Source organism: Eleutherodactylus coqui, chromosome 7, assembly GCF_035609145.1.
Source record: "Eleutherodactylus coqui strain aEleCoq1 chromosome 7, aEleCoq1.hap1, whole genome shotgun sequence".
Lineage (NCBI taxonomy): Eukaryota > Metazoa > Chordata > Amphibia > Anura > Eleutherodactylidae > Eleutherodactylus > Eleutherodactylus coqui.
The window spans coordinates 173,168,121-173,312,299 of NC_089843.1; the positions used below are offsets into that span (position 1 = coordinate 173,168,121).

General features: G+C 40.5%; 1 protein-coding gene across 1 annotated transcript; it reads right to left on the reverse strand.

Annotated features, from left to right (window-relative positions):
* Nucleotides 1-4,229: 4,229 nt before the first annotated feature.
* On the reverse strand, nucleotides 4,230-115,543 carry BMPR1B (bone morphogenetic protein receptor type 1B). The gene is made up of 11 exons (XM_066574024.1): nucleotides 115,412-115,543; nucleotides 58,050-58,209; nucleotides 50,905-51,007; nucleotides 48,682-48,784; nucleotides 37,818-37,914; nucleotides 35,869-36,007; nucleotides 33,452-33,644; nucleotides 16,255-16,552; nucleotides 5,923-6,098; nucleotides 5,493-5,623; nucleotides 4,230-4,679 (listed from the first exon to the last, which is right to left on the reverse strand). The coding sequence occupies exons 1-11, from the start codon at nucleotides 115,482-115,484 to the stop codon at nucleotides 4,554-4,556; spliced, it is 1,599 nt and encodes a 532-aa protein (XP_066430121.1). The 5' UTR covers nucleotides 115,485-115,543; the 3' UTR covers nucleotides 4,230-4,553.
* Between the last annotated feature and the right edge of the window lie 28,636 nt (nucleotides 115,544-144,179).

Below are 144,179 nucleotides of genomic sequence, written 5' to 3' on the forward strand. Positions count from 1 at the left end.
TATACGATAAAATAATATGAAAAGATGGTAGATGGAGTATGTTTCATAGTTCGGTTATAGTATGGTTATAGTATGGACATGTGACCGTATACTTTCTGGAAATCAGAATTTTACATCTTTTCTGCCCCAGTCTTGTCTCTACATTTTGCCACTGTGCAGCTGATCATTTATTATTAGGCTCCGTTCCTATCTTGCTACATTTCTAGCTACAGTACTGACCAAATTATTAGCATAAGAGTATTTTTTAAGTAAGTAAAATTTAGTCAGAAGTGTATTATAAAAAAACAAAACAGTTTAATTCTGAATACAAGCAACATAAAACAACATATATTAATACTTTGGGTTCCCCCCCCCCCCCCCACCTTCTTCCTTTGGATATTAACAGCACTTTTACCCCCAGCATTCCTTGAATGGATTGTAGGTATTTCAGGATTGTGGAACCAGACTTCAATAGTTTCTCAAATAGTTTAACTTTATTAGCAAAAGGTCCTTCGGTATTAATTCTGTTTTTAAAACTGTAGCAAATGTTCTCTGTTGGGTCCATGTTTGGGTTATTAATGGTCATGTGGGCACTTCCGAAACTGGATTCATTAAACACATGTATCACACTTTTTGCATCGTGGCAAAGAGCCACAATTCATTCAGGTGATTCGCAATCACATTCCAACAGGGAATGGTTTCATTATTCCTTTTACTATGTACCAATGAGCTGGACCCTTTACCGAGATGACACCCCAGACCAACAGTTTGTCGGGATGTTTAACCTTTTGGACAATACAGTCCTCTAGGAATTCTTCTCCTTAAGTAGAACAACAAACCTCCATTTTAATAGGTGACTCATCACTCTTTCCCAATTTTTGGATCCCCAATTCTTAACTTACTTGGCCGAAGAATGGCCTTTAGCCCTCATTTGTGGAGTCAAACACTGCTTCTTCCTGAGTCAATAAGCTTGGTAAGCTGAATCACACAACCCCCACCTCACCATCCTACAGGTTAACTTGACACCATTTTGTTCTATTTGCCGCTTCAAAGATTTGGAGCATGCCTTTCAATTTTTCCGGCATAGTTTTTAAAGTAATGTCATCCCTAAGGCTGGTGATTCATTTCCTTCCACAGTTCCCTTTTCTGTTACCAGTCAACTCCTGACCCAAATCCAGTTGTTTTTTTTAACTGCCAATTGATTTACAAAAAATTTCCTACTTGGATTATCAAAGTTTTTTTAACCAATACTTAAATTCTACCCTATTTCAGAGGTGAAGTATCACACTGTCTAACCATTTTTGCAAAAGCTTCAACAACTTACCAGCAATGTTGTTCAGTAGATTACCAGACAAGCCATAAAGAGGAGAAATCCTGTGCATGTGCAGTAACATTACACTGCCAAGATTTCATGGCCAGGCTAAACAGTAAGCAACAGTGCTGCCAGAGCACCCATAAAACTCCAACAATAACACAATTTGTCAACAAACATACAACTTAACGCCCATTTAGACGGGATGAGTGACGGGGAAACGATGCCCGACACTCGTCCCTACACATACTAGCTCCCATGCTGCTGCACAGGAGGTAACATCTCTGGCTCACAGTGGGGCAGCTGGAGATTTCTCCCCTCTCGCTCCCCCCACCCCTCCCATTGACATAACATAGCAGCCGTTCAGTACCGAAGGCAGCGATCTGCTCATCGTTTATGCAGCATAAACGATGGACGATGAGCTGATTGTTCAGTGCAAATAGCAGCCATTCAGAACTGAACGGCCATTATGTTATGTCAATGGAGAAGGGTGGGGTAGAGCGACACGAGAAATCTCCTCCAGCCTCCCCACTGTGAGCCAGCAATACTAGCTCTCGTGCAGGTGCACGGGAGCTAGTATGTGCGGGGACGAGTGTTTGCCCAACACTCGTCGTATCTAAATGAGCCTTTAAACATACTGGGCCTCATTTATCAAAACTGTCTAATAGAAAAACAAACTGTATCTCTTGCCCATTTCAACCAATCAGAGATCAGTTTTTATTACTGAAACTGCCATTGTAAAATTAAAGCTGTGCTGTGATTGGTTGCTATGGGAAACAAAAACAGTTTCTCTTTTAGACAGTTTTTAAAATTGAGGTCCACTGTATATTAATACGAAATTTAAAATTATGCTATTACTTTGGCCAGTACTGTATACAGTGCCCACACAGTAGCATACATAACAGCGTTCCAATAGAGGTCTGAGTGAGAAACTTACCACCAATGTACAGTGTACTGACAACTGAAGGAAAAGATGAGATTTGTACAGTCTTACAGTTGTAGCAAAGTTTTTGTGACTGTCATAACTTTCAGCAACAAATTATCTTAATCCATTGAAAAGTTCTTATCTTAACACAACAAAAACTGTTGAAAAAAGTATTAAAATGGCAAATAAATGATGCCACAGTAAGTTATCTTAACACATAGAAGTCAAGTTAAGCTTTGCCACATCTGTTCGTGTAAAAGTTTTGGAAAAAAGACCTGCAGTTTTTGATGCATGTTTTTGGTCCAAAGCCAGGCGTGGATAAAGCATGAAGGGGAGGTATACGTCCTTCCTTTGTATTTCCCGTTGTTCTTTTATGCCACTTATGACTTTGGCTTCAAAACTACTCGGAAAAAGTGCCACAAAACTGTTCTTCTTTTACTTTTGAACCTTTGTGTGAAACTTCTTAATACATTTTACCAATAGCCACGTGTGATATGAATAGCTGACATCCTTACTCCTGTTGGATTGAGCTAATGGCTGAAAGCTGCTATCGCGGTGCTGCTCTTAAGGCCCTTCTGCATGGAACTATTATTTTTCGAAAAATCGTTCAAACGAGCGAAAATGACTGATAATCGTTCAGTGTAAACGCAGCAGAGAATCAAACAATGGACGATAAATCTTTCACTTCTCATTTATCGTTCATTTTACGCAGGCGTAAAAATCATCGTTGCCTTGTTCACTAATCATTAGGTCTAAATACCGATCGTTCAGTCGTTCTCACTTACTTGTGCAGTCAATGTGAATGACTGAACGGTTTCTCGTTTGAACGAACCAATGATGTATCTGCCTGTATAAACAGGCTACACAAGCAAACTCTGACATTGTTTGCTCGTTCAAATGAGATATCGTTTGGTGTAAACGGACCCTTAAGATGGGACGATGGTCATCTAAATGACTGCACAAGTGCTGACATCACGGCTAAGGTCATTAGCGCTCGTGAAGAGTGTTTCCACAGGTAGAGTTAACCGCTGGATCACGGGCCTCTCGCTCAGCGCTTCACATTTTATATGAAGCACTGAGCAGCGAGCGTTTACACTCGGTCAGAATTCCACGATCCAGCGATGTTTTAATGCTGACCGAAAGTCAGTGATGATGAAAAGTGAACGAATAATTAACAATATTTTTGCATTTAAACGGGAACATTATTCCTGAATATTGTTCGTTTTAACGAATTTTGAGCGATAATCGTCCCATCTAAATGGCCCTTCAGTCATGACAACAGAGAAGAAACAGGTATTTTACAGGTCCTACAAGTAAAACAACAACCCGCTAGACAGGAAGGGTGGATTTGCTGTGGACTGTGGACTTCCCGCTGAAATTCCATGGCAATGTATAGTACAATATAAGAGAATGGGGTCTTAACCTCATTCAACTGCAAAAAATCTGCAGCAAAAGAGAGGAATGCTGCAGATTTTCAAATCCACAGCATGCTTTACTTGTCATGGAACTGGCATGGATATTCACTGCAGAATCCATTCCATGCAATACATTGAATGAGTCAATGAGTCAATTCCGCAGTGAAACCCGCAATAATATCTGCATGCGGATTTTGGAGCACATTTTTTTCTGTGTGAACACACCCCAAGGCTGTATACATACATTGTATTTCACTCCATGACGTGTGGACACAGCCTAAAATCTAGGCACCAAGTAGTATGATGTCAGATGAATATCATTCGATGCACCTCTACATCGGCCTCATGCATCCAATGTGCCAACAAATGAAAAACAGGAAGGGAATGACAATTCAGCAATGATGTGTCTTCAACTCTGAAATGTTGGGCCGAGATATTGGATTAATCTTGGACCGAGATGTTGAAATTAATGTTGGACCGAGATATTGGATTAATGTTGGACCGAGATGTTGGAATTAATGTTAGACGGAGATGTTGGAATTAAAGTGCTGACATTCTGTGCCATTGCATCGCGACATTAGACATACGTATATCAGACTTAGTTTACATCAGTTTTATTATCAGAAGATTAAAGAAATCTGTCTTTTGTTTCAAACATTAAAAACGTATTTGCTTTCACGGAAAGCAACATGCTAATTCTTTCATCTAGTCATTGAAGCCATGTTTCCTGTGTACACCATCCTGAGTCATGGAGGTCTGCAAATTGTCCAGTCACTGGCAAGTCCCTACCAGTCTTGACATTTGTGGTGCTCGTGGTAAACACGGACATTCAATGTGTACAAATGCATTTTCTCTTAAGGGTTTTCAGTCACAGAAAATATGTCCGCTTTCTTGGGTATTCTCTAAAGAAATCACATATCAATCAAAGCTTGATGTCTTGAGATTCTGACATTTTGGCTAGTGTTTTCTTCACCCGTAGAGCTGTGAGGCGGGAAGCTGGGTTGTGAGCCCAACACTCTGTCATCAGTTTTCCCATCTGTCTCAGACACTGCGGACAGAAAACAGGGGTCAGTATGGTAAAATAATCAAGATTAGGTTCTTCTGATAGCGCAGACATTAGAATCAATCTAGTGTTACTCAATTGCTTCACAACTAAATAGATATTGTTGCTATTCTTAGTCAAAAAGTTTCCTAGAATTCTATATGCCAATGCCCCTACCAAGTACTAATAATAAAACTGATGACTTCTGATGTTTCAGAGGGGCTTTTGGACCTCCTCAGGCACCAGTACCCCCTTTTAAGCTAAGCCCCTATTTGATTTCTTCATTTTAACAGAGGATTTAGCCAACTAATGTGATTGGACACAGTATACAGATGGGGCTATGGGTAGTAATGCAGAATACTAATCCAAAGATGTGTCCAGCAGCCAGTAGGGATCAGGTAGGCATTTTTTCACTCAACAGAAAAGTAGGTCTATGCCATTCAATGGGGGGTTTTCGCCTTCTTCTGGATCAACTTGGGTTTGTAAGCATAAAAGGATTGGTGAAGTTTTTGGTTTATAAGATAGGTTGGACAACCAAGAGTTGGGGAGAGGATATAGGAAGAAAACCCACTGTCATCTATTTTTCTTATTAGACATCTACAGAAGCTTGATGTCATGCCTTGATAAACACCTTATAAGACTAGTCAGTCTTAATTTTCGAGTTGCCCAAACATACAGTGTATAAAAAGTAATGGAATATTCCTTGTTGATTGGAGAGAAAATATTAAATACATTGTATCAGAAAATGTACCATAGATTGTATAATACAACTAAACAAATCATGTCAAATCGAAAAGCTTTCATATCCCCCTCCCATACCTCATCACTGCTCCATCTGTTCGGAAATGAGGGTCGCAACCTCCGGATACACACAATTTCCCTCATGTCTTCATAAGACGGGTCGGTTGGTACAACATCATGATAGGGCAGCTGGTATTCTTCTAATATACCTGAAAAAAAGACATTATGAAATTGTATTTTGTTTTCATTTTCTCTTGTCTTATTTCTAAAAGGAGTCAAGCTGAGGTAAGAACTCCTATTCTGCCATAAGGAATATACAGTGTGCATTTGTTCTTGCCAAGTGCTCATTAAGGAGGTTTCTTCCTACAGACACAAATCATTGGTTATAGATGTGCACACTCAGAGTTATCAGAAATGGAGCATCTAAGGGAGTTCAGTAAAACTACATTATTTACTGCAATCGTATGTATAAAAGATTAGGGTGAGATAATGGTATTGATCGGGTTACCTCCAGATATGCATCTTCTTGCGACTTCCCAAAGAATCAGTCCAAAGCTGTACATGTCGGCCATTATATATGACTGAAAGTGATTCCTGTTTAAGCTTTCATCGAGAACCTCAGGAGGCATGTAGCGTTTGGTGCCGACTCTAGTATTTGGGGGGATGTCCACTTCATTGGTATCACTGGATTGCAAAAAATAAAGAGAATGTACTATAAACAATGCAAAGAAAGTCACACTACATTGGCATCTAGCTGTATGTTCACTCGCTAAAGTCCATGAATAAATATACAGTAATGATTTTGGTGACTAATTGCTACGCTAGTTTTGTCCATAACCATAGCAAACACATAACAGTAACGATGTAACACTGGACTACAAAATACCTCGTTTTTATCAAATACATTTCAGGATGCAAAGAAAAAATCAAATTTTACAGCTGATTGCACGATTATAATATTTACAAGTTCCTATGCTGTTCAACACTCATTGTCAAAAAAATTCCCTCCCTAGAAGAAGTTGTCGTAATGGAATGAAACTTTCTCTGTGTGATTGTAATGTTGATATAAGTAAGTGATTACAATATCAGAGCAAAAGGATAATTTATTGCGGAAAACTGAACACTTGTAGGGAGGCTCTATTACCCTGTTGTACCGCCTCTAGATTGGATATAAGATGTGATACGGGTGGACATGGAGGCTCTAGTACCCTGTTGTACCACCTCTAGCTTGGATACAAGATGTGATACAGGCGAGCATGGAGGCTCTAGTACCCTGTTGTCCCACCTCTAGCTTGGATACAAGATGTGATACAGGCGAGTATGGAGGCTCTAGTACCCTGTTGTACCGCCTCTAGCTTGGATACAAGATGTGATACAGGCGAGCATGGAGGCTCTAGTACCCTGTTGTACCACCTCTAGCTTGGATACAAGATGTGATATGGGCGGGTATGAAGGCCCTAGTACCCTGTTGTACCACCTCTAGCTTGGATACAACATGTGATACAGGCGGGCATGGAGACTCTAGTACCGTGTTGGGCCTCCTCTAGCTTGGATTCAAGATGTGATACAGTTGGGCATGGAGGCATACAGGTTCTGGATGATATCCTGCGGCATATTGCTCCACGTTTGCTGTAACTGAGCCTGTAGATCATGCAAACATGTAGGCTATCAAAGTTGGCGTCCCAGATTGTCCCATACATGTTCTATTGGTGATAAATCTGGCAACCAAGCAGCCACAGAAGTGTGGCAATGACATGGAGGGATTCCTGTTATACTTTTGATGTGAGCAGTCAAGCATTATCCTGCTGAAAACTGCCTTTGGAAATTCTGCCATGAGAGGAACACATGTGGCTGCAGGATGTCCTGAACATATCGCTAAGCTGTCATTTTACCTCGTACCATTACTAGGGGTGACTGAATGTCAAATGTAATGGTCCCCCAGAGTATCACACCAGCAGTAGGGGCAATGTGCAACTCCACAGCAAAGGCAGCATTGAGGTGCTCACCACCAGGTCTCCAGATATGAACATGGTGGTCGTCGGTACTCAAACTGAACCTGGATTTATAATGGAATGCAAATTGGTCCCATTCTGTTGCAATCCAGTTTGATTGTTCACAACACCCACTGCAAACAGAGGCAATGGTGGGTGTCAAAGATAGTACACATAATGGGTGCTATGAGACCAAATGTCCTTCAGCCAAGTGCCTGAAAATGGTTCTGACAGACAAAGGGGCCTGTAATGATGGTGCCACCTGTCTCTGGATGGTGGACAATAAAACAGTTGGAGCTGCTCGTGTTTGTCGACAATCAGGTAATCCTCTCTACTAGTGGTCTGTTGAAGGCATCCTGAACCTGCTTGCCTTGTGTGCCCTCACGCAACCACTGGTCCCAACAACTCCTAACAGTTTGGGCAGAATGGCATTGGTGGCGGGCAATTTGTCAAAAGACCATCCAGCTTCTCACATCCCAATAATGCACATCTCTCAGACTCCAGTAACTGGGCAAAATCTCTTCTCTGCATCGTAAAGGCTTCTAGTGGTCAACAAGCTCTACACAAGCAGAAGAGGTCACACAAGGAGCCTCCGAGAGCCTTTTTATAGGCCAAGGGTGGAGCTATTCTTAGGGCCTTAGGTGACAAGACCGTTCAGCTAATCAAACCACAACTCTTATCATTTGCATATCTGCCTGAGATGTAACTGCATGCAGCGTTTTGCAGCAAAATGGCAATTCCTTCTAGGTGCTTGACAAAGAGTGTGTGTTGCTAATACAGTCAGGCACTGTTTCTCAACGCCAGTCCTTAATTCGCTCCAACAGATCTGGCATGCAGGATTTCCTTAGTATTGCGTAGATGCCTCAGAAACTGCCACAAGTGTTCTCTTCATAGGATATCCTCAAATCATGATCTTTTGAGGTATACTTGAAAACTGGTGTTGAGAAATATTGCTGTAAATTAGCTGTGATAGAAATGTCGAATTATAAGTAAAATCATAGAATGGTAGAGTTCGAAGTGACCTCCAGGGTCATCGGGTCCAACCCCCTGCTCAATACAGGATTCACTATATCATCCCAGGCAGATGTCTGTCCAGCCGCTGATTAAAGACTTCCATTGAAGGAGAACACAATATACAGCTGCAATATAATTATAAATAATGGGAAATAATTCCTGCTCACATACATACTGTATGGCCAAACGAACATAGGCAACATTTCTAATCGGTGCATTCAGGCATTTCTGCCACAGCCTGAGCTAATGGGTGCATAAAAAAAGTCTACAGCCTTGAAAACATAAAAGGGGTTTTCAATGGGAGCCGTGCCTGCAGTTACAAGAGCCGGCCACTACACTGGGCCTGGAGCAGAGACTTCCGCTGCTTCCACTCTGACCCCTGCGTAATTGTGGCACTGTCAACAGGCGCACAATCAGCTGATTGGTGAGGGTCCCAAGTGATGAACCCCAGCTGATCAACTATTAATAACCTATCCTGCAGATAGGTCATCAATACTGTTTTCCCTGGAAAACCTCTTTTAGGGTATGTCCACACAAAACATTACTAAGGATGAAAGCCGTGGTGAAAATGAGATTTAGTAAAATATCCTCTATACTGTTACTGCAAACTCTACAGTGGAAAATCTGCAGCATTTATGCTCTTTGGGCACACCCTAATAGTAGAACGGCACCGTGACATTCAATATGTACATTATAGCATGCCCTTGTGCCATCCAGATAAGCCTGATATGTTCCTATTTGTAACCGCGTCGTTATTCTGCTTTTGTTCAAAAGGTGGAAACGTTTAATAGCAACAACGGACAAGCTGCGAGGTAGTAGGACACCGAAGCCCAAAGAATGGGGCTGATGAATGCTGAAGAGTATAGCACGTAAAAAATGGCCATGGTTGATTGCTGGCCTGACTGCTGGGTTCCAAGCCATCTCTGCAAGCAATGTCAGCATGAGAACCGTTCATCAGGAGCTTCATGGTTGGGGCTTCCATGGCTGAGCAATCATACACTAGCCAGGGATAACAAAGGCAAGCGTCACCTGGAGTGATGGAGCACACCACTGTACGGAGCGGCCAAGGCACATTATATGAAGTGATGGATTATGTTTTACAATTCTGCAGTCCAAGGACAGAATATATCAGGGGGTTAAACAGAGAAAATCCTTGATAGAATGCTTTTATTTAGACCGCTCTCTTCAGCAGCTCCTTGGGGTCATATCTCGGGATTGGAAGTGAATGGAGGATTAACGTTGCTTCAGTTCATTCACTTATTCTTTAGTAATATAGTATATACTACACAGACTCTACCGATGATACTGGGCATAGAGGAGTGTGCAGATGCAGTATTAGACTGCCGACCAGTTGGGTCAAGGCTCCAACACAATAGGAGGACCCTACTACAAAAGGGACAAAAAAATAAAAAAAAACAGAAACCCACATTTGAAGACATTAGCAACTAGGGTCTATTTCTTATGGGTTGATTTATAACTAAACTATTAGTCCTCACTGATGATATGCAATTACAGCAAAGATGGCAGTGTGGTTATAAGTGGACATGTTCTTGCAGGAGGGTGCTCAGAAGCATGGCCGGAACTATCAGGGGAACAGCTGTATGGCTCCCAACAAGTAGTGGGGCCCCTCAAACATAAGATGCTATTAGTGATGACTATTAGCTATGGACGGGAGAGGGGGGGGTAATGGGTTCTACATTAAAAGTATACAGCTCCATGTTTACCCCTGCTGTGCGCATTATTATGTCTCTGTGGCATTATTTGTTGCATTATTTCTGTAATGGGGCATCATTATAAATTTTGCTTCTATGCTGTCATTTCACAATATACTAAGCGCCTTTTTGTGCATTCTTCCTGTGTTATCATATCACAGTATACTCTTGTAGTGTGACATCACTGTTTATATTATTCCTGTGTTGTAATGTCAATGGTGTACATTATCCCTGGACTGTGACATCACTCTATACACTATCTCTATACAGTGACATCATTGTGTGCATTATCCCTGTACTTTGACATCACTATGTACACTATGTCTATACAGTGACATCACTGTATGCATTATCTTTGTACTGTGTTATCATTGTGTGTATTATCCTTGTATAGTGACATCACTGTATGCACTATCCCCTATCTGTTACATAACTGTGTGCATTATCTTTGTACTATGACAATACTGTGTGCACTATCCCTGTTCAGTGACATCACTGTGTGCATTATCCTTGTACAATGACATCATTGTGTGCATTATCCCTATACTGTGACATAACTGCGTGCACTATCCCCCATCTGTGACATCACTGCATGCATTATCCTTGTACTATGACATCACTGTGTGCATTATTCCTGTATTGTGACATAACTGTGTGCATTATCTTTGTACTATGACAAAGCTGTGTGCACTATCCCTGTTCTGTGACATCACTATGTACACTATGTGTGACATCACTGTATGCATTATCCTTGTACTGTGATATCATTGTGTGCATTATCCCTGTACTGTGACAAAACTATGTGCATTATCCCTGTACTGTCACATCACTATGTACACTATCTCTATACAGTGACATTACTGTGTGCATTATTCTTATGCTGTAACTTCACTGTACCATATCACACTATTGTGACATCACTATGTCCATTATCTTTGTACACTGATATTACTGTGTGCATTATGAAGTCCAAAATAATCATCAACTTTTTCCACACTGAGGGCTCAGTCGATGCGCCCGTGTTACTGCAGGTAGCAGACGGACGTCTCTCTGCAGCGCCAGGAGGATGAACATGTGACCGACTTCATTGCCGGTCATGTGTTCTTTCATCAGCGCTGCAGAGACACGTCCGTCTTCAGGTACGGCCGTCTTCTGTCAGTCACACGGGCGCATCGGCGCCGGTGTACGGGTGCCGATGCACCCGTGTGACTGAGCCCTTATTGTTGAATCTGGTGCTGGTGGAGTGGGGCACTATAGGAAGGATTCCTATAGTGTCTCATGGTTACTTGTTATGCCCCTGTTCAGAATTATTTAACTTGGTGAACCCAAGAAACCTTGGTCCTATACCGTGCTGACATCCTCCAGGTGCCTTTTTTCAGCTACGTAGACAATATCTTCTTTGTAAAGTCCATTAAAAGGCTTCTTTACTTTTGTCAATTCTTTTTCCTTTGAAGAGTCTTGTGATGATAATCTGTTCATAGAGCGTCCCCCTGCTGCAACACCAACAAACATCTATAATCTACAGAAGATCCCAACAGTGTTCGATTTTCCTACAGTGCCACCACAGGGTAAAATGAAGCATTACACTGTTCTAATTGAAATCAATGAGCTCGCCATATAATGCATGGACATACTGGGTCCTCCAGAGTAAAAGATACTCTTTGCAGTTGCTTTCAAGCTCTGACTAATATCTTAAGGTTTTGAACTAAAAACCCCTTCTTTCAAACCAGAATTCTGAATTGCGATGATTAATGGTGGAATTACAATATTTAATGATGGATATTGTAACCCATACAACTGATGTCAGGGCAAACTTTTCGAAACTATTCATACTCACTTTTAGCTTTTTGTCAGAAGTGAATTTCTAAACATTATAGAGTGCCTTAGAATCGCATGACTGAAGCCATATTATGCCGTGGTTATTATATTCATACCGGACGTTTAAGCTGAAGTGTGGGTGTAGGCAGTTGGTCTAAGGAGTCAATCACTGTCAGAAACTATTGTTATTTTTAACGTTATTGCGCTACCAGGACAATGTAGCTATGATTCTCTCTTTTCTCCAGTGTGAACCAGGAGCACAGTGGAGAGACTTCCCTTCCCCAGGCTAGATTTAAGTATTCAAATGCACAGCCACAATTAGACATAGAACTCAGTAGGTATCAGCTTCATTTCTGACATTTCATTAGCATTTGACTAAACCCCAACGACAGCTACAACAATGAAATCTTTGCGGAACACAAGAACAGATTTCTTCTCCTGAACGTTAAACTATACTTTGATGTTAAAGAAAGAACGACTTCCAACCCTGCCGCCATACCGCGGTATTATCCTCTAATAGGAGCTCTTGTCTACGTTGCTTAGTAGGAATTGTGTTTTGATGCACAACTGGCCTGTGTAAATAAAACACAATTCATTTACCTCTATTGTCTTTTTATGCCAGTCTTTTTCTTAATGTCAGAGCTGTTTAAAGTGCAAGAATGTCTCCTAATACCTTTTTCATTAAATTAGATTTTAATGGGATGGAATGACTCGAGGAAAGGAAAAAAAAAAACATATTAGTGTTTGTGTTCCTAAATGAAAAGGTATGTATTTTATGGGCAAGTTTTGAAGAGAGTATCAATTAAAGTGAATGCGGAATAATAAAATGAAACTTTAATGAAAGAATTGTATCTAAAATTAGGTCACATTTCTAGAGCTGTAAAATAATTGCAGAATTACCCTTCAGTATTTTCTGTGTAGCGAAAAGTCTGCAAATTACTGACAATTTATATGAGGTGTACGGGGACTGACCTAGTTGTATGCAGCTTTAGTGATGGGTAATTGCAGGTGAGAAGAGTTTGGGGGACCCATGCTCTGTATGACCCTACCGGTAGTTATGTATGGCACCGGCTACTTTACCATTCTTTTGATGAGGGGTTGTACAGTAGTCCAGTGCAGATTCCTTGTAAGCATAATATTTCTCATTATTATATAGCAGCCGGATATTCTGTACCGAGATGGTTTCTTATTTATGCATACAAACTCTGAATTGTAAAGTCCTTCAGAATATGCTGGCACTTTATAAACAAACAGTATGTATTATAGGTTCATTATTAGTAGGTTGCTTTCACATCTGCAGCGGGGATTACGTTTTCCTGCTCTGTTCGGGGAGCAGGAAAGGGGAACTCCCTGGTTGAATGGGTTCATCTTATGACGGAACCGAACACTGACAAATGGACCCCATTGGCTATAATGAGGTCCATCTGGTTATTTTTCAGCTGCCCAGCAATTTAACGGAAGAAAAAATGGTATTCATCACTTTTTCTTCCAGTATTTTCTGCCAGATCTGTGATGGACCTCTGAACGGGATGCACTTAGGGTACGTGGAATGTCCTCTCCGATGCATTCAAGAGAAAACATCAAGTTCATTTATGAAATTCTGTCTGTGCCCATCAGTGTTTTCTAACTAAGTGGCACCCATTCCAGCTCACAGAGGAACGTCCCCAAGCAGGTTACCCCCTGCCTCACTGATGTCTCATATAGTGCAGAGTGTTAAGGCAGCAGAAATGCAGTCCTAAGCTCTTGCTCACAACCTGAAGGTTGCGGGTTCAATCCCTGCAGGTAGCCGGCTTAGCTTCCATAATTCCAAGGTCGGTAAAATGAGTACCCAGCTTGCTGGGGGGTAAAAAGATGACTGGGGAAGACAATGGCAAAACACCCCACAAAAACAGTCTGCCAAGAAAATGTCACGATGTGACGTCACCCTACCCTTTACCTTACCCCTGATGTCTATGAGACATAATAAGGCATACAAGCAGGGGTTGTCATCAGAAAACAACTTCTATAAAAAAACAAATCTAGGCACATTTTCCTACAGTAGACCAACACTAGTGACCCCTTAACATCCTAACTGATATAAATAAAGTTTCACCATATAATATTACGTGTTAACCACTGCAACCACACAAAAGTTCCGGGAATATTAGATATTAACTCCTAACCACCCTTCATTAGTGTGGATAATAGACGTGTATATTAAGCTGTTTATCATGTAAGCCTCCTTTTAAACGGCACAATTATCGTTTGCACAAGCAAACAACCAGGTGATGACATCACCAGCTCATCCGCGCTCGTGCAGCATGTTTAGGCAGGCAGATTCATTGTCGACCGGTTCTTCGCTAAGTGAAACATTGAACAAGAAGTGTTTTCTCATTAATAAAGATGAGCGAACGTACTCGGTAAGGCCGATTTCGCAATCGAGCACCGCGATTTTCGAGTACTTCACTACTCGGGTGAAAAGATTCGGGGGTCGCCGGGGGGCGGGGCGTTGCGTGGTGGAGCGGGGGGTAGCAGCGCAGAACAGGGGGGAGCTCTCTCTCTCTCCCTCTCCCCCCACTCCCCTCTGCAACCCCCCACTCACCCACGGCGCCCGAATCTTTTCACCCGAGTAGTGAAGTACTCGAAAATCGCGGTGCTCGATTGCGAAATCGGCCTTACCGAGTACGTTCGCTCATCTCTACTCATTAACTTGTCATTCTGTTCAAACAATGAATTTTAGTCCTGCAGAACCCGAACAACGAGTGAGAAGTGAACAATTTTCGTTCATCATTCAGTTGTTGGCTCACGTCTGGAACGAACGATTGTCGCTCACTTTCGTTCATTAAAAAGATTTTTTTGAAGGATAATTGTTCTGTCTAAAAGCACCTTTAGACTATTAATGATACTGGTAATTAACTGTTAAACCACTCAAGACCACCAAGCATACTACTATCACTAACCCTTAACCCTTTCCAATCCACTGTCTGACGTCATTCTGAAGACATTGTGATTAAAGGCTGTACAGCTCCGATTTGGGAAGACGTCCGGCAGGGTATTCTCTCTGTAGATTATTGGCCGCTCTGTTGTCAGGGGCCACTCCAGCATGTCCCATACCGCAGTACTGGCTCTAGCCAGCAGATAGCACCATTGTATAATGGCAGAAAGAGAAAGCCCCCTAGGAAACCCTGAATCCAAAATTGGATTGCAAAGGGTTAAAGGGAACCTATCATCAATTATAGACTAAGTTATGGTGCCTATAGTTTATAGGTGAGGTGGAGTCTGGGAAGCCTGTTTTCATAGTCACCCGATCCTCCGTTTCTGCAATGTTTCCTAGCAAAGTCAGCGCATGTACAGCAAGTTTGACTCTATTCAGAAGGCTGTGTGCATGCGCTTCCATAGAGATGACTGGGAGGTGCTTGCCCATAGCCTTCTGAAAAGAGCCAAGCTTGCTGTTCATGTACGCTGACTCTGCTGGGGAACACCACAGGAATGGGGGACCGAGTGAGTATGAAAAGAGGCTTCCCAGACTCCACATCACCTAAACTATAAGCACCCCAGTTTATTTTAGACTGCCTAGAATTGATTACAGGTTCCCTTTAGGCCACTCAATCTACAAAAATGTGAGTAATGCATATAGAAAGTTTATAGCGCAAAGTGAGTATAATCAGCAACAGTGTTACCATCTTGCTTTGGATAGCAAAATACTTCAAAACCTCCATTTAAAAACCCAGTGTTTGCTCCTAACTAATTTCCTTGGCTGTCACCTGCATAGACACTAAGGCCAATTTCATAGGAAGTCAATTAACCCATCAGTATGTTGCATTATGGAGCTTAAGCTGTCATACAGAAAGGTTATTACTAACGTCATAGTTCAACTCTCAGTAGGGCCTGATTTATAGCCATCTCTGACCCGCTATCGATCAGTCAATGTAAACAATATGGCTGGGCCCTTTCTGTATAGATTATTTAAGCAGTTGGTCATGAATAAATAATTAGACATATGTTGCGTAGCTGCTGCTGATGTCCAACTAGAATTTCGTTCCCTGGGCACGCTTAGATTGTAAAGTCTTCTATTGAGCCAATTAACTTTTTAGTTATCTGCGTACAAGTTTTCGAAATGGTTTACTTTCTACTGTATGCAGTTCTTTCCAGTATAAGACGGACAAATCAAGGAAGAGAACTCATTTCATGGACTCAGAGAGAGAGAGATGAAGGAGGGGGAGTATGAGAGAACAGAACAAGAGGGAGTTCAAAGACATTGGCTATGCTTCAGTGAACTGGCAAATAACATATTATGTACTAACCTAATTATCTTATATTACTAACCTAATGAATTTTACTGCCAATCCCAGATCTGCTATACAGCACGTTCCATTTTTCTTCACCAATATGTTCTTGCTTTTAAGGTCCCGGTGGGCTATTGCTGGCTTCCCCTTTGTCCCAAATATTTCAGTATGTAAATGGCAGAGCCCGCTGACTGATGAGTAAGCTAGTTTCAGCATGGCTTTTGTATCGAGTGTCGTTGATTTCAGGTAATCGTAGAGAGAGCCATTTTCATGGTAATCTGTAATCAGGTAGAGTTGTGTCCAGGATCCTGTCCCTTTAATATCCGCAGCAATGAATCCTAAAAGGAGAATGTAGTATAGCAATAAGGTCACAATGGAACGTAGGAATCTTTGGTCCTAAATAATTCATTCATTGCCTGCAGACAAACATTGACCAATAATTTTGTTTTTTCATATCTGGTCTGTATGTAATAAACTTCAACTTTACAATGGACTTAGTGTTGCATCCTACATTGTCAGTAACCTAAACAGTGGTTTACTGTATAAGCTAAATATGACAGCTTTAAAATACAGAATCCAATAATACAGTCGAAAAGCATAATCCATTTTTATTGTGTTGTTAGCTTCATCTAACGCCGCTAAATACCCAGGACCTGAGCCGTAGAAGTGCGGATTATATGAAGGAGGATGCTGCCATCTCCTGGAAACATTGGATTACAACACTTTATAGGCCAAGGTACTAATTGCATAAGCAGGACTTCTTAAAATGAACAAGTAAGTGTAAGAATTATCATAGTGACCCATTATCTGACTAGCTTAGACTTACATATGCCACTTTAGGGGCAAGGTTTCCTATACAGCATCCAAATGGATTAGACTTTAACTATTCTGACCTTATGGTTGCTGCTGTGCTCTTTTCATCTACGTCACGCAATACGTATCAAGTGAATTGATACACATGCCCTTTAATGAATCATTCATGTGAAATTCATAATTAAGTCCACATCAGGTTATTGCCCCCTGCCCTGTATTGACCTTTTCCAGAAGGCATCTCTACCCAAGGGAAAATTGACTTTTTTCCCAAATCTCTATGTATTAACAGCAAAGAAAAATATTCACATTGTACACTAAAGTGATGAAGGATAGCCAACGCACATGAAGGCCAACACACAGGTAAAGTATACAAAGGTATCTTTACGCTACTGGTTGACTGGGCAAAGTAGTACAATACAAATGAGAAAACTTTGGTAAATACAGAAAGAACATAAGGAACTACACAGTTCTTCTAGGTGCAAGCAAAACAAGTAAGGAGGTGTCATCAGTTTGTATGAAGTTAGATATAAACTAACCTCCTATTATAGTCACATCAAGCTGAAAATTCAGAAATGGTACAATACAAGAACCATAAACCTTTTCCGAGTCGCAAAGGGGGTAGTTCCGCCTTCGCACGTCAATTAGATTTCCTACATTGGTGGAAGGACAGCCAGGATACCCAAACTAGCATAGACTGAGAATGTTGCCTGTTTTCCCTGTTTGCTAATTCTTCCATCTGACTATGGAGTCTAGCTTATTAATCCAAAATTGTATTGGAGGAGGCTTGTGGATTCTGCAGCATGACGGTATCAACAACTTTGCTGCGGTTAGCTTTGGGTAGATAGGTCATCACATTTGGACGAAAAGAACTTGAGAGGACCCAAAGTAATATCAATAGAGCTGCGAGAGGTATTTTTTTTTTACCAGTGACTGTTTCAATTATGTCCAAAACCTCTTTCTAGAAGCTTCGAATCTTTCGGAGTCTACCCAAATATGGGAGCGTGTTTCAGGGTAAGAAGCGCAACACCAGCATATTTTGGAGCTAGTAAGATTATGTGATGCCATCTGCTGAGGGTTTTGAAGGGGTTTTCTTGAATCCTGATACATCTGGAGAAACCATGGGATCGGTTGAGGATAAAGAAGGTAGCCTCTCGTGTAAAAAAAATATTTAGATTTTTTTAGTTTTGGTGTAGAAGGCCATCACAGAGTTTAGAGATTATGCCTGATGGCATGGAAGGTAGCACAGTATATGTTTCCATCCATGAGGGTTCAATAATGCTGCCAAATTTGGCTAGGAATAGTTTTCTCAATTCTATAAGTGAGTGCAGGAAGTTGGCATGGTTGTGTCTGAGTCTAAAAGAAGGCAAATTAGCTTTCAGAGCGTCAAATCACTTCTGAATGCCTTGGTAATAGAAGCTTTAGCCAGACTTTTCAGTTATCTGAAAGGGCTGGAGTTTTATGGAGAAAATGGGCTTTGAGAGACTTCTTCAATCCCTCCATGTGCTGAACCCAGCTTGGCCAGTCCTGGAAGTCAATGTGGTCTGATCTGTCCAGCATGTTTTAATTCTCCCCTAAATAATATTGGATTTATCCTGGAATTTACATTTACAGCCTCTGATGTACAATTATTCATTATACTGTATATCTAAATAGATCCAAGACTTTCATCTGCAGCGTCTATATCATTACTTTGCAACCTCCACTATTTGTGCAGTAGCAATAATTGTTCAAGTGTTTCCATAACTATTCAATGTTTCTGTTTATTTTCTTGAAGTCAATGTCTTTCACTATAAAAGAGAAGGACCCAAGTCTCTTCGTTGTATTGAATTAGGGAAGCAAACAGATACAGATACATCACACTTATTATAGATTTAAAAGGGATAAATCACTTTGACAACCTTTATTTGTTTCAATTTATACATAGAAATGTACCATACATACAATAGATCCTACTAATGGTATTTACAGGAGAGAAGTAGAGAATGGCACTGGATATAAGCGCACTTCTCCATTCTACATACTTTGAAGTGAACACTTGCAATCTTGGTCATTATGGAGGTCACCATCTACTATTAAATGGTCACTAACGTGTCAAACAACTTGTACTTATATAATAGTCAGTGTGATAATTAGGGGTCTCCCTTCTACCTAGTTTGCTGTCTACTACCCACTGTCAAGTCTGTGACTGAAAACAGGACATGGAGGAGGAGGATGACTCATTGTGCTCACTAAAGTCTAGGAAAGCAGAGAGTAGAGGAGAATGAAGAGGGAGAAACAATCCTACACAGACTTGGCTACTGGAGCTAATGGTGAGTTATCTGCTGCTATTTATTCACATCTTTAGTGCTCAGTCCTGCTGTACACTGTCCTACCTGATGATGTTATGTTATGTTATGTTAGAGAGCAGGTCTGCAGTTCATAGAATCAAAAAAATTTAGAATTTAAAGACACCTCCTTGGTCATCGGGTTCAACCCCCTGCTCAATGCAAGATTCACTAAATCATCCCAGACAGATATTTGTCCAGCCTTTGTTTGAACACTTCCATTGAAGGAGAACTCATCACCTCCCGTGGCAACCTGTTCCACTCATTGATCACCTTCACTATCTAATATCTAATCTGTGTCTCCTCCCTTTCAGGTTTATCCCATTGCTTCTAGTCTTTCCTTGTACAAATGCCCTTGAAATATTTGTAGACAGCTATTAAAGGGGTTGTCTCGCGAAAGCAAGTGGGGTTAAGCACTTCTGTATGGCCATATTAATGCACTTTGTAATATACATCGTGCATTAAATATGAGCCATACAGAAGTTATTCACTTACCTTCCCTGCGCTGGCGTCCCCGTCTCCATGGCTCCGTCTAACTTCAGCGTCTAATCGCCTGATTAGACGCGCTTGCGCAGAAGGGTCTTCTGCCTTCGGGTCTGTCCGGCAGCAGCGGTGTTTTGGCTCCGCCCCTTCTACGCGTCATCGCGTAGCTCCCGCCCCATCATGTGTGCCGATTCCAGCCTCCTGATTGGCTGGAATCAGCACACGTGACAGGGCGGAGCTACGCGATGACGCGTACAAGGACAACCCCTTTAAGTCTCCTCTCAGCCTTCTTTTTTTCCTAGCTAAAAAGAGACATTCCTCCAATTGAACATGCAGCCATTTATGACCACTCTTTGAGTATGATCACTCAGCCAGTTCTCTATGTACAGTTTATAGAACACAGCACAGCACTCCACCAGTTCTGGGAAATTTGAGAATCAGACATAAACCCTGCAAAAGGGGAAAATGGAGAAGATCCAGGTTACAAGTCATATAGTAGCAGAAATAATGCTATGCCTCATGTACACATATTCTGAAACGTCCTTTGAAAAGGTAGCTATGTTTTAGGCCAGTCTTGTCACATTCATTATATAGTGAGAAGTGACTTGTGTCCATGTGACAGGCAGATGGATGTAGATCTACCTTGTAACATACTAGTTTGACTTTGGGCTATTTGTGGAAGTAGCACCTGGGCTACCCTGGCCTTCACCCTTGACCACTCTAAGTAACAAGCATAGATAGTCCAGGTAATGTGGCTGTTGATGTTGTAGTAGGCCGAGGCACAGCAGTATCTGAAGGTCTGCACAGGAACATAGTAAAGAAACAGGCTGAAATCAGAGCTGGAGTCAGAGGATGCAATAAAGAGGTCCAAGCTGAAGATTAGTGCAGGCAGCGGGCAAAACAAAGTTCAGAGTACAGAGCTGAGGTCGGGGGAACACAGAAGTCAGAATAGTCAAAGTCAGGCAAGGATCAGAATAAGGACAAACACAACCAAGGGCTTCATCACAAATGGCATTGGAAGACCAAATTGCTTAGGCATCTACCCTAGGGTGTGGATGCCTAATATAGCAGATGCTGTGACACGACAGCAGGGGGATAGGTTTAGGGAGCACTGGCCCTTCAAGAAATTAAACAGAAGTCCATGTGGACCCTATGGGCAGAGGTCAGGGAGCAATTAGAGGAGAAGGAAGGAGCTGGAGGCAGGACACGGCGTACCACAGAGTGAATGTTGCCGCGACTGCCCACAGCTGCAGGAGCAGGTGAACAGCGGCAAAAGCACAGTGACACCATGCACAAAGCAAGGTTCATGATTTGGTGAGCTTGGTGAGGCATTCGAGTGGCCTGACCCCAGCCTCGTAGAACACCTTTGGGATGAACTGGAACAATGGCTGACCTTCTCTGCCAACATCAGTACCTCATTTCTCAAAAGTTCTTTTTGCTAAATGAGCAGAAATTTCCATAGACACCGATTCCAAAACCAGGTTGAAAGCCTTCCCAGAAGAGTGGAGGCTGCTACAGCCACAAAGGAGGCCTAACTCTTTATTACCGCTCATGGTTTTGGAATGGGCTGCCCAACAAGCTCAGTACTGCAGGTGTAATGGTTAGGTACCCACATATTGTACCATGTTCACCTGCACAATCAGCTTACAAGCACAAGCAGTGACCAGCTAAATTAGCCATCTCTCCTACTAACCTATTCTTTTACTTCTGTTAACCCCTTTCAGAGAAAGCTAATTTTGGACTAAAAGAGAATGTATTACGTATCATTTTTTGGTACTAATTAAAACCAGTTAGTGAAACATATGTTTTACTTTTTTCTAATGACTATGGGGGCAGGTAACAGCATTTAGAGATGCTTTTTGCAGAACTCTTGGTCATATATATATATATATATATATATTTTTTTTTTTTTTTTAACTGATGTAGATTGCTCAAATAACACATGTAGTTGGGGTGACTCTTCCTCAATATACGGTAGGTGTTTCAGAATCTTTTTCTTCCTTGCTGGTGAACAATGGATTCCAAGGGTGAAAGTCTGCTCTGATCTGCTTGAAGTGTTCGGGGAAAAAAACATATCTTCATTGGCTTCGATCTGGTCATAGAGGATGAAACATAGGTGTATGATCTGGAAATAAAGAATCAGTGCATGCAATGGTGGCACACCTCTTCTCCAAGGCCTAAGTTCAAGAGCCAGCGATCAGCACAGAAAGTCATGGCGACTGTTTTTTCGGGCGGCAAGGGTGTCATTCTCCTGGATTTCCTGGAACAAAGCCGTACCATCAACAGCGAGCGGTACATGGAGACTATATTGAGTAGCACATGTGTATAGAGGAAGAGTCACTCCAACTACATGTGCAATTTGAATGATCTGCATCAGTTAATAAAGAACTTATGATCACTTTTGATATATATATGTACACTCGTGTGTGTGTGTATCTATATATGATAGTTAGACGTGTATATATATATATATATATATATATAGATAGATATATTATCGACCACTTCTGTTCAAGCAGGAATAAACCTTCACATCATACAACACTTATAGATGATAGACCTAGTTTACATTAGTTTATGTTAGGCTACATTATCCATGCATTTTATAATGGATGCATCCTAAAAATTGGAAGGTTATGAAGCAAATACTTAAACCTTCCTTACTTAATGTATCCAGTCCTGTTTTTAGCTACAACATGTATCATGAAGTGCAGTGTATGAAGCAGGCCTGATATTGAGCTGTGAGATCCGTTCTGCAAGAACATTTCCTGCTGCGTCTATTGTGCTGACACATTGACAGCTCTCAATAATCAGCTGAGGGCTATTTCAGCTCCTTGTTGTCAGCTCAATGTCCCATGCTAAGCCGATCATCACTGACTCACCACTAAAAACATGTCTTTGTATCTCTTATTTCTTCATACATTTTCTGACTATTTGAAGTCTGTTATTTGTATCTGTTCTAGTTTACGGTTACATCTTTAGTTCGCACGGACCGATGTGCCGGCCAGCAGTATAATCCCTTCTATACAAAAAGAATAAAACTATTTCCGTTTTTTTGCTCGGTTTTGTTGTGGTCAAATATCACATTACTCTGGCTGACATTTCTGAGTGTGTGAAACATAAGCTTGTCAAGATGAGCGATTAGCCTGGAAAGCCGGAAGAATAATCCCCACTTTGCCCATATGTCATAGTGTGCTCCACATATGGTTGTGGTCTGTATTAGACTGCCAGCCTGTCCAAACGGCTCTGTGATTGTAGCAGGCCTGTGCTAGCCGCAGCGTATGAATGGCAGGGAAGACGTGTATTATGTTGAATCACTAGTTAGTCATTAGTGGATTGTCATCTCTGCTCACCCTCCTTAGGGTACATGCACACAGACTGGATTTCTGTCCAGAGAATCAGACAGAAATAACACCTATTCATCTGACTGGCTGTATGCACACAGGATTCTGTTACGAGTCATAAAGAATAGCAGCAGGTCCTGTTCTTATCCGATTTTCAGATGTACATCAAAAATAGTTGATATACAGATATATAGAGATAGATAGTTAATGCTAGTAGGAAGAATCTGTGTGATTCTCCGACAGTGCAGGTTGGTTAAGGAAGGGTGAGAAAAAAAAAATATTTCACAGGCTTTCTATTTATTTTATAGTATTTTTATTTGTCTTTATTTTTTATGTGTTGGAAACTGGAATAACATGATATGAGATAGATAAATGGATAGATAGATATAAGATAGATAGATGGGAGATAGATAGATAGATAGATAGATAGATAGATAGATATAAGATAGATAGATGAGAGATAGATAGATAGATAGATAGATAGATAGATAGATAGATAGATAGATATAAGATAGATAGATATAAGATAGATAGATAGATAGATATGAGATAGATAAATGGATAGATATATATATATAAGATAGATAGATATAAGATAGATAGATGGGAGATAGATAGATAGATATAAGATAGATAGATATAAGATAGATAGATAGATAGATAGATAGATAGATAGATAGATATGAGATAGATAGATAGATAGATAGATAGGAGATAGATATATAGATATAAGATAGATAGATATACAGTATAGATATGAGATAGATAGGGAGATAGATAGATAGATAGATAGGAGATAGATAGATAGATAGATAGATAGATAGATAGATAGATAGATAGATAGATAGGAGATAGATAGATAGATAGATAGATAGATAGATAGATAGATATGAGATAGATAGGGAGATAGATATAAGATAGATAGATAGATAGATAGGAGATAGATAGATAGATAGATAGATATAAGATAGATAGGAGATAGATAGACAGATAGATAGGTAGATAGATAGATACAGATAGATAGATAGATAGATAGATAGATAGATAGATAGGAGATAGATAGATATAAGATAGATAGATATGAGATAGATAGATAGATAGATAGATAGATAGAAGATAGATAGATATAAGATAGATATATAGATAGATAGATCGATAGATAGATCGATGTAAGATAGATAGATAATAGATATGGGATAGATAGATAGATAGATAGATAGATAGCTAGATAGATAGATAGATAGATAGATAGATATGAGATAGATAGATAGATAGATAATAGATATGAGAGAGATAGACAGATAAATAGATACCGTAGATATAAGATAGATAGATAGATAGATAGAAAGATAGATATGACACAGCTAGATAGATATAAGATAGATAAATAGATAATATATATGGAATAGATAGATGGATAGACAGATAGATAATAGATATGAGAGAGATAGACAGATAAATAGATACCGTAGATATAAGATAGATAGAAAGATAGATATGACACAGCTAGATAGATATAAGATAGATATGAGATAGATAGATAGATAGATAGATAGAAGATAGATAGATAGATATGAGATAGATAGATAATAGATATGAGATAGATAGATAGGTAGATATGAGATAGATAGATATGAGATAGATAGATAGATATGAGATAGATAGATAGATAGATAGATAATGAGATAGATAGATAGATATAACAGAGATAGACAGATAAATACAACCGTAGATATAAGATAGATAGAAAGATAGATATGACACAGCTAGATAGATATAAGATAGATAGATAGATAGATAGATAGATAGATAGATAGATAGATATGAGAGATAGATTGATAGATATGATATTAGATATAAAAGTATATAGGAAATGTAGGACTAAGGATATTATTATATAGTATATTAATATGAAATTGTAACTGCATTGATATATTTGAAGTGTGACATGATCCAGGACTGGGAAAATCTCTGATATGTATAATATCCCTAAATCCGATTTCTATGTGAATCTTTCATATAATCTGCCACCAGGAGGAGACCTTGCTGATCGTGACCGTCCTGTATATTCCCTAGACAGTACTCTGAGCGGTGTTTGGATACGTCAGACCCCACTAAAATATCAATTCAACTATATTAGTAAGATTTCTGTCTTAGACGCATATTAAAGAGCTACAAGCCATTATTTCATTCTGGACTTTGTATTTTAAACTGTGACTAAATGTGAATAATATTTTCCTAAAAAGATTTGCTTTAAGCAAATATTACAATTTTTCAAAACAAAAATGAAAACAATTTGTTAATCTCTACTTGGGACTGAAGACAGCAAATTAATATGAGCCACGTTGTCAGACTGTGTGCCATGAGGCAAAAGATTAATTTTCATTTTCCATCTGTCTTTTTTCATGAACTTTCAGGAGGCCGACAGTAAATTAATCATCGGACCTGTCAGCTATACGTGAGATTCTGTCAGTCTGGCAGATCTCAATTCAATCTGTCTTGATTCTGAATGAATCTATTAAAATGCCATTACTCGCACAACAAACTTGAAAATCAAAGCCATTTCAGGCTGGTACTTTCAAGACTCCAGCAAGGAAGATTATGTTTTCTTTCATCATTAAGATTACTGATTGTCTGTAATCGGCTGAAATAGGACAATAATAACAGTGAGAAAAATGTTAGATTCTGCTATTTGTAATTATAATACAGCAGTGTAGCTAGGAGTCAAATAGGCATAAAAAGTGGGGATTATGCAAGCAACTACATTTCGGCTTTGTTTTTTCTACAAAACTGTAATATACAGGGGGTGGACAAAAATATGGAAACATCACACGAAATGCATGCCTTAAGTTAAATGGGACTATAAATCATATTTCAATAAGACAGAGACCAATTTTAAGTGGAGGTAATGTGACACAGAGCCCGAGCAACAAGGTTCCAATGGTCAGGGGTTTAAGCCACTCAGCTACTGTTACCAGCTGACTCCCCAAACCACCCAGAGCAGGGTAAGAGGTGAAGTAAATACAAATCTGGCAGGAAAGCTCTCAGCCAAGTAGGGGTCAAAAGGGCAGCTCAGTGTTAATGATTAATATCACATGCATTTCGTACGGTGTTTCCATATTTTTGTCCAACCCTTGTACTACTCATAGTATTCTACGGGATGCTCCGTATGTACGTTATATGTCAGTATGGCCATTTTTTTGTCAAGTACCATATCACTCGTACTTTGAATGACAGGCCTATACCCTCCAAGATGCATTACTTCTACGAAAGCATATCTCCATAATATGGTGTCATAGAGAAGCAACACATTGCTGCGGAAACTGTCGATGTGAGGTCTAGCACTGCAAAGATAAAACTCATTAAATGTTATTTAATAAGCGTTTTTCTAGCGTGAGTTTTGTGCATTGCAAGACGCACAAAACTTGCATGAAAATGGAAACCAGTATTTTTCAATGGGTCGATTCCCATGTTTGATTTTTCTCTTAAGCGATGCTGTAAGAGAGAAAAATTGCTGCTTTTAGTGCAATTTTCTATATTTCCCATTGAAATAGCATGTGATTTTCACATGTTGGAAAAACCGTTTGTCAAAATCGCATTTACTCTAATGTGATGCATTTTTCTCGCAAAATGCATCATACTCACATTGTAAATCGCAGATATAGAAGCGTGATATCAGGCTGAGTTTCTCAGACCAATATCAGGCTCGCCCGTGTGAATCCAGGCTTAGAAGACTATGACTACGTGATGAAGATGGCTATACGCCAGAACACGGAGCTGCTGCCTTCATTGATGTTTTTGGCTGCATTTTTAATTATTGTTAAATAAACCAGAAGCTTTAATCCTTCTACCGCTGGATGCTGGATTGTTTTGTTACAAGACTATGCCAGGATCAGAAGAATGTGACATTCCCGAAATTGCTAAATTAATCAAATGCTGGGTGAATGATAAGAGTATTAGGAGTATAACAATACTAATAATCAATTGTATCACAAAAACGTATTGCATAGAAGAGAAGAAAATAGCTTCATTACTAAGAAGCCTCAAGGAACATAGTGGGGCTTCCAAATGTCACCATTTTCCAGAACTGCAGCTGTTCCCTATTGAAGTGTCAAGTGTTCAGGAAGACTGAGCCATGACCCTGCCACTTCAGAATCACACGCTGAGGTGTCCGTAATGGGGCAAGAAAACATTTTTTCCAGGGTCTAATGGACAGGAGCACAAAGAATTCAGAGAAGAGCAGAAAAAAGAGTAGAGTTTGAGCAACCTCCAGGAAGAGGCAACAGGTGAATCTGTTGGAGAAAAAAAGTATCTATGTACACGTAGATGCATGCACACGTGTATATATGTATACAAACATCTACATGCATGTGTCTTTTCTCTTCCCAAAGCGCTTCGAGGGCACCTCTTAACAGATGCAGCCAACGCAATGATCATCTCAGCCCAAAGGGGAGACGAGTGCGAGGTACATTTGGCAGTGGAAGAAAATGAGTGTAGGTGCAACCTTTTTGTGATAAAGAGGCACAAATAATCAAAATAGTAAGCTCAACGTCTTCATTTTATTAAACCAGCATGATTAGACGTGTTTCGGGGCTTTGCAGCCCCTTCCTCCATACTTGCTGGAAACACAATTTTCCAGCAGTTCATAATTATTCTCCCAAATTCTGTATTCAAATTTAAGGCCCATTTACACGTAACAATTATCGCTCAAAATTCGTTCAAACGACCGACTTTGAGCGATAATCGTTACTTCTAAACGTGGGCATTGGGCACTTTTTGTTTCAACGATGATGTTAAAGTGAACTTAAAATCTATTGTTCAGCTACTGGAGATAAAGCAAACCCATTTTTCTCTCAAGAGACATCAGGCTGTTATCTTCACGGGAATCTGGTAGATAACATTGCGACCTGCTGTCAGCAGTGACGAGAACAATGGAGCTGTGTGTACAGCTGGGTGTGTGAGTAATCACATGCTGGGCTCTGCAAATAGCTCCTGAAGGCCCTTTCACATGCAAATGAAGATGATAAAGTGTTAATGGCCATTAATGGACCTTTATGCAAAAATATTGCAAAATTTTTCAATCTTTCAGTCTTTTGAAAGATTATCTTTGCGTGTAAATGAGCTTTAAGGCATCTGTATGTAGATCTTGCAGTTAGTCGCACAACAGCAACCAATTCCTATATGTCCTCTTCTCTACATTAGGCTGCATTGTAAATAGACCCCTCCCATTCAAGAACAATCATATAATCTCCTTTAAGTCTAAATACACTAGCGTTCAGCAAACTTATACAGACTATTGATGTATGAAATTTGAGAGAATAATTACTAACTACTGGAAAAGTGTGTTCTCAGCAAATACTGAGGAAGGGGCCCTGAAACGTGTCTATTCATATTCTGGTTTAATTAAATGGAGAAGTTGGGCTTACTATCTTGATGCTCTGTGCCTCTTTATCACAAAAAGGCCACACCTACACCCATTTTTTTCCATAACCAAACAGGAGAGCGAAGTATGACTCTTAATGGCCTAGATGAATGGAACTATGGTTGAATTACTGATATAAAGTAGAGACACCAGAGAGGTAGGAAAAGCTTTCAGATGGGTCAAAAAATCAACTCTGAGAACTACCGTTCCGTCATCCCCTCACCGTCTGCGTCTTACTTCCTAACTTTTTTTTTCAACAATGGTATAATTGAAAGTTATCAGAACTCAAGTAGACAATGATAGTCAGGTGGGCATTTCCCAACACATGGGTCCAAGTACTCTGTTTAACTAGCCAGAAAAGATTTCCAATCAGTGATAACCAATTAGTGATCTGACTTATTTCTCTGATTCTGGAGGTTATCGGAATTCGAGACGTATGATGTGATATAAAGTAACTGTAAACGCCAGCTCTCCACATGGATACACGGACAGGTGCACGTACACCGTGAACAGCAATAGAAACAAATCTCTGGCACTTCCGTGGATTCTAGCATAAAAACAGCAAGTCATTTAATTTTTATAGATAAAAAGAATTTTTGGAAGATGTTTTTATCCATGAAATTTAAATAAAATGCTGTTTTTATGTTGGAATCCACGGAAGTGCCAGAGTTTTGTTTCTAATGATATAAAGTAACGATTAGTTAATGGGACACTTTTTTGGACTTCGGACCAGTAACGGCATGGAAGAACGTGCCTGAAATAGCTGATAGCAAAGAACAATAGGTTGGAAACTACAGTATAGCAAGTCCTTGGGTAGAGCTCCTTTAAGTTCATGCTCAACTTAATGCTGGTAATAACTATGACATTTACCTGGACTTCAAGCCCCTCGCTGCCACTCTCATTATAATAGCATATTTGTAAAATGTTCCCAGCTATAAAACTCACAAACATTTAATGGTGCCAGATGTAGAATTATGTCAGGGAGCGTGTATATCCTTTATGCCACAGCTCACGTTAACGGCGCTGGCCGTAAAATATCTGTCATCTTGCCCATAACTTCCACAAAATAAATTAAATCAAGAAACTATCTTAAATGGAGATAAAAGACTGTGCGGAAGGCTAATATGGCTGGGAGCCTTGGCGCCACGCTAAAGTGCCTGACAGAAAGGCACAGGTTGAGAGCCACTAGTGTGCTAAAACTATTAAAAGGGGCTATTAACGTCCTTAAATTGAGGATTAATTCATGATTTACAGCCCATCGTCAGTGCTAAATAGCAGCTTTACTTAAAGTAATTAAAACATTTACTTTGACGAGTACATTGTGTGAAATTATAGGGTGAGAAGGAGAGGAAAACCTCACTAATTCCTAACTGGTAATACAGTAAACTAGTGTTCTGTGGAGAATTAAAGTGACTGCATAAAGTCCATTATCTGCGCTGAGTAGAGGATATGGTAAATTTACTGTTACCAGTTTACTGCTACCGTGTTTTCTCTGGAAATAAGACCCTGCCTTATATTAATTTTTGCTCCAAAAGAGGCACAGGGTCTTATCTTCGGGGAAGGTCTTATTATACTTACCTAGCAGGCTTGGTTCAGGTCTCTCCCACTGCTCTCCAGAGCTCCGATGTGATTCCCGCAGTCCTTGGCCACTCATACATTCCTTCCTGGCTATGGGATTTATAAATCCCGCTTCCAGGAAGTGATCGCTGTGACTAAATCTTCGACTGCTGCTCAGCCGATCAATGCAGCGCTGGATGAACCGAATTGATGGCTATGAATGGTTTATCCATCGCTGCATTGATTGGCTGAGCAGCGATGGTAGAACCAATCAACAGCCATCGCACTGTACAGGCAGGATTTATGAATTGGCTACGATGTGGGCAATCGAAGCCATTGCATTGGTTTATAAAGCACTGCATTGATTGGCTGAGCAGCGGTTTAAGAACCAATCACAGCCATCACTTCCTGGAGGTGTAAATCCCGTAACCAGGAAGTGATGTTGTACGAGCAGCTGAGAACTGTGGGAACCATGTCAAACCTCTAGGGAGCAGTGGGAGGGACCTGGATGAGCCTGAGCCTTTCAGGGTAGGGCTTATATTTCAAGCTTCCCTGAAAATTAGGCTAGAGCTTATTTTCAGGGTAGGTTTTATTTTCGGGGAAACAGGGTAGAAATGTAAAAGGATTCACAAAAATACTTTTTGGAATTCTAACTGGTGCCCATCTTCAAGGTGGAACAGTGATCCAGCAAATATCGGACAGATGCTGAAACAGCAATTCCATAATATAATATATTGTCAGAATAAAGGCTCATTGACAGCTCCATACCAGCTCTGAGATGTATGGAGCTATAATCTAAAGTCTATAGACTTCTATGAGACCCTACCTCCGTATGCTTCCAATTTCATATGCAGAAATGCATAGGCTTTCTGTTTTGATTTTCAGATGAAAATGGAATTCAGTTAGCAGCAGGAGTCAGGGGCGGGCAACGGCTGGAGTCAGTGGTGCAAGCAATAGGCTTAGGGAAATGGTAGGAATCTGGTGGGGAGTGGTGCAGGCAATTGGTTGTGATATCCAGCCAATTGGCTTGTTCTTTCCTTGGAGACCTGATTAGCTGCTGAAAGTTCACTGTACCAATGATGAATACTATTGTAGTAAGTGCAAAAGGGTGAAGATCCCCATGGTAAATGGTAAATAATATACTGTAAACTATTAGAGCAAATATCTTGTATAGGATCAGCAGTACCCAAACATATTTCCAATGAACTTATGCCAACCCATACCCCAAAACCTTTAGTTTATACAGTGCCAAAGTTAATGTACTGTACACTCATAAGCAGCCCCAGAGAGAAGTAAGTCGTAAAGCGGTATCCCTGTCTCGTAAACTGATGACATATCTCTATGATGCTATTACTTTATGATGGAGTTCTGACCCCTGAAACCACCACTAATCTTGAGAGTCCTATTTTTCCCTGTACAGCCATATTCCAGGCCACTGGGCTGTACAAGAAGGTGCAGCTAGTCCCATTCACATTGCTGTGCAGGGAAAGACTGTTGGGATCAGTGGGGTTCCCAGAGGTTCCTAAAGATGCCCCTATGCTTATATAAAGTGATTGACAACTTTTTAATTGCCCCCCCTGACTGTGAATTTGGGTTGACATTTTGGAGGCTTCTGAACCAGTTAGCAGTTTTCCATAGAGGTATGGTTTCAAAATACAATGGTCGTCCTATAACCAATTAATATTGTATGTTGAGGGATCACTGTATATGATGAAATAGCTATGGGGCAGTCTACTTGATCTAATAATATGAGTGAAACCAATAGGCTGTAAGCCTGTATGATGCACTAACATAAGCATCTGCTAGCACTCTATAAAAGCCTTATCTATGTACTAACCCCCACTTCCCCCACCCAATGCATGGCAGGCGTGATAGTGATTGTTCATCAGTATTTTGTACCTATCCTATCTCTTGCATATAGAATTTTGCCTTTTCTTCACCATATTGGGAACTGGTGTTTGTGCCTGCCGCTGCACATCTGTATCAGTAATGGTGACTCTACAGGGAATAACTATCATCTAAATTGTGGCTCCATAGAAGGAAGGTAATTAACTGTTGTTCCATGCAAACACAACCGCAGCAAGCAGGTGATGAGTGAGATTTCGTTCACTAATCTCTTTATTCCAGTTCACCTAAAAATAGTTGCTGCATTATCAGTTATTGTTTGGTGTAAACAGATAATCGTCTTCCAATGAGTAACCAAGTTGTTCTGCGTGCACCTCCCAATGAACACTGATTGACTCCCACCTTTTTTGAATATTTTATCTTCCCACTTAACGCTTTACTGGTTCCCAAAAACATGTAAATATATGAGAGTGATCGCCGACTGAGCAGTTCATGGCGGTCTTCGAAAGAATACTCACTGCAACAGTCTTTGGCTGGTCTTGATCCAGTAAGAAACTGCAGCAGCGAGTGTTCACTCAAAGACCGCTTGTGCCAATCTAATTGCGTAGCATCTGCTGAGCTGTCCGGAAATACTCTATTTTACTGGCGAAGCAACAGAGACTGTGCCATTAGGAGTTGCGTTCAGGGGTTAAGTGATGTGCCGGTGGCCGGGATAAGAGTGCTTTTGCCCTCAAAAAAGTGCGAGGTAAGCTTCCCATGCTACTGGTACTTTAATGAGGGATACAATCCAATTCCCTCCCTGCCCTCCAAGAAAAAAGGTAAAAAAAAAGTTTTTTTTTTTTTTTTTTAAATTGTTGTCATGCAGATAGATGTGCTGCTAAGAAAGATTACCTTTTAATTGCATAATGAGTGTTTGTGCATTTATCAGCTTATCCTATAAAGGTCCACACCCAATTGTTGACCTGTGTAAAAGGACCTTCACTCCATTAGTGCTCAGTCACAAGGGCGCCGATCCACCCATGTTTCAGGACGGGAAGACGGCAGTGCGCACAAATTTCCTCACCTGCCGGAAAAAGAACACATGGCTGGCAATATAGCCGATCATGCGGAGATTCGTCCGACACGCGGTGTGGCCGTCATCCCGCCCTGAAACACGGGCGGATCGGCGCCCGTGTAACTGAGCCCTTAGGGCGCTTTCACATGATACTTTTTATGTTCAGTTTTTTGTGACCCAAACCCAGGAGTGGAGAGAAAGTATAATTGAAATATTTGCAGTTCTTTCGTATTTTGGACCAACTCCTGGTTTTGGCTCACCAAAAATTGAACATAAAAACTGGTGTGAAGGCGCCCTTAGTATTTGTTACATGGAGCTCACTTTCAAACAAACCACTGAGAGCTGTCATTGCCATTCCTGTTGTAGAAAAGTCCTTTAACACTACTAGAACTTACCTAGTATATTCTCGTGCCTCATGAGCACAGTCTGATAGATCTCAGTCTCCCTAAACCAGCTGGCCTCTTCAGTGGTAAAGAACACTTTGACTGCCACTTTCTCTCCGCGCCATTTGCCCATCCACACTTCTCCATATCTTCCTTTGCCAATCTGTTTCACCATTTGGATCTGCTTCGCTATTGTCCTTTGTACCTATGAACAAGACCAAAACCAATAACATATTACTTCCCAAAGTAAATGACCACCCGGCACTAGCATGACTAATCCAGAGCAAACAGAGGGGAACATGAAATATCACTGGAGATTCTTTTTACTGCATGCAACATTTCTCCTTCCTCCCGAGAGGACCTCAAAATATTACCGTGGCCCTGTGCAGCTCCAAACCGTAAAACTAAATATGCTGTAATTTGAGGCAATATTGACAAAGGTTACTTTACTGAAGGGCTCTTGCTTCATTAGCTGCCACCCACATCTACGGCTGACTTTATCAGAAATTTAAATGTGCAAAATGATTTAATAACGCACTAAAAGTGACACTGAGCGGGTCGCTGTTTTCATCTGCTTTGAGTTAAGTAAAAAACGATTATTTTACATGGAAACATATAACAATTCTTCTATTAATATGTATGCTGCCTTTAAAGCATAATATAGTCCACGGGACTGATCAGAGAAAATTAAAGTGAACAGCTGTATAACTCATGCCAAAGTTTAGTGAACAAAACACTCCAGATAATCCAACACCAATATTGTCGAAGGGGTTTACTTGATAATGGACCCAATGGTATAGGTAAAGGTCATAGTCACACCTGAGACTCTATGCTTCGGCACTCATCCCACAGTCCCACCATCTATAAGCACGGTTTGCCACACTTGGGTGCTAAAATTTTGCCGCCTACAGCCCTGTTGTAGGAGGGCTAAGAGGTCATTACAGGACAGGGAATAAGTGTCTGATTGGTTAAGATCTGACGGCTTGGACTACTACTGGTCAAGAGAATGGTAGTCCCCAAATCCCTTGTGTGACTGGAGCAATCGTATATAGACATTACAACCACTTCATTCAGAGTCTAGGGGACTGATAGAAACAGACTACCCGCTGTTCTCTGAATATAGCTCATGGCGGCTCACACGCATTAATAAGCTACTAATTGGCATTAGTACCAATTAGTAGTTTATGCAAGATGATCACTCAAAAGCCATCTTTTGGGTGATCATCTTTGTGTGCAAAAGGGACTTTAGACTAAACTGGTGGATCAGTTAGATCGTTTAACCCCATGGCTTTATTCAATGTACATGTATGTCATATAAGTGTGGGATTTGCATGGAGTGGGCTCAGACCTGTGGCAGGGCTTAAAGGAGTGCCTGTGAAAATACAATACACTGCAATACTGAAGTATTGCAGAATATTGTATAAGCAATCAATTTTTTTATTATTACAAAAAATAAAAAAATGTTAAAAGTTTTTTTAAAAAACCTTTTCCCATTTTTAACATTCAAAATCAGAACAATGAAAAAATACATATGTGGTATCACTCTGTCATAAGAAGTCTGATCTATTAAAATAATGCATTATCTATTCCACCAAGTGTGAGAAAAGAATGCACAATGTCAGAAATGCGATATTTGGTCACCCCATTTCCAAGATTTTTTTTTTTTTTTTTTAAGCGATCCAGAAGACTACCAATAGAAATTACAGGTTATCCTGCAAAAAATAAGTCTTCACTAAACCCTTATGAATAGAAAAATAAAACAGTTGTAACTTATTGAATGTGGGAAGAAGAAGGCAAAAATGAAAAAATGGCCATGTCTTCAAGGGGTTAAAAAAGGAAACCAACAAACTAGGCCTGCGTGAAGTGACAAATGATTGTCCGTACTTGGCTGATCATGCCATATGTGAGTAGTGTCAGTCGGCAACGACCACAAAATTATACAAGCTGAGATAACATTTTTGGAAGGCTGTAGTCTGCCATCAACTCTTGAAAGTGATGGTTGGCCAAATCAGTCATTTTGGCCTTTTTGTCTGGTGTGGGCTGTGTTGATGCTTTTTAAGTAAGGAATCGGTTCTCTTTAGCCTATTCAAATGGGAATGGCAGAGCCAGATCATTCTCTGTCACCATTCTATTAAATAGCGCCACAGAAAAATGTTGCAAGCTACGGTAGGTTTCCTTGTCAAGCTGAAAGAGACCTCAGTCTTAAAAAATGACATATTTGCTCTTCTTGGTTTAAAATGGTTGTTAATAAAAACAATAGGATCCATTAGCATAAACAGGTTCACAACAAGTTACTTTGTAGCACTGGAAAGATTACAAACTTGTAATGTACACCACACGTCAGTAGATTTTACTGTCATTTCATATGGAGTTAATATTTTCTATTTATTCTGAGAAATTTCCAAATAAGTCCTTGCTGCCTTTCTTACCAGCAGAGGGAGCCCTGATCCACTTCCAGAGCTCTGAGACTGTTCAATGAGATCTTTGAGTGATTCTCCAGGAGGGATATAAGTCTCGTCTTGCTCCAAGCCGATGCTGTACCGAGGTCTGGCCTCTTGTCTTTTGTACCTATGTATAAGACAATGCAGTAAACTGAATACATCCCATTACAGAATGATACATATAATTAGTATTACTTGCATAAGGAGTTAAAAATGCACTTAAAGCAACTTTATTACACCGCTAAGTTCCTTCCAATGTAAATAAAGCTGAATGATGACCTGTATATACCAGCTTCTGCCTGACGCAGCGTGTTACTAACACTACTATATCGCATTTAAGTTACAACTTTGAATGCTTCATTTTTCACTTTTTGGATTCGTTCACATCTGCACTATGGATTACGATTTAAGGCATGTTTACACATTGCAGTAATCCTGCGGATTCTCTGCAGCGGAAAGTTCTGTAGCAAATTTCGCAGCATTTCCGAATCTAAAGCAAAGCCAAATTCAGTTGTGCATCAGCGGCTGATTTCAGGAGATCCCGCACTACCTCTCACCGCTAAAGTCTTTGCACTGTTGCTGCTTCTTTCACTTGGCACCCGGCGGTCTTTAATGAGTGCAGTGCTGCTGATCCCTTCCGCATCGTCTGACCAGCGGCGCTGCACTCACTAGCAGCTGCTGGGTGCCCGGTGAAGGGAGCCCTGAAAGCACTGAGACTCTGGCGATGAGAGGGAGCGAGGTATCTTCTAAAATAAAAAAAAGTTTTGAATATATAAAGGTTGCAGAATTTTCCACTGCATGAAATCCGCAGCATTTCCACTACGTGTAGACATACCCTTAGGCTGGGTTCACACAGGGCGGATTTGCCTCGGTTTTGCCGCGGCAAATCCACCCGCGGCCGCTAATCTCGGGATTAGTCAGCCAGGTGGACGAGATTTCTCAGAAATCTCGTCCACACGGGACTGCCAATCCGCTGCGGTAAGCCCGTCTGGAACCGCGGCTGCGGCCGCTGCAGCCGCGGTTTCAGAATATGCAGCATGTCCATTCTTTTTGGCATTCCGCTGCGGCCGCGCTCTCCTCTATGGGAGCGCCGGCCGCAGCGGAAGAGCGAGCGGCTGGGCCGCTTCAAAGCCGCCGCGGCTTTTTCCGCGGCAGTTCTCCCGGCGGAAATCTCGCGGTTTTTGCTGCGGCCAAACCGCGAGATTTCCCGCGGAATTCCGTCCCGTGTGAACCCAAGCTTAATGTTCCCTCATACGAACAGGAAACAGAATCCCTGGCCAAAACTGATCTGTCGATGAAAACGAACAGCGCCAAAGGGACCACACTACCATAAATGGGATCTATTCAGCTATTCAGCTTCCGCTATGCCCTCCAGCATTTTACAAGACGACATAGCGCTCCCGCCGTGGTATTTTATTCTGTACTTTAACAGAAATCGGCAGAACCTCCGACGCAGATATAAGCAAAGTCTTATCTTGTTGAGACACTCTGAATCTTCTCACCTTGCAACACTCAAATCATTGGTCTAATTGCCAACAGGGTACCATATAAATTTGCATCAACTGTCTATGATCTCCTTCCACATAATATAACAGTAAGTCAATTGATTTAAAGGAGGTGTCTAAAAAGTAACAGCTTCCTTCCTGTAGAGCGTCTCTCCGTTCTGCTTAGGTCATAGAGGGGGATCTCTATACCCCTACAGTGTCCATATGCTATCAGTAAAGAGCTACTGTAGACTTTATACTCTTCTCCGCAAGTCCTTCCGTTCTCAGCAGCAGCTGCCTACTATCTTCTCCCTGTAGGTGGCAGTCACACTCTCTTCGCCATTCATTCTTACGAAGAAAAAGAGACTTGACTAGGTTGAAATTCTCCTAACAAGTCTTATTTCTTTCTTCTAAGTGATTAACTGAAGCTAGGCACAAATGTTTTGTTCTTACCTGAAGTAACAGAATATTAGAATCACTGCCAGAATGATGCTGCAAACAGTCACTGAGATCAGAAGGGCCATATAATGGATACTGCCATCAACAAAGTCTATGAGAGAAGAAAAACAGAAAAAAAAATAGAAATTGTAACTTCTTTGGTCAAGACGTGTGATTTAGAATTGTAGCAATAGTTCACCAACTTCTTGCCAACTATAACAGAAAGAGCCGCCGGCAGCAGACAAGTGAGAGAGGTTTTTCCATGGACATAATGAAGCAGAAGGTGTTTGCTGCTAATTCACTGGAACTCCCATGATGCCTGGAAAGTCATCACCAGTCATGTAATGGAAGCTGGGGAGCAGGAGACAACCTTTCCCAAGATGTTGGCATGTTAGGAATGCAAACACTAAACTGCAGAGAGATCCCAGAACACCCAAAAAGGATGATATAAGTGGCTTTAGAAAGAAAACCAACTCTTCATGCGCCTTACATAACGACAGCTAATTAGCTTCCGTTTTTTTTTACATCTACATTGAGTCTGCTCTTTCGAAGTGGCACATCCTACCCAATTTCTCTAGTACTCAGACCGCACGGGCAAGAGCAGAACAAAACCTTCTATTACATCCCTCCGATGCAAATGAATCATACTGACCAAATTCATAACTCTCTTATGCCTTAAGTAGCCAAAGTCATATATACTGTGTGTTTGGGAGTCCTGTATACGCAGGTCATAGCAAAAGTCATTGTTTGCAAAACCTCGGTAAAGATCTGGTTGGTGAATGCTGCAATGTAACCCTTCCATGACCAAGGGTCATTGATTCACCCGCGTCCAGATCACATTCTGCAACTCTGGTGTTCAAAAAATTATAATATAACTTGTATTTGTAGGCAACATATCAACACAAGGGCTTGTTTTTATGATAAGTTGTATCTTTCAATGGTTAACTTTTAATGTTCCATACAATATATTAGAAGACTTTGAAAAAAGTAGGAAAAAAACACAATTGCACCACTTTTTTGGGGGGAGGGGGATTTTGACGCCATTCATGGTATGGTAAAAATGACATGACAGCTGCATTTAAATGGTTAACAGCTGCAATCTTACTGATCGCAGCTATTGCTGTGTCGTCTGTCAAAGCGGGAGATCAGCTCCCGAGCCCGCTGCATACACCGCATAGGCTGTGGCGGACTATATACGTGCTATCTGTACGGGGTAAGTATATAGTCATATATGTGTTGCGAGGGGGTTAAACATAGAACCCATTGAACTTTGTTGTCACAATGTCAGGAGTTGAGTATGAAGTACAGTACAGAATCTGGCAGTCCTAATCATAAACTCAAATAACCTGCACCAGGGTAATAAGATTATGAGCTCATTAAGATGGATAATTATATCTGCAAGATATTCCCAGGACTGAAATTTACATGCTCAGTTTATAAAGCAGCGTTCTCCTTTTGGCAGCCGTTTCACTACATGAATTCCCACTGGAAGAACTACATCCACATGCCTAATCCTTTACCCATATCTGCAGAAAAATAACCTTTCCGTGCCTAGACCCTACACAGACTGCCGCATGGTCCTTGTCTTGGAAGGAGATTAGCAGATCAACAATTTCTTTCAAAAGACAGTCGGCATTCATGCCATAGCTGAAGACGGAAAAACAAGAACTTCAGCTTTATCGACTCATCCTGCCATGGTGCTATTAAGTTACAGCTTTACGAAAGTAATGAGACAAGAGTCTCCTTGGGGACCTCTTAGTTTACGCTTTTTAAAGACTTGCTTTCGTGTTGCATTTTTTTCTCTTTTTTCGTCTTTAACTCTTTAGCTGGTAGGCTAACATGCGATTCAATGGCTGGCCCCATTTCCATTGCTTTAGGCTTTTAATTTCCAGCGTGTAGGCATGTGAAGCATATCTGAGGACCTTTGAAAAGAGACACCGACAAGATGCCTATCAGGACAACACAGGGTCTCATCAGTCATTTCTCGCTTCAGCTGCAGCTCTCTACCTGTGCCGTGGCTCTAAGAGTGCGAGAGATGAAACGGAGAAGCCACTGGGGAGTCCGCCTTTCTTTTTTTCCCGAAAAGGAGTGAAACAGAGGACTGAAAGCTTCATTTCATGGTTTATTAACAGTTTAGCCTCTTTTAATGGCAGCCACTTCTCTGTGAAATGTGTGGTTTGTAACAGTTTAGGATGTCAGTTTGAATCAGGTTGATAGAGATTGCAGACAACCTAAACAAAATAGCTTCTGCATGAGACAAGGGCAATTTACAGTTTTACTAATTAATTATGTATACGCCTCGCCATTACTAGTTAAATCGCTGTCAATGTTTACCTAATTAACTAAAAAATATCATTAATGTGTGTAATTACACAAAAAATGCGAACATCTGTCCATATATATAGGCAAGCCATCTTTTGACTCCTCGCACACAAATTACTTGAAGGAGAAGATATTTTTTGTTGCAATTAAAAAAAAGCGATATATGTAGATAATTAAAAATAATATATATATAAATGATATCAGGTTTTTTTTTTTATTACAACCAAAAATTTCTTCTCCTTCAAATAGTTGGGGTATTCAGCACAACCTAAAGAAAAGTTTACCACTTAATGTGAAATACTATGTAAGAGATCATTCAAAAACCTCTCAGTGCGGACAGCATGGAGTTCTGCTTTAGAGACATCTTATCTATTGTATTAGGGAATTGCTTGTATTTATAGAGCATTGAGGTGTAGAATCCGATTTGGCAATTATATTATAATTGTTGGTAATGTTGGTAAAGTTTCCTAATATAAGAGATTTACGTGGCTCCAGTAGTGTTCAGTAGTGCTGGATGATTAAAAGAACCATATCTAATTCAGAAATCTTGAAAACAGATCATAGAATCTATAGAAGGATAAGAATTTGATACGAGGACCTTGAGGCCTCATGTCCATGGGCAGATTGGATTCCGCATGCAGGAGCCCACAGCGGAATCTGACCCTGCTCGCGGCCGAGGCCACTGCGGGTCTTTTACTTACCCATCCGGGTCTTCATTTTCTGCACTGCGCATGTGTGTGGAAACGCCAGCTGGTGCGCCGACGCACATGAGCAGTGGAGTTTTTAATTTTTTTATAACACTCCTGCTTTCCCATGGAATCTGCGGCATGTCTGCAATTACATTTCGGACGGGCCGCAGATCAGACGGCCTTTATTGACTTCAATGGAAGCCATCTATGTGGGATTTGCACTGAAATGGAGCATGCTGGGTTTTTTTCCGGGCCAAAAGGTCCTCAAATCAAATCTGCATGCTTTATTTCATTTGCGGACGCCCATGTTTCTCTATGGGCAGCTTGATTTGCGGATCTTCCACAAATCAAACCTGCCCGTGGACATTGGGCCTGACTTATGTAATAGATGTCCTTAAACCTAAAGGTCCTTTTACACGGAATGATTATTCAAAAGAATTGTTCAGACGAGTGAAAATGAACAATAATCGTTCAGTGTAAATGCAGCCGATGATCAAACGATAATTCATTCACTTTGTGTTCATAGTTCATGTTATGCAGCATAAAAATCATTGTTCAGTAATCGTTTGGTTTAGATACCAATCGTTCTCAGTCATTTATACAGTGAACCATTGCTTGTTTGAACGAACCAATGATGTATCTGCTGTATAAACAGGCTGCATGGGCGAAGGAGAAATCTCACCGCTCATCAATCTCAAGAACGGGGGTCCTGTGTCCCCCTCTCCTCCTCACTGCGGACTTACTGTACCCCCACAGTTAGGGGAAGACTGAATAGAATGCTGGTTGTGTCTCCCTCTGCCTCTCACTGCCGGCATGCTTTACCCCCCACAGTGACATCAGAATGAATAGAGCGCTAGCTAAGCATGCATATGAATTTTAAATGGGAATACCCGAGATAGCAGAGTTAGAACCACTTTGGCATTTCATTGAAATGAATGAAGTTGTGGCTGCGTATGCTCGGCCAGCACTCCATTCATTGTGATGTCACTGTTGGGGATGGTGCGATCCCAGATTAAGAGGCAGAGGGAGACTTGGGACCCCCATTCTCGGTATCAGTGGGAGTCTCAACAATGAGACCCCCACCAATCAGCAAAGGTATCCCAAATGCTGTGGATGGGGGATACCATGTGATTCTGGTAAAACCCATTAAAGATCTACATTTTAAAAGTAGACAGTAATATCACTTGAAGATGAACACTGCCGGACAAAGTATAAACTTTGAAGCAGTTGGAAATGGTTCTAATCCGTCAGATAGTCTATAATTATCTATCATTAGTGCAAGTTTTACATTAAGCTCACTACATAGTATAGAGTATATGCAGTATAATATGTCTGGTTCAATCTGAAATTGAAAGTTGGATTCCTGTTGCAGATTGGCCAGCAGATCCACATGGGATACCTCTATTGTAATTCATTGCAGCTATCATGGGCCTTCTCCATATGTTTTCCATGTTGGCGTATAAAATACATCAGATTCTGTCAGGGTTTAGATCCTGGAAGCTGTGCCTAAATCCTGACAGAGCTCTCAATGTGTGAACATGGCCAACCATTGTCTAAGATGTCTTGGGTTTCGAGCCTCTAAACATTATACAGTAGGGAAACTTGGAGACTTGCTTTCTTTCCAATGGGATGGTGTAGTTACACATTTACTCCTATTATTCATTGACATGTGCTTTAATTACTCCTTTTTCTCTCTGCGTACAGAGAACAATATACATAATTAAACATAATATTTTCCTGTTATATGAAGCACTGAACTAGCACAATGGAAGCTTTCGGAAGACATATAATAAATGGCACAATCCAATATTTAGACCAATATGCCAATATGTGTACAATATATCTGCTTGACAGTAATTCCTCAGACTATTTTGGTGCCCATTTAGCATCTAGTCAACCTAAGAGCTAGACATCATGGCACCACTGCTGCCAGTTAGGAGGGACTCCTATCATTGTTTATCTCCCAGCCCCTCCCATATATATTACAAGAATTAATTTTTGTAAAGATTTCCAGTAATGTTTGGTATGGCAATTATATATTATAGAGCCTCAGTGTAAGAATTGAATTTATTTCAAAGCACTTTAGTATTGCTAAATGGATATCAGATACATCTATACTTTGAACAAAAGTATCTAGTGCCTTTAAAACATTATCATTATCAATACTGCATTATAGTTTATAGCATTGCTGAGCAGTGGCTACAGCTTATCAGATAACAGTCTATATACAGCAATGATGTACTTCATCTATTACCCTTGTCAATAGACGGCTCGTTTCATAGTAGTTTCTTTCTTTTTTTAAATCAGATCATTTCATTAAAGTTATATTTTCACTACAATTACTCCTTAATTTCTATACATTCATACATGCATGAGCAGGATTTCCACAGAACATAATATTACCCCATCCAGACACTACAAATAATCATAACTATATATAAGTAAATCAAAATCTCCTCCATCCCTTCCCCCAAAAATATTTAGACGCATACAAAAAGGAAAGAAGAAAAAAAAACTAACCCTTCTCCACCTTCTCACCTCTCTCCTTAATCCGTTCCAAATCCCTCAACTTTTCTACAATACCTCAATGCAAGAGCACTCAATATTAAATATCAATTATATATTTATATCAAACTATCCTCCCCAAATTTCCTCAAATTTAGTCAAACAGACTCTTTTTTTATATCCCCTTTCTTCCTGAATTCCCAAAAGAGTATGCTGTTCATCACATCAACAACACCCAATATATGAGGTCTGAGATTAAGACGAATATTAACAACATACACTTTTTAATTATCTCTAGTTTCCCCGTTCCAAAATTCCCACAAATTCACACAATTCCAGACCATATGCATTAAATCTGTACTATCCATGTAACATTTTGGGCAGTCTGAGTTTAAACTAATACCCTTGTTAAACAACTTTTATGGAGTACGATAAACTCTATGCACTAAATACAATTGCGATCCTTGTTGACTTTCAGATAGATATAACTTCATAGTAACATAGCTCGTAAGGCTGAATAAAGACAATGTCCATCTAGTCCAGCCTGTCTAGCCTCCTGTTTTGTTGATCCAGAGGAAGGCAAAAAACCCCAAGAGCAGAAGCCAATTAGCCCTATGGGAAAAAATTACTTCCCGACTCCCTAATGGCAGTCAGACTGTTCCCTGGATCAACCCCTAATAGTTCCTACCTGCCTGTATACCCGGATAAACAAATAACCTTAGATTTATAGCCTTCGGGATCATACACAACACTGCAGTCCATTTATCTTCACTAATATGGCCTAAAACCTTTTTCTATTTTTCTTGTACCTATCTTGGGAATTGCTGTAAGAAAGCATTAGTCTATATAAATAAGATATTACACCCTTGTAGCCCCAGAATACACAAGAAAATTCATCAAAGATTTTCAACTATAAACACAGATACTAGCCAGGCTTGAGCAGGAAACGCATATTGTAGCTGAAGAAACTGGGAAAAATAACTATGGGGAACATCATAAAGCTCTCTAAATTGTCAAAACTATGAAAAAGACTCCCCAGAACCTGTTCCAAAAAGATTATCTCTCTCTTCTACCATCGTGAAAAAGCCTACAGCTTAAAAAAATCCATCAGTTTTGGATTTGTCCAGAGGGGGTTTATACAGTAAATGCATCTAGCTGCAAAATCTGCTTAAACTTATTTCATGATTTCATCATTAAAAGAATAGTCGGATACAATCTCTCTTTTCCTCCTTTCCTCACATATTGTTATTGAGAGGCTACAACTTGCCATTTTAGAAACTAACCTACCATTCAACCCAACACTATTCCTTTCTCCCCACTTCTACAACTGTTGAGACACTAAACAATATATCCAAACATTTGGATTTGCCAATCCTCCAAACCTTGTCATTTGTTTCTCAATTTCTCCATACTGCAATCCAACTATATCAGGTGATTGCCTTATCAAACCAACAAAGGGCTCAAATGCCTAGGAAAAATGAACAGAGGGCAGGGGACAGTCTAACCTTGTTCCCCTCTCCAACACCATCTGTCCCAAAATATGACCATTTATCCTCACTCTTGCCCCTGGCATTGCATAGAGCAGTTTAACCCATGCCACAAATTTCTCACCAAAACCAAAACCATCATATGAAAAACAGACCACAAATAATTCCACTCGACATTGTCAAAAGCTGTAAAAAACAGCCCTGCTCCCACAAATCTTATGATCCGGCTGAAGATTCAGGTATAGCAGCCTTAAATTAATAGCAGTCAAATGTTTGGCATGAAGCTGGACTGATCCTCATGTATTAAATGAATCCTTACTAAAGTACCATTGCCAAGATTTTAACATCCGTGATCAACAGAGATATCGGATGATGGGAATCAGGAAGAGATAAATGCTCTCCGGTTTAGAAATTAAGACAATCATAGCATCTTTCATCGATGGTGGATGTATGCCTTCATACAATGATTTATTAAGCACCATCAATAAATGTCCTGGTGATGCTTGAAAAATTGAGTTGGAAGACCATCCATCTCTTGTGACTTTTCATTAGGAAGTGTTGCTACTGCATCCCTTACTCCTTTACTGTCAAAGGAGCCTCTAATATCATTCTCTGATCATCAGACAAAGTTAAAAAATTGCCCCCAAACCAAATATTCCTAAAGATTTTCACAATCCATACTTAACGTAGTAGCATATATGTCTTTAACCCTTTCCAATCCAATTTGTATCCTGGTTTTCCTAGGGGGCTTACTCTTTTTCTGCTGTTATACAACGGCGCTATATGCTGGCTAAAGCCAGTACTGCATGAGGTGACACATTGGATAGGCTCCAACAGCAGAAAGGCTGGCAATATACAGTAAGAGAACCCCGACGGGCATCTTCCAACATCAGAGCTGTACAGCCTTAAATCATAATGTCTTTAGACGTCAGACAGTGGATTGGAAAGGGTTAAAATAGAGAAAAAATGTCTTCAAAATTTCATCCTCCTTTATAACCAGAGAATTTTCAGGCCTTCCCAATGCTACAACATAGGATGATGATTCCTTTGCCTTCATTATAGAAACAAAGAAACAACCCCCTGCTTGCCCAAAGATCCGCTGCTTCATAAAAAGATGCTCATTTTTTGCAACACCTGTCATGATGATGCTCTGCATCTAAAGCTGGTCGCTGAAGGGTCCTATTGACTTCTCGAGATTTAGACTTATGTAAGGTAATCTCCTGTATATAATAACTCCATATAAATGTCCTCATGGCATCTCGCCTACCCACACTGAGGAAGAGTCAATAATACTTTGAAAAATTCCAATAAATACTCCTCTGTTTTAGGATTACCATCAAGCAGGTTCAACCAAAAGAGATCTAATCTTCAAACTCTATCCTTACCGAATTCCCCGCCATTCATAATCAACGACAAATAGAGTAATTTCACATCTCCATTGCACTTTAGAACTAACTACACAGTGAGACATTTCTGCCACTTCGATTGCAACCCTTAACTTTAACATAACCTTGCAGCAAAGGTTAATTATATCTGACCTGCAAACAAGTCATGAATCTAACCCCAGCTTCCTCAGTACTTTGCCCTTAGTCAGAGGCTCCTGACCAGGGAAAACCTTCTCAGATGTTCAAAAAGTCCCACACTGTGGGAAAAGCCTCACTTCAATGCTATTTTCTGTCATGTGTACCATATTAATGCTCACGTATGTTGTTTTTGTAGAAGTTGAGAGCCATAAGGTTTGGAATATTTACTTCTGAAGTATTTGCCTATGCTACATTCTCCCATTAATTAGATTGATTAAAGTGATGTCATTGGAATTTTTATACACGGGTTTCACATATCATTTATTCCATTTATCTTTTTCCTGGCAAAAGAGTTGATTCTACCAGGGAAAGTTTATGTCAGCCATGTAATACATGGACAGATTGAGTCTGCCAGAGAGAGAGCCACTTACCTTCTATATACACACAACTGGTACTAATTTACTGTACACATTTTTTTACCCTTCAATAGACATAAAGGTGCATTTATTATGTAATTTTGGGTTTTTCTAGTATTGTCAATTTGAAGTTGTGCAAACACTTCTTCCGCCAGAGAAAGGTAACATATCATAATTTTTTGTTCACATCAGTCTTTATTACTATATTATTACTCTTTTATTGTACTGTAGCTTAATGATTGTTCATACTTCCTATGGGAAAGTTTTCTTGTAGGAACTATGTGGGGACTAGTCACTCTCATAGTAAGGTTCAGTATATAGTGAGTTTACATTCAATATGGCTGACTGCTATCGCAGGCAGTGAAATGATGCCCATTTGTGCAGACAGATGAGGATTAAGTAGTTTTTACTATTTCACAATGATCTGGCAAAAATGTTCCTAAGGAAGTTTGTTTGCCTGATTATCAGGCCATGAGAAGGTACCGCCAGTCACTCTAAAGTTCATTCGTTAGGTGATCACATCTCTAATGCGGCACAAAAAAATCATTGTTGGCATCACGTCTCCCCTTGTAAATGATGGTGAAACTCAATGTAGGGCAAACAATCCTATCAACAAGCTTTCATTCACTAATAGAGTCTGAATTTGCCTGTTTAAAGGCCGGACAAACAAGTGCCGATCTTGTTGATTGGTGCTCACCATCACTGTGAAATCTACATATGTACTTGTTTCAATATGAAATAAAAGCAACAATTGCCACTAAGGGATGGGCTCCTAAGTTTACAATTGATTGTCAAGACATAGAAGTTGTAGACGAGATCTAGAAGACTGGAATACAATTGCATGAAACATGGTAAAGCATGAATGAGAGATCTTGGAAAGTTCTTCAAGTGTAATGAGATATCCATATAAACAAAGAATTGTCAGGCTACTAAAGTTTGTGTGACTCTGGGTGAGAAATCTGAACAATAAGGGAAGGAGAGAGGAAACATATTGATGGCTTTGAATTCAGATATCGATGAAGGATATTGAGTCCTAAGAAAAATAAAACGAAAAAGGGGACCTAGACCACATCTGGCTTTTCACTTGATACACAACTGATCGGGTTGAAACTTCAAGAGGTTGTTTGAGGTTTTTTTTCTTAATTTCTAACTCACCATACCTAAAAATAATTACAGAACCTATACTCATCTTTTCTGGTTCACCACATGTCCAGTGGTCCATTCTGACCGCCACTATTGTGTTTACAGGCTGCAATCAGCCTGTATATGGGACAACTGTAGTTAATCATAATCCTCAACGTTCAAGTGATGAGCTCTGTGAATGGCTGCAGAAACCGGTGCTGTCCTGTATACAGTCTGACTGCAAGCTGCAAACATAGAGCCAGCGGACAGAACAGATTTGGGGAGCTGGATATGTGTGGAGTCAGGGGAGGTGAGTATAGCGTCTTGTATTATTTTGGGTCATAGGGAATAGGAAATAAAAAAAGAAGAAAATGACTTAGACGACCTCTTTAAACAACCACGGAAATAATGATCAAGTCTGAAGACCCTAACGTAAGACAGGACATTGAATGACCTGGAAAGCTGATTATATCGTCTGTAAAAGGAACCTGTCACATCCCCAGAGCACCATAAACTGAGTTAGGGTGCTGTTAGAGGAGGTGACAGGGAGCCGGGGGATGTATTTCTTACACTCACCCACTCCTGGAATCTGCGATGTTCCCCTTTGAAATCGACATGTGGAAAAGAGTTAAAGTTCCGTGTCACGGACAAACTTCAGAAGAGGGCACTGTTGGATCCTGGGAGCTGATGAGTATAAAAAATACATCACCGGCCTCCTTGTCATGCCCCGTAACAGTACCATACCTTAGTTTATGGTGCTGTGGGGACGTGACAGGTTCCTTTAAGCTATGTGCTAAAATGTCCCTTTGTCTTACCTTTATTTTTAATTGGAGGCAAAGTGGGATGAAGATCTCTGTTACAAAAATCTTCATCTGTGCAGCATTCAATGGACCTCCTTTGATGGGGAATAGGTGTATCCTAAAATAAAACCAAAACTAGATTAATGCAATTGAGAAGATACAGACAATTTGCAAGTAATGTTTAGCATATATTATATATACATATAAGCTAATAACCCTCCAGGTTTCCTAACGGACCACATACTGAATGTGTTTTCATTTATTCTGCTATCAGGCCCTGATAGCTACAATCCTAATGAGATAAAGGAATAAAAACTAGAGTCATCTGGCAGATATCAAGAAACATTATGCCAGAAGTATGGGATAATCTCACCCTAAAGCAGATACCTCCATTCACTGAATAGTTCTGTAGCAATCATTATCTTCAACAGACAAATAATTATGATAAAATGTAAAATAGTTAAATACTGTATAATATGCACTTACTGAAAAAGATAACAAAGCCATTGAATGTCTTAAAAACACAAGACCCAGGCTCCAAAAGTGACTACTCTAGAAAAAAAACACATTTTTCCATCCCTGCACCCCTCACCTGATTGCCTATCAGACTCTGGACTTTTCATATGTACATTGCAGTCACTTTTATGCAATGCAGCCTCCTATGTGATACTTATTAGGCACCATTTTGATGCTGAGATTTCTCCCTGCTTTCTCTTTCACTATTCTGTGCTTTCAATCCTGTGATGCATCAGTACAACATCACACTAACAGCTAGAGGCTGCACTATCTCTGCCTGCAAGGAGGACACTGTGATTATCGCTACTCTGTCTATTCACCTAAATAAGCTACAGGCCTATAAATAAAGGCAGAGCTACAATTTTCTTCATTATAACTATGTGACGGGAGCCTTTAATCATCAGCAGTAACTGTGATAGGAGTTTTTGTATCGCCCTCTAAAGAGCTTGTGTGGTAGGGTCCATCACACAGGAATTATGCTGACTGAAAAACAGACTAATTTGAGAGCATGTAAACCCAAGTAAATCTGAGCTGGTCAGAATGGGAGCCATCTGAAGAGAAGGACTACAGGAACTTTCAGAGAAAAAGGAATAAGTAAACAAGTTAATACTAACCGAATTATATATACTGGGGAACTAGTTACATAATGAATAAAAAAAAAATAATTGAAGTGATTTTAAAGTCATAAAGTAGCACCATCAATTTATTTAATCTCCATTATAATGATAATGGTAGGGATAAATATTTACGCCAGAAGCACATACAGTGGAACCTCTCCTAAAGACCATCTTTCAGAAGACCTCACTTAGACCACTCTAAAGGACCATTTTTCAAAACAATTTTTGGCGTTGGTCTCAAACAGATTTCACTATATATTAATAAAGAGTCATACAATCTCTAGAAAGATACATAAATATATTGTTACTGTTATACAAGAGGACTATAAGAAAGGACAGCCATTTTTTTGTAATTCATGGAGAAAATTCCTTATGAATACTTACCTCCAGATATTACCTAATTAGTTATAATTTTAGTACATTAAAATACCAATGAGGTTCAAAAACCCACTTTATGAGTTTTTACAAGCTACGGTATGTGCATTCCTCTCAAGACCACACATAGATAATTATGCTCTAATATAAGCCATCTGGGAAATAAAACAATGATACAACCGAGGGTGTGGGAAACAACACCAAAAGTACATTTTTAGAATAGTCTATCACCCATTACAATACAATTAGGTCAAAAGTGCATAGGATTCCTATTATCACTTATGAATTGGATGCCTTATTTGAACACATTCCAAAGGATGCCAAGAACACAGATGTCCTTATTATGTCCTGTTATGATTAACCTCTTTTATACTAATGGCCACAAACTTGTTGCTAGTCCCATTACAAGCAGAGTTTTAATCAAAGCTCCAAAATCTCCTCATTGTGTAAAAACCTTCCCATCACCAATGTGCAGCCGTGCAAAAGAACATCTCTTTGTCATCTGATCACATATGCTACAGAGATCATATGGAAATCAGCCTTTAATTTAAGAACCAAAAGAAACAATATCTACTCAAAGATAATTAAATACTGTAGGCTGTCAATTTAGTTGCAAGGTATCTGTTTACTTAAGTATTACAGGTGGCAAGACAAAGCCTTAAAGAAGACGTCTTAGAAGGAACCTTCTCAATAGAACAGTGGTGGCCATTGTGCACAACCATCAACTTACTCTGCATTGAAAGTCTGAACCTTCTAATCCTAAGCAGCCAGAGGTGATCACAGGAAGTCCAGATTCATCCTCTTCTATAATGGTGAAACAGTAACCATCCGTCCTGTAAAAAAAGCCAATAGTAGTTACTAAGTTTACAATAAACCAATGGTGACACATGCAGTTAATTTTTTAACATTAAAGCAAATCCAGATACATAAAACAGGAACATAATTCATATTCCTACTACTATAATGATTTACTGTTCTCCAAGTCATATTGGCTTGACTTTTCCCTTTCTTCGCGTAGTACCTGCAGGGGTTGTATAATGTGTGTATTGTATGCTTGGCTTCTTTGTCCTTCTTGCTGTTGGTGGTCACAGCCCAGCAGTTCTGCTTTTTTTTCTGAAATCCTGTAGGCCCCTTTTTGTTTCAGTTGGCCATGCTTTGTATGAAGGAGCCACAGGCATCGCTACAATACAGAGGCTAAATTGCAGCTGTGACTTCTTCTATCTCTATAGATACACCATTGGACCTTCTATGTATTGGCTTTTGATGCAAATTGATGCACTAACAAAACACAGCTGAATTAGGAGCAAACAAGTCAGCAAACCATAGCACTGTATTATATAAGATGCAATGCATATTTTATAGTACTAGACTATGAGCATTTATGGAAAATTTGGATTGATGGTCCCCACCTACAACAGCTACACCAGTTTAACTTGGCCGGATTGTCATAAATCCCTAATGTAAATGATCAGTAGAAAAATAATGTGTATATTCCGCATATATACACAACCCTCTTTGGTGGTCTTCATCCATTTCTCATTGAGCTCAACTGTTTGCTCTCGCACCTGCTAGCAAACAACAAACAGATGGACACTGCCAGGGTTCTATAAGTAAATGTGCCCAATAGGGTTCCAATGAATTTCAGCTGTCAAGACAGAATGAGTAGTTGCCTCTTATGGCAGGGACACGGAATTGGAACAGATCTGAGTTTCCATATGTGACTTCTCTGATTTGCTGGCAATGCCTCTTGGAAAACAAAGGTCGTAAAATCAGTCATTTTACAGGTCATTACAGGAGCTTACGGCTTTAAAGCATGCTTAGCATGTGCTTAAGTAGAGTGAAAGCAGGTTGTGCTATCACACTTCATAGTCTGCATGGCTGAAGTATGACAACATCCGGCTGCTGAGAGCATATTCCATGAAGTTAATTATGGTAATATCGAAAGGGTGATACTGTGAGATGCAATGATGTGCTCACTTGTGTCATTTGCCAAGGAAATAGATATCATAGTCTGAGCAGGGGAAGCCCTAGTCCACCTGTCCACAGCTGAATGACATATCTACATGAAGTGTCACTTCCCACAGTCTGACAAAACTCTTCATGTAACGGTGCCGCACACCCACACAATTTCCGTGTTGCGCTATGGCTTGTCTAGTCTTCTACTAAGTATGAGCTCTAAATAACGGTGGCAGGCAATCTCAATATCATTTGGCGCTATGAGAGTTATTCTGCCATTGCAACATATAGTTATCTACCAGTGTAAAAAGTTTTTTTTTTCCGGCTTCTCAGAATGTTTTTCCCCAGCAGTCATCCAAACACTGTCTGAATTACATCACAGGCAAATTAATTTGGCAACGTATGCGTTTCCCATTGAGGTGGCAGAGACAGATTACACTTGTGGTGTAGAAAAGTCTATGAAACAGACTCGTAAAACATTTGAAGCCTAAAATTAAGTCTTTCTTCACCTTGAAATTACGAAGGTTACAAGAGATGTTACAGTATTTGCTACACTGAAATACGGTTAGATAAGAAAGCCTAGAACGTTCATTGCTACATTTAGTATATATACAAGAGTTGTCCGCTTTATAGGGTCTACCACCTGAGTTGTATAAACAGATCCCATTGCCAGAAAATGAGTCACATGAATGGCCCATTGTATTATGTAACAAATGGGCGAGTAACTAAACCAATTAGAGGAAGTGTCCAGGATCAGACCCCATTCTAATTTTATACTATACATGAAATAGGAGATTTAATAATGTGCCACAACTTAGTAATATACACATCTTAAAAATCATACCTCTACTCTATCACTGTGCCACTCTTGGCCCACCGAGGCAATGGATGACATGATGCTATAACATGTGACTATACAAAGTGATATCTCTAGTACTGTATGTGTACAACTCAAGTGCCATTAGATGATGCCTATGACAATGATGCTTATGACTGCAAATAACAATGATTGAAATGAATAGCCACGATCCATGAACCAAGATAACAATGTCATGGGCCATTTGGGTCTTTCGGATTGCTTTAAAATAAAGTTTCCTATGAGTAGGTGATATGGAGTCCTATCCTTACGGAGGCTTTACACTAGACATCTGTTGTCTGAAGAATCACTCAATTGAGCAAATATAAGCCACAGTTGTTCTGTGTAAACACGGTCACCAACAGCGTGACGCGCGATAGCTCCTTCACTAGTTAATAGTCGTGTCATTTCAGCTTACCTAAAAATAGTTACTGGTTGATTAATTATCGTCTGGTGTAAGCAGGCAATCGTTAGTCTTTTAACAACTAGCCAATAAACTTTGAAGGGAGGTGTGTGCTTCAGTGACCGTGAACATGAACAACAACCGCTCTGTGCAGAAGCACATGAACAGCAGTTGATCACACACTAATGTTAATCTGCACCAGTTAGGTCACATCTACCCTGTATGTGTGTTGTATTTATTACTGTTGTGGGGCCATATACCTCTGGAATCTATATATAGTGTTTCAGTTCTTAAGGCCCATTTACACATAACGACGATTGTTCTAAAAAATTGTTCAAACGACCGAAAGTGAACGACAATCGTTCAGTCTTTATACATCCAACGACCGAACACCGAACTATAAATCGTTGACTCTTCATTCGTAGTTCATTTCATGCAGGCATAAAAAGCATCGATGGCTCGTTCCCTTATCATTCAATATAATTAGCAAACATTCAGATGTTCTCAATCACTTACACAGTGAATGTGGCCGACTGAACTATTTCTCGTTAGAACGAGCCAACGATGTATCTGCATATATAGACAGGCCGCATAACCGAGTGAGTGAACCCTTATTTAAATGATATATTGGACATATCGTTTGGCTTAAACGGAGCCTTAATAGGAACTGTATACAAGCAGAAGGCTAATGAATTCTTCTAACGAGGATTAACCAAGTGTAGAGCTGACTTTGCAGCACATAGCTCTCTGGCTATGATAGTACTTGCTTCTCTTCAGCTTGGCATGCCAAAGTTTAGATGAGTTCACAATTCCAGCAATGTGCCACCGCTGCATCCAAATGAATGCTGTGAGATATCAGGTCTGAATTGTAATGTACTGGGCCATGGAAGCAATAAACATGACACCACAATGGGTCCATGTGTGTGCCTACTGAAACAGCTATCTTACAGTTTTCAAGTTAACCCCTTCTTTTCAATTTCTGGTTCTCTATTGGAACCAGATATTTGCCAGTTCATTTGGGATCTTTTGGATGTATCTGTGAACTGCTATACATCCACTCTTTGATCTCATTAAAAAGAAGGGGGGACACTGATCATGGAATTATAGAGGCTGGCTCTTTTATCAGTGTGCCGCGTTCTATTATGCCTTGATACAGGGGGAAAATTAACCTCTTTACGTGCCAGACACTATAAGCAATAATTACTAGATGTATGGCACTTACAATTGGGGGTATAAGAACTTCAATGCCGGCCCAGGGCTGGGTCTGCACCCATTTTAGCGGTCCTACCTACAAATTTAACCCCTTCCTTGCCAATTAATTGGAGGTCCCCTTTTGATGCGTGATATTAATGAGGGGTGCCTCTGGTTACATCTAACACACCATTGGCCTCATGACACACACGAATTTGAAGGGCTAACACCTTGCACCTGTTTCCCCATTTGTTATTCGAAATAGGGGTTGATAATTACAATAAAAGGGCGCAGACTTGCATATACAGCACACTATCTTGACTTTCTGAGTAAAAAATTTTTATCCATCTCAGAGTCCTCAAATAAGGGGGACCCTTAGAGAAGTAGAAATAAGGTTCAGTCTTCCCGTTCTGAGGACCGTGCTTATTTAACGGCGAGAAATTATCATTCCACGTATGGAATAAATAAGTGTTAAGTGGATTTATGTATAATGCGCGCTGGGCCACTGAATTAATGGGTTGTCTCTTTTTGGAGATAAAGGGTTACTTGACCTTCATCATAAATTAAATCCCCTAGTCTCTGTTTAATATATGTTTTGGTCTGTCCATGTGATAGTTTTTAATAAATTCTTTAATAAAGTTAGTTAATTTTAGAAAATTCTTCCTCAGTGATTAATGTTTCAGATATAGCTTATGTGAAATAATATTTCCTCACAGGACCATATGTCACGCAGGGTTTTACAGCTATGGAGCCAGTCTATCGCCGCGCATGGCAGCGATATTGTACTGCACATGACAGCATATCTCACGCACGCTGTCATGTACAGTCTTCCTGTTTTTTTCTTTTATTTAAATTGCCTGTGCCATTGCTTGGCAATGGTGTGTATATGCGCCATCCATACGCAATGTAATTGCGAATGGTTGGCGTTGATTATGCGCCTATAGAGAACAATGGTCTCTCTTGCGTGTAATATGCGGCAAATCGAACATGCTCCGTTCTTTTTTGTGCGCATACGCGTAAATGTGAGCACAACAGTGTAAGGCAGTGTATTTGATTGCTTGTGAATTAACGCGAATCACATGCACGTACTTCGAGCGCTTAATATGCGGTAAACTTACGATCATGTCAGCCAGTCCTAATTGAATGCTAAGTGAGCAATCACAGCTCAGGTGTAGGGAAAGCCGCATGCCACTGAGTGGGCAGAGAAGGGCACACTCTACTTACTGGCACAGATGTATGGCTTCCAAACTCACTTTGCTGTTTCTAAAAGATACATCACTTTTCCTTTCTGCCTACATTTTAATATCCAACAATAATCCTATTCGAAACAATCTTTCAAGTTTTCTCCATTAATAATGATGTTAACACCCTGTAAAATACTGTGAGAACTTTCTATTTGGTATTAGGGTAGGTTTCCACATGGCACAGATCACTAGAGACAGACTAAAGCCAGACTTGGCTGATATCCCAGAGTATTGAAAATGCAAAACTCTGCTTTTCTAAGGCAACTGAAACTACAACACCAACACAGCCCTGCCCGTTCCATAATGAGTACGAGCGTTGGCTGTGTTCACCATGATTTACAACTCTAGTAAAATATGATTGATAATAATTGGTCTGTTTATTAAATGATGAAGGCACGGCTAATATGCAGTAGCAAGAACGGATCATCACCTCCAGCCAAAGACATTACAATAATAGATTGTGCTGCTTCAAAGAATATTACGCTTTGTAAGAAATGCACAATGAGCCTGGATTAAATAAGGGGCACAGATTACAGCATTAAACCCATTTGTATTGTTGAGCAAACTGACACAGTAGAACTGTTTCAGGTTGAACTTTGCTAAAAGTTTGATTGGGTGCAAACCTAAACGTTGGGAAGTTCGTCTCGGAAGAACCCACAAGAAGAAGAAGAGGAAGAAAAATAATGTTCTTGATCGTTCTCTTCCTCCATCTTCATATTTCTCTTCCTTTTCCTATTCTTTTTCTTGATTTTCTCCTTTTTCTTCCTATTTATTTTGCCTCTTCCTATCCCTCTTTCTTTTTTCTTCTTTTTCTATTTCCTCTTCTTTCTCCCTCTTCTTCCTCTTACTATTTCTTTTCTTTCTTCCTCTTTCTGTTCTACTTCCTCTTCCTTCTTTTTTCTTCTTTTATACAGGGCTTTTTATGGCACTTAGTGTTATACACCTGTTTTAGGAGCATTGATGAAGTTTCAGCTCGGTTCAAACTAATTTGGACCGAACTGAGCTTTTTGCCCAGATACGGCAAACCCGCCAAACCAAACTTTTGTAACATTCATTCAATACTACCCATTTGATTTCCAACTGCCATTGGTTAGTTATCATAGTTTCTCCCGTTAAATGAATTGGAATATGTTACATCACCACGATCCCAGTCAACAATGCTCCCCATGGTAATTCATATACTCTATAGAGAGGGCCACAGGACTATATATTTTATTAATCTAGTAATTTAGGAATAGCTGACAACATGAAATCCTTTTGCAAGTAGATACTTTAGCTATAGGTATGCTAGCAATTCTACTCATAACCAATAGTTCCATCCGTCACTAAACAGATTAAAGAAGTTCCTACACTTAATATTGTCGTGTTTTCTAATCCTATAATTGAAGGATATTCTAAATACAAATAACCAGAAATACTAACGGTCAGAACCGTCTCAGGAGAGCAAACAAGGATGCTTCAAATTCAAATACTTCTTCCACTCTTTTTTGTTTGCGTTCACAGATGAAGATAATAACTTAATATGTGCTAAACGGACTTTCTGTCCAAAAACATAGGAACCAATAGCGACAATGACATAAAGAACAATTTTTTAGGTCGTCAGATATTTAAATCTGCCATGTAATTTTTAACAATATCCATATAAAGAGCGTACAGTCAGCATATCTTATAGAACTGCTGCCACAGTTCCCACATTCAACCATTCTTTTCTAAAACTCATTATTTGAAATGCCCACCACAGACTTATTTACCCCCCATTCTCCCCAAGCAGACCACTATTCATGTGCCAATGAACAAATATATATTAGTCCCCTAGATATGGATTTAATTTATATGCATATTGCTTATTAAGTTACATCTTATAAAACTTTGGTTAATTTATCGGAATCTTAGCAGCTGTGTCTCTTGTTGGTCTAATGTGGAAAATAATGCATGTTACATTTAATATTCTGCAGACATACTATTAGATGATATTTCAAGAGTGTTTATTTCTTTTCTTGACTTTCTAAAACTCAATGAATATAATTTAATTTATGGCTATTCCACGAAGAAACTCCATTCAACTTGAAAAATATAGATTCCGAGTGTCTTCAGATTTGGGTAAGCGTAGACAAACTCCTGCTGTTTTATGGAAAAGACACTAAAGACGAGGCCTGCTTTATATAATGAACACATGCAAATAGAAAAATAATGGCTGAGTTCCATGCGGTGTCATATATACCAACCAGCATGTATTGTTGAATGAGTCCTCTGGGCAATGTTGATGACAGTAACATGACAGCATCTTCTGTGGTGGGGCAGGTGCTGTGCTCTCCGTGTCCTCCTTCCTGCTGTCCACATTGAGCTTTGCCGAGCTCCTCAGAAGCATATTATCAAGAAGATTTGCTGAAAGGGAAATGGATAAATTACATGATCTGGGCACAACGCCAGTCTCTGGACACATTTAAATATCCCAAAAAGAAAGCAAATAATTTCACAGTAGGTTAAACTTTGGATTTCCATAAAGAAAGCAGCAAGCTTCTAAAGATTACCAGATGAACTTCCAACACTATAAATCTTCAGATACATGCAACAACACTTTGACTGGTTCAACATTAGCAGTGGTTGAAGAAACGCTACTAAAGGATCACCCACAACCAAATGAAAATGATGCGTAAATAAGAGGGCAGCAGTGAATATCTGATAGCAACAGTGGGTTGGTGTCAAAATCTAATACTTAAACTTGCTGAAGCTCCAAGAAGTCAGTAATGAGCTTATTAATGGATAGCTGAGAGGACACCGCTTTCAATTACAAAACATTGTTGACAGTTGTAGAATTTCAGCACAACTGGTGTGACTTCCACCTGCTGTAGCAAAGTCCCATCGATGAATATAAAAGACTAACATTTGTCTCCTTATTAAAGGAACACTTTAGAACAAAGCTAATACACTGTGTTATATCTACGGCAGGGCTGACAGGGTAAGACAAGACATCTGTTTGATGATCCAAGACCACGTTCTGCAGAATATGTTGGCACTGTATTAATAAAGATTATTATTAGTATTAAAATAATGTTCCTTTAATTGTACCGTATGCAGTCCTAGTATTGTTACTATATTGGTGGGGAACCTAGGAAAAATGTTGTGAAAAAAGTGGCAAACAGTATCACGTTTAAATGAGGTTCTTTAAGGCTGTGAACTAATATGTAGGGTGTCTTAATAGTGTGGAAACACCCATATAGAATGAAAACAGTTTGTGGATGGTGAACCAAGTCTGCATAAAAACTACAGGGGAAGCAGGAAACCTTTTAGACCAGGGGTCCCCAACTCCAGTCCTCAGGGACCACCAACAGGTCATGTTTTCAGGATATCCCATTGTAAGAACACCTGTGGCAATGTCTGAGGCACCAACAATAATTACATCACCTGTGCAATACTGAGGAAACCCTGAAAACATGACTGGTTGCCGGTCCCTGAGGACTGGAGTTGGGGAACACTGTTTTAGACCATGTCACCAAAATGACGGCCATTTTGAATGCCACCAACTTGGATTCAACTCCAATGGGAAGGTAGATGTATTGAGATTATCCTTATGCCAGGTGAACAAAGCATGTATCATGGCAGTAGATTTCAATCAACATCACCCAACCAGATCTCCAATTACCAACAGTGCAGTTGTCAAATTCTGAGAAAGAGGTCGCTGATTAACTAAAATCCAGATGACCAAAAACAGTTAATAATAAGGCATCAGCAACTGCTGTTTTGGTCAAATTCAGCAAGAGCCTATGACATAGCATCCATCGTCTGTCCCAAGAACATGGGATTAGCCGTGCCTCCATACAACAAATTCTGTCTATGCATAAATGGAATCCTTACAAATTGCAGATGATGCAACATCTGACAAAAGGATGGTTTCAACACGTTCTGTTTGAGATAACGCCATCATTCACATGGGCTGTAATGCAGAAAAATCACTGTGGTAACATGAGAACTAATAAAAGTTATATTAAAATGAATCCTACTATTGTTGTTCTGGTGAATTTCCCATTGGAAAAAATAGAGTTGAATTCAAGATGGCGGCATTCAAAATGGTTGTTATTTTTCGGTGACTTGGCCTAGCAGGTTTGTCCCTTCCCCACAGCTTATATGCAAATGGATGGATCACCATCTGCCAAACCATTTTTATTCTATGGTATATTGGTGTTTTCACACTTTTGAGACACCCTGTATTCAACTATTTGCATAACACAAAGTGTAGAATAAAAACAATGTAGTCCTAATATAAGTTACTGCCCTGAAGTCATCTGATTTCATAGACAGCTTCACCAATGGTGTATAGAGCCTCTAACTCTAATTGACTGGTCAATAACAGTGCGACTAAGAAATATTAGTGGGGTATTAAAAAATTGGGGTGCATCAGGGGGAAGCATGAAATAAAGAGGAAAACCATGGGGAAAAGAACACATCGGGACTTCATTAGGATAAATAGCCTTTAAAACCAGGAATGGGTGCCCTGCTTGTGCAAAAAGCACATTAAATGTGCCGATATGTGCGAAAATCATAGCGCAAATAACGGAGCACGGAAGCATGCGCATTTGCACATATGCTCATATGAAGGAGCCCTAAGGCAGAAAAGATCATTTGATATGCAGGTCACAGAACACATGGGGATCATAAGTGTAAAAATGAAGCCATAAAGCAATCAAATTGGTAATTTAGAACGAGCGCACAAGTGAATGATGTCAGCGCTCGCTCGAATACCCTGTTTATACAGGCAGATACATCATTAGCTCATTCAAACAAGAAGTCGTTCAGTTGTTCACATCTACTGTATAGGTGATTGAGAACGACTGAACGATCAGTATTTAAAGGGGTTGTCCCGCGCCGAAACGGGTTTTTTTTTTTTTCAACCCCCCCCCCCCCCGTTCGGCGCGAGACAACCCCGATGCAGGGACTTAAAAAAAAAACAGCACAGCGCTTACCTGAATCCCCGCGCTCCGGTGACTTCTATACTTACCGGTTGAAGATGGCCGCCGGGATCCTCTCCCTCCGTGGACCGCAGGGCTTCTGTGCGGTCCATTGCCGATTCCAGCCTCCTGATTGGCTGGAATCGGCACGTGACGGGGCGGAGCTACACGGAGCTACACGGAGCCCCATTGAGAAGATAAGAAGACCCGGACTGCGCAAGCGCGTCTAATTTGGCCATTAGGGCGAAAATTAGACGGCAACCATGGAGACGAGGACGCCAGCAACGGAGCAGGTAAGCGAAAAACTTTTTATAACTTCTGTATGGCTCATAATTAATGCACAATGTACATTACAAAGTACATTATTATGGCCATACAGAAGTGTATAGACCCACTTGCTGCCGCGGGACAACCCCTTTAAGCCGGATGACCAGTGAACGAGCCAACGATGATACTTATGCCTGCATAAAATGGACGATAAACAATCATCATTCGTCTTTCGCCTGCGTTTACACTGAAGGACGTTTCCTTTCGGTCATATGAACGATTTTTTTGAATCATCGTTCTATCTAAAAGGACCTTTAGACTTAACTAGATGTACATAAGGGTCTACTGGGGTATACTCTCCACCCACCGTCCACTGGATTGCATGACGCATTCGACACCCAACATGATTGTGTGTTGCCTCCCATACTCATTGACTATTCGTCATTTTAACATGGCCATTATTACATCCTTATATTATCACCTAACCAGTAGCTTCAGTAAAAACACGAGCTATAAACCATGAAAAACCCCTTTTTAAACTGAAGGGTGTTCATGTCTGTCTTTGCATAAAAAGAATTAACACTGATTTGTGATACTCTTGAAATGTGGCCTGTATAAATGAGCAGGAACAGATGTTGTGTTTCTGGGTCAGTGGAACATACCCTTTTAGAATAAGTTCTCTTTCAGCAAGCAGTCACAAAGCTGGTTTTGTGACTATACAACATTGTTATTCATGGATAGGGAATGAACTTTTTAAATAAGTTCCAGCCAGAGATTTTCAGACATCTGGCTCATAGGGTGGCACGGTTAAATAACAACATTAATAGTAAAATGGACCGAAAACCATAGGTCTGTGTTTTCTTATGACATTATGGGCTTTGGATGTAATTTTATGTTATCCACTCTCTCAGCCAGCTTTTAGGAAGAGAAGTGATAGATCACAGTCTCCTGTCTAACAGAAATTTCGGAAATGAGACAATTGGAAAAAAATAGCGAATGCAATAAAAAGACATCTATCTGAAAGTACACTGGGTATCATTCAGAACATTTGTTTCTTATTAAATCTGTGGGAAGTCACATGTGCAAAGTGTCTAGGGCAGCCTAGAGCATCAGAAAGCATCAGACGTGGGAAAATTAGGAGAAAGTCTCTGTCTGATGCCAGTCACAAGGGTGCTTTGTACATTTCTTACATGATTAGGTCCAAAATAGAAACAAATATAGAAAAACAAATATGCCATGCAGGGTGGTTTCACATCTGCGTTGAAACCTCCGTCACAGATGTGACCAAAAATACTGAAAGAAAAAGCGCTACATGTGGGGCTTTTTCTTCCTTCCAAAAACTGGCCAGCGGGGTGAAAATCGAGCATACATATTATAGTCAACATGGTCCACCCAATGATGTTCGTCCGGAGACGGAACCGTTTGACCATGGGGATTCCCCTTTCCTGCTCCCCAAATGGGACAGGAAAGGGGAATCCCCAGTGCAATTGGGAAAGCACCCTAACAATTGTTAGTGAACAGAAGAAAACCATTTTAAAGGGTACGTTCACATGAAGCGGAAATGCTGTGGATTTTCTGCAGTTGAAAATCTGCACTAAAATCCATGTTAAACTCCACTGGTGTAGATTTTCATATAAATATCCGCATCGTTCCTGCTATGTATGAAATACCCTAAGGCCTTAGTCAGACGGGCGTTTTTTCGCGCGATTTGCGGATCACATGACAGATGCGCATCCGCAAATCGCGTGACCGGGGCCCGAAAATCGCCCGAAAATCTGCTCCTAGCCGCGTTTCATTAGAAACGGGCCGGAGCTGTCCAGCGCATTGCATTCAATGAAGCCGGCAATACAGCCTGCTCCATTGAAAGCAATGCGCTGCGGGCGAGTGTGGGATGAATTGTCGGGAAGGGCTTAAAGGGTTTGTCTCGCGCCGAAACGGGTTTTTTTTTTTCAATAGGCCCCCTGTTCGGCGCGAGACAAACCCAAAGGATGGGTTAAAAAAAATATATATATATTACTTACCCGAATCCCCGCTCTGCGACGTCTTCTTTCTTTCTTCTCCAAGATGGCCGCCGGGATCTTCACCCACGATGCACCGCGGGTCTTCTCCCATGGTGCACCGTGGGCTCTGTGCGGTCCATTGCCGATTCCAGCCTCCTGATTGGCTGGAATCGGCACACGTGACGGGGCGGAGCTACGATGACGACGCAGGACCAGCTCTCCGGCACGAGCGGCCCCATACACAAGGCAGAAGACCGGACTGCGCAAGCGCGTCTAAAAACGCCAGAAGATAGCGAATTTAGACGGATCCATGGCGACGGGGACGCCAGCAACGGAGCAGGTAAGTGAATAACTTCTGTATGGCTCATAATTAATGCACAATGTACATTACAAAGTGCATTAATATGGCCATACAGAAGTGTATGACCCCACTTGCTGCCGCGAGACAACCCCTTTATATATTTAACCCCTTCCCGACAATTCATCCCGGGATCGCCGGCAGCCCATTGCTTTCAATGGAGCCGGCTGTATTGCCGGCTCCATTGAATTCAATGGGCAAACATCGTTCTTCTCTGCCACAGCTGTGGCAGAGAAGAATGATTTGTCTTCTATATGTTCTCAATGGAGTCGGCGCTGCTGCCGCCGGCCCCATTGAGCGCATATAGAGAAGAGAACAGGAATCGCAGATCGCAGATCTGCGATTTCTGTTCTATAATTTATCGGACGAGCGCATAAAAAGCGCTCATGTGTCCGATACCATTGCAAAGCAATGGTTTTAAAAAATCGCCGGACGCATGCGCAAATCGGGCGAAAAAACGCCCGTCTGACTGAGGCCTCATAGTGCATTTTATAAGAGTACTATTACTAATGAGGAGTCTAGGCACCATACTTCTTTCTATTGAGCAACAAACTACTGGTTAGGTGATTTAAAAGTAGCATCACCTGACCAGTGGTTCAACACTCACTAGAGGCCATCACCCCAGGAGCACACTTACAGTACAAGAATTTTGAGGTAAGGAGAGTGCTGTATCTGCTTTAGGGCAAAAACACATGGGCTTGTGGTAATATGCTTGCTGCTATGTAGTGTACTACCACATGAACCAGGTTTTTTTTTGGACTATTCAGACTCCATGCCAGTGTGCCAAAGTTTGGGAAAAAAAGGTGGGCAGAAAGGTCCTGCCCTATCTTTCTCGTGTATAGTATTAACTACGTGTGAGAAAGTTAGAGCACGTAATATTTTTTCTTGTGCGTAGTAATAACGTGCCAGAATCCTGATAGTGGAAACAAAAGCATTGAAACCAATGGTTTTGTCCCGTTATATGGCCATGATTTTCATGGTCGCATGATGGGACTGAAGCACACCCACATGTTTAAGCCCTAAATCAGCTATAGATACGCAGTTGATCATGAGTCAAAATTTGCACCAGTAGTGCTGACATTGACTCATGACATTTTGGATGCAGAAATTGCCTCTGGACTTTCCACTGCGGAAATACCAAAGCATTTTCACAACGTGCGCACATACTGTTATAGTACTCCTCTCTCAAAGAGCGACCCTTCTAGTGCTTTAGTGACAGTAGTATCAGTCGTCTCTGGATGCTAATCTTACGGGATACGTGCCAATCCCTACAGGTGGCATCTCATGGCTCCTATTACAACTCCAATTGACTTCACTTCCTACAAGAGTGAATTAGTAAGTAATAAGTCCTAGTCAAGCATGGATTTCTTAAGTGAAGCGGTTAAAGAGACTCTGTCACCTTAGACCACACACATAAACTACTGTGTGGATGTTGTAAAGGGCTCTGAGGTCCAATATGTACAGTTTATCTTTATATTCACCCCCAATTCTCATGCTGTGAGCCCACAAAGTGGCTGTTGGCTGCACAATGATGCATAAGAGGAGGGTTCATTATGTGCCTGCCCTCGGTAGTCCTCTCTAGGCAGTGAGTGGTTGGCTTGCGGGTGCACACCGGGGGAATGGGTATGAGTAAAGGTTAAAAGTTTACTTTTGAAATCAGGACCTTTATAGTATTCCCTTATTACTTTAGTTCATGTGGATGGTCTGAGGTGACATATTCCCTTTAAGGGCATGTTTTATTGTTTGATATCTCTCTCTATGGGTATGCCAGATAATACAGAACATAGCAGATATATATATAACATGTAATGACCTCTTTCTTCTGACCGCACATCCTGGCAGTTTCGAGACCTCTTTCTAGAAAGTAATGTTTCTTAGTTATTTTTTCCCTTCAAAACTGTTGGATCTTTGTATGTGTTCAGCAGATTGACATCACGGCAGTCTGTACCGCAGCGCACTACAGTGAATCACCGAGGTACTGGCTTTTATCATATATTTGGGTGAAGATGTGATTCGACTTCTCTCAGTTCCGCCAGTCTGCAGATTTCATTTTATACACAACACTTCTAATTTCATACTATAGAGAACACATTTCTTCCTGCTTGCATGTATTTGTGGATATACTGGTATATAAAGACCCACACAGATACAGTAATAAAGGCCCTTTTACACGGAACGATTATCGTTAAAAAAAATAAAATAAGACGAGCGAAAATGAACGATATCGTTCAGTGTAAACGCACCCAACGATCAAATGTCAAACGATAAATTGTTCGTTTTTCGTTCGTCGTTCATTTTATGTAGGCATAAAAATCATCGTTGGCTCGTTCACTTATCGTTCGGTTTAAATAGCGCCCATTTAGTCGTTCTCAGTCATTTATACAGCGAATGTGAACGGCTAAATGATTTCTCGTTGGAAGGGGCAAGCGTTGTATTTGCTGTATAAACAGGCTGCACGAGTGAACTCTGACATTATTCGCTTGTTGAAACAAGAAATTGGCTCTTCTACATGGACCCTTAAGGCTCTTTTACACACAATGATTATTGCTCAAAATTAGCTCAAAAGCCATCTTTTGAGTGATAATCATTGTGTATAAATGTGCCCATCTTTTACTTTTCTGCCGAACAATGATTTTTAGTTCAGCATGAAATCCATCATTCGGCAGAACAGCTGATAAAAAGGACTGCACACTGTGTTCTGCCTGTGGAGAACTTATAACATTGTCTCAGCTGTCAGCCCCGTGGCAGAAAAAAGGGAATATATCCAGAGAACAGCGGGTGGTCTGTTCCCTAAATACAGCTCCCGGCGGCTCACACGCTACTAACTGGTACTAATAGGCATTATTACCAAGTAGTAGTTTATGCAAAATGATCGCTCAAAAGCCATCTTTTGAGTGATCATCTTTGTGTGTAAAAGGGCCTTTAGTTAGATCTGAAAAATCTTTGTTATGAATAAAAGGCATTACCATAGAATAACCTTGTGCTGCTTGTAGGCTCCTACATATATGCGCTCCAAAGGGCAGCTTCACATGTTTGCACGCGCTTTTGCAATACACAGACAATGGATTCCATTGATTTCAATGGGTTCCTTAACCTTTTCCCTTTTTTGTGAGCGCATTTCTAGTGTGTGCAAAAAAAAATAGAATATGCTTTGCTTCAATTGTGCCCATAGAAGTCTACTATGAGGGAGTTTAAATGTGCGCACAATATGCAACGAGATACGCGAAATACAGCACAAAACCAAGGGTAAAAGAACACATCTGGACCTCGTTAGGCTTTTAGAAGGGGGGGGGGGTGTATTTCGCACCCATGGGAGCATGCTCCATGTGCACAAAAAAGTACAGTTATATGTGATGACAAGCATGCAAATGTGTTCCGCTGAGGTGCATGCAATAATGGATTCGCCCAACTGGCAAATCAGTAATTTACAAAAAGGAATGCTGAAAATGTTTGACACATGAAAACTGGCCTGTGTTATCTATGGTTAATTTAGTGTTCTTCTATGTAAATAATTTATTTTTCATTTTTGCTCTTCGCGCATACCATTTTTTCTCAAATTCTCTATGATCCCAACAGAAAAAAAAATAATTAGCGCATGACCCATTGGACACTTTATGTACCTAGATATTGTCTTCTAGAGTAGCCTACCTCCGTACTCATGGAACCTGGTGATGAAGTAATATCATAGAGGTTCCATGCCAGAACCCATGAGGGATGATATAGCAGGCTCGGCTCCTGTCTTATGCTTACAACCTTGAATGTGACAAGAATAATGTTACCGACTTCATAAAATAACAGATATAGCAACATTGTGAAGTCGGGAGAATAATTACGGCTCATCATCGGTTGAGGCGTTGATTTCTTTATACCCTATTGAAGATGTTTACTAAACGCCTCCCGCATAGAATTACATCAGATGTATTTATGGTATTGTGTTTCCCTTAAATAAACTTGGTTCTCGTTTTTCTCGTGACTGCTTTGCGCCCAATAGAAATAAATAAAACATGGTTATAGAAAAAGGATCTGACTGGTAAACAGTAATAATCACAAATCAAACACCAGATGCCTCGCCCAAACACTTCATACAATTTATTCCGTGCGGCGAAAGGTGATAAGGCAAAACCTCACCTACAACGTAAACACAAAGGAAATGAAGCGACAGTCAACTGGAACGATGCTCCAAATATGCGGTGCAGATCCAGACAAGCGAGCAACAGTCTGACTGGATGGAACAAGCAGCTCTGTAATCTGAAGCTCTTCATGGCTTCACTTTGATATCTGACCTTTACAGACACATCGGAGCTTTGAAACAAGTGTGTGTGAAAACATTTTAGTGATAATCATCCCAGTGTGTGAGGTGAGAAGGCCGGTGTGGCTAAATATAGGCCAATTATGCCTCGAATTAGCTCCCGAATTCTGACTAAATCCAGGTACATTACGGAGGCAATAGACCTGGGAGAGAATGAAGTCCGGCTCATCCATCTCTCCATCCACTATCTGAAATCATAAGGGGGGATAATTAAGCCAACAGCACTATTAGAAATGTTGCCCATGTTTGTGCAAAAAGGAGTGAAGATGATGTCGGTAGAGTATTGCAACTTCCTTTAGGTCCCTATGATATTAGCAACAGTTGAGAGGCTTTAATTACTTTTTTGAGCCATTAAATTAAAGCTCAACACAAGCAAAGTTACTATGTGTAGTCAGATGCTTCACGCTAAGGCTAATTTTACACGGGTGATTTAAAAGTTCCATACAAGATTCTTGGGCACAACTTGCATTGAAAAACACTTGGACATCCTGTCTGTGTGCTGTCCGATGTGCTGAACATCTCATATTGACATGTGCTATTTGTTACGGCATACTACCCTTGATACGCCAATCCGGGGCCCCTAGATCTCACCCACAACCCCTGTCCCTGCCTGCTTGCCTCCACTCCTGGCTAACCCCAGGCGGGCAACTGGGCGGCGGTCCCTACTCTGACTAGGGACTGGAAAAGGGACGCTGGCGTACCTAGATGGAAAGGGTAGAATACTGACAGGAAAGGCAGATGGAATAACCAACACGAACAATGCTAAGCAGAGCAGAGGCATATGCAAAAACCTGTCGGATAACAGCAGAGAATAGCAGACAAGCTGACAGAGGCAGGAGACCAACAGAGGCAGACTAGCTAGCAGTGATTGCAAGTCTCTGCCTGACCTTTAAACAAAAGCCTCCACCCGGAGGCGGAGAGAGGGACACAGCCAGCTCCCAACAGAGCACAATAAAAAAGGAGCTCATGCATGGCAGCTGCACTCACAGGTGCGCATGCACCACGCCGGCCAAGCACCCGCATTCCTGGCAGCTGGACAGCAAGCCGGAGGGACGTGACCCGACCGCAGGACCCCACACACCGCTGCCCCGGGAGGACCAGCAACCGCCGCATGGTAACACTATTGTCCGAAAATCAGACAATGGTAGAACATGCTGCTACTTTTTTATTCCTACTATCAGTCCAAATGAAAAAAATCCCATGTACTCACAGCCATTCAAATGAATAGGCGTTATTTTCATCAATTTTTCAGAGTGATTTTTCAGTCCAAAAATCTGACGGAAAAAAAGCCCATGTGCAAGCAGGCTAAAACGGTCTTCCTTACATAACTTTAAATCAGGTTGAATGCTTCTACCACCTAATTGTCCTTCTAAGGCTAGTTTCACATGGGAGATCGCGATTTTGCCGAAAGAAAAGGGCGTCAAAATCTCATCTTTGTTTCTGCGATTTCTGAGAGACTGTAATGCTTTTTCTGGAGAATAATCTCGCACTGCATCACTACCACACGCGATTTTTATCGCAAAAGTCAATAGGACCTTCTAGTGTTAAAATCGCATTACATCGCAACACACGTTTGTTGCGTTGCGATAAAAAAAAAGCCTCATAGGGAAACATGGGAGATTTAAAAAAAAAAACCGCACATTGCAGAAAGATAGAACATGCCACGATTTTTTGTTCTCTCAACATCGCATCAGTGAAAACATCGGTAATGGGAAGGAAACCATTGAAAATCATTGGTTTTTCTAATCTGCTTTTTTACGGCGAAAGTCTCGTAGTTTTCTCGCCCGTGTGAAACCACCCTAATTTCACGCGTGTAGAAGTATTCCACAAGGATGTTGCAGAATTTGCTGTCAATTAATTCAGCATTAAAGTCTGCATGAATGCAAATTCTGATGTGGAAATTTTAGCAGAATTTTGCCATTTTCAATTCTGCATCAGAATCCACATGTTGCAGTTTGGATTTTGGGGCTGAACATTCCACAAGTCTGCAAATTCTGCAGCTTTCTAGCGGAATAATTCCACCTGTGCGAAAGCACCCTTAGGCTAAACAAAGATGCTAACACCTGTAAAGGCTTACACACAACCAAGACACACGTCTAAATCACTCGGGATCTTCATAGATTAAGGTTCAATAGGAGAAGTATGCCATATAAGTGTCAATAGAATATTGCTAAGTTCATACCAAGTTTGACAATACAGTTGATAGCATACAGTGATGCCATGAGGCAAGTGCATACCTATAGCATTGACTTCCATTATAAATAAAAGTAAGGCAACTTATGCTTTTCAGAATGCTAAAAAGGACACTGTTTTGGCATACGGTTGTTCCATACAAGCCTATGGAAAATGTACAGTATTCTGTCTACTATGTAGGGCCAAATGTGGTGTGAACCTAGTCTAATTGTACCAAGAACAAAATGTATCCCATCTTTAAGCAGCAACCCATTGGAGACATGGTGACATAGTATTTTAGGCCGAAAAAAGACTTATGACGATCCAGTTCAACCTATTACCCTGCCCCCCACCCATGTTAATCCACAGGAAGGCAAAAACCCCAATGAGGTAGAAGCCAATTTTCCTCATTCTAGGGCAGAAAATTGGCATCCTGTCTCCAAGTCTGGCAATCGGAATAATCCTCAGGTCAACAACATTCCTGAAGTAATCAGTGACAATATCATGTAATATTGTTATGCTCAAGAAAGGCGACCATGCCCCTCTTCTACTCTATTAGTGAGCTTGCCATCAGCACGTCCTTTATGCAGCATAAAAGATCAGTGATGAAGCTCATCGCTCATCGTGCAGTTTAAACAGCGGCTGTTCCACTGCAAACGTCCGCTGAGGGGCGGGGGAGCGAGAGGAGAGAAATCTCCTGCACTGCCCCGCCCCCTGCTGGCCCCGCCATGTGCGAGCCAGCTCTGCTAGTTCCTGTGCAGGAGCACGGGAGCGAGGAGAGACACAGGGACGAGTGTTGGGCATCGTTTGCTCCCACTCCCCATTCCCATGATCTTAGTCCCAGATCTCTGTCTACACTATATTCCCCTCTATCCCTCTTGTTGCCCTTCTCCCAGTCCCTAATTTAAACACTCCTCCAACATTCTAGTCATCTTTTCCCACAGCACAGCTGTACCTTTCTCATCTGTATGGTAGAACCTTTAGCCAGTTCTCCAGAAACTTAAATCCCTCCTTCCTACACCAACTCTTCAGCCACTTGTTACCTCCCTCATCGTCTGCTGCCTTTCTGATGTATCAAGTGGTACAGGTAGTATTTCAGAAAACACTACTTTGGAGGTCCTTATCCTAAGCTTATGGCCTAGTTCCCTGAAATCATTTCTATGGACCTTTCATCTGCCTCTAACTTTCTGATTAGCGTCAATGTGCACCATGACTGCTGGGTCCTCACCAGTCCCTCCCAGTAATCTGTCAACCCAATTTGCAATGTGTTGAACTTGAGCGCCAGAGAGAAAATGCACCATTCGATGATCCCATTCTTTGTGACAGATTGCCCTGGCCCCCTGATATTTGAGTTCCCTACGACCAGGACCTGTCTTGATTGCCCCTTCTTACTGGAACAGACATCCCTGTAATGGCATTCCCCCATCTGCCAACTTTGCAAACTTGTTAGAGAGTGCCAGTTCAGGAGTAGCCTAAATACTGATTTACGGATACCTCTGAAGTTTAAGTACACTTTAAGAACAATGAAGGAAAGCACGACCTAAAAGCATTTCTAACAAAACAAAGAATTATAAAGGGACCTGTAAAATGGAGTAAATGTTTTATGTCCTGTAGGGCAAATATTTTCACAGTGCTAGGGCTCCATAGAAGCTGTAGTACATAGAGAAAATGGTTCATGGGTTACTGTGGTCCTGCACCTGTGTGTAGCCACAAATAACAATTTACAGCCTTTGGCGCACCTATCAGCGGGGCTCCTGACATACAACACACATTTACTTTACTGTCCTATTTTAGAATGTAGATACTTTACATTCCCATTCTTCCTGATAAGAGCATTACCGAAGAGAGCAGGACAGTAATAAAATATAAACTACGCTTTTATTACAATTTCTACAGTCTTGGAAACATGTTAGCTGTTGCAGAGCATATGTTAATAACGCTTTGCTGTGTTTTGATTTGTTGCAGTACTCAAGAAATATGTGATAAATCCTCTTTATGTTTCTCCTGTAGTCAAGGCTTCTCCACTTCACTCTGCAATTAATTGCACTTGTGGGACAACAGCAATCAATTCTGACCACAAAAAGGATTGGCACGATTCATAGTAAATGCTCTCCTAAACTAAAAGCCTTTCTGTGTTTGAAAACCTTGCTGGATTTGTTCAGTCCAGATGAGTATATTAACTCTGCTTCCATGGAAAACAGTGTTAACCATTGTAGTGCCATCACTCTCTGTAGTCGAATATATATATAAATATATATATATATATATATATATATGTGTATGTGTGCGTGTATATATATATATATATATATATATATATATATATATATATAGTATATTTCAGACTAAAGTGTGTATATATATATATATATATATATATATATTTATATATATATAGATTAATAATATGTAACAAGAAAGTGTAATATACAATAATTAGAAGGGGAGAAAACACAGTGGACGTACAGATTCCTCTTGTGTTTCTGCCTTGTGCCAAGTACATACTGTACCCTTTGATGAGTTTTAGACAATTTCTCCAGGTCTTCTAGTGTGCTAGCCATTGTTTCCAGCGGCTTTCCATTGTAGCTCCAAGGGGCTCCAAGCAGGTCACCCTCAATGACATTCAAATCCCTAAACAGCACATATGGAAAGGGGTTGTCCATAAAGAAAAGCACTTTTAAGAGTAACAGTAGTTTAGTATTCTTTTCATAACTGAACGGTAAAAGGAAAGCTAAGAAATTTATGAAATATTATTTTATACATATTTTTCCACTTGTCGGACTCCTCCTTCTCCCTGCCGCCTCCAATGCTCACTCACTGTAAATTCACCAGTAAAATGTATCGTCAGAGAGGCAAACTGAGCCAGATTATATCAGCTCACTAACAGAGTAGGTTACAGCAGCTTCCCTTCTAGTGTTTTACTACCTTACCAGTGCTGCATCTATACTGCTCAGTACTGCTGTATAACATCCTTCATGCTACTATTACTGTTTCTATATATGGGAGAGGTAGATATAGGTGAGCAGAATCTCCTTTTCGTGCTCTTTATGGGAAACATCATAGTAGCTAGTTTACACCCACCTTATGCTTGGTTTCAGCAAAAACTCACATTTAGAAATAGAGCCTAAAGAAGGAGAAAATACTGAAAACGTGGGATAAAAATGATGTAATGGTCATAAATATTTTTATTGCTCATGCAAATATACATTTATTCTGAAAATGTACCCAGAATGATAGGTACACTTTAAGGGATTGCTACAGATTGTGCACAATAAGTTTAAGACAAATGCAAATAGGCCTCCTATTAGAATTAGTTCCACTCTGCCCCATTAAGATTCATCAGACAGTTCAATAAAGACTTTTTCGTCTACATTCTCTTGCAGTATTTTTCTTAACTGAGGTTGTTTCTCAATGCTTAAAGCTTACCTGAACTGTAAAATGACCTTTCAGAACATGTCATACGAGTATGGCCGCCTGCAGACGAGCGGGTCGGATCCGGCAGCGAGAAATCTCGCCGCGCGATCCGACCCCAGAGCCTGCAGGGACGACCGCGTACTCACCCGCGCCTGGCGGCCCCGGCTCTTTGATGTGCCGGCTGCCGCGCAGCCGGCGCATGCGCAGACCGGAGCCGGCGGCCAGGTGAGTGCGTGCCCCGCAGGAAATTAGAACATGCCGCGGTTTGTTTGCCGCGCGAGATTTCGCGCGGCCAAACCGCGGCCGTCTGCATAGGAGTGCGTATTGTAATGCACTCCTATGCAGACTTTCAGCGGCGGAAATCCCGCGGGAAATCCCGCGGCGGGATTTCCGCTCGTCTGCAGGCAGCCTATATAAGGAATAACACTATTTCTGGCCATTATATAATGTGTATGCTACATTTGTTACTATTTTCTCCTCTGCAGACTGCATCTTTGTCAGTTTTTCATAAGCTGGCGGATGAAGACAAGCTCTTGTGATGTCTCCCATACAATGTTTTTAATCAAGAGGGGTGTCTTCTCTGCATTTGTATATTATATATGTACCCCATCCAAACCAGTTCTATTCCATCCTGACGAAGAATCGATAGAAGACATGAAAGCTTGCTGTAACATCATGCATATCTGTTAGCCATTAAAAGGTATCATATCTACAAGATTACTTGGTTTCTCTCACTGAGAACAATCACACTTCCCATACACTGCACACACAGACAAGAGGAAATCCTACTATCTTATCACTATTTTTCATATACAAAGAAGCAGTGGCATTGGAAACATTATAGAGATGTACTGAGCAGTGTAGATGTGAATTCAGCAGCTGTGAGAGAGTAAATCAGTTACTATTAGCTGCAGCAGCATGCTGTGTGTGTCTTTCTGCCTTTTTTCATGCTACTCCTTCTCCAATTTCCCTCTGCACAGATTTTTGTGGACAGCATGTAATCTGATCTGTCAGTGAGCTGTTAGACCTTTTTATCTAACAAGGCAGATTTGAGCAGTTTCTCAGAGTGAGTGAACAGTTTAGGAGAGAGAGGTGTGAAGGCTGAGAAGTAGAGAAAGAAGCACTTTTCTCTGATAAGATATAGTACAAAGTTTGTTATATTCGCCTGTACTATTGATTTATTCAAAGCTTGTTAAGAGCTCAGTGACCAATTAATACTACAGCTTGAATCATGTATTATGCCTTCAAACCTGACCAAGTTTACATCATACATATTTCTTCTCTTGAACTTCAATCAAACTTACCACATTACATCTGACAGTAGGCAGCGCCACTTTATTTGATGCTGGGCAACTTCACTTATAGTCAAGACATCAAATTATAGTTTCAACTAAGGATTTAGAGCTGAGAGCATTGGAAAAAAATGAATATCCTACCACTCTGGTCTTTCATACATGGTATTACCTATATCTATTCTGCTTGTATATTTGTAATAATGGGTAGTATGCATTAATAAGGATGTCTAGCATCACTTGAACTTTAAAAAGTTTTCAGAACACCGCTATTGGAATTCAGGCATCTAACCTTATATAAGGCCTCATGCACACGGGCGGATTTGCATTGTACGAACGGTCATCCGCTTTCGGATTCCGCAGCATATACCGCCCATAGCATGCTATAGAAAAGTGATTCTTCCTGCACACGAGCGGAAACCAACTGCGGTTTCGGCTCGCGGAGGAAAAATTGCAGCATGCTCCATTTTTGCGTGGAAGTCAATGGAAGCCATCCAATCTGCAGCCCTTACATAATTGACATTCTGGAAAGATGGCAGATCCCGCATCATCGCTAGGCGAGCCGTGTGGACCATCCGCAGTACAGAGAAGAGAAAAAGAAAGAAGGTACGTGCGGATGCTGCTGCTGCCAAGAACGGATTCCGTTGCGGAATTCCGTATGTGGAATCCGACCGGCCCCTTTTGCAGGCAATTAGTAGCATAATTGAACAGTAATTGATAAAAAAAGTGATGATTCAACTTTATTGACTCAATCATTCTGTGAATCTATAAATTAGATGTCGACCAAGGGAAGGTTTGAGAGTTGAGGAGTATTTTTATCAGTAGACTGTTCACTCTAACATTGCCAGTTTCCATATATATTTAGTGATCTGGTTTCAATGAATATCTCAAACATCTTTCCACGTGAAACCCACTGCCGGACACAGTGCAATCAATAGTCTTTGCAGACCTCTAATCTGTATAAGAGTGTTATAATAAGAGTCATGTGAGGAAGAACAGGAGTACAAGGACAAACCACACTCTACGCTGGGCTAATCCTTCACCTCTGATGTGTTATATAGCAGCTAAGAAGTGAGCTCCTGGCTATACCAGCATAATACACTTCAGCTGCTTTTCTCAGTACTCCCTTTGATTGGGAACTGACAACCCTTTCTATTTAAAGACACATATGTGACTGTTCACAATGCATGACATTTATCAACAGCACTGCACATAAAGTCAAGCATTATAGCCATAAGGAAGGCGGTGAACCTCTGTAGGGTCCTTCATGAAAACTTTCCATTTAAAATATTTGACATGGCATGAACAATAATGGCTAAGCCAATGAGTGGGCAGGAAATGCAGCTGTGCATATCGTAAAGCTCGAGCTGCGGCACGGAGAAAGTAACGAGATTTGAAGAGTTAAATGGCTTTCAAAGACTGCAGCCTCATTTAGCAGCAGAAGGGGATCTTCAGTAGCTGGCTACAATACAGCCAAGTATCTGCTGCGTTAACAATAGGGTCAAGAAGAGGCACTGGAATGAATGGCCGTGTCTGGTCTGGAGTTGGCAGAGGTGCGTGGAACAGGTAGAATTTAAGAGGTCTAGACAAGTGGGAGCCAGGACTTGTTTTTTTCCATGCATAACTTATTGGGAATTAAGTGGGCTTTAGGGCTCACGGAAGTTGAATATGTACATTCGCTCTGCTATATCTATACATTTATGGTGCATTTTGACATCAGTTCCATTAGAACCAAAAATAGAAGACAAGTAAAAAAAAATAAATGTCAGAGGACAGATAGATCTTTAAAGTGTAACTGTACTAAAAAACAAACATCGAAATGTCAAAAGTTTTGATTGGGTCTGTGGCTCTGGGTGCTGTGAGAGCCCCACTGATCGCTGGAACAAAGCCGCAGAAGCACTAATCTAAATGCAGTGACTAACGGAAGATCCCCGACGCACGGAACTACAGACGCACCTTAAAAACGTACCTCTTCAAAGAAGCATACCAAACCTCCTGATCTAGTCGCCACCCCCATAATATGCCCCCTGCCCCTCCCTATGGCTTTCCACTTTTGCCTATAATGTACATTTCCTACCCCATACCTCCTGTACTACTCCCACCCCATTTGTATCCTGTAGATCACATGTTATTGTCGGACTGCTGTCCCCCCCCCCCTTGCTGCCCCTGTACCTTCTGTCATCACCACACCCCTTTGTTTCTAAATAATTGAATACTGCATGTAAGTCTTGTCATTTCTGTGATTGTCGTATTGCCTGTGTTCCCCATGTGCCTTGAAAGCGCTGCGGAATAAGTTGGCGCTATACAAAGTCTATGAGCCCATCTTCGGCTAGTGTGCAGAGAGCACCTCTGATGCTTTATTCCAGCAATCAGTGGGATCTCGGCACCTGGACTTCCACTGATCATAACTTTTGACATGTTTTTGGAAGTACAGCTACGAGTTGGAGTATCAGCCGAATGATAATTTAACAGATTGAATAAACCAGCGTTGAAGGATGAAAGTATATAAAGAACCAATACATCTAGTCTTTGAAAAGGGTCAAGCCCTGATGTGTTACTAGATGGTACCGCATCTCTGGATTTCCTCAACCAGGATTTACGTTAAAACAAAACTATGCAATGAGAAAGCTTTTGCAAGCCTTTATTCTACACTCTGCCCTTTTACCACCTAAAATACATCAAGTGTCTTGACTAATGGACTTCTTACTACTATCTAAACAAACTCGGATTTCATACAGGATAAAAAACCCATACACAATTACATCGCTGTGGGCGTCATTATTGACTCTTCAATACTTTTTACTCTCTGTTATTAGAGAATTCGACTCTGATAATCCTTAAAGGGAACCTGTCATGTCCTTAAACCTCATAGAAGGCAGCTGATTTCAGCAGTCTGTCACTTACATGGGTTTTTTAAAGGGAACCTTTCAGCAGATTTTAGTAATGCAAGCCAAGGGCAGAGCTGCACTACTGAGTCTTCTGTTTTCTAAAGTCCTTTTGGTTGGTCTGATAATAAAAGCATACCTCAGTAACTGGAGCTCAAAGTTTTCCTGTGCCATATGAAAATGAAGCCGAGCGGTTCCGTTGGGCATGTCGGACTGTCTCTACAAGCAGTCGGTTCTTCCCCAAAGTCCGCCCCTCTCGCCTCCTCAGACCCACATAGCACTACCGAGTATTGCATGAGTGCCACGTGGTCATCAGCTGGCGCATGCGCAGATGTACTGACCCTTTTGTGGGCAGATCTGAGTTGCGGAACAGGAGAAATCTGAGTTCTAATTACTGAGCTATGCTTTTATTATGAGACCAACCAAAAGGACTTTAGAAAACAAAGCACTGCCAGTATTATAGCGCTGCACTTAACTGACATTATCAAATCTGCGGACAAGTTCCTTTTAAGAACTTAAGAGTTTGTTCCTTCAGCTCCTGGCAAGAGATGAGTCACACTTAAAAACCACTGCACATTACCCCATAAGTGACAAACTACTGAAATCATCATGTCTGTCACTACTTTATGCTGCCCACAGTGAGGGTATCATAAAGTACATGGCAGGTTTCCTTTAATCTTTGGTATCAGAATCACGACTCTCATTGACCGGTTGCCAACTCATGACAAGTAAGCTCGTCACAAGCTCCAGGCACTTACCGAATTATAAAGAGCATAGCTACTATGCTAATTGCATGGACACTGTCATGGTGCCTGTGTAATCAGGAACAGGGAACCGGCTGATCTCCATGTTTAACCTTTGAAAATTGTCATCAATGTTAACTCTAGCATTCAAAGGAGAGTTCAAGGGGGACCCATACCTCCCACAGACAGACAGCACAGGGTCAGTTGTCTGTGTAGTATTAGTTATAATTTACTAAAAAGGAAAATAAAACAATACCTCTGCAGAGCCACCTATTGGAAGGCAGCATTCCTGCAAGTCAATGTTAGACTCTTTATACAAGCCTTGTAACAATGACTGAGAAATGAAAGCCAAGCCAGGATAATTACACAGACAGCTATTTCAGGGTGTTTGCCGCTCATCAGTGTGCAATAGGTTTCTGGCTTGGCTAGCAAGAGGCCTATGATTTTTGTCAGTAACGCTATCTTTTCTTCTTAGGGAGAGCACCCAGAAGGTGAGTGAGTGAGGAGACTTATAAGGCCATTCATGCTCCTCTGGGTAATATGCAAATGAGGAAGATGGAACAGTACCTCTGGAGCACCACCTATTATAATTTACTAGCATAAAGATATATTTATTATAGCTAAAAAATAAAACTTGATATTAAAAATTCCCTTATGAGAAAAAAGAAAGTAGTAACAGAAATAATTACGGGGAAAAAATTCTGTAGGTTCATACAGTTAGGTCGAACAAAGAATGAAAAAAGTTATGATAGCAGGAATGAGCGCAACTAAAAAAAAATATTTATGTTAGTTATTAAGTTAGAAGATTGAAAATTGTAATTGCCATGCAAAAAACTTTTCAACTATACTCTTGATATGGCCAAGTTTAGGCTTACTGCCCATTTAAGGGCTAAAAAGTAGGTGCAACCTAATGTACAGCTGAACTACGTAGACCTTTCTATATCTAGTGAAGGATTAGATCTAGAGAGAAGTACATCTGCAACATGGGTGTCTTATATTCTCGTATACGATGAACAGTTTGTGCTAATTAGACTACCAGGAATGAGGAGAAGCTTTTATAACTGGCGCCTTCACACATAAACGGCCTCCGAATCATACACAGCTTCGCTACTCAGGAGCCCACTGTCTCTTTGTGAGCCATATAGTCTAAGCAAAAGAATCATTATTTATGACCACCCTCAGGGGTCGAGGAGATAGTGCTATCCCTCTGTTCACAAACTATTATGCTACACGCATTGCCTTGACAGTCATTTCTCAAACATTTGCATAAATAGTAGGAGTTGCTCTACTGAACTGCAAAAACAGAAAAAAAAAGTTAGCAGGGAAAACTTATTTTTACCATCAAACTGTCATTATCGGTTGAGCACAAAATTCAATAGTTCTGTAAAAGTAAAGTGTTAATAAAGTATACTGTACATTGAGTCCCAAACTTCAGACAGGTTCACACATGTACATATTTGGGAACACTATTTGTTTCATTCTACACAGGAGATACATTGGTTATTAAGGCTGCAGACTTTAATCGGCTTTTAATGTCGTTTTTGAAGCTAAAACTACAGATAAAATCGAAGCTTTCTGTCATACTTTTTCTTCCTTTGTGATCTGGGTGGTTTTGGCTAATCAACTTAAAGTGGTTGTTTTATGAAAACAATCCCTGCCCATATGTCTAATTAGGCACATTGGCATTATAAAGGGGTCTTCTAATTGAGAAACCCCTGTATAAGCCAGAACAGAGAGTATTATAAGAACAGTCATTTTTCTGTAATACTGTAATATTCATATAACACTTCCTTCTCCCTGAAACGGCTGCTGCACAGATGGACACACAGGCAGAGAGATAGCTATACAGGGTGGGCCATGGAAAAGTAGTGTGGTGGGATCAGGCTATGCTTCCAATGGCCCACTCTGTCTAATACAATGGATAGATAGATAGATAGATAGATAGATAGATAGATAGATAGATAGATAGATAGATAGATAGATAGATATGATAGATAGGGAAATAGATAGATAGAGAAATAGATAGATATGAGCTAGATAGATAGATAGATAAATAGATAGATAGATAGATAGATAGATAGATATAGATAGTATATAGATAGATATGAGATAGATAGATAGATAGATAGATATAGATAGTATATAGATAGATATGAGATAGATAGATATAGATAGTAGATAGATGGATAGATAGATAGATAGATAGATAGATAGATAGATATGAGATAGACAGATAGTATATAGATAGCTATGAGATAGATAGATAGTATATAGATAGATATGAGATATAGATAGATAGATAGATAGATAGTATATAGATAGATATGAGATAGATAGATAATATAAGATACATAAATATGAGATAGATAGAAAAATAGATAGATATGAGATAGATAGATAGATAGATAGATAGATATGAGATAGATAGATAGATAGATAGATAGATAGATAGATATAATAGATAGGGAAATAGATAGATAGAAAAATAGATATGAGCTAGATAGATAGATAGATATAGATAGTATATAGATAGATATGAGATAGATAGATATAGATAGTATATAGATAGATATGAGCTAGATAGATAGATAGATATAGATAGTAGATAGATAGATAGATAGATAGATAGATAGATAGATATGAGATAGATAGATAGTATTTAGATAGCTATGAGATAGATAGTATATAGATAGATATGAGATATAGATAGATAGTATATAGATAGATATGAGATAGATAGATAATATAAGATACATAGATATGAGATAGATAGAAAATTAGATAGATATGAGATAGATAGATAGATAGATAGATAGATATGAGATAGATATAAGATAGATAGATAGATATGAGATAGATAGATATGAGATAGATAGATAAATAGATAGATATGAGATAGATAGATAGATAGATAGATAGATAGATAGATAGATATGAGATAGATATAAGATAGATAGATAGATATGAGATAGATAGATAGATATGAGATAGATAGATAGAGAAATAGATAGATATGAGATAGATAGATAGATATAGATAGTATATAGATAGATATGAGATAGATAGATAGATATAGATAGTAGATAGATAGATAGTATATAGATAGCTATGAAATAGATAGATAGTATATAGATAGATATGAGATACAGATAGATAGATAGATAGATAGTATATAGATAGATATGAGATAGATAGATAATATAAGATACATAGATATGAGATAGATAGAAAAATAGATAGATATGAGATAGATAGATAGATAGATATGAGATAGACAGATAGATAGATAGATATGAGATAGATAGATAGATAGATATGAGATAGATAGATAGATAGATAGATAGATAGATATGATATGTCAAGTGTCAAAAATATACAGAAATAAATAACTTTTATTCTTTCTGTATGAAGCATATTCTTCATACAGCCTCATTTTATATAAAACCAACAGTGGGGATGCCATTTTTTGAATGCTTTTTAAATAATAGAACATGACAGTGTGTGCTTCAACCTCCCAGATCAGTAAGCTCAATGCATGTGTAATACTTCTGGTTAAAGTGATCTTAGGCTCTGTTCACGTCACACTTGAGTTTCTTTTGGTTACTGTTGCCTTAGGATATTTCCTGATGTATGCCTCCAACAGAAGGTTCTGACGTCTGACACCCTGTATAGACATACAATGGCATACATCCCCATATTTTTTAACTGGATGGCTCTCTGTGCTATTTCATACAGTAAGAAAAAGTATGCTAACATGAGGTACGGGTTCTACAGCTTGATGTAGTTCACAAAGTCACTTCTCAACAGCTCTTTTGATTCAGAATATGCTATGAAGTAATGAGGAAAGTAGATACAACTATGATGGTTGAAAGGAACCATACGTTTTAATAGAGTATACTACGCATTATACACAAAAAGCAAAAGTATCCATGGAAATGGTACTCATATGTTGGCATAATGCCTGGATGGCAAATAGAGCCTACGAAGCTACAGAAAAATGTGCACAGAATATGACTATAAGGAATGCAGTGGGTGGACAAGCAGAGCCGTCCTGCAGGGTGACTTCGGGAGGTACAATATAGAAGATTTTGTGGCTGTCTTAACAACATAGGATACTTATAGAGAAACTGTTGAAAATCAATTTTTCATGTAAATTCTTATCTATAATAATGCCGTATGATGGATCAGATGACTACAACAGATCTTTATTATGCTGTCAGTCACTGAGAGAACTGCCAAGCCACTTTGGACCCCCCTTGATTACATATGGCTATTTGCTACAGAACCAGTTTCCTCCCCATAGGGAGCTTTCCCCTGAGTTGCCGCATGCTGCAAGCCAAAGGTGCCGCTCTACTTCTTCCTGCTGCCAGTGGCATCTCCACAAGCAGTAACATGAAAGCTGCACTGTGATTGGTTGCTATTTCTTATACTGCTCAAGTCACATGAAAGCTGCGCTATGATTGGTTGTTATTTCTTATACCACTGAGGTAAAATACAAGCTGCACTGTGATTGGTTGCTATTTCTTATACCGCTGAGGTAACATGAAAGCTGTGCTGTGATTGGTTGTTATATATTATACCGCTGAGGTAACATGAAAGCTGCGCTGTGATTGGTTGTTATATATTATAAAGCTGAGGTAAAATGAAAGCTGTGCTGTGATTGGTTGCTATTTCTTATACTGCTGAGGTCAAATGAAAGCTGCACTGTGATTGGTTGTTTTATATTATGCCACTGAGGTAAAATGAAAGCTGCACTGTGATTCGTTGCTATTCCTTATACTGCTGAGGTAACATGAAAGCTGCGATGTGTTTGGTTGTTATTTCTTATACTGCTGAGGTAAAATAAAAGCTGTGCTGTGATTCACTGCTATTTCCTGTAGTGCTGAGGTAACATGAAAGCTTCGCTGTGATTGGTTGTTATATATTATACTGCTGAGGTAAAATTAAAGCTGCGCTGTGATTGGTTGTTATATATTATACTGCTGAGGTAACATGAAAGCTGTGCTGTGATTGGCTGTTAGCTATATATATAAAAACAAATGTCTGTCTGTCTGTCTGTCTTCGCAGCAACGCGCGACAGGTAAGCTAGTCTATATATATAAAAACGAATGTCTGTCTGTCTGTCTGTCTTCGCAGCAACGCATGACAGGTAAGCTAGTCTATATATATAAAAACGAATGTCTGTCTGTCTTCGCAGCAACGCGCGACAGGTAAGCTAGTCTATATATATAAAAATGAATGTATGTGTGTGTGTCTGTCTTCGCAGCAACGCGTGACGGGTAAGCTAGTACATATATAAATCCTTCTGTAGACGTTGCCATGTGATGGAAAGGGGAACAGCCTTGGCACAGTCAGCTCTCAGCTCCTGCGATGTGAAGCTGCATTGATGACATGTAAAATATTGAAGACTACGGACACCTTTGGGGCAAATGTTTTTACTTCAATTAATGTATTTGGGGCTAAAAATCATTTTTGTAATTGGGATCAATGAAATACTTTACACCCTTTGGCTTCAAACCGCAGAAAGCATCTCCCTTCAGATCTGTCAATATGATGGACTGCTGGCTTGGCTTTCAGCCCTTATATGTTCTCTTCTGAACATTCTTTCAGCTTATTTATGATTAAACAAAGAAAAACTTTGTAGTTGTCATAAATTATATAAAATAGGAATGTTCAGGAAAGGAGAAAGAGAAAAGAGAAACTACTCTATTAATCCGGCACACTGATGGATCTGAAAGGTGATGCTTCTGCAGTTTGTATATACAGTTATTTATAGAAACCGCAGAAGCAAAACGGTGCAAAAGATTTAATGAAACACCATTGCAAAAATGATTTTCAGCCCAAAATACATGCATTTAAGTAAAGAATCCCCCCAAAGTATCCAAAGGATTTAATGAAATCCTAACAATCGTAAAAGTTGAATTTATCACAAAACAAACAGTTTGTGTGTCGCCCCGGCCTTGTGTTCAACAGTAATTCTTGTAATGTATGTCATTAAGACTGAAGTGTTTTGCATATAGCTGGTTATATGAGAAGACAGAGGCACTCGCTCTTGAGAAAAAGTGCTAATTTTTTATTGCTTTTGTACCTAATTTGCCTAATTCTCTTCTATCTTTTTCTTTATCGCTGAAAACACTTCATGAAGGAGGGGACAGGCTGACTTTCTCAGACTTATGTTTCTAATTACTCATGACCCCTTGAGACTTCGTAGTTCCACCATGTAATAATAAAAGGTTACAGGTGGGAAGACAGATTTAGCCAAGTCAGTATTACGATGCTGACGTGATCTAGAAGGTCTTTCTCGCATAGAGACGCTGTAATTGACCTATGGCCTGGCTTCCTAGCAAATAATTTAAGTATAGGAATTGCCTAAAACAGGAATTGTGTTTGGGCCTGAAGGCTCTCCCTCCTCATCAGCATGATTTTGAACTAAAGTATTTAGTAGCAATTGTAGTAAAGTAGTAGGAATGGTTAAAGTATTTATAATAATGAGGAAATAGCATGTATTATACCAACTCATTAAACCAGCCATATACAAAAGATCTTTTGTCACAAGCCCTTATTTACCTATTGAACAGAACGTACCGCTATTAAAGATTGAAGGTTTCAGAAATCTAGATAATCAACAAAATGATGAAACTATAAAAATAGCTGAAATAGCACTACTGGTTCCCCAGCACATCTCACAATATCACCATCTCAAGCGAATACATACTAATAAATTGGCTTATGGCAAGAAACCCATCCATAGCTACATCTGAGTTGGATGTAACACCCCTCGCCTGGATCAGATGTAACTTGTTGTCCTTAAGAGGATGACTATACACATGCTTCATTAATGCAAAGAACCAAAATATGAATACCAAAACTAAATATGGGGAATCGGTAAATCTGACCTAAACTACTAAATTTATGAAACCTAAAAGTGGAGCACTCTCTCGTATGAGGGGACCCGTATTGGAAACCTGGGGAAACCCTGACTTTCCCTACTAGAAAAACATGGATGAAGTGTTCTTCATAGAATAACCCAAGATACAGTATAGGTGGAAACAGGTATCTAGATGGAACACAATAGTAAGGATAAAGATGTCGGAAGACTCCAAAATATACAAATTACTAAACAAATTTATCTGACAATGGAGCAGAACAGAAGCCACCAACATGACCAGAAACATCAACAAACTAGAAGTATAACCGACGTCCTCCATGAGGCGGAGCCAGAATAAATGTATAAAGGCAGGTGTTAATTGACCAACTGGGATACTTTCCTCCCCCAGCCGACCAATCCATCCACATAACTGCAGAGAAGTCCTCCTGTCAGTGTCTGATGCCAAAATAACAGTGAGCATGCTCTGGCATAAGGGTCATGTGGGCGGGGGTAGCGCTGTGATGTAATCCCATTTTCCCGTAAGGCCAGCATACTGTAACACCCATATGGACAAGGGGAAAATAGAAAAACAATGTAAATATTATCAATCATAACCATAGCCTCAGCGCTGCTAAACAGCTGAGACACTTAACAAACATGGTGTACAACGGTTTGCAGACATGTCTCAAGAGGTACATTTTTATCTTCCTTATAATGTTTGTTATTACCTCAAAAAATTAAATCCTGTCATATTCTGTGTAACTACAGGGGAAATCAAATAGTTTAACTTCAGTTGTGAGCAGAAGACGGCAAAACTGAAGAACCCAATGATCTTACCATAAAGAGTTTCCAAAGTCTATGTAGACACATTTATGTGGATTCATTCTCAAGTTTTACTACAGCAGATCGAAGGTTGTGTTCGGGGCATTGAGGAAATGAATGCGAGTAGAAGCCATATGGATTAATGATGACTGTGACAGTCACATATATCTGAAAGCAGTTTAGCTAAGGTGAACATAAAGCAGACAGTGTATGAAATCTATCTGTCTGGAAGAACCTTATTGTACAGTCTATAATGAACTTAACAGAATCGCTGGAGTGAATTAACATCTTTTAGGATTCTGGGCCTTTGTCTCCTCTTGTGTTACTTAATTTAATTCAGTTTAGGCTTTATTTATACCACGTCTATTACAGAAGAGTAGAAGGTTATGTAGGGCTAGGAAGAAAAGTACCCAAGGATATACCAATACTTTCCTATGGATCAAGCATATGGAAATGGAGTGTCCTTTTGGTGACAAGTTAGTATACAATATAGAAAAGTGGAGTTAACCAATACAGCAAGGTATTTAGATATTAGGTTGCCATCTGTGTTCAGGGGTCCAGTTTCCTGCTCCGTTATGGGAGCAGGAAAGCAGTGTTCCCTGGCTGAAATGATCCGTCTTATGGAACCGAACTGCGCCAAACGGACCCCATTGACTTCAATTATGTCTATTTGGTCTCCATTCAGCTGTCTGGCATTTTACAGGATGAAAAAGTCCTTCATGTAGGACTCTTTCTTCTGGCATTTTGTGCCAAATCTTGCAACACAACCTATAGGTTCCTATTGCCGATGTGGAAGAAGCCTTATTATGCTTTTATAGGTAAGTCAACATGTATGCAACTATACTGGCATACAATATAGCTGCATACATTTTTACAAACAGTTAACTTTCATATGAAGAAAAAAAATGTATATATGTATATCAGCTATATACCCCCAAGATCCCTACTGGTAATAGCATGGCATTTTATGTTAGTAAGTATGGGTACATTTCTATACAACCACAAAATAATGATATACTATTGACTTTTGTGTCTTTAACACCACCCTGCGTATAGTTGTGGGTTTTTTTATAAGCAAACAATCATGAAAATAACCCAGAAGAAGCTCCACACGGTAGTTCACGGCTAAACACATAAACATACCGGGGCTTCAGATAATCACACCAATTGTCAAGCATTTGTATTCAGACAGAAAACAACTCTGGATGGATTAGACATTCCAGCTCTGAAAGCCCGTTTGTATAAATAGATGTTTTCTTCCTGTTCTGCCTAAAAAGATCAAATTGTGACATATTTTAACACATCCATTTGCCTGAAGCTTTTAAAACAACAGGCTGGAGGTCAAATAGAAAAAGCCGCAGGTGTCTGCAATGTCAGGAGTGGAAGAACTGGAGGTCAGACCCAAATCTGATCTCTTGCACATTCCTTCAGGCATTACAAGCACGCCCTTAAGGAATACTACACGAATGCTGAGAAACTTTTGGAAAAAACATATTACTCCAATACTCAACCAGCGATCCATCACAGCCTGAAGAGAGAACGAACTCCGCTCCTATTCCATATATCCCCAAATAAAAAATATTTCACATGGCTATAGGCGTACAGTACAAGGGTGGCTCGTAGGACCGGTATCTGAATAGATTGCACTTGGCCTAAATTACTTGCCCTTGGAAGGATGGCTGTCCGACCCCTCACACATACAACTTGCCGGGGAAGTGTAGGTGCAAACTTTTCTCTCTTTTTATTTTAGTTTAATGGCTTATTCACATGAGCGATATTCTCGCGTGAGTTTTGTGCGATGCCTGACTATGAAATCCATTTTTTTTTAATGGACTGATTCACATGAGCGATTTTTTTCCTCGCAGTATCACCAGCATTTTCTATCTTTGGACTTTCCCGTAGAATGTCTCGCACATTGTTTTCAAAGGGGACCTTAAAAGCAATCTTTTCCATTAAAATCCATAAGAAACACTTGCAATCCTTTGATGCATGTGAAACACACACCTAAGGATCACAATTTCACAGAAGTGATACGAGGCATTTTTTGAATAAAAAACGCCTCGCTTCAGCGTAAAAAACGTACGTTGGAAAGCATGACATCAGCCCGATATCGCACCCACCCTGTGTAAATGGAGCCTAAGGCTAGGTTATAGGCATGTAGGAGTCCATGGGAGGGGGGCTACAATGTATGAGTTGGATGAAGCCCCTAATTTACAAAATATCACTCTGAGGCCTCATTCACACAGGTGATGCGCTTTTGCGACGGCCACATTGCGGTATAAAATCGCATCAGTGAAGGATAACCACGATCGAGTCCCAAGATTAATTAGCATTTTCTTGTCCATTCACATGGGTATATCGAGTGAAAAATATGCTGCAACGCAGAAATCCGTGGGTCAGCAGAAATCCTCGTAATGACTTCTAATGCTTAAAGGGGTTGTCCCGCGAAAGCAAGTGGGGGTATACACTTCTGTATGGCCATATTAATGCACTTTGTAATATACATTGTGCATTAATTATGAGCCATACAGAAGTTATTCACTTACCTGTTCCGTTGCTAGCGTCCTCGTCTCCATGGTGCCGTCTAATTTCAGCGTCTAATCGCCCAATTAGACACGCTTGCGCAGTCCGGTCTTCTCCCTGGTGAATGGGGCTGCTCGTGCCGGAGAGCTGGTCCTCGTAGCTCCGCCCCGTCACGTGTGCCGATTCCAGCCAATAAGGAGGCTGGAATCGGCAATGGACCGCACAGAGCCCACGGTGCACCATGGGAGAAGACCCGCGGTGCATCGTGGGTGAAGATCCCGGCGGCCATCTTGGTAAGGTAAGTAAGAAGTCGCCACAGAGCGGGGATTCGGGTAAGTACTAAACGTTTTGTTTTTTTTAACCCATGCATTGGGTTTGTCTCGCGCCGAACGGGGGGCCTATTGAATTAAAAAAAAAACCCGTTTCGGCGTGGGACAACCCCTTTAAATAGAGGTGGCTGGTTTTTTTTTTCCAAGCGCCAGATGTTGTTGATACATTTGGATTTGCAATTGGAAGGCTGATGGAGTTCTTGGGGTTTCCGTTTTGGCATTGTCTTATAATTCTTCATGTTAGGAAGAATATTAGAAGTTGTTGATTAAGGCGCAACATTTATGATACAAAGAGGATATTGAGATGAGTGATTAACCCGTTCTTCTTTATTACATGATTTCAAACAGTCAATAGTCACTATTTCATTACAACCTGCCTATCTTTCAATTAAATAGCCCTTTTTCACAGCTGTTTCTGAAGCAGGGGCTGCGTCCCGAAATGCGTTAACATTGGCTGTTTTCATCTAATAAAGAAGAACGAGGTTAATCACTCATTGCAATATCCTCTTTTTATTACGATTGTTCCGCCTTTAGTCCCTGACTTCTAATATTGCCCTTCGGTCCAGTTACTATGCCCCAATTTACATAATTGGCGATCAGTGGATGGGAAACACCTTATCCGGTCCCGGCATGGAAGACTACTTCCTCTATCCACAGTCTTAGCAGAAGTTGCTCCACTCCATTCCTTCTTTTTCTTGTCTACCACAAACAGGACAAGTATCACCAGCAGTGAGGAGGGGAACACAGAAAAAACTGCTCCTGGCTAATGCACATGTTTGGAGCTGTATTTTATATGAAGGCCCTCTGGTCTGTGATCGGAGCAATGCAAGTGGGGGGGGGGGGGAGGGTTCAACTAGACATGCATGGCCACTGCAACAAGCACTGCAGGTAACCATCCTCAGGAGCATTGGGATTCAAAGTATGTGGTAGGGATGGAATCTAGGTTGATACAACTACATGATGAGCATTTTTTGATTGAATTTGCAGATTTGTCCAACTTCTGCTTTACTACTGATTGAAATGCAATCTTACCACTCTAATAAAACTTGCACTTAATTTTAGGAAATTGAATATTTACCCTGCATATTTGGTATAAATTCTTATGAAAGTTCCATTTAGTGTATATTTTATATTTGTCTTGTATTCTTATATATTTACTTGTATATGAAAAAGATATAGAAACTTGATAAGTTAAATAGTTCTTCTTACATCATCTGTGCTCTTTAAAAAATAATGCCCACGGAAACTTTTGAACCTGGATCGGTTTTCAAACCATTAAGTCTGGTAACTTTACTTCTCACATTCAAATCCCTTTGAAAATAATGTTTTCAGACAAATGTCTACTTTGTAAAACCCACTTTAACACCACAGGTCTTTAGACTCATAAACTATCATGTTGGACTAGCATGGCAGGCTTATTTTATAACCGCAGCCTAAAAACGTACAAGTAAGGTTGATGAAAGCATTAACACTACTAAGAAAATATATCTTCTTGTTTAGATAAATACGGAAAGCTTAAAAGCAGTTTTTAAAGAAGACCCATGAGAAGGCAAATTATATTCAATATATGGACCTTGATACTATTAGTAAAGGGGTTTTCCAGGACTTTGGGAACTTTTTCTATGGATGACTTATCCACAGGATAGGTAATCAATAGCTGATAGGCTGGGGTCCTCTGCTCGGGATCCCCCACAATTAACTGATTCCTAGCACCGCCATCAGTGCGGACAACACAGGAAGCAGATTGTGCTGTGTGTACTGGAGCCCAGTTTTGTACTTCAGTGCAGCTCCTATTTAATTCATTGCATTACCAAACTAGTCCACTGCAGTAAGGATGGCGCAAACTGCTTCCTGCACTGTCCATACTGACAATGGTGCCATGAATCAGCTGATTGATATGGATCCCGAATAACAGACCCCCGCTGATCATCTACTGATGACTTACCCTGAGGGCAGGTTGTCAATAGAGAAAATCCCTGTAGTCCCGGATAGCCCCTTTAACTCCTATATTATTGATATACCACCTCTTAATGATAACATATTGTACATTAACGGGTTTTCCAAGATGAGAGAACATTTAACAGGAGGGTGCAAAAGGATAAAATAATAAAAGAAACCAACCTGTTAAATCCCCTACCCATTCCAGTTCCACGCTCTGGTCTTCCAGTGCAGCTCTGACACATCTATAACACCACTGCAACAGTCGTGTTGTAGGCAGGATGTCATAGCCATAACCAGGTAAACAAAGCCAAGTGGAAGACCATAGCACGGCACTGGAATGGCAGAGGGATTTAACAAGTGGATAAGTATTTGGTCTTTCCTTATTTTATCAAAATTTCCTCAATGGGCAAATTTTACCAAATCCCCCCCATCCTCCCCCCCCCCCCCAAAAAAAAAAAAACTAGAATAAAGCTGCTTTGATAAATAATCCAAAGCAAAATCTTTCAGTTTAAATTCTACATTTATTTTACAAAGGGTGAAGAACAAAATTACTTCTCAGACTCTTTCTTTGCCTTTGGTTTCCACTTTAACGACCAAATCTGCAGCAGCAGAAAAGGAGTGAATTTTCTCAGCAGTTCATTAAATTCTAAGGTGAATTGGACTTTTATAAAGTAGCGTATAGTCTGCATTCAATGTGTTATTCTTAATCTGTCTTTTAACATAAGAAAAAGCTGTTAAATTCTATGGAGTGCATTCATCATCTAAGCGCAGAGAAACACAGGCGCACCCTAGGACATGAGGCATTTTTACATTTCTCTGAAGTATCAAGGACATTGGACTTTACTTTTAGCAGTCACCACTTCCATTTACAATCAGAAGTATTTATCAAGCATGAAAGGGCCTTGAATACAAATGGCTTTATAGTTCTATGTGTTACTCACTAAGGTAAAAAGTACCCAATAATGTATAAGTCTAACATAACAACGGCCTTTAAAACATCTTTCTACATAATATGTTCAGTAATATCTCCTCAGTCGCTGTGTGTTCCGTCTAACGTTGTTACATTCATAAGGACATTTCAAGCGGTAGGCTTTACAGCTATTGTTATTTGTTCCAGAGAAATACAGAGGGTGGACAAAAATATGGAAACGCTATACGAAATGCATGCCCCAAATTACATGGCATTATAAATCATATTTCAATAAGACAGGTAGAGACGGATTTTAAATGGAGGTAACATGACACAGATGCTGCTGGGCACAAATGAACATCTGCCTGAGCAACAAGGTTCCATTGGTCAGGGGTTTGAGCCACTCAGCTGCTGTTAGAAGCCGGCTCCCAAAACCACCCAGAGCAGGACAAGAGGTGAAGTAAACACAAATTGGGCGGGAAAGCTGTTAGCCAAGCAGGGGTCAAAAGGGCAGCTCAGTGCTAATGATTAAAATCCCATGCATGTTATACAGTGTTTCCATATTTTTGTCCACTCCTTGTATGTAGTCAAGATGAAAGCGCTCCCAGAAATGTTTTCAGGTTTTTGCATGATTGCTCTAATTTGGACTCTAAGTGTTGAGAAACGGTATCAGTCCTTGGTAATGCAAGTATTCCAATCAGACTGTATGTGCAGAGCTTAAAGCATAAGTCAGAATACACACGGCCAGGTCGGATTCCGCATGCAAGATCCTGCAGCGTAATCCGACCTGCTGCCAGGCCAGAGACCCCTGCTTACCTGTCCGGATCGGTGCTGCGGGTGTGCTGGCCAGTGCGCCAGGCACATGTGCAGTACAGATTGTACCACACCGTTGCTAGGCAATGATGCAGATTCCGCGGCCAGTCCGCAGTGTCAGCGGCAGACGGGCCATGGATCAGACGGCTTCCATTGACTTCAATGGAAGCTGTCTGCGCTGAATTAGCGCTTATATAGAGTATGCTGCGATTTTTCATCCGCGAGCGGAAAATTGCAAATGCTTTCTCGCTCGTGGACATGGACAAGTGATTTTTAGTAACATGTCTATGGGCAGTATTTGCTGCAGAATATGGAGGCGGATGCCTAACTCAGATTATCTCAAGCAAGATCATTGATATTTCAACACAATAAATCTACCAACTTCTGAGAATATCTCATTTGACAGCCCCAATTAAGTGGATTTAAACAAAAAAGTGGTTCTTCTCAAAGGTTTTTGGGACCCTGATCCCTTTTTCTGTATAAAATATACTAAAGAAGGAAATAAAGTTGTCCGTCAGCATGAAAACCCCCGAAGGACAGGCAACACTATGGCATTTCTGCTGCAGTGGTAATGAACTAGAGTATAGAGGTCTTCCCACCCACAAAGTGGACGATATGATTGTGAAGAGTTATTTTAGTAAACATCTTTAAAGTAGTAGCATCTTTTACTGATTTACAAATTGTCAAATAAAGTCGCAGCTTTAGGGCGCCCACCCACTGGCGATTTTTTTTTCTTTGCGTTTTGCGTTTTTCCTGCAGAGCAATTAGAATTGAATGTACTCCTGTCCACTGGCGTTTTGCGTTGCGTTTTTTAACATAGGAACTGTCAGTTGCATATGTGTCCTTATTTTTCTCCTAATGCACCCATGAAAGTCAATGGAAATTAATGGAAAAGCCGCGAAAACGCGGCAAAAAACGCCGCGAAAAACGCGGGAAAAACGCCGCGAAAACGCGGCGTTTTTCACGCACGACAATCGCAAACGCCAGTGGGTGGGTGCCCTTACCGGACAAAGAAGCTTAAACATATAATCTACAATGTGGTTATCAGGTATTCATAGAGAGCGCCATGAGCTGTTCCATATGTTTCCACTGAATGCCGAAACACCTAATTCTTCTATTAAATGGCATTGCCCGAAGCTAAGGAGATGCCGTACAATCACAAGTAAATCCTGAAATGAATTTCTTGGCACTCTTAGAAGTTCTAGCATTATTGTACTCAGTAATCTGCTACAATAAAAACCATAAGACCGGACTGAGACAACGGTTATGGAAAGTGTTAGGAAAACTGTACCATTCTCAAAGTCATGGACATAATTTCCCTCCTTACCTAGTAGCTTAGCGTCTCCCTAAATATTTTGCTTGCATGATAGTGAATTGACAGGTAGTTTCTAATGCTCTTCATCTACGAAACACAGGCAATTAGAAACAGAGGTCATCGGAAAGGTTAGAGGATGATTCTAATCCACATTTTCTCAATATTTAACCGAAAAAATCTGTTGGCCTCGGTTATTTACCAAAATGTGTGAAGTTGGTTCCCATAGCTATGGCTAGGCTAAACCTTCGTAGCTTCTTCTTCCCAGAATCTACTCTATGTTTTGACCATATGGTCCACTCTATCACATTTTCTTAATTAATCCCATTGCTCTGTATTGTTATACAGTTTAGTATAAAATAGTCCATTCTTGGTTGCGTTTCCCACTGAAGCTGGCGGCACTGCTTTAGGAACCATGTCACTCAGTCGATACAGCTATTTTCTAGATAGCTGGTTCTGAATGGCGCTGCCCTTGTATACCGTTTGCTGATTCACTGATACCTTTTGGATTTTAATACTTGATTTTATACTTTAAAGGATGAAAGAGCAGCTTCTTATCAAGGCCTCCGTTCACAAATCTACTAGCATCAAAGCGGAAATCTTCCAACAGTCGTGTTCAATGTCTACAAGAGACTTGCTCTGGTGATAAAATGTAATCTTTAAAGGGGTTACCCAGGAAAACTTTGATTTTCAAAAACTGTCTGAGTGGGCAGCAGAAGCATAAAAGAAGACATACTCACCTCCCTGCCGCTTTTGTCCGCATGTGCATGATGCTCGTTAGTCTTCACTTCTATTATGTTCTTACGGCACATTGAGACAGTTTTTGAAAAAGAAAGTCTTCCTGGATAACCGCTGTGAACCACACAGTTTATACAGATGTTTCCTTCCTTAAAGGGAGTTGTCCAAATAAAAAAAGTTAAACCAGTGGCCATCTTATAAAATAGCAAAATAAACCATACTCACCTCTCTTCTCCCCCCCAGGAAACTCTGCAGTGGGTCTCGCGATGATACTAGTGTCTGTTGAAAGTGGAAGTCACATAACTGCTGCAGCTAATCAAAGGCTGCAAAATCCTTGTTCGAAAGTCCTGGAATCATGGCACCCAGGATGTCAGCGCTGATGCCAGGAGAACGGGCAGTGGCACTGTGGATTCTGATTGGCTACAGCAGTCACATGACTTCCGCCATCAACAGAGATTGGCATTGTCGTGGAACCCACGGCGGGTTGAATGGCAACAGAGGTAAGCCGGGTTGGGCAAGTATAGGCTACAGTAATTTATTGCTTTGTCAGCCCACTTTTAAAAAACATATATAACTCAGAAAACCTATTTAACTAAGGCCCAAAGCACATGGGCTGATCTTTGCTGTGGAATCCGCGGTGGGCGTCTGGCTGCAGATTCCGCAGCAATGTCCGTCCATAGCATGCAATGCAAAATGATTCCTCCATGCACACGAATAGAAATCACTTGCGATTTCAGCTCGCCGAGCAAGAATCGCAGCATGCTGTATTTTCATGTGGGACTCACACAGACGGTTTCCATTGCAGTCAAAGGAAGCTGTCCGACCTTGAAATGTCAATTTTAAAACCGTTGCGGATCTGCGTCATCGCCAGCACATCCTCAGAATACAGGAGAAAATATCCGGACAGGTACGCAGGGGTCACTGGCCGGCACAGGTTGGATTCTGCTGCGGGATCCTACATGAGGAATCCGACCCGGCCGTGAGCATGAGCCCTAATGCTGTTAGACGTGTCTGTTGTCAAGTTTGCTAATTGTTTCCAATAACGACCAATAAAATTGTGAGCACAGCTCTGGAGTAAAGCAATGTATTTACAAACATTCATATTACAATGTATCTATATATATAAACCGTAGAATGGTGCTTCATGGTGGACATACTCTAAACTCTATACAAATGCAATGCCAGGAATGTAGAATAAACTTTCAAAACTTTTAAAATAGGTATCAAAAATCTCTGTATGATAATATTGAAGTGTGGGAGGTGCGGAGCTCCTTACATTCTGCCTGTACGTATCTTCTGAACCTTCCATTAACATTGGCTTTTAATTTCTTTGCTTATTTAGAATTAAAATTGTATCTGACAATAAAATGGCTGAACGTGAGTTAGGTAGGTGATCATTTACATTAAGGTTCATGCAGGTTCCAGGAAAGGATTTCCATTAAATGAAGACTTTAGTGCTTTACTGGCCTCTAGCCATGGTCTAGTGACAGTGATCAAGAACATGAGCACATGGCTTAAATCATATTTAATATGGATTCTGATGTAGTAAACAGAGAGATTCACACTGAACCCTCAGCTTAGTGCTCAGCAGAGCAGCTCCTAAGCCGTATTCTCGCTCCATAATTTGATCTGACAAACTTCTTTCAGTTCTCTACAGTTTTAACGCATCAATTATCAAAAATCCAGCATAGCCAAAAACCAGAATACGAATTAAGCAAATCTAGATTTCTAGTGGATGTTAAAAATAACCCAGACCTTAATATCTGCATACAGCAATGGTCCAGACTACCGAATGGTGAAAACATGGAAAAAGTTTTGCACATTGAGTAGGAGTCCAAGAACTAGTGTAAATAAAGGAGACGGATAAAAGCTTCGGCGCTGCATAACGCAAATGCTGTCTTAAAGTTGCATAACATTATTATTTATTTACAAAAGACTGGACAGCCAACTGAATTGGATTTTCTAGAACTAGTAACCGATCTCTATATGCAGTGAAGACACTTAGATTAAAGGATTTTGTATTTGTTTTTCCTATAAATGAAGAACTGCCAACCTGTGACTTGGCACCCGCAGAATCCTCCTACCACGAACCTAGCCTTCTAATGTTTCTTTTCAGCAAATAATTCTCTACACTTTTTACCTAGTGACATTAACTTGTATTTGCTCTCTCTCAAAAATGCAGCTCACATTTCTATTTGTGTCTATTATAAGGACTAGGAATAGTCACGGTATCCAATAATGCCATCTATGCAGAAAAACAAAGACTGGTAAAAAATGATAAATATTGTCCGAACATGACAAGTGTGGTGTATGTAACGACTAAAAGGAGGACTGGTGCCTGCTCTGACATTTTCATAGCCCTGCTCTTTGCACATCTGCTTGCCTTGGCCAGGATCCTTTACAACTTTTTCCCTGCAGCTGTAAGACAGCAGCGCCAAAGATGCTGATCCCTCACCCTCCGTGCTGTGCTATACAGAGGACAATGTTTCTTAACTTGAACATAGCCATCACTCTTAGTTAGCTACTGCCTGAATCACGTTGCACACCTCCTTCAACCCTTCATTATCAAAAGACTTTGAATAATGAGCATATTATGCATGAAGAAATAATAGTAGCCTTACCCAATACATGAAATGGATCACATTGACACAAGTAACGAAATTCTGAGAGGATAATGTTGATCGGCGGCACCGGTTCTTTTTCATGCTAACATAGCAACCAGTGGCAAGCAAATATCATGATAAGATGCATCTAGAGCCACGAAATACAAACACAGTCTCAACTTTTCAGACACCCCCAGTCATATAGGGTAAAGTCTACTTTTACAATCATGAACAAGGCATTAAAATTATGAATTGGTCAGATGCACGACCAAAGTTAGGGTCAGTCTTCTCACTATGTACAAATATATCAGTGTTCAATACAGAAATCTATTGAATAATCTTTTCACATATAGGCCAGCATCTGGATATCCGCTACTAGAGCTGAGCAGATGTCACCAGCAGAACAGACTGGCTTTCTTCACTGCAGAAACAGTAAGACTATGGATCTTCCCACAGGCATTATACAAGCGAATTTTCAAATAAGCTGGAAGATCTCAATGTGATCAATTGATTTTTTTAAATTTTACTTAAAGAGAAGGTAAGACCCGATTTGCACTGACAGATGATCGCTCAAAAGTCGCTCAAACGATAGTTTGAGTGACAGCTTTGAGCAACCATCTTTGCATACTTTATAGTAGCTAATTAGCTACTATACAGCTATGCAGACGCAGCGGGACACCACCGCTCTCTCTCGACCAATACTAAAGCTGTTCTGCATGAACAAACAGCTGTATTGTTCTGCAGGCTTACAGCCCATGCCCCACTGTGAATTCACAGCAGGACACAGGCACAGAGAATCTTATCAGTGCAGCCGGCTGATAACAGCCTGCTCTGCTGATAACAGCTGATCGCTGAATTCTAGCAAGCTAGAATTCAGCAATCAACGACTCGTGCACGAAAACTGCACAATGTCAGTGCATTTAGACAGAATGATAATTGCTCAAAAGATTCTTTTGAGTGAATTTTGAGCGATTCTCGTTGTGTCTAAATCAAGTGAGCAATCAGAAAACTGCAGATGTCAACCAGTTAGTAGGGAGGGACTGTATTTCAAAATCTATACCCAGCTTTACCATATACTGTACATTTAATGTTATCATACAAATTGATTGCACTCTGGTTTAGGTAATGTAAGGTGCCCATACACATTAGAGGACAGTCCGCTGAACCTGTTGATTTTGTCGGGATTGGCCAACTATCTCCTGTGTGGGTGTTCTGAGTCCACTCCAACAGTAGATGTTGGGAAAAGCGAAGGACTGGATATCTTGGATGCATGGATGTTGTTTCTCGCGCATATGTATGGGAAGCACAGTTGTCAACTGACATAATGAAGGTGTATGGACATCTTATGCTGTACTGCTCATTATATTGTCAGCTAAAGATTATGACCTCACATCCTTCGGAGCATGACTTTTATCATTTGGATATTAAAGGGATTTCCAGTTGTAAACCATTACTGGCCTATCCATAGACTAGGCCATAATAAGTAGGTCGGCAGGGGTCTGCTGCCCAGGACCACTAGCAATCAGTTGTTTGCTAGGCCAATGAGCTTGTGCACTGAGACAATTTCTGCAGGAAGCAGGCAGCTCCATTCCCACTGCAGTGGCCAGGACGTGGTAAAAGAGTACAGGAGGGGCCTGGACACCCTTCTTGAGTGATACAATATTATGTTATAACCATTATTAACTTCAAAAGGGTCGGTGATCCAAGGATTATTCCGATTGCCAGATTGGAGTCAGGAAGGAATTTTTTCACTTAAATAGAGAAAATTAGCTTCGGCCTCATTGCGTTTTTTTTGCTTTCCTCTGGATCAACATTGGAGGGGTAATAGGCTGAACTGGATGGACATATGTCTTCTTTCAGCCTTACATACTATGTAGGTATTACATGTACAGCTCCTATTCACTTAAATGGAAACATTGCTTGTATTATCGAGTCTGGCCACTAAAGTAGGAACGGCACTGTCTGCTTCCGGCAGAAATCAGCTCAGTGTACTAATGCACTGGCCTGGCACATAGCTCATTGGTAGGGTTCCTAAGTAGCAGACCCCCACTAATCTATTACTTAATGCCTATTCTATGGCTAGGCCACCAACAGTTTGCAACTGAACAACCCCTTTAAATGTGAGAAAAGTTACAAAGAAATACTATGCATTAACAAAAGCAGCACTAAATGAAAGTATATAAAGGAATGTTGAGACATTATGCCAATTATCCTCTTAAATCAGATGACTAGACATTGCTTTGGTACAAGCAGGAATGTATTGTGTCTACTCAATTTTTATGTTGTGCTGATAAAATGACCTTGAATAACTTTATCAAGAATAGTCCGTGATTGAAACCGCCTGAAAGAAAACAGCATCACATATATTTTAATACTAAGCATTGCTCGGCTTGGCTGTCTCTGTTGATTGTGTGTCTTGGAACAACATCGGGGAAAGAACAGGTGTTTCTTAGAAAAGAAGTCCATTAAAAAGTGTATTTTGATAACGCAGCCGTTCCGAAAGTCAAACCTGACAACAGATCTGGCCTTTGTTAGGAGGACATAACCCATATTCCCCTGCTGCTGACAGGAAAGGCCCTTATAAAGCTGAGATGCAAATTCCTTTCACAGGTTCTAAGATGAGAGCATGAGGAAGGAAGCCAGACAGTGAAAGGCACTTTCACGTCTCGGCTGACCTGCTCTTTTTTATTATGACAGGACAATGCTCTCCTCGGGGTAATAATAATGACTCTTCCAGGACAACATCATAGACACGTCATCCGTTCCACATATCTAGTTTATAATACAGCATGTAAATAATGTTATACCCCATAGCACTGACCTAAATATACGGTGGGTGTAATTAATATCACACTCTCGGTATGACATGTTGCATTTCAAATGTCTATTAACTTTTCTGAATCTTAAAAAGAAAATACTCATTACTGTATATACTCTAACGTAGTCAGCAGAAGAGTGAAAGCCGGTGGGCTTAATTGGATTTCTGTAAAGAATGGCAGCTAATTGTCATCTAATCCTCACGCTAGTCACAATAATTGGAGAATGAAGACTTCCGAGTGAAGTCCCATATACAGAGCATCCGTTAAGGCAAATCGACATCTCTGTAAATAAAGAAGCGTCTCCGTGATGAGGACACAATGGTGGAGATTCAGCAAGGTTAGCACATAGGAAAAGCTGAAATCGTCATCTTCATTTTTCAAAGAGCCGCTGGCACATGAGTAATCTGACTGGTTTGGCAACCGCTCCGCTTTGTACTTGTCTTCGGAAATGCTTCCGGACGATGCTTCTTCTACTAGTACTAGTCATTGTGACCATTCATAATGCCATGGACGCAATATGTACTCAGTGTTTTCGGTACACCATGGTACCTTTCTTATCTGTACCTGTCTTTTCAGGTGGCGTTTCGGAAAAAGCTGCCAAGTGAGTAGGTGAGGAATAGCAGCATTTCTAACCATTATATGACTTGTACATGTATTTTTTCTCTTGTCAACTATATCTCTATTTGCTAGTTTTTCCTAAGTTCATGGGTGTAGACTGGCTGCTATGATGTCTCCAATAGACTGCATACAGAAAGTAGAGGAGATTCTGTTCCCCTATCTATCTATAGCATACCCTCAGAAGCAGCAGGATTGAGGACATTATACAGCAGTATTGAGCAGTGGAGCTGAAATACTGTAAGACAAATAATAGAGCCTTCAGCAGCAATGCCGCTGTGTGTGCCTCTCAGTCTCTTTCTCTTAGCATTTTTAGTGATTTCAGGCACTAGGGTGGAGCCTCAGGTGTGGTAGCTGCAGGTCTGTAGAGTAGTGAAGAAAGAGCCAGGAGTCAGCAACGGGAGGTCTCGGTTTGCAGTGCAGAGGGATGAGGCAGGTAACAAAGTCAGAAGGGAAGCAAAAGCCAGTTTATGGTCAGAGTATGAAATTGTTTCCCAGCCCTATTAACTTGAATTTGCCTGAGCTGCAATAGCAGCAGAGCGCACCCACAGCAGTGGTGTTAAGACAACCTATTCACAAGCGTTTTATGCTGCCCTAACCACTGGTGGCATCAAATACCAACAGACGTTTTCATTACAGAGCAGCATGAAGGTTTCCTATGAAGTTTTATTTTTCCACTATCTTATGGGCCCATATAGATGCCCACATATCTGGGCCGTGTTCTGTCCATGTATTCCACTAACTGCACACGGACAACACATGGCCTCTATAAGGCTATTCACACTAAACATTCTTTCACACAAACTAATGTTCCCTGTGAACAAAATGACTACATGTCCTCTTACCATATACATACTTACAAACAGTATAAGGGCAGAGACACACAAGCGTTGGCGCAAATACGGTTGGCGGAGCGCAGCGTGACTGCGCATGAATGTTTGAAGAGCCATGTAATCAGCCTGTTGGCGTGTCAGAGCATAGTACTGTAATATTTGCGCAAGCAGTGCCAGTTTAGAAGAGCTCAACACTCCGTTTCCATGGAATGTATTGGCTATTAAAGCTTAATGAGGTCCAGCTGTCTTCTTTTCTTGCATTTTGCGCAGTGTTTCACCCTTCCTCTTGTGTATTTGCACACCTCCCATAGACTTCTATGGGGCCTTTGCTGCATAAAACGCAAGAAAATAAAGTAGGCCTTATTTTTTTGCGGACGCAAAACAAGATTATGAAATGAACCCATTGAAATCAATGAGTTCTGCTCTCTGTGTTTAGCGGGTGCAAACACAGCCGTGTGAAGGACCCTAAATGTGTGAAGATCTGCAGTAAGCCATGGGAACCTTCATGAACTTTTTTCATTTATTTGCTATGTTATAACTGGACAGAACTTCAGAGCTCCGATAGTTGACAATTCCTGCCCATAAATGGGAAGATTAGTTGTGCAACATGGTATTTTTAAACAATAAAATGTGTTTTGAGTTATAATATGTAACGTGTCCTGGGATTTTGCTTCTACAAAAAAAGCCCCAACATGTGTGTCTGTGGTTACAAAAACCGTGTCCCAAAAATAAACCTCATAAAGATGTCAGCCGCGGTATTGTCATGGAGCAGCGATGCGTTCAGGACCCCACTGCTGTCGCTTATCGTCCAGCTTTAGGTCTAAAGCTCTTCTAAATGACTACGTAGTCCTAAGCAGATTGTTAAAGTGCTAGAATATGAATGTCGCACACCGCGCCAAGGCGACTTTCTTCATATACATAACATCACATCATCGTAAATAAACGCCGACTCCTAAATATTCAGACTGTCCAACCTTTTCATTTAGGAGTTTACTCTACATGCTGAGGGCGGCTTCAGACCAGCGTATGCGCAAATATGCACGTTTCAGCGCAACGTATTTGCGAAGTGAACAAGAATAATGAAACTGATTTGGTACGTGTCTGCGCATAGAATTGTACTTTTTTTGCGCACTCATGGCCAGTTCATTTGCACGTGTACACCCTAATTGTAAAGGCTATTTAGCCTAATGAGGTCCAGATGTGTTCTCTTCCCTGAGTTTCACGCATCCCCCTATATATTGTGTGCGCACCTTCCATAGACTTCTATAGGAACATCGGTGCACAAATACACAGGAAAATAGAGCAGCTCCTATTTTTTGTGCACGCGAGAAAAGCTCACGCAAAAAGATGGAAATGAGAACGAACCTACTGAAATCAATGGGTTCTATCCCCTGTGTTTCGCGCACAGTTGGTTGGCCTCACATGTGAACACAGTATATGCTGTTGGCCATTCACTGAGCAAGGCTGACTTCAGACTCAGATTGGAAGAAACTCCCTAAATTGATTATAAATACTGACCATATATACAGTACATATACGTATAAAACAGAAGGGTCTTATTTCTTTGTTAACTCTGAGACATTCTCCTTCAGCCTTGATCCCACCAGCTGGGGAGTCGCTGGAAAATTATTCTGAACATCTGAAAAAACGGGATTTTTGGATTATAATAATAAGTCAAGTCAAAGCAGTCCAACCGGTGGCCTGGGGGCTGAATGTATCCATCAAAAGCTTTTCAGACTTCCCACCCACCTTAAGTCACCAAAGACTTTATTGTAAGACTCTTTTTATAAAACTCCACTCTTCAAGCTATTGAAATGCTAAAAAAGTACAAATGTGAGCACAATACCCTCTAGCAAGCGAAACTAGAAATTAGATGAGATTTATAAAAGGCAACATTATAATTTAGATGTGACAACCCTAAAACAGGAAATTAAATAAATAAGTACTTAAACATTTGCCTCTTTTATCCCTTTTTTTACCCAGCTCTTCACCAATATCTCTACAAGTACAGACCGTATGGCGAACTCGATAAAACAGTTTAAGAGGGGCCTGCGCGCCTTTCTTGAGTGTTATAATATTATTTGTTAATTACTTCAGAACGGTTACCATTAATAATCAAGGGATTATTCGGATTGTCAGACTTGGAGTTGGGAAGGAATTTTTTTTCCTTAAATGGGGAAAATTGGCTTTGACCTCATTGGGTTTTTTTTGCCTTCCTCTGGATCAACAATGGGCTGAATTGGATGAACATGTGTCTTTTTTCAGCCTAACATGTAGTTACTATAGACATTTGATATATACTTTTATACATCTAGGCCAGTATTCAACACTATGAAAGGGATCTAGTCCATTACACATGGAAATGGTGTCCGTCTTTCACATCCCTTCACTGCGACACATTGCACATTTTCTGACACATTTCATCAGATATTTGTGTCCCAGAATTCCATGAGAAAACGAAAATCTAAAACTTACCCATGTCATTGCATTTTTACTAATAAAATAAAGCAGGGGAGTTTAACGAAAACTATACCACTTAAACCAAAGGGAAGGAGCGCCTTGGAGACGTTGACAATTGACAGTGTGAAAAGTGACATCTGGGTCTAATAAAATGAGAATGGAAACATGAGCTGACCCACGGTCGTTTGTAAGACACTTTTATTCAACTTTGTTTCAATAAACTCAATGGAGTTAGATGATAGAGATAGGCGTCTGGAACATGGGCAAGCAAATCATATGACTCAAACAGTTTATTTTAGGAGAAACTGGTGAAAATCAAGCTTGCTTGCCAGCAAACCAATGGGTTCAGGTGACCGCCAGGCAACAGGTGTGAGCGCCAGCTGTGACAACACTATTGCTTCATCTTCCCTACTGCAGAGCTGCTGGTGACGCACACATTAGAAGAGGTACTGGACATATTCCGTCTGTTATGGATGACTATTCAGCTAAGATATATGTTGGTTAATGCCTTACACACCGGGCCATTTTTGGTCTTCAGGACAACCCTTTTTTTTTTTACTTTTGATCTTATTGTTCTGGAATCAATGAATTTCGTATTTTTAGTGGGACAAGTTGTAGTTTCTAATTATTCCATTTTTTGTTGCATATATGTCAGAATTACATTTTTATTAATTTCATAGGAACATGCAGAAAAAGCACCATTCTGCAATAGTTCTTCCCTTTAATTTTTTACATTGTCCACGCTGTCATGCAATAAGTCTGTATATTATTGTACATTTGATGGTTATGGAAATATTATATACTGCATGTTTGAGTTATACTGTATTACTGTGTGTATGTTGTTTTAAAACAATTGTCCTTTCTGTCATTTTGTTTTTCTATCATTTTTTTATTCCCAAAAAAGGGACCTTCACTGAACCTTTTTTTTCTTACAATATACTGGTACACTGTATTTAAATATGCTAGAATATTATATCTGTGCATACCCAGGGCTAGTTTGCCATACCCATAGGCATACATAAAAATCATCAGACCCCAAAGCAAAACTTAGAATTACCCCTCCCATGAAAAACCTATATTAGAGGCAGTATATCTATAACATGATGGGTTTAAATATAGTGGCTCATCTCTAAGATGCCTTTAAATAATACAGACATCATATAATAGTCATCGACCTGTTCTACACAGTGATAGAGATTTGCAGTTCCTTCCAGTGATCACAGGTCGTGTCTTTCTTATTGCCGTTTGTCTTGCTCCTTATCTCGGTCTAGATGACCATGAAGGTCTCTTCCGGCCACAACTAGTCTCTGTGCACTCTTACCATCTGGCCACTACCTTCAATAAACCTCTTAGTAACCTCCCAAAGGTACTAGTGCCCCGTCAAAGTACTAGCCTCCCCTCTGTGCCCTCCATAGTACAAGTGATCCCCCCATAGTATTATTGTTTCCTCTATGACCCCCTAATACTGTTCTCTCTGTGGTCTCATAAAATAGGGGTATGCCCTCTTTATGGTTCCACAAAGCACTGTTGTCCCCTTTCTGTGGCAGCCTGAATGTAAGTGAATCTTGTTCAGCTGGACATTCAGGGTCCCCTGCCTTATGGACTCCATAGCAGCCATGTGGTCTGCCTACATTGGCAGCATGCTATTGGCCATAACAACCCTTTAAAAAAGACAGCCATGACCTGGTCTCAGGATTTCCCCATAGTGATGCCATCCCCAGAAACGATGTCGCTGGGACTGGTGATCATGGATAATAGGATTTCCGTTATCATGTATAGCGCTTTAATGTGGCATTGGGACAGTTAGCTAGTTTTCTCCGATCTTGGAAGGTTTACGGCAAGAGTACAGCAATATATTACAGCCAACCTCTTGCTGGATGATTACATTGTCACACAATCACCTTAACATCCTGTACATCAAGGTGCCTTAACTACCTAGGCCCTTGATGCATTATTATGTCAGGCTGCAGAAACAAGATAAACAGGTTAAACAGAAGTAATACATACTAAAGAAGTCTTTGTATGAAAGTGAAGCTGTTTTTTAAAAGCAAGTTTTTTTTTCTAAACTCAGAGAATCCCTTTACCATTATAGGTTATATTATATTAGAATAGACATCATAGTGTGCAATTAAAAGCTCATGTAGAGGCCGTAGCATAATGGCACAGCCACGGCAATGACATTGGGTACAAGTTTGAATTGATATAATTTCATGACTAAGGCTCCCAGCAGCTATGCATTATTACGGCTCTTAAATTGTACCTCTGGTATATAAAAAAACATCAGTTGAAAAATTACAGATATTGTATAGATAGAAAAATAAGCCATATGTGTAGCCAAACTGGACATACATTCTTCTTCTTCATGGTGCCTACACAAGCAACTACAGATGGACAAAATAAGCAGGCTACAACATTTCTTTAAGGGTTTATTCACACAGGTGATATTCACATCTGTGTGCCATTCCTATTTGCAAATGATTGCACACAGACAGCACATTAACCCATTATAGTCAATGAGGCCACTGGCATAACTATAAGGAATGCAGAGGATGCGCTTGCACCCGGGCCCAGGAGCCTTAGGGGGCCCATAAGGCCTCTCTTCTCCATGTAGGGAGCCCAGTACTATGAATAAAGCATTATAGTTGGGAGCCCTGTTACAGATTTTGCAATGGGGACCTGGAGCTCTGCGTTAAGGGGTTAAGAGAAGTTGAGGGGCTCCAAAATAAACTTTTGTACCCGGGCCCATGAGCCTTTAGCTGCGCCCCTGAATGGGGTTATACATGGTTTGTAAAGAAATCACAGCATGTATTATTCTGGTTGACCTCTTCGATGACAGTCACCCATTCAAGTCAATAGGTGAACAAAAACTCTGAACATTGCTGAGAAATGCTGCAAGAAAAATTTGGCCACTTTTCTATTTTTGCATGCAAGAAAAAAAAAAAAAACGCATGACACAGGGGTGTAAAAAATGGACACACACAACGCATATGACTGAAATCGGACACGCTTGTCTGAATCAGCCCCAAGGTGCAGATGGTCATGCGGGCAACAAAAGTTACATAGACTTAGATTTTCAAATAAAATTCAGCCGCCCGACCACAATGCCAGATGTTGAGTACATGATTTGCTCTAACAAATTAGGCTAAGCATACGAAGCAGATGACAGATTCATGAAAATTTGATTTGAACCGTGCATGTCCATGAAATCCAAGCCTTTCAATGTATTAAACAGTTATTTACAGTAAATTGTTTATTATGAATAAATGGTATTCAGAGAGCGGCGAGGCCGGTGAGGCTTCACACAAACCGCTCAGCTGTTATTTGGCCGGTCCCGTCCAGGAAAAATACTCCATAAACCTTCTTAAAATAAACCCCTTATTGCAGATATCACCTATATGTTTAAATTTAGTATCATCCAACATTTACGGCTTTGGCTGGTGGCCAGACCCTTATGTAAATAACATTAGCAGTAAATTGCTCATTCATGAGCCACCATGTTGTCAATATTCATGCGCAATTTAAAATATTTATTCAAGTACCAGTGAAATAAAATACGGTGTTCACTTTATATGCCAAACCACTTTATGGAGCAAGTTAGATTTTGTTTAAATATGCAAAGAACACCAGGTATACACTTTTATTTCTCTTCACAAGTGAAAGATTTTCCATGGGAACTGTGCTCGGCACCAGCTTCATGATGTGCCTGCTCCATGAACAGACCGGATAAGAACGGGCCCTCTATAGGAATGATGAGGAGTTTTATGGTGTTGATGACTTATCTTTCTACTTATGAACACCTTGCGGGGGGCAGATTTTATTACTGAGGATTTTGGTGCGGATTTGTGGAAGATTTTGCCCTTTCAATTAAAAGGGTAAGGTCTGCTGCCGATCCATATCAAAATCCACATCAATATTTGTTCGGATTTTCACATGGAATTTGGCACAGAGTTTCCACGGCAGAAAATTTGCACCAAATCTATTATGTGAACGCACCCTAAAATCAATTTCTCTTCATATATATTTTGCAATGAGCGCTTCACTTTTCTGATACAGAGCTCCAAATCCCCTGCATCAAAGTAAAGTCCAATGATAAAATTCTGCATACAGCCACCACTGGTGGTGTTTGCTGTATAATGTTTTATTATTGAGTTTCAAGCATAAATAGTTTATAGAAAGCTTGTAAGCTTCCTCTAGTGGTGACTAAGGGATTTTCCCAAGGCAGTGGTGTAGGAAGGGGGGTGCAGCAGGTACGAGACGTCCTGGGTGCAATCACTGAGGGGGGTGATGGCTCAGCTGCGGTACTGCCCGCCATCCGCTCCTCTCACTCTCCACCACTCGTGCCCGCTGTCCTGGAGGAGCAATCCATAGAGGCTGACACTGAGCCCTAGTCCTCCCCACTCTAGACAGAGGCGGCACAGCTCAGGATCTCTGCGGCCTCGGACAGGAATCCCAGCACTTTCTACCGCTGCAGAAAGACCTGCAGCACTTCGGGACCCCCAGACAGCAGCTTGTCCAGTGCCAGACGATAGGCTTCACTGTACAGGTCTGGGGGGAAGGGGGTGTGTGACAAAAAAAACTTTCCGCACAGGATACCACCTGACCTTGCTACGCCACTGACCCAAGGTTAAACTATGGATGAACTATCCTCAAGATAGGTTATCAAGAATAGATCGGATGCAATCAGTTGGTCAATGGCACCACTGTGTTTGTGTCTATAGCTGCCATGTACCAGAAACACATGGCTCAGTACACTGTGCAGCAGCCTTTCACTTGAATCAGAACTGTAGCTATGTCATGAATAGTTTAAAAGGGGTTGTCCATTTCTAAATTACTGATGATCAATAGTTGATCAACATGAGTCCATCACTCGGGACCCCTGATGATCTGCTGTTTTCCAGCCTACTGTCAGGGTGTATAGATCTGGAATCAGCAACCTTGGTTGATATTGCAGATACTGTTCCCATTGAATGCAGGGCAAATCTTACCACTGATCATAGCAATACACTAATTTGTAATATTTTACTGTGTTCTATAATGGTTCTAGCTATTGTCCGAAAACATTAGTTTTCCGGCCTTCTATGTTGAAAGTCAATGGTTTCTAACTCAAGTCCTGCTGGCATTACAAATATTATAATGGCAAAGGTCATGAAATATGAGCCTTTTTCCAACCATATGAATTCATTTTATCATTTTGATGGACAAGTGATGATATGCACAGATCCTCAACGCAGTTCTACAGTAAATCCACTAAGGAAAGTTCCTTTCACTCATGATTTGACTGTACCATGTATGGACCATCATCACATTTACTGGATAATCACTGACAAAAGTCAGCTGTATGTGAGAATCGTATCTGAAGTGATGAAGAGTGTTGAGAGCTGGAACTGGTCTACGCTGACAGACAAACATAACTGGAATATTTCTGCCAATGTAATCATTTCCTAATGAAATCACTGTATCATGGCCGTTCTTTCATCGTGAGGGAATCATGTTTGCATCAAGCCAATGTCACTCCCGGGTGATGCTAAAACTTGTGCATATAAGAAGTATATCAATGTGCAACTTCAAACATGTTGTGCACTGTTTAGTGAGACGTGAAATACAGCAAGTAACTACTTTTGATAAAATGTAAGGTTCTGCTCACAATACCATCATGGTTTCTATTCATAAGGCTGGGTTCACATCTGCGCCGGAACCCCCGGCCGGAGCGGCCTTCACAGATACGACTGCATACAACTCTTTTTCTTCCGTCCAAAAGTCGTGCATCTGGGCAGAAGTCGGGCAGACACCATAGTCAATGGAGTTCGTCCAGCAACTTTCGGTTCTGTACAGAGATGCAACCATTTGGCCACGGGGATTTCCCTTTCCTGCTTCCCAAACAGAGCAGGAAAGTGGAATCCCCAGCACAGATGTGAAACCACCCTAACATAGGCATGAGAATTGTCATAAATCCATTTTCAGACAAATACCATTAAATTGGCCTTTTCTGTATAAATGACATCAAGAGCACAGCAATCCTCATCAATATTCTTGCTATCAAAACAGCAGAAACTTGACGGAGCCAATTATAAGTCTGCGGGGTTAATCAGGTTTCTGCTATTTCTGATACCAAGAATATTGCTGAGGATTGCTCTGTTCTTGCTGTCAAATATCCGGAAGATCCCAATGGACTGGCCATAATGCCGGTGTGGACGAAGCTTAGGCCACAACACTTAATATTTTTAATGGTGATTCTTACAGAAATCTTGCAGGTTTATAAATTATACCCAGTGCAGAAATCATCATTAGCAGACATTGTAAAACTTCCTCTTCGGCAAAGTAAACTTGAAATGATCAGTTCACTCCTTAACTGCCCTTTTATGCGCTCACTCTGATTATAATGTGAGAACTGAACAATTTGTACCTGAGCATCTAATAAAAACATAGTAGTTCTGTGAAGTTCCATTTATGTAGCAACTGATAATCCAGAGTCGGACGTTAGTTTTCACCACAGAACTGCAATATGAAGCATACGACTGAGCCTAGACAACCAATTAGGAAATTCCTCAAATTGGAAACAAAATTAGAGTAGTAAATTTTATACTAACGTTTTATTTTATTCCTTCTTCCTGAAAGTCCCCAACCCATAAATGTGCCCTATCCTAGTACTGTCTGATAATCCAGAAAATGTGATAATCTAGCACCTCTAAGGTCTCATTGATATCAGTTTAAAGGAATTTTCCTTTAGATTGACTGAGAGAACATTGACCCGTTCACTGATATTACTAGGTAAAAAAAAAAACAGACTTAATTTGACAGAACTGTGAAAAAAGGCATCCCAAAAGGTCATGAAGTCAGAAGTTGAACTACAAAATAAGGTGTGGGGGAGGGGGGGATGCTCCAGTAGAATACTACTGACATGAACATCCTGCCACATTGATGGATGGAGATTTTTGCTGTAAATATACCTCTATGAGACTTCATGTTCAAACATCTGACTAATATTTTGGAAGGCTCAAGTCAACAAAAAGTCTAAAACAAGAAAGCCTAACCAGGCCATACGAGTCCTAATGGGAAAGTTTTTACTCTATCAGACAAATAAAACTGCACAGCACTTTTGAAAGTGGTTTCCACGCTCGAAGTCGATGTGCATGTATGACCCACCAAATGATTAGAGCACTTCTCTCCATTAAAGGAATTTTTATTTACCGCGGCATTCACATTTCACACTGTACATAGAATACAAACAAGAGAAGAACATCTTCTAGGCAGATTCCCATCCTCATTATGGATGCAGAGGCACCGCACAGCACAACAATACACTGAAAAGAGGAGGTGAATGATGAGTCCGGTCCTACTCTAGCTGCCATGCACTACTAGAAAAGGAACATGATTGATTGGGAATTTGTGATTTAAATGAGCTTAAAACGTCAGCTTAAGAGGCAAATTTACAATGTAGATGGAGGTTGGAGAGCTCCACTGAACAATATGAAATCGCAGAGGCTTTTTCTCTAGTGATAAATTAGCATATGAACTGGATCTTCCCTTACATCTTACACAATGTATTGAGAGGACTGAGTCATCTTAAATCGTTTGTCATTAAATGTGACTCTTCACCAGATCAACAAAACAATAATTTAACACAAATAATATAAGAGGATTGAGCCTACATTCAGATCTACAGCTCAGAAATGGTGCACAGCCTTGGTTACTCCAACTGTAATCCAACTAAATCTATTATGGTAACCCATGTCAAAGGCCACCTTTATAGTTGTTATATTGCTGTACGAAAACATAGACATTTCAAAAAGTGCACATATAGGTTAAACTTTTCAAAAGTTATGCGGCCCGTCCTACAGCAGGATAGAACATGCATGTGTTTACTTTTAATGTTGCCCACACACATTACATGTGGGGATTCACTGATATTCCAATGTGCACAGAGGCCTACTGATTGTTCCCTTCCGATGTCGAAGGGCAAAGAGGATCGAAAATGTTGGATTTCAGCAAATTCAATCCTTTTTTCCTGCTGTGAGATAGTACACTATCAGAAAATTGCCACCTTGAAATAAACAGGCATGTTTAGGTGAGGCGAGCATGCATGTAATGCAGAGGTCGGGGAAGTAGCTATCAATTGGACAAGTATTCAACCGATAGCTATTTTGTGTATATCAGTAGCTTCATCAATCTTCTCCAAAGTTATCTTCAGATAGGATTGTCTTGTACAAGAGCCCTCACTATTAAGTCCAACCCCAGGACTAACATTGCATCTTCTAGACCCTTGGTGGGCCAGCCCAAGACTTTACTTGTCTATTCTAGATATGGCAGATTAAGTAAACATAGAGTTATAAATAACTATTGGTAAAGTCAAATCTTCATTGCTAATATAAAAATAGTGCAAACATGTGACTTCTATGACCCAACAAAAAGCATGCATAGTATTCTGTCAGTAGTAGAAGCACAGCCTACCCAAGCCTTTCATGCAGGAAATGATACATAAATATGACCTATGAATAATCTTAATGGTCTCATAGAGTAATACATCACAAACTGATACTGCCCTGGATAAACTCGTTCAACGATTCAAGTTTTTGGGAAACTAATAAAAGTTATAAAATAATAATTTAATTATATAATAAGAAATAAACATGCACATTTCCTGGCTCAGAAATATTTTAAAAAAAACTTGTGCTACATGATCAAGTAAAATTAATTTTAAGGTAAATATGATTGAAATATATTATTTCCTTGGCATAAAGTTACCATAATATACTTCCTAAACAATAGTGAATTAGCATCAGTGCTCAAAGTTAATGATACACAGCAGAAATGCCTATAGCATGGCTTTTGTGGGAAATTATATTGCTGGGTTACAAAAATAAACTGAACTACATAATTATTTTCTTGGTCAACTGCCAAGTGTTATGGCCAACATTCTTCTATCAATCATCTATCAAAATTTGAACCTACTAATTGATAGTGTACATCTATATGCATAATTATGTTATACATTATGCAATATCATTAGACAGGTAGATAGATAGGTAGATAGATAGATAGATAGATAGATAGATAGATAGATAGATAGATATGAGAAAGATAAATAGATTAGATAGATAGATAGATACTGCCTAGATAGATAGATAGATAGATAGATAGATAGATAGATAGATAGATAGATAGATGGATAGATAGATATGAGAAAGATAAATAGATTAGATAGATAGATAGATAGATACTGCCTAGATAGATAGATAGATAGATAGACAGATAGATAATGCCTAGATAGATGCTTTAATAGAAAATACATAGATAGATAGATAGACAGATAGCTAGATAGATACCTAGATAGATACTTAAATAGATAATACATAGATCTATAATTAGAGAAAAAATAGATAGACCGATAGATGCATAGATAGATAGATAGATATGAGATAGATGGATAGATAGATAGATACCTTGACAGATAGAGAGATAGATAATATGTAGATGGATAACAGATAGATAGATAGATAGATAGATAGATAGATAGATAGATAGATAATGCCCAGATAGACACGTAAAAGGTTAATACATAGATATATAATTAGAGAAATGATAGCTAGATAGATAGATAGATAGATAGATAGATAGATAGATAGCCAGATACATAGATAATACATAGATAAATAATTCCTATATATATAATTAGATAGATATTACCTAGATAGATACTTAAATAGATAATACATAGATATAATTAGAGAAATGATAGATAGACAGATAGATGCATAGATAGATAGATAGATAGATATGAGATAGATGGATAGATAGATAGATACCTTGACAGATAGAGAGATAGATAATATGTAGATGATAACAGATATAGATAGATAGATAGATAATGCCCAGATAGACACTTAAAAGGTTAATACATGGATATATAATTAGAGAAATGATAGATAGATAGATAGATAGATAGATAGATAGCCAGATACATAGATAATACATAGATAAATAATTCCTACATATATAATTAGATAGATAATACCTAGATAGATACTTAAATAGATAATACATAGATATATAATTAGAGAAATGATAGATAGATAGACAAAACCTTGACAGATAGTTATAAGATAGATGAATACCTAACTAGATATATAGATGATACATAGATAAATAATAACTAGATATATAATTAGATAGATAAATAATGCCTAAATAGATACTTAAATAGATAATACATAGATAGATAGATGCATAGACAGATACCAGCTAGATAGATAGGCAGATAATCGATAGAGAGACAGATAGATATATATGAGATAGATAGATAGATAGATAGATAATACATAGATATATAACAGATAGATAACACCTAGATAGACACTTAAATAGATAATACATAGATATATAATTAAAGAAATAGATAGATGCATAAATAGATAATACCTTGACAAAATAGTTATAAGATAGATAGATAGATACCTACCCAGATATATAGATGATACATAGATAAATACCTAGATATATAATTAGCTAGAAAGATAATGCCTAGATAGATACCTAAATTGATAATAGATAGATAGATGCATAGATAGATAGATGGATATGAGAAAGATAGATAGATAGATATGAGATAGATAGATAGATATGAGATGGATATAAGATAGATAGATAGATAGATAGATAGATAGATAGATAGATAGATAGATAGATATGAGATAGCTAGATAGATGCATAGATAGATACTATTACAATGATGATCTTTCCCAAGCAGTTTCACTGTTTTAGACATACTGCATATCAGGCAGTATTTTTACACACAATCTTATGTAACCAATTCTGCTACTATGTTTTTGTTAACGTTCATACATTGATCTTCCTACTGTCATAATGAATGATGATTCAAATAAGAGTTATAATCATAAGCAGCGTATTTACATGTAAAACATATCCAATTCTGTGGACCCAACATTCCAGAACATGATACAGTGATGGCAGAAGATTTGGTCTTCATCAATATCTCTCCATGAAAGAATGGGATTTGGGAAACAGGGTCCAATAAACAGGGTCCCATAAACTTTTACAAAGTGTTAAGGCTGCACTTCTATAACACAGTGTGTGTTTCAAAGGGGGAATGAGAATGCTTTTCCATCAAGGAACCCCGTAGTGTCTGCCGAGACATACTAATTCATGGGGGGAAAAAAGCCTTTTTTTTACTCTGGAGATAAAAGAGAAGTTGATGTGAATTTCTACCATCCTGACATGTGGGGAATGTAAGCAGACACAGCTTTGAGAGTTGATTTAATGCATATTATCCAGTTTGTACATAACAAGCAATCACTAGTTTGGCCCCTTGTGTCATAAGAACAGTTATTTCTCAATAAATGTGCAGTATGTTCCGAATTATTCTCTGGGGTATCACAGAGATAGCACATACTGCTGCAGGAACCACCAAACATGACTTCCTGGGGGTTGACAAACATGAAAGTAACAAAAAAGAAAAATATTTGGCTCCTAAAAAGCCTTCAGTGCTTCGGAGGAGCAGTGCTCATGGCACAAGGGGTGCTCGCTGTTCCCAATGTTTTGTTTGCAACATTGTTACCTACTTTCCCTGACAACTAGATACATTGTAACGTTTGTCTTACCTCTGGTATGCAGAGACAGGAGCATTATCAGGGAAACATGCAGCTGCCAGCTTGGGTCTTCAAACCAGCCCATTCCTACAGCAGATGCAGCAGGGAAGATGCCTTTATCCTCTTGGAGAATAGAAAAGTCCACGTTCTGGATTGTGTTCTCTTTGCTGCAGTTAGTCCCAAGTCTCCAGCCTTGTCAGATCCTCTCACCAGTCTGCAGGGAAGAGGAGAATGTGAAAATCAAGCCTGTTACAAGCAAGTTCTGTCACCACATAGAGCTCAACTGATCACCTCGTGGGGAAACACAACAAAGAGTTCCCAAGCCAGACTTCATTGCTAAAAACAGAAGCTGTGATTGACTGCCCAGATGAGAGTTTGTATACACTTCCTAGCCTTATCTTGGCAAAGCTTGTTAACCTCTTCACCACTGCACCCATCCCTCCAGCCCCACGCAATACACACTCTGCATAGAAGATGATTCACTTCTCCCACACTGCAAAACCTAAAGGATAAAACTTCTAATTGTAGAATAATAACAACATCTGAAAAAGTTTTTGCACTGTTTAATATTGAGGTATAAAGAGTTAAATATAATGAACTGCTTCATGCATTTTTTACTTCTTTTCACGGCCAGATATTACTTTGAAAGCCACACAGAGATATAAAACATTTACATATAAGGAATGTTTGGGGTCCAGTGGCTCTGGGTAGGACATTTTTTCTGGCATTATTCCTATAGGCTTCTCTACAGAACCGGAAAACTGCTACCACAGTAAAAACACATCTACAGAATGGCACTAAATAAAAATGTAAAAAGTACAAAAAACACCCTACATTTACCAAATGTTGGCATTTTTTCATGCAGTTTAAAATGACAGAAAAAAATACTGCATGAGGTCTCAGGGTTTAGTCACGGGAAGGTTTGTTACGAATCAAAATCATATTATATGTCTAAGGGCTGCTTCACACAATACAGAGAATAGAACCCATTGATTTCAATGGGTGTGTTCTCACTTTCCCTTCTTGCGTTCGTATGAAACGCGTGCGAAAAAAATAGGTGATGCTGTATTTTTGTGCATATTTCAATGGTTACGGAAATGCACAATTCCATGAAAAAATGATCACATTTTGAATTCATTAGGCTAAATAGCCTTTCAAATTATGACAGAGGGGTGTCCCGGCAGCAAGGGGGAGGGAGTTTAACACACTAGCTCCCGCCCCGTCTCGCCCTCTCTCTATGTCGACAGCCAGCAAGTGGCGGAAAAAGGGGGAGGGAGTTTGGCAGAGCTGAACTCTCTTACCCCGGCCAACGGTATATACGTCACAGCCTGGTCGTCTGATGGGGGTGTGAAAACGGGAGATGCAGCCGTGACTTGGTAGCGGATGCCTCTCGTTCATGCGATTTTAATCCGTGATGCAGCCGGCTGAAAATCGCGTTTCCATGTGAAGGAGCCCTTAGCCAGTTGAAACGAGCACTAGTCGACAAAGCATGTCAATCGGAATTTGCCCATCGCTATGCACAGAACAATTATTGGTTGGCTGCACTCTTTCTGTTTACGTGAGGAGACTAACTGCTATGATACCTTCCTATGCAGCACACATAAGGGAGCAGAATCTCCATAAGTAACAGCATCATAGAGAGCATTATACAGCAGCATGTCCCCCAACTTATCTTGCTTCCCTTCCCCTGTAGCATCACCAGGACCATTCCCATAAAATCTGTCCAGCAGCAGCGTCACTTCACCACTTACATAATACTGCTGGTCAGAGAGTGTGCTCTGTATGGAAAATTGTCTACTACTCCCCCATCTCCGGACACACTGAGAACAGAAGGGGGGAGAAGCTATTCTACATACAGAGTGCTGTTCAACTGGCAGTAGTATGTGAGTGATGAAGTGACACTGCTGCTGGACAGAAGTTACTGGACCAGAGCCCAGTAATAGGATAGGGCACTATGAACAAGTGGGCCACAGAACGGGAACATAAACGTGAGCCTGAACATAAAAGTGAGGCCACAATGGGGGGTGGGGGGGGGGGGGGGCAATAAAAATGAGTGGGCTCACAGTGAGGACGCTATAAACCAGTAGGTCCATAGTAGGGAGCACTATTACTACCTAAGTGGGGCCAAAGGATGGTGATAGCGTTATAGATGGATTATTAAAGGTTCACTGGAGATAGTGGTAGGATGGGAAGGGTGTCATGGCTGGAAGAAGTTTTTATAGCGATCTGGGACCAGATAGAGAAGAAACATGAAAACGGACACCTCTAATTTGAGATGATGCCACCTGTGGCCACTACAGATAACTGCAGTAAGAGACAGTATTACTGTGAGAGGACACAAAGGATGTGGTTTACTGTGAAAAGGGAATGTGCTGTGGCGTCTGCAGCTGAACTGGCCTTTCTTTCTGTTGTCTGGAAGTTGGGAGGTATGGCGCAGTAGTAGTGTAGCTGTGCATCCAGCACTGAGGTGAGATAAAACACTTACTAGAAGCCACAGCAAAGTCTGTGTGTCCCTCTGTCTCCCTCCAGAAATTACCTCCTTCCACCCCTCACCCTCCCCTTTCCATAGAGTTTCATGAGTTGCAGCTGTAATATGAGCTGTTTGTACGGATTCTGGGCATCGATTTTATACGTACATTTAAAGTGAGTGATCAGAGCAGGAGGCTGGGAGTTGGGAAAGTGGCTGATAAGTGGAGAAAGAAGCATTTTTCTGTAATAAAATATATCACAAATGTTCTTATTTTTGCTTTTACTATTGATTTAAGAAAAAAAAGCGATTAAAAGTTTAGATACGGCTGTATTGTACAACATAAGACTTATTTTTGACCCACTTAACTTAGTGAATATTCTCTGCTTCTGGAATGTACATTATTGGTTTCAACCTAGGCTTTATAGGGCAACGTGTAGGCATTGTCATCTATTTGCTGTAAATGGTGTAGATCCTGTTGTAAAATCTAATATCTGTAGAGGTTTAGGAGTCATCCGCACAGTAGAGCTGCAGGGAGCCATAGAGAGACACAGGAGGGCATTCAGGTCTATAACACAAAGCCAGAAGGGCAATACTGTGTCCTGCATTACAGAGGTTTATTGCTAGGAGCCATAATGTAGGGTCGTGCAAAGACTCTTAGACCCCTTCACACGAGTGGATGCGTATTTGCACTCGCCTGAGCACTGCGTATTTGCGGACTGAACAAGGTTTTTTTGCGCACATATTGGTCAGATTTTACTGTACTCTTTGCGCTCGCAAGGCAAGTTCATTTGCATGCGGCAGACAAAGATGCACCAATTGAAATGGCTAATTAGTCTAAAGGTATATCTACACGGGCAGAAATACTGCAGAATGTCCGCAGCTAAAATTCCTCACGATTTCCATATCCATTGGTGCGGATACTGACTTGAAATCATCTGCGTACCCACAGACGATACAGCGATCCCCTACAAAGTCTTCCGGTGTCAGCGCACCCCTTCATCCGCTACCCGGCAGCTTGTAGTAAGCACAGCACCGCTGGTCAGGTACAGCCCGCCGGGTACCAGATAAAGAAGTGCGCTGACATCGGAAGACTTTGGAGGTGAGCGCCGTATCGTCTGCAGGTAAGCAGCTGATTTAAAGTCAAAATCCACACCAATGGTTCTGATTTTGACTCCGTTTTGGACGTGGAAATGCTGCGAAATTTTCATTGCAGACATTCCGCAGTATTTCCGCCCCATGTGACAAACCCTTACGAGCTTCAGATGTGTTCTTTTATCCTGGGCAATTATACAGTGTTTCTCGCATCTCCTAGCGTATTTGGCGCATATTTGCACATCCCCATTGTCTTCTATGGGGACTTTTGTTGCGCAGGAAAATAAATCATGCTGCCTTTTTTTTGCACAACTGAAAAGTGCAGGAAAAATGAGCGCATGTAAATGAGCCGAATGAAATCAATGGGTTCCACTTTTGGCATATTGCACGCACCAATTTGCTGTGCGCAAATACGCCCGACAGATGATCGCTCAAAACAGTTGAGCTGCATACAGAGATGCGGGAATGGTAACCTGACCCAGAGCTGCTAGAATAGTGTTTGCTTACATACGTGGTGCCCATTCCCAGATGTCGGATACATCCATAGAGATCAATGCACAGATCTAATTTCCATATAAACAAATTCTTCCACAGCCCCCCCCCCCCCCTCCCTTTTATCCCCCAATGGAGACAAGTGCCAACAGTTGTTATATTACCTAGTTTCAGCCCAATTACTGCTGTCTATTCACTGTCACCATAACTCAAGGAACGTATAAACTGGGCTGCTCAATAGGTCGTGGATGGAGTACAAAACATCATATATTATTTAGGCAAACACTTTGGGACCCAGAAACAAATGTACCGAGGGGCACTTTGTCAGACGGCATTTACTGTTTCAGATGCGTCCAGAAATAATTAGCGAGGGACATTAGTGTTGCCATCAATGTGACATAGTGCCGCGCATTACACTAAGATGCCGTCTCCTATAAAGTGGCCCACGTGGTATTTGTTATCCGGACTCTTGCTACATCTGTATCATCTAAACTCAAGAGTGATGGTTCCCTAATTGTTTTATAGAAGCGATAAAGTGCGACTCCACGTCTGCTAACAACAGCGTGGAAATGTGGCGGCAGCGCCCAGCGGCTCTAACGCAGATCTTTACAATACAGAACAGAAATACTTCTTACTGCACTACGTTTTATTGCCCCCTTCAATAATGAACTCTATATATGCATCTAACAAGCACCATATTGGGACTGAACATATGAGAGAAACCACAAGATCTTCCGCCCCTATAAATGACAATGCTTCATTCACAGGCACTCCATTATCCGCCTCATAAAAGGACTAATGAGATACAGTCACATGACTATCAGATGGAAAGGCCCTTATAGATGGAACGATTCATTCAAAAGGCTTTCAAAGGAGCGAAAGTGAATGAAAGTTGGCGGCATTTAAAGTCATTCAGTGTACACGCGGCCAACGACTAAACGATGAATAATAAATTAGTCGCTTCTGTTCGGCGTTCATTCTATCCAAGCATAAAAATCCCCGTTGGCTCGTTCGCTAATTGTCCACTTTGAATATAGGGCACTAGCGCGGAGTTTGGATAGTCAAACAAATCCGGTTCATGGGCTAATACATTCCGTAGCGGCGAGGGCACTAGCGCATGCCACGTGTGTTTTTGCCCTTATGCAGTGAAGGTGAACGACTTAAGGATTTCTCGTGAAACAAGCCAACGACGTATCTGCTGTATATATTGTGTGGTGTAACACACGAGCGTGTTTCCATGCGCATTTGTGTGCGCAAAATCTATGCTTGCCGTGCACAGAGAATAGAACTCATTGTTTTCAATGGATTTATTTTCACTTTTGCGCGCTCAAGAAAAGAACGCAACATTTTGGTGCACATTTGTGCATCAAAGGCACCATAGAAGTCTATGTGCACATTCGATACCGGCGCAGCTGTGCAATGAACTGCGCAATTTCATGGGGAAATCAACACACCTGTGACTATGTGAAGGTCCTGGGCAGCACAATTAATACAGGAATGCATATAAGCGTGCGACAGCGCAACATTCACCGCGAAAAAATTGCGCTTTCGCAGGCATTTTGGTGTTTACGCTTGTCTGAAGGACCTCACACAAGTGCAAGCACAAAAATGCATGCGATATCGCGTTCTTGCGCGGTGAATATTGTGCTATTACGAGTGTATCTGCACGTTTAATGTACTTTCTGCGCTGCCAAGAACCATTCACTTGTCCCTCCATGATTTTAAAGGGTGCGCAGCCTAATTAGTACCAGATGTGTTTGATTTCCTATGAAATTGCGCAGCGGATCGCCCCCCACTACGGGACCTTTGGTGCGCAAACGTGCACTAAAATAGAGCATGCACGCAAAAACAAAACTTGAGAATGAAACCACTGAAAACATGCTCTATTCACTGCGTATCGCAGAATTTGTGTGCGCACACACGCCCGTGTCCATCCGCCCGAAGTTTTCTCCCATCAAGTCCTCTCCACACAAAAGTTCCAAATTCCTCTTCTTTCTGTACGCACATCCATCGCCCCAGCCCTGCTTGCTGGGGTCCCCTCCTCACAGCTCCTGCGCTGCGATGGGGTTTTATAGAAGTACGCCCTTATTTCTCCTCTCTCCCTCCAGCACATGAGCTGCTATGAAGGAATCTCTGGCAATAAAGCCCCTTAAGCTGCGCGGTGCGGCGGAGGGCGATTTGTGCGCGGCTTCCAGGGTATGACTGTCACTGCTGATCTGTGTTGAGGCCTAGATTACATGTGATAAGGGCTGACCTTATTTGAGTATTCACACATTATGCACTCAGAAAGAGCAAGCTGGGCATAAAAGTGCTTCAGATGTTCAGCACATCAATCACGCGCCCAGCGGGGGGGCGGCCAAACTTTGCTTCCATTTAGCTGAAGAGAGGAAAAGGGGTCCAAGGCAGACTTAATAAAGTTTAAAGCTGTGTCACAAGCCATTGTCTTCCGCTAAGTCCGCTTTTCTCCAGATTCGGCTGCAGTTACCAAGGGAAACAAAAGCTTTCTTTTCAACAAATTCCAAAGTGGGAAACAAAGGGCCGGCGACAATAAAAGGCTCTCCTTGTGGCTTCATTTGCATGGTTTGATTTGCTAATTTTGGAGAAGGAGAAGACAAGGGGGGGCTTCTATCACACTGTGCCCATGTGCGAGCGGGTAGGGGGCAGCCACTCCATTCTTGTGGCGCTTGACATCACAGGTGTCAGGGCAAGGCATGCAGGACTGTAAGACCGCGCCAGCGCCGGCTCCGGCCGCTACACATCAAGCACAGATACTAGGAAGAAAGGAGTCACATCTTAGATTGTGGGCAACTAGGAAAGGAAAACTATCTGAAAGAAAGTCTCTGAAAGAACTCTGATCTTCTCCTACAAATGTCCAGTGACATCTCAGGCCACTCTCACTCCTGTGTTAGGGCCAGTTCAGGGTTTCCATCTCCCAGCTCCGTTATTAGAGAAGAAGAAAATTAAATAAAACAGAAAAAAAACTATTTTTTCCCCATTGATTTCAATAAGGTTTCAAAAAAACGGAAACCGAACAGAAAGGTTTCTGTTTGCTTCCATTCCATCAGATTTCCGTTTCTTCGGATGAAAAAATAATGCTGCTCGCTATAAGTAAAAACTACAGGTTGTCCGATAAAAAACAAGCACTAAGGTTTCATTCACACGGCCGAGCGTGATATTGACTGAGAAACTCGGCCCAATATGGCGTTTCCAATGTACATTTTTCTTGCCAATGCGAAGAAATTCAACAATGCCTGGCATCACTTCTGTGATATTGCGCTCCTCAGGAACGTCAAAGGATTGCAAGTGTTATCATTGTGCGGGGAAAAAAGCGACCTGCTCTATTCTTGTGAACAATTGCTCATGAAAGTCCCCTGTTTGCTAAAACTGCGCAGTGAACTGTGTGTTTTTGTGGGCGTAAATGAGAGCATTGGGGCCTACAAAGTCAGCTGACCCACTTACTAAGTAGGCTGCTCTGCCTACTCTAACATGGGGGTCCCCGCAGTGCAGTATAATTCAGTACAATGCGCCAATGTGGATGCAATAGCCTGCGATCATGCGCCCTGCATAGCGAATATACATCTCACAACAGCGAGCACATATACACATACACCCGTGTGAGCCCACCTTTAAGGTCCCATTGAAAACAATGCCTAAACTTAGTACTGCGATTGTTTTTCTTTGCGCTGATGCTGCGAGGAAAAAATTGCACATGTGAATGAGTCCACTCAAAAGAATGGATTTCACATTTGCATAAGGTTTGTGTGCAGTTTGCCTAAAAATAAGTTTTCCAATAAATCATATGGTGCGTTAAATGGTACCACTGAAAAATACAACTCACGCCACAAAAAAATAAATAAAACAAGCTTAACATGGCTGTGCAGTTCGCAAAATAAAAAAGTTATTCATAAAAAAAGGAAAATGGGGTTAATAAGTGTAAATACAAAAAATGCCTAGAATTATGGGCTGCGTTTAACTATAAACAGTATTTTTAGAGGGACAACCCCTTTAAGCTGTTTCTTAGCTGCAGCACGTTAGCATCGCGCATCGGGTACAAGCATTAGACGATTGGTATTACATAACAGATCTTATAGCGCAGCTTTCTACGGACTCTGAACATCATAGAAATCTGTATTCTTCCTCCACCCCTCATACTGAAAGTGTCAGACTTCAAGGCCGTTCTTCTATGAGCCCGACGGATCTGACGACTTGTATCCTGGTAGCAGAGTGTTTTATATGGTGTGATATGGGGCGAGAGATGTAAAGGAATGTCAATGGGAAGATGAACGCATGCAGGGTGGTTATTGCCAGCGCAGCGTCCCGAGCTACAACGATGGCTAACTTTTGGAAGAGCCCATTAAAAAATGACCTGAAATATGAACTGGTTGGTCTCGTTGGTCTAGATGAAGCCGTTCAGTGATGATGCTGTGTGAGGGGACAACCCTGCTGGGCTGCATATTACTGCAGTTTTTGTTGTCCTTCTGTTATGGTTTCCGTGTCACGGGTATGCTAGAGTCACATCCGCTGTGACCCATCCCAACCTATTACTGTATACCCCCAATGATACACTTAGACATATTTATTTTTGGATATTTTGGCCACAGCAGCCATTTTATGAACACAAATGAACAAATACATATTAACCCCTTTATATAAGGAGAGGAGGACCTTGAGGTCACAAAGATCTTGTGCTTAAACCCATAAAAACCGAACCTTGCCTTCAACTGTATACCCGGCTCAGAGACACCACTAGGTACCCCCAATAGGAGGCTAGAATATCAAAAAATGATCCAGACCACCCGTGGTCCCTTCCCTGGCCTTACCCAAAGCATCAGACTCAACCACAATGAAATAAAAGGGGGAACAGTCTGAAAGGTGAGGCGGTACCTACCAAACTCCCTTCACCCAAATCTAAAAAACTCGCCTCCAAGGACCCCCCACCAACCACAGGCTGCTACGACATAAAATACAGTTCCACCCATAATCCCATGTAAATACTATATTCTCTAAAATACCTGCAACAAACTCACTAACTCTTCATACTCTCTTCTGGGAGGGTGGGCAGGACTCTTCTCCCTTTTTTTCCCCCTAAAATGGCGCTATGGCTCAAACCCCCTACTTTTATAACCTTACTCCCCTTAATTAACATATTTCCCTCTCCACCAATCCCTGTTTACCCCTATTCTCATCCCCTCCCCTTTACACACAACTGCTGCATTAACCCTTTTATCTTATCCTGATCCCTAGCCACCCTGTCACGTATGGCCTCCCTTAGGGCCCTCTGGGCCCCCGATCCAGTCCTGTACTTTCTTTTTGACACTTTTGACTTTGGCTCTAAAAAACAGCATCAAAAACTATAGGGGTGTTTTTTTTTAAATGAACCCTTCACACGCTTCTTTTGTGGTGCTTTATTTGGGCTTGTAAACAAGTTACATGACTTTCATGAAACTTTTGAATGCATCCTTAGTGGTGGTGGGGGGATCATACAGACATTTTTTGATATGTGCGTTATTTCAGGCATTTATTTTTCTGTACAGGGAGGCATATGGGAAAAATGCATTAAAAATGCCTCTGACGATAAAGAAGTGGGAAAAAGTGAGAAAAAGTACATAAACAATAGTGTTTGTAGTGTGCTTCATATTGCCATATTGACTTATAGCAAACATCTGACCACAGCAGATGACAAAATAAGAATGAAAGATATGATGAAAAACACCTCTTGAACGCAGCATTCCTAACAGATGGTATATGTGAAACCAACTTTGCAGGCCCCTTCACACACACGTATGTGCGCACGCAATACACATAAGTAAGAACCCGTTGATTTCAATGGGTTCATTCATATTTGCGTATTTTTCAAACGCATTTCGGTTGTGCAAAAAAAAAAAAGCGGCATACTCTTATGTCCTGCACATCTGCGCACCAAAAGTCCCCATAGAAATCAATAGGTGGTGCACAAATGCGCGCTCAATACGCAAGGAGCTGCGTAAAACACTTCGTAATTGTGCAGGAAAAAGAACACCTCTGGAACTCATTAGACTAATTAGCCATCTAATTCATTGTTTGCTGCGTGCGGGTGAACAGGCTTTGCCTGCGCAAAAAGTACAGAAAAATACACTGATACACGTACAAAAAAGTCTTACTCAGCGCGCAAAAAAGTTGTGCTGAGTTGTGCGCAAATGTGGATATGTTTATGTGAAGGAGCCCTAAAAAGATATTCTTGGACTTTCTAAATTTGTTCCATTGATGGACAGGTCATCCATAGATGCTCAGCGCTGCTCAGATCCCCGCTGTTGAACGTTCTGCTTCCTGCACTGATTGCAGTGATAGCAGAAACAGGAATCGGCTGTCAGGGGGGATCAAGGGGTGAATCCCTGCTGATCATATATTGATGACCTATTGATCGTCAGTAGAAAAATGTTAAAAAATCCCAGAATATCCCTTTAAGGGACCTATGGCCTTCAGTGGAATCTGCATGTGTTACATGTGGATTTGCCATGGATTTTGGAATGAGTTTGCTCACCCCTTCATCATTTGAAGGGGTGAAGTCTGCAGTGAAAGTCTGCAACATAAATTGATTAGCTGCAGATGTAAAAGCCTCCGTGCGGGCCATCATGCTGTAGATTTTCAGCGTATATGCCATGTGTGAAGATACTCCATTGTTCCTCTAGTAGCTGCTGGATACCTCCCCTAGACCAGTGATAATATGCTCTGGAGCAGACCTCTCTGACTGTAGGATTGGCCTCTTCTTCCCCACATTCCTGGCTCTTACTATCGGCATGCCTGTGTTTACACATACGGATCCCAGCTGCGTGGCAACTCTAAGTATCCGTTCTGACTCAACTGAAATCTACACCCAAGTGACATGTTTGCAGATGGACCCTTCTACAGTATGGGCACGAAGTTTTAACTACACTTTATATTTACGTAGGTGTGTAGTTGGTACCGAGACGTGCGCCACTCTATAAGGTAGTGAACAGGGAAAATCAGTGCAACCTTATAAAATACCGTATCTCACCTGGCGTACATTAGCCTGAGTATCTCATCTATGGGTTTATTCAGACACTGCGGAGTAGATCTGCTGCAAAATTCTACCAAAATGTCATGAATTTTGCAAAATCACGCTACAGCCCCTACATTTTGATATACAGTCGGTTTGTCTTAAATGTGGTAGAATTTGTGACACAACATCGGAAATAAACCGTAACAAGTGAAGATACTAAAAACAATCTCTGATCAATGATATAACGAGTTTTAACATTCAAAGACGTGTATTTATATGTGCCATTGTAAGTGTAATACCCAAGCCAGATGCCAAACGGCTCATCCAGATCGGATGTACGGTAGTACCATAGGTGTGCAAAAAGGGCCGATATGCACATGATGTGTAAACATGGAGGACAAAACTACTAATAATGAAACTAAGACATGGGGAACGGGAAAACTCAGCCTATCGTATTAATAAGAGGAAATGCTTTGAAAGAGTGGGGCAATTCCCCTGATGAGGGCGCCCCACATCTGTTATCTGAGGGACAACCTAGACTGTCCCTAGGTGATAGATATAACTAACAATTGTCACAGCAGTTCTAGCAGATGTTACCATATCAAACAAATAGACAAAGACTTATCTGCGAGTGTCAGGACACCAGGAGGATGCGGACCGGAACAGGACTCCACCACGTAGAGGAATAACCTGAGCTCTCTGAGAGGAGGGGAAGGAATAAATATACTACAATAAAGGTTGATTGGGCAGCTGGAGGAACCACCTCCCCGCCAACCGATCCGACCCCACACCAACAGATGAAGTGTTCATGTTGGAGGCCACTGCCGAATGACAGGGCACATGCACCGATGTGGCAGGGTACAAAAATATTGAGCCTTGTGTAGTGCAGAGTTATAAGACAGCAGAAATGCAGTCCTAAGCTCTCGCTCACGACCTGAAAGTTCAATCCCCACGTGGTTTAGGTAACTGGCTCAAGGTTGACTCAGCCTTCTATCCTTCCGAGATCGCTAAAATGAGTGCCCAGCTTGCTGGGAGGGTAAAAGATGACTGAGGAAGGCAATGGCAAACCACCCCGCAAAAACAGTCGGCCAAGAATGTGACGTCACCCTAGGAATCAGTGATGACTCGGTGCTTGCACCAGGGGACTTTACCTTTACCTACAAAAATATTAATATGCAGAAAAAACACAGTAGGTCGTTACACAGCAGGAAATGGGCCAAACGTAAATTAATGGCGATTTCCAGTTATTAAGTCCTGAGCTTAATTAGCGGTGAAATCGTTCATTCCATAGAAGTCTATGGAAATGCCTAAGTAGCGCGCACCAAAGATAGGTCAGACCTAAGATGCATGCATTGTAGCCTCGCATGTCCTATCTTATTGAAGGTGCAAGTTTTTTGCGCAGATAAAATTCCTTCATCTGAACATTTCCATAGGAAACCATTGGTTCTATTGGACGCAATTTTTTCATGCGCATATTCTGCGCAAAAACGACACCCGTGTGAATGAGGCCTTAAAGTTCAATTTTATGGTACCTCTCAGTGATTTACCTTGGTATGTATTGGTCGGTGATACCAGCGCTGACCCTTCGCCCACAGCTCAGTGTGTAGTGCTGGTTGAAAATGGTTTTTTGCTTCAGGGCAAAGGGGTTGTACAAAGGCAGAGCCGACTGAAATAGAAAAGACTAAGAGGTGCTCACAAGAGAATCACTGCATTGTCTCAACAGCTGCTTTAGGAGTGAAGGGGGTGAGTAACTGGGTTAGTGGTTTCAGCATCACTGACACTAAATTCACAGAAAAGTATTCGCTCGTGTATTTGCGTGCGCAAAATTTATTTTAATGATTTCAATGGGTTAATTTACAGGTGTGTATTTTTCCTATGCATTACAGTCACACAAATAAAAGCACGCAGCAAGCTCTATTTTTCTGCGGATTTGCACAACGTAGATCCCCATAGAAGTCAATGGGGTGTGCGCAATATGCAAAGAGATGTGTGATGTTGCGTAATTCCACTGGAAAAAGAACACATCCGTAACTCATTAGACCACTGGTTCCCAAACTTTTTCAGCCATGGAGCCCTTTTTGAAGCAAAAGTTCCTCGTGGAGCCCCATGGAGGGTGTGGTCAGGGGAGGGGTTAGGGGCGTGGCTTATCACAACATATGATTTTTACCTCCGTTGTTATAAAAAGGACAGGGCCATTTAAAGGGGCTACTGATCTACATTATATTTAAAATTAACATGCTGCGGAATTAAATCCCGCACCACATGTCAATATTCGCACGGTTTTGTACAGATTTTTTCCACATCGTGTGGATGAGATTTTCAAAATCTCATCCAGTTTGCTGCTACAGCTACTGTAAATTCCACAGTAAATCCTCCCCGTGTAGTAATAGTGACCCCCTATATTGGTGGCCCCATTAGTAATAGTGATCCCCTATATTGGTGGCCCCATTAGTAATAGTGACCCCCTATATTGGTGGCCCTATTAGTAATAGTGACCCCCCCTATGTTGGTGGCCCCATTAGTAATAGTGACCCCCTATATTGGTGTCCCTATTCGTAATAGTGATCCCCTATATTGGTGGCCCAAGTAGTAATAGTGACCCCTATATTGGTGGGCCAAGTAGTAATAGTGACCCCTATATTGGTGGCCCAAGTAGTAATAGCATCTGCTATATCGGCCCCAGTAGTAATAGTGACCCCCTATATTGGCCCCAGTAATAATAGTGACCGTTACTGTGGCCCCAGCAGTAATAGGCTCCCCCATTGTGGCCCCAGTAGTGACAGCTGCTGCCACTCCAGCCCCAGTAATTATAGCACCCACCATTGCCGGCCCAGTAGTAATAGGGTCCCCCATTGTGGCCCCAGTAGTATTAGGGTCCCCCATTGCTGTTCCAGTAGTATTAGGGTCCCCCATTGCTGCCCTAATAGTATTAGGGGTTACCCATTGCTGCCCCAGTAGTATTAGGGTCCTCAATTGCTGCCCCAATAGTATTAGGATTCCCCATTGCTGCTATGCTCTTCAGTGCAGATTACAATAGGGGTGATTGGGACGGCCGTGGGCTCCCTTTGAGTCTTGGGCCCAAGGCAGTTGCCACAATCATCCCTATTATAATCCGCCATCGGCTCTACTCACCCCTGTAGCAGTCTCCTGAGAAAATCAGCATGCAGGACCATAGCAACGCGGATCACATGACCGGAGTCGACCGCTGGTCTTGCATGCTGTTTTTTTTCTCGGTACAGACTATCCAGATGCTACTGCAGCAGTGAGTAGAGCGGGGACCTAGAAGCTCCATCGGAGCCCCTGAGAAGCTCTCGCGGAGCACAGTTTAAGAAACTCTGCATTAGACTAACTAGCCATTTAAATTGCTGCATACGCTAGTGTGAAGGGGCCTAAGGCTAGATTCACACAGATGTATTTATGTGCGTATTTGCGCACACAAAATTTATGCACGCAATACGCAGAGAATCCAACCCACCAGTTCATTCACATTCGTGTATTTTTCCTGCGTATTATGGTTGCAAAAAACCCCCGCAGTATACTCCATTTTCCTGCACATTTGCGCACCAACGGTCCCCATAAAAGTCGATGGCAGGTGTGTAAATGCATGTGCAATACGCAAGGCGATGTGTGATACGCTGTGTAATTCCACTGCAAAAAGAACACACCTGGAATCAAACTAATTAGCCATTTCATTTGATGCGTTTTTGTTTGCCTCACGCAAACGAACATGTCTTGCGAGTGCAAAAATACAGTAAAATATGTCAATGCATGGGGAAAAATTCATTGTGGACTCAGCAAAAATGCTACGCTCATGCACACGCTTGCACTGAGACAATCTTTTAGAAGCTGGATTTTGCCCAAGTCACACTTCAGTTCCAGCCCAATGACTTTATTGTTGGTGCAGGTGATGCCATCAAACTATATCACCGTGTTTCCCCGAAAATAAGACCCTGTCTTACATAATTTTTTGCCCCAAAGGAAGAACTAGGTCTTCTTTTCAGGGGATGTCTTATTATACTTAGCCAGCAGGCTCAGTCCACGTCCCTCCCGCTGCTCTCCAGAGCTCCGACGCGCTTCTTGCAGTGGTCGGCCGCCCACAAAAGATCACTTCCTGCTTACGGGATTCAGAAATCTTGCCTCCAGAAAGTGATGGCTCTGATTGGTTCATTGAGCACTGCATTAATTGGCTGAGCAGTGATCGAAGAACCAATCACAGCCATTGCGTTGTGGAGGCAGGATTTATGAATTGGCGGTAGCGTGGCATTACTGAGCCTGCTAGATAATGTATTCCTTTTTTATGTAATACAGCCATGGCTTATATTTCAAGCCTCCCCAAAAATCCTAAAAAATAATGGTAGGACTTATTTTCAGGGTAGTGCTTATTTTTGGGGAAATAGGGTATATATTATATACTTATATTTCCGGTTACGATAGTCTTCTATTAACACAACCCTCTGCATAGCTTGTATACCTGGAAGTAGCACAAACTCCATTTATCAGCATTTACTCTAATTTCCCTTATTAGCGGGATACAGTAAGAAGCCTTTAATATTTGCTTCTACGTTCTACTAAATCTGCTTAGTTTAGCAGAAGGTACAAGTGACCTATATAATGAAATAGGTTGCCAATGGCACAAAAAGGAACAAAGGCCTCTGAGAAGGAGTCTAATTGGTTCTGTTGTTTGCAGTAATGAAAAAGCCTAAATAACCCATTCAAAAGGCCTGAAAAGACAGAAGTATGCTTACATTTATTTGGGGGAGGATGCTTTACTTCTGTAGGTTCTATTTAACATTTAGGGCTCATGTCCACGGGCAAAATATGATTTAAGATCCGCAGCGGATCTCCCGCATGCGGATCCGCATCCCATAGGGATGCATTGACCACCCGCGAGTAGATAAATACCCGCGGATCGTCAATAAAAGGGATTTAAAAAAAAATGGAGCATGGAAAAATCCGGACCATGCTCCATTTTCGTGCGGGTCTCCCGCGGGGACGGCTCCCGCGGGCTTCTATTGAAGCCTATGGAAGCCGTCCGGATCCGCGGGAGACCTAAAATAGGAATTTAAAGTATTTACCATCCGGCGCGGGCGGGGAAGGTCAGCTGTTCCTCACGGCCGCATCTTCCTTGCTTCGGCTCGGCGGATGTGCCCGGCGCATGCGCGCGGCACGTCGGCGACGTGCCGGCGACGTGCCGCCGGCGTCAGGAATTCATCCGCCGGCCGAAAATGAAGATCCGGCCGTGAGGAACAGCTGATCTTCTCCGCCCGCGCCGGATAGGTAAATGCTTTTAAATTCTTATTTTCGGCGCTCATGTCCGCGGGGCAGGAGGGACCCGCTGCAGATTCTACATGGAGAATCTGCAGCGGATCTGATTTTCCCCGTGGACATGAGGCCTAAGGCTGCTTTTACCCCGGGTTGCGGTCAGTTCGGGGTTTCCATCTCTCTGCTATGTTTGTGGAGGAGAAAAACTGAAATCAAACTGAAAAAAACGGATCCGTTCTTTCCCCCATTGATTGCAATCAGGTTTCAAAAAATTGGAAAGCTCATGGAAAGTATACCGACTAGATTTCCATCTCAAGCACGAAAGAGAAAGGCATTACGAGCAACGGGATGCGTGTTCAACTACAAAATGATGCATCCGCCGAACGTTTCGCAAGACAATTGCTGGATATTGAGAATGCTGAGGTAACATGAAAGCTGCGCTGTGATTGGTTGCTATTTCTTATACTGCTGAGGTAACATGAAAGCTGTGCTGTGATTGGTTGCTATTTCTTATACTGCTGAGGTAACATGAAAGCTGTGCTGTGATTGGTGGCTACTTCTTATACTACTGAGGTAACATGAAAGCTGCGCTGTGATTGGTTGTTATATATTATACTGCTGAGGTAAAATAAAACCTGTGCTGTGATTGGTTGCTATTCCTTATACTGCTGAGGTAACATGAAAGCTGCGCTGTGATTGGTTGCTATTCCTTATACTGCTGAGGTAACATGAAAGCTGCGATGTGATTGGTTGTTATATATTATACTGCTGAGGAAACATGAAAGCTGCACTGTGATTGGTTGCTATTTCTTATACTGCTGAGGTAAAATGAATGTGATTGGTTGTTATATATTATACTGCTGAGGAAACATGAAAGTTGCACTGTGATTGGTTGCTATTTCTTATACTGCTGAGGTAAAATGAATGTGATTGGTTGTTATATATTATACTGCTGAGGTAACATGAAATCTGCTGTGCTGTGATTGGGTGTTATATATTATACCGCTGAGGTAACATAAAAGCTGCACTGTGATTGGTTGCAATTCCTTATACTAATGAGGTTACATGAAAGCTGTGCTTTGATTGGTTGCTATTTCTTATACTGCTAAGTTAACATGAAAGCTGCGCTGTGATTGGTTGTTACTTTCTAAACTGCTGAGGTAACATGAAAGCTGCGCTGTGATTGGTTGCTATTCCTTATACTGCTGAGGTAAAATGAAAGGTAACATGTCACCTGAAAGTGCTAAAAAATTAGATGTTGCCTTCATCGACGCCCATATACCGAAACTGCCATATTTCCTGCAAGACCAGAATCACATCAGCCCTCTTGCAAAATCTGAAGGTAAAACGAGGTCAGCCGCCACTATATAGCAGACACAGCTGAATGCATTTGGCCAATTCATAATAGACAGATTGTTGGATCCATAATAACAGGTAAAAGAAAATATTTCCTCTCCAGCCCGGCTCACCTGTCCAAAGTTACACGACACAGCTGCTCCATTCTATTACCACTTCTGCGCTCTTTTCTATGTAAAGACGTTGTTTATGATAATCTTGTGAAAGCCTTCCTAACACTCTTTATTCACACAGGATTTCCTCGGTCTCCAAGGGTGTCATTTGGATCGGTTATTTAAACAATATCTTTATACAAAGAAAGCAGAGCGAATCGGAGGGGTGAGTGACACAGCGCAGAGAAAACAAAGTCAACCTCGACGCGTGAAAATAAAACAAACAGATAGTCAACAGCTTTATTCACAGCGCAAAAATACTCCGACAATTGTCAATATAGTTTAGTGTGGCTGGCAGTGCTGAGCGGGCACTACAGCTGGCACTGAGGCTGGCTCTGGTGTGGGGACACTGTGGATGCATCTGCTTGAGGATTCCTTCACACACATTTTTTTGGTGGCGTTTTTGTAATTCTGAAAAAAGGCTGTGATTCATTAAGGCGATTTTTAGAGGGGATTTTGCTTTATTCATAGAATTTTGTAAAATGCGTTTTCTCATAAAGAAGCATATGCCAAATACTGTAAAAATAAATAGCAGTGACCTAAAAATGCACAATAAGTGGGGAAAAAAAGGGCACAAAAAATGCACAGTATATAGTGAGTTTCATATTTCCCTACTGGCCTACATCTACTACATTTAACATTTGGCCACAGTGTTTTTTCCACAAAAAAGGTGATAAAAGACACCAAGAAAACGCTAGTAAAAATGTGTGGCACAGACCCTGGACTGCTCATTCTGGTAAGGAGAGAGGTTATTTACCATTATAATGAGGGCAATGTGGCCAATGAGAGCTAAATCTAACCTCAAAGTTTAGAGATCCTAATTCTGGTAAAAAGAAGCATAGCTATATCCAGAAAGAAAAAAAAGATAGATAGATAGATAGATAGATAGATAGATAGATAGATAGATAGATAGATAGATATGAGATAGATAGATAGATAGATAGATAGATAAATAGACATAAGATAGATAGATAGATAGATAGATAGATAGATAGATAGATAGATAGATAGATATGAGATAGATAGATAGACATAAGATAGATAGATAAAGAGATACATAGATATGAGATAGATAGATAGATAGATAGATAGATAGATAGATAGATGACAAAGATAGATAGATAGATAGATAGATGACACAAATGGATATGAAATAGATAGATAGATAGATAGATAGATAGATAGATAGATAGATAGATAGATAGATATGAGATAGGTAGATAGATAGATAGATAAATAGATAGATATGAGATTGATAAATAGATTGATGATAGATAGATAGATAGATGACATATATGAAATGAGATAGATAGATAGATAGATAGATAGAAAGATAGATATGAGATTGATAAATAGATTGATGATAGATAGATAGATATGAGATAGATGGATAGATAGATAGATAGATAGATAGATAGATAGATAGATAGATAGATATGAGATAGATAGATAGATAGATAGATAGATAGATAGATAGATAGATAGATATAAGATAGATAAATAGATTGATGATAGATAGATATGATATATAGATAGATAGATAGATAGATAAATAGATAGATAGATATGAGATAGATATATAGATATCAGATAGATAGATTAGATAGATAGATATGCGATAGATAAATAGATTGATGGTAGATAGATTGATATGAGGTATATATAGATAGATAGATAGATAGATAGATAGATATGAGATAGATAGATAGACATAAGATAGATAGATAAAGAGATACATAGATATGAGATAGATAGATAGATAGATAGATAGATAGATAGATAGATAGATAGATGACAAAGATAGATAGATAGATAGATGACACAAATGGATATGAAATAGATAGATAGATAGATAGATAGATAGATAGATAGATAGATAGATATGAGATAGGTAGATAGATAGATAGATAGATATGAGATTGATAAATAGATTGATGATAGATAGATAGATAGATAGATAGATAGATGACATATATGAAATGAGATAGATAGATAGATAGATAGATAGAAAGATAGATATGAGATTGATAAATAGATTGATGATAGATAGATAGATATGAGATAGATGGATAGATAGATAGATAGATAGATAGATAGATAGATAGATAGATAGATATGAGATAGATAGATAGATAGATAGATAGATATAAGATAGATAAATAGATTGATGATAGATAGATATGATATATAGATAGATAGATAGATAGATAGATAGATAAATAGATAGCTAGATATGAGATAGATATATAGATATCAGATAGATAGATTAGATAGATAGATATGCGATAGATAAATAGATTGATGGTAGATAGATTGATATGAGGTATATATAGATAGATAGATAGATAGATATGAGAGATAGATAGATTCATGACATAGATAGATATGAGATAGATAGGTAGATAGATAGATAGATACATGACATAGCTAGATAGATATAAGATGGATAGATATGCAAACAGAGAGAGATTCAGAAATATGGCCTCGCTTCCTAAAAATTACCACTCCTTGATCTAACCTCATTTGTCTATTTTTTTTATACTTAGGCTCGCAAAGTGGCAGGCATGGGGCTGGATTCTGATGCAGGCTTCTGCATGTGGAATTCGACCTGCTCATGTGCAGCCGACCTACGGCTAAAAAAAGATAGAGAGTCTTGCTTCTTGCTCTTTCTGTATTTAGGGTCTTATAAGGCCTCGAAATCTATCCAAATAGAAAGATGGAACAATACCTCTGCAGTGCCACTTATTGGAAGGCAGCAATCATGCAAGTCAATACAGACTTTTTAACAGGCCTTGCAACAATGACTGGGAATATAAGCAAAAGCCAGAATCTTCTCCAGAAGGAAAGGATAAACCATACACAGACAGCTGTTTCTGGGTTTTTGCCCCTCATCATTGTGCAGTAGGTTTGCTGGCTTGGCTAGGGAGAGACCTTTGATGTGGGTCAGAAAGGGTATGTTTTCTCCATAGAGAGAACACCTAATAAGGAAACTTATAAGGCTGTCCATTCTCCTCTGGGAATTATATGCAAATGGGAAGATGGAAGAATACCTCTGCAGCACCACCTATTGGAAAGCAGCATTCCTGCAAGTCAATGTCAAACTTTTTAATAAGACTAATAACAATGACTGGGAATATAAATCAAAGCTGAAATCTTCTCAAGGAGGAAAAGATAAACCATACACAGCCCCTCATCAGTGTGCAGTATGTTTGCTGGGTGAGAGGCCTTAGGCGTGAATCAGGAAGGGTATGGTTTCTCCTTAGGTAAAGCACCTACTGAGGAGACTTATAAGACCATCTATGTTCCTTTGAGAAATCTATGCAAATGGAAAAATGGAACAATGAATGGTTTATCTTTTCCTTCTGGAGAAGACTGTGGCTTTGATTTATATTCCCCAGTCATTGTTACAAGGCTTGTTACAAAGTCTGACATTGACTTGCAGGAATGCTGCCTTCCAATAGGTGGTGCTGTAGTGGCATTGTTCCATCTTCCTATTTTCAATAAATCATAGTAATATTTACTTTTTTTAACATTAGGCTTACAGATGGGATCCATTTGACCCAACGTACTGACATTATTTTATATAACTTTTTCCATTGCGTTACAATTTATTTTTTTAAATTAATTTCATCTGTTAATTAAGTGCAAAAATGAACTCATTTTTCTTTTAACTAGGTGGTGAATAGCTAATCCTTTATCCTAGAATTATGGCACAAATCAACTTGACCCCGCCTTATTTGCTATTGTGTTGGTTGTTTGTTCTAGCACTGTAAATAATAGTGACTTTCCTCACCACCTGGTGTGGTAGCTATTGTAAAATGTGTTTGGGCTAGTTTGGGTATTTGTGTTGTGTACAGAGTGTTCAATCATCATTTCTGATGAGGCTTATATTTTTCTTTATTCTACATTGATAGTTGTGGTGAGTCTGAATCTGAAACCCATTTAGCTCCTTCCATATTTGTTTTGTTTCTTTATTTTCCACTGAGATTTCCACAAAAATAAAGTCTTGCAAGTTTTAGACGAGTACTTTTCAGTACATAGGGCATAGAATAGAAATTATTAATAGTGAGTAAATGTATCTTGCTAAATAAGCCGTACGTAAGGTAAACAAGCAGAAAACAATCCAGTAAGAAAACTTCAGGTTTCAAAAATAGAACACTAAAATATCAAGATTTTGTTGCAAACCATAGTTAAGGTAAAATACAGTAAGTGGGATTGGTCCAATAGTCCCATGTAGGAAGACATCTATGGTATGAACAATACCCATAAGCAATCATCTTTTGTACAAATCCATTGTATTGATCAACACTCCAGGATCCTCCAATTTAGGAATGGTGCAGCTTTTCCCGTAATAAGTTACTACTATTTTTGTAAGTAGTAGCACCGCACAAAGCAGGGACCGATGCCGGGGAGCACTCCATGTTGTTTGAAGATAATTATGACAATGAAGCTGATTCATTACAACCAAACATCAATTCTGCAACTGGAAGGGAAGGTCGCAGGGATACAGGGACGAGTGTGGGGCATCGTTTGTCTGACACTCGTCCAATGTAAATGGGCCTTTAGTGGTTCCTTGGATGTAGTAGTGGCCAAGGTCAATGTGGAGGACAATCTAGGAGAATGGGAAGTTATTGAACCTAGAGGAAATGCTACAGAAAGGCTACAGTTATATTTTAACTAAGAACAATGCCAGTATGTTAGAAGTGCCGTAAGAAATCTACATCCCTTTTCAAGCAACGAGAAGTATTTTTACAATCCCATTACCATATATCCCTTACATAATAGTCAGGTAATGTTTCTTTTTTTAATATAAATGGATATTTTGAAAATAAAAAGCATTATTACAAAAATATTTCACTTTTACAGATAGACAAAGTAAACAAAACATCCTTTGAAAAGCCAATAGTCCAATGCCATACGCTAAACATATCACTGCAGACAATGTAACAAGTGCTTGGCATCTATTAAATACCGATGGTATGCTTTGACATCTACAATTGTGTACAGAGACAAGTCATCAACTTTTCTTATTTTTCTAACCCAAGTTAGATGCATCCATCTCCATTCTATACATACGTGGAGAATTCGGGTGCAGTAGACTTTAACTGCTCAGCATGTAGTCCCAAGCTTGGGATCATGGCGTTATTTTAGAAACCATGCCTCGCCACAGGTTCTTAAAAATAATGAGATTTCTAAGGTTTTATGGCATGGCTCAAAATGGACAAATTTGCTTTGACATCATCAACCTAAAAAGCATTCAACGAAGATTGTATCAGTTGTTAGAAGTCCAGAAAGGTACTTTATTTGCTTTGAAAGAAAGATGCCCCTTCACACAATACATTTCTATAAAAAAAAACAGACAAATTTGGAATCAAATGTGGACTTGCTGTGGATGTGAAGTCCAAGTATCTTGTAAATGGCCTTTTCCTACACAAGAAAGGAGGACGTCATTCTCCAGATCAGACCCTTGCTGAGTGCACAGTTCTCTGCAGCCATATTTCAATAGTGACATATCACCGCAGACAATTTTTTTACTTTTCTCAAATTAGCTGAAACACTAAAAGCAGGTCAACCAGTCTTCTAGGTACAGTCAATCAAACTAGAAAGAATGTGCCAAACTAGGCAAGGAATATTCAAGAGCCTTTGCATTCTATCACCCTTTGCATGAAGCGTGACTCTACAATAACAGTCTACCAAGAAAAGACAAAAAAGGTTTCTGCTGAGCCCCCTACACAAAGAAGCCTTGACTGCACAAAATGAAAAGAAGACACCAGAAATTGTAAGTTGCTACAATTCCAACAAATATAGTATCAATGTTTTTGACTAGATGGCAGAGAAGTAGTCCATAAAATCTTCTTCAAGAAGATAGCTTCTGGAAGTCCTCTTCAATATCCTCGACATGGCGTGCATAGACGCCTGATTGTCTACAAAGAGTTGACATCACAAACTATAAGTCCTTAAAACTTTGCTATTAAAGGGGTTGTCCCGCGCCGAAACGGGTTTTTTTTTTTCAACCCCCCCCCCCCCGTTCGGCGCGAGACAACCCCGATGCAGGGACGTACAGAAAGCTTACCGGAGCGCTTACCTTAATCCCCGCGCTCCGGTGACTTCTATACTTACCTGTGAAGATGGCCGCCGGAATCCTCTTCCTCCGTGGACCGCAGCTCTTCTGTGCGGTCCATTGCCGATTCCAGCCTCCTGATTGGCTGGAATCGGCACGTGACGGGGCGGAGCTACACGGAGCCGGCATCCTGCACGAAAGGCTCCATAGAAGAAAGCAGAAGACCCGGACTGCGCAAGCGCGGCTAATTTGGCCATCGGAGGGCGAAAATTAGTCGGCACCATGGAGACGAGGACGCCAGCAACGGAGCAGGTAAGTAAAAAACTTTTTATAACTTCTGTATGGCTCATAATTAATGCACAATGTACATTACAAAGTGCATTAATATGGCTATACAGAAGTGTATAGACCCACTTGCTGCCGCGGGACAACCCCTTTAAGCTCTGTGAGGAACTAAGAGAAGGTTTCCTTGAAAGCAGAAAAAGGAAAAGAGGAAAGGATGATGAGATTCCATCAACGAGTGGTAACAACTATCTCTCGACCAGCCGAAGAAACTGACAGAGGTGCAAAATTGGAGGTTGTAAAGTAAACAACAAATGAGCCTCGTTTGGCGCAGAGTATTAAGGCAGCAGAATGCAGTCCTAAGTTCTCGCTCACGACCTGAAGGTTTTGGGTTCAATCCCCGTGCGCTTTAGGTAGCCGTCTTTAGGTGGTTCAGGTAGCCTTCCATCGGTAAAATGAGTACCCAGCTTGCTGGGGGGTAAAGATGACTGGGAAAAGCAATAGCAAACTACCCTGCAAAAACAGTCTGCCAAGAAAACGTCACGATGTGACGTCACCCTAGGAGTCAGTCACGACTCGGTGCTTGCATCAGGGGACTCACTTTACCTTTTAAAGTAAACAAAATAGCAGACCTGTGTGCAAGAAACCAGTTTGCAGTCCCAGAATGAGATGGAAGAAGATCATTTGTAATGTTTTTGCATACGAAATGAAAATCAAAAAGTTGTATTTATATATCCATACATATAATATATGTAGCTAGGTACCAAATTAGTGGAAACTTTACATTACTTTGCTGTAGATCAAAATGACCTGAAAACTGTAAGAAATAAGACTTGTGTCAAACTGACCCCAACTGTAATTTAAGTAGTAGGTTGAAACAAGTAATCCAAAGTTGAGCCACAAAAGTAATATCCTACAATGTTTAAATGGGGCTGTCCAAAATTAGAAAAGAAAAAAAAGATCTGCTCTTATCCAGAAACAGCGCCACTCATGTATGTAGGCGATATCTGGTATTGCAGCTGAAGCTTATTGAAGTTAAACAAAAGTATCTTGAAGCTCAAACTATTGAGGGAGTTTTCCTTAAATAACCTCTCAGTATTTGGTAAATAAAAAACTGTAAAAACAGATGTGGCAGTGATTATATGAAGACATTTATTAGCAGCAGGCTAATGTGATCAAAATAATTAAATAGCATTACACTACTCTAATTACCTTGTTTCCCTTTATTATTTACCAACATTGGTTAATGAATAGTATTATACCAAGCAGAAATATTTCCCAATGATACAGAAAGCTGCATCCAAACTCCCGTGTTATTGTGTCCTAATATCCCACAAAACCTTTCATTTCGTATGGAAGGTATGGTGATATTATCCATGTAAAAAGCTGTTTGCTCTTAGCAGATGCTATTATGCTGGAATTACTAGAATTACTATTTACATTTTCATTATTTTTTTGACATAATGACGGAAGTAATAATAGTGCACAATTCATACGTTACTTCTCATGTGCCCCTCTTTAGGAGGGACAGTCCCTACTTTTCCCCCAAGTCCATTAATAAACTTTGTATAGTATATTTTTCCCCAAGCTATCTGGTTTCTAACTGTAGATCAGACATTATTTTATAATTTGGTGCAATTTGGACCTTAAAGGGGTTCTACAATTGCTGACCTGTCCTTAGGATAGGTCATCAATAGTTGATCAGTGAAAGTCTGCCACTCAAAATCATGACCAATCAGCTGTTTGCCCGCTGCACCGTAAGTGGCAATGCATGGGACCCATGGGCGAGCAGCACTTTCAAGCGGATCAGTGCCCTCGAGAAGCGGATTGAAAGTTGAAATCTAAGGCAGAGCAGAGAGCCATTGTCAACCTGCACCACCACATACATAAACAGTGCTGCCAAGTTTGAATTCTAGCCAACGTACATAGTGCAATGATGTCACTGCATCTTACTAGCTGAGCTGGGGCGCAGGAGGAGGACCAGGATGCTTGTCATAGGAATAGAGCGGTGAATTTCATTTTCTTTTTATTTTAATTGGCAAAAAAGAAGCACTATTTCTCTATTGCGGCCCTATTTCTCTATGAGGGCACAATGGGGGCAATATTCATCTATGAGGGCACTATTACTCTATGGGGGCACAACTAGCACATGAGACATTATTACTATATAGGAGCACTATTGCTCTATGGAGGACAATGGAGACAGTGTTACTGTGTGTGAGGCATCACAATATTACTATGTGATGCCTAAAGAGGCTACTATTACTGTTAAGGGGACTATGGATGGAGTATTTACTATGTAGAGATGGAAAGGATGCAGGAAAAGTGAGGAGCTAAAATTGTTTAATTCTGCAGAGATAAGTCACAGTGGTCTGGGCTGGATGGAGTAGAAAAGAGAAAGTGACCCTGATCAGAGCAAAAATCACTGAAGGTAATTGTGCAATATAGACTCTAGAAACACCATTGGGACTTGTGTAGTCAAGCAAAAAAAAAACTTGGGATATTCAAAACTTGCCCTGGGGCCCATAGGACTCTAGTTACACCGCTATTGGTGATATACAAACAAGGGAAATATAAATATTGCCTAGAACTTTTGAACATAAGCTCAATACAACTATAATATATTCTAAACAAATTCTAAAACAGGGATTTTGTCCTCAAGTATGAAGTATATAGTATATGCCATTACTAGCAGACTGCTGATTTGCTAGATTCAGAAGATTTAACATATTTGGATCTCATTCCTTATAGCTACATAGCATTCACATATGGAAGTGGTCTACATGGTAGGAGAAAATACAATGTTTGATATGGAAAGACCAGACACTGGGGTACTAGATATATCCAATCTCAGTTTAGCTGCCTACCGGAATACTTTTGTTTTGCCAGATGTGTGGAACCTATGAAAGAGAGATGCAGGACAGCTGCCCACCCCATGTCCCTAATCCTGGAAACTCCTTCCTGCTAAGGGGTTGTTAGTTTTGCAGAATGCAAACTATGTCAGTCAAGTACAAAAGAGTCTTTTAGGCTGGAAGCTTCTTTAAGCCGGATGGAGGAAAAGTAAAACACACTCAACTTAAAAAGATGACATGCATCTCTTCCTTTTTCATATCACATATGGTTGATATTACACGGAGACTAACACACCAATTGCAAAATAGGGGTTTGGAAAAGATAGAAGCACAGTACAAAAAAATTATATATATATATATATATATGTTATTCTTAGTGAATACATGCTGAGATACTGACTCCCTTATACGGAGGTGGAATACACTAACTAAGCTGTATAGGTCAATGGTGTTGACAGCTAAGAATTTAGAATATTTTGGATGTAAGCTCTACACCTGGCGTTAATAAAACAACACTATCTTCCAACACTACACAAGTCAGGATGTTAAATATGGCACCTTTATATACATAAATGACTTGAAAAGTTTCACCCGTCCCTGTTAAGGCATATTTATCCTCCAACAGATCAGATAGACTAAAACCCTTTTTAAGGCATTATAGTTCTTAACCCGTCATGCCACGGGGCTGACCAGATGGCTCAACATTACAGTTTTGAGGGCCCATTAACCCTTTCCAATCCAATTTGTATCCTGGTTTTCCTAGGGGGCTTACTCTTTTTCGGACGTTATACAATGGTGCTATATGCTGGCTAAAGCCAGTACTGCACGAGGTGACACGTTGGATAGGCTCCAACAGCAGAGAGACTGGCAATATACAGTAAGAGAACCCCGATGGACGTCTTCCAACATCTGAGCTGTACAGCCTTAAATCATAATGTCTTCACAGGTCAGACAGTGGATTGGAAAGGGTTAAAAGTGCTTTTGAATGGAATGATTACCGTTCAAAAAAGCGTTCATCAGTCTAAACGTGAGCCAGCGATTGAACGACGAACGAGAATCGTTCACTTCTTGTTCGTCATTCAGTTTCCGCAGGACTAAAAATCATTGTTGGCTCATTCACTTGTCATTCCATTTGAACACTTTTCATTCATGCAGCGAATGTGAACACTTAACGACAAGTAAACAATTCCTGTTGAACGAATCAACCATGAATCGGCCTGTCTAAACAGACTGCACAAGAGGAAACGAGCTAGCGGTGACGTCACCAGCTCGTCTCCTGTCCAACAGAGATCGGGTTGTCTAAAATTAAGCCAATTTTTCTTGTTACCTTTAGCATTCCTCATTACTGGTGTTTTTGTAGAGGTTTTTCTTCACTGATTTCAATAGGCATAAATGCAATGGAAAAAGTCTAGAAAAAAATATCAGGTAATTCAAAAGTTTTCTTTTCTAGGTAACAGTGCAAAGAACATTTCCTATGCCTCCTTCTTTAGAATATGTACAAGGCTGAGCTGTTTTGCTACATTTTCAGGATTGATAATTGCACATTCCCTAACATAACAGCTAGGCCAAAGTGTGATTGAGCCCCGAAACCCTGTTGAGTCTCTTGTCCAAAAGTAACAAAAATGTCTACTACATCTGTCTGAATGCGGAGATTCTCTTGTTCCTGGTTGATGACCTTACTTCTATATATCACAAGTACACTGCTAACTGAATGTGAAGAATTACAGCCTCCATATATCAAGTACCTACATGAGCAATGGT

Bases quoted from the DNA above. Each gene is read 5' to 3' on its own strand.
- BMPR1B (XM_066574024.1), bottom strand. From the start codon at position 115,484: ATGGGCTGGTTTGAAGACCCAAGCTGGCAGCTGCATGTTTCCCTGATA. The intron at 58,210-115,411 runs GTAAGACAAACG...TTTCCCTTTCAG, and splicing joins CCTGTCTCTGCATACCAGAG to CAAATCTTCTTGATAATATG. The intron at 51,008-58,049 runs GTTGGTATATAT...CTTTTTTTACAG, and splicing joins TCATTCAACAATACATGCTG to GACGGATGGTTACTGTTTCA.